The 113831-nt window shown below is 44.6% G+C and overlaps 2 protein-coding genes across 3 annotated transcripts; one reads left to right on the forward strand and one right to left on the reverse strand.

The window, feature by feature from the left end:
* Positions 1–4512: 4512 nt before the first annotated feature.
* Henmt1 (HEN methyltransferase 1) lies at positions 4513–21601 on the forward strand. 2 transcript variants are annotated; one of them, XM_052731854.1, is made up of 8 exons: positions 4513–4627; positions 5254–5423; positions 6882–7010; positions 11313–11425; positions 12205–12339; positions 16839–17018; positions 18144–18321; positions 19093–21601. In XM_052731854.1, the coding sequence occupies exons 2-8, from the start codon at positions 5397–5399 to the stop codon at positions 19516–19518; spliced, it is 1188 nt and encodes a 395-aa protein (XP_052587814.1). In that variant the 5' UTR covers positions 4513–4627; positions 5254–5396; the 3' UTR covers positions 19519–21601. The 2 variants fall into 2 exon arrangements, with proteins under 2 accessions (XP_052587814.1, XP_052587813.1); XM_052731853.1 differs by lacking the exons at positions 4513–4627; positions 5254–5423 and having other exon boundaries at positions 6754–7010.
* A 6834-nt stretch (positions 21602–28435) lies between these two features.
* Eeig2 (EEIG family member 2) lies at positions 28436–82509 on the reverse strand. The gene is made up of 11 exons (XM_052730745.1): positions 82291–82509; positions 59424–59544; positions 54611–54640; positions 49316–49432; positions 44667–44713; positions 41591–41694; positions 37360–37455; positions 36367–36556; positions 36141–36268; positions 35313–35382; positions 28436–32742 (listed from the first exon to the last, which is right to left on the reverse strand). Exons 1-11 carry the CDS (start codon positions 82425–82427, stop codon positions 32700–32702), a joined length of 1083 nt encoding a protein of 360 aa, XP_052586705.1. The 5' UTR covers positions 82428–82509; the 3' UTR covers positions 28436–32699.
* Between the last annotated feature and the right edge of the window lie 31322 nt (positions 82510–113831).

The raw sequence follows: 113831 nt of genomic DNA on the forward strand, positions 1-113831 counted from the left end.
TAGGTGGTTTCACTATGCCCTTGCTTACAGGTTTATTTTAGTTCACAGTTTCAGAGGTATCAGACCATCAGGGTGAAGAGGTCACTGTACAGCAGAGCAGGCCAGCCACAGTAGGTCATAAAAAGCAGAGGAAATGGGGTACAGGAAGGAGCCAGGACAGAGTAGAGCTCCTAGGGACAAACTCCCAGACCTACTTCCTCCAACTAGGACCCAGTTCCTACCTTTTTAACCACTTCCTGTCGTCATAGTGTAAAGGCATTAATTCATTAACTCAATAATTACACCAGTGTTCTCATGATCTAATTGTCACTTGAGATTTTCTTACAGATACATCCTGAGATGTGTTTAAACAATTTCCTCATTATTTGTTTTTTAATTTTCATTTACCTACTGTCTTAGGGTTTTATTGCTGTGAAGAGATACCATGACTACAGCAACTTTTATAAAGGAAAACACTTAATTGGGGCTGGATCACATTTTCAGAGGTTTAGTCCGTTATCATCATGGCAGGAAGCTTGGTGGCATGTAGGCAGACCTGGTGCTGGAGAGGTAGCTGAGAGTTCTGCATCCGGATTTGCAGGCAGCAGGAAGACACAGTGAGTCACTAGGCAGGCTTAAGCTTCTGAGACCTCAAAGCCTCCTCCTACTGACCCACCTTCTCCAACAAAGCCACACCCACTTCAGCAAGGCCATATCTCCTAGCAGTGCTACTCTCTATGAGCCTATGGGGGTCGTTTTCTTTCAAACCACCACACTTATTTAATTTTATTTGTGTGTGTGTGTGTGTGTGTGTGTGTGTGTGTGTGTGTGTGTGTGTTGTATATGTTTGTGTGTTTGGATGCACATATAGATGAGTGTAGGTCAGAGGTGGACCTGGTTTTCAGAGTGAGTGTTCCCAGAGACAGGAGAATAAGCTGCCAGTTTCTTCTCTCCTGGGCCCAGAAAGTAGCACTATGGTACACTTGTCACTGATGAACTCACAAAGCTCAAGTCTGATGTGGCAATATCCAGATGGAGATCCAGCAACTCAGGAGGCAGAGGCAGGAGGATCAGGAAATTTGAGGCTAGCCTGGGCAAGACTGGCACCACAAGACTGGAAACCCTGTCTCAAAAATAAAGAAACCCACATAAAGCGATAAATCCACGGGAGTCTGTTTAAGAAGTATTAGGGAAATTATTAAGGTAAATTGAGGAAATACATTCACGAATACAGAACAGAGTAGACAGCTGAAGACGTCCTCTGATCTGACCGGGAGCAAATCCATCTCGCAGGCAGGAGCAGGGAGAAGGGGCATATGACCCTTCTCCTCATTTTAAGAGGTCATGTACAATAGCAGGAAGCATTGACTCTTTTGGGCCCTATAGCCCAAGGTCATGCAGAGCAAATACCACTACACCTACCCAATAAAATGTATATCAATTCCAAAGGAGATGAAATGGACCACACTCCTCAATAGAAGCGTCAAAGAATGTGAGAGTTTTAACCTGTCAATCTTCCTTTTAGCTACATTATTTACTTTTTCTTAGATGTAACAATAATTCTATTAAGACCACCAAATGTCTCATTCTGTTATGATCATCGTGCTTACGTTAGCATCCAGGATAACCTTTGTTTTATTTTTAAAATTTGAGACAGGGTGGTGCAGGCTAGCCTTGAACTCCTGGCTTCAGGGCTCTAGTGATCCACCTGCCTCAGTCTCTCAAGTAACTTGGACCATTGCACTCAGTTTAGGGTAACTTGATTTCCTATTGTATGTCAGATGCCTTTACACACTGATTGGTCTAAGCGCTCTGAGTGGATTGCTTTCTTTTTTTCATTCAAAACAGAGTTTGATTCACTCGTTGCTCTATGAAGCCATTGATGAGATAGATAATCTCAGTTTATTCTCCTCCTTCTCCTCCTCTTTTTTTTTTTTTTTTTTTTTTTTTTTTTTTTTTTTGAGACAAGGTTTCTCTGTGTATCCCTGGCTGTCCTGGAACCCACTTTGAAGAGCAGGCTGGCCTGGGACTTAAAGATCTGCCTGCCCCTGTCTCCCAGTGCTGGGATTAAAGTGGTGTGCCGCCACTGCCCGGCTGATTCTTATTTTTCAGAAAACGTTTTTTGAAGGGTTCGGGAGCAAAAGTAAAATCAGTACTTGAGGTTCGGTCGTTTGACTTCAAAGTCGACGCGGTCTACCTCTCAGTGGGACTCACAACGTGGTAGAGAAAGGTGAGTCACGTCCACGCAGGCTACCTTAAGGCAAAGTCTATAATAAGGCGTTGGCTGGGGAAAGAACAGATGCAGCACACAGCTTGAAGTCTGGAGTTTGGTGGTGGTTCAGATTGGGGAAGGGCAGAGTGAACAGAACCAAGGATAATTTTCAGGCTTGAGGACCGAGCTCAGAGCCTCACAGGAGTCCAAGAAAGGATGAAATAGGCAAGTGAGGAATTTACATCCATAAATGGGTCGACTAACAAAAATTCTAGCTCTGTCTGCTGTGAAAAAAACACCAGAGATAAAATATCTCAAAATAGGAATCTAGGTTTATGCTTTCAGAGGTTTCAATCCAAGTTCTGACAGCCCCAGGCTTTGTGCCTGAGGTAAGGTAGAATGTTAGGACAATGGGACCATGTAGTAAAGGAGCCTGTTCACCTCATGAAAATCAGAAAGAGGAGAGGGGGAGGTCCAGGCCCTGTGAGTTACTTCTCCCAGTTAGGACCCACCTCTTAGCCTATTCAGCTGATTCAGATATAAATCCATCAATGGATCATTAACAACCTCCCCCCACACCCCATCTAGTTACTTCTCAATAGGGACACTAGCTGGATACCAGTCCTTGAATAGATGAGCCTGTCGGGGGAGACATTTCTGGAGGGGTGGTCTCTTTCTGGGCCAGGTGGTTGACCAGACCAAATGAAATGTTAGGAGTCCACCTAGATCAGAGATTTAATTCTCTTGACCAGAAGGAACTAATTTTTCCTCAACTGGCCTTATTGCTGCTGTCTCACTGCGATAAAATACCCTGACAGAAGCAATTCTAGAGGGAAAGGAAGGGATTATCTCTGCTCAAAGTTCCAGGTTACAGCCCTTCTCCCCACCGCTACCCCTTGGGGAAGAAGTCACAGGAGCAGAAGCTTGAGAAAGTGGGTCACGTGGTATCCAGTCAAGAAGCAGTCAAGCCAGGAATACCACCACCCGCAGTGCTCAAGCCTTTCCGCATCAACTAAGGGAATCAGCCAGTCCCCCACCATAGGCATGCTCAGGGGTTCTAGATCGTGCCTAGTGCGGAGGTCACCTTCTGTTTGAACTGTATGTGTGCTAAGCCGCCAGGAATCTCTCACACTGTAATAGCATACGATCCTATCTGTAAAGCCCGAGTTACACATTAGACTATAAAATACTGAGGACAAGATGCCATTTATCTTTGTGCTACCCTTGTAACATCAGCATCATGATGTTGCATAGAGCAGCCAGTGAGCGTTTGAATATTTAATATTTCATTTGTGGCTTTTCGTTAGTGCCTGAAGCTGGTCTTGAATTTCTGATCCTGATCTCCAAGTGCTGATACCGCAGGCATGCGCAGCTCATTTATGGTATATTACCTGGCTGTTTGCCAGTAAACAACAAGCTTTGGGATAAATGAATGAATGAATTTGAGACAAGGGTCTCGATGCTGCCCAGGCTGGCCCCCAACCGTGGCGTTGATGATGACTTTGAATTCCTGATTCTGTCTCCACCTCCCACTTGAAGGGCTGGGATTGAATGGGCCGCCACACCTGCCTCAGTTTTCAGTTTCAAAGCGGGTTTTGCGCCCCTCCCCCACCCATGCTCCCAGAACCTTCTTTGGTTGCATACAACATGTGTAAAGTTGATGGAAAGGGGACGTAACAGGTTTTCTGAGATCAGGCAGTCCTGAAAGTGTATATGGTTAAAAAGAGAGAGAGAGAGAGAGAGAGAGAGAAAAAAAAAGCCGGTTGTTGGAAGCTGAAAGAATATGTCCAAGAACTTAGGTGACTGGGAATCAACTTTCCCCAGCTTAGGGTCCCTCACAGGCCCTCGTTGCCATTCACTGCTCTGGGCCAGCCGCCTCGCGCTGAGCCCACCTGCCCCTTCTGTGGCCTGCCATTGGCCCGGGACGATCTCCCCGTCCCTTCCGCGCACGAGGAGCCTCGCACCCGGGGCGCCACGAACCTAACAGCCGCCAAGCCCGCAGCCTGGCCGCCCGTCTGGGCCGCACCCAACAGTCGCGGCAGGGGGGCAGATCGCCGCCGCGCGAGGGCCCGGGATGCGGAGGGGCTGAGAGCCCTGGCCCCCAGGGTTCGGAAGATCTGGAAAATGTCTTCGGGGCATGCGCCACGGCGGCCGTTAAGGGACCCAGAACCGACGCCGTGGAGTCGGCAGCCTGGAGGCATGGGGCCAGAGCATGGCCGGGCGTCGCACGCCCAGCGAGGCCGCTGAGGGCGCAGGGCGCAGGCGCGAGGCGCAGGGGCAGCCGGCGGCCAGGTGCGGCCAGCCAGGTGCGGAGACCCCGGGGTGGAGCAGCGCGGCTGCGCGGGCGTCGGGGGCGGGGCCCGCAGCTACAAGAGACGGGGCGGTGCTCTGTCTGCCCCGCTCGCTCTCTAGGGTGGATTTGCTTCTCATCCCTAGGTGAGTGATGCTGGGGCTAGACGGGGGCTAGAGATGGAACACGGGTGCTACCCTCCACCCCCAGCTGAGGTTCATAATACAAGCCAGGAAATCACTGAAGGGCTGGTGGTTGACATCTTGCCTACTTCAGATGAAGTCCTCGTTGATAGGAACGTGTGTAATAGAAGACCAACATTCAAGGCCGAGAGTGATGCGGATCAGTGTTGTAGCATCACTGGCTTGTGAAGGTTATCCTCCCCCACCCCAAGTTTCATTTGACGATGTTTGAGAAGTTACTGAAAGCAGTATGGATGAGGTTGAGAATTCGAGGAGGACCTTGAACTTCCGTGTGCGTAGTTAGTTACTCTCGTGTGCCACTAGGTCTGGTTTAATGCGGTGTTGGGGATGCTAGGTAAGCATTCTTGTCAATTTAGCAGCTTCCATAACCCGAGGTCGAGGATCTTAGCAATAAGTTTGTATCTCACTGGTAATGGTAAAACAAGACAGGAGTGCGCTTGGTTGAGTTGGAACTTTCAGAACCCATCGTCAATATCTCAGTCCTTACTGGGTGAATTCTGTGGGCAAGTGGTAACAGGTGAGAAGGCAGAACACCTACCTCTTTTCATCTCGGCCATCATTTCTTCTAGGCGTCTCCTGTGAAAAGGGATTATTTGGCATTTACAGCTGAGTTGCCGCTGATTTCTCTGATACAGAGCCCAGAGGATAAAGCTGCGTTATTTATATTATTATTATTATTATTATTATTGTCACAACGGAAGTTGGAAACAAAATGGAAGAGGCAGAAAAGCACATACCGGTAAATGCCGCTGGTCCTTCTTACCCACCTACATGGGTCTCAGAGGGGGGTGTATTGTGGAGAAATGACAAACCATCCTATTTAGGCCCTTTCATCTCCCTGGGGTGTTGAACTAAATAAGACTGGCATCAGTGAAATATCCACATTTGGATGTAAAGTAAAAACACATGTTAGTTATTAAAAAATACCTCAGAATGTGCAAATGGGTCACCTGAAAATTTTATTTCCCCTTTCCTTCCCTGGAGAGTTTAAAGTGTAGAGCCTTAGCTGAGGTCGTCTGTTGAGGCCCAAGACTTTGCATTTCTCTAAGTTTCCAGGAAGATGCTATATTGGTTTGGTGACCACACTTGGAGACCTAAGCTGAATATCCTGCTCTGTAGCATTTGGGCACCTGGAATGTGACTAGTACAACCGAGGGAGGAACCGACCTTCACCTTGATTAATTTTAGCACTAGCAAGTATGAAATCCTGGACTTAATTCCTAACACAGCTAGAGAGAGGAGAGAGACGGAGAGAGGGAGGGGAGGAGAGGAGGGCAGTGGCTTGGTTGCATGTGTTGGGTATGTTTTATTGTATTGTTGGGGATGGAAGCCAGGGCCTCACTCATGCAAGACAAGTGGTCTACCACTAATCTACATCCCAGCCACACTTGTCTTTGCTTGTATTGGATATCATTACTCTAGATACAGGTTTAGTCTTGTTTTATTCCTTTACAGTACTGGTAAGAATAGTAGGGTCAGCTGTTGCCGATACACCTAACATTTCTGTTTGTCTTGGATCTGCTAAAAAGGGCTATTCTGACTTAGGACTGTTGCAGTAAGAACACTGTAGTAGGGTTTAACCCAGGATAAGTAAGGCAAGGGCAGCTGAGAATGGAAATATCTGTATAGATGTGTGTGCAAGGAGAAGAGAATGGGAAGATAGGGTAAGTGTTTTGGCAATTAAGAGGAAACATCCGTCTAGAATCTAAACTTTAGGTGGTGAGGATGGTTAGATACCAAGGGTGGGAAATTCACTTTAAACTGAGTTAGCAGGATTCTTGCTAAAACTGGCCTATGCCGTCCAAAGACTGGGATTCAGAATCAAAGCCTGCTAGAGAAGTGGCCTTAGAGAAGTTTGAGTAAAGATTGGTTGCTGAGGGAGTCTGTTGTCTGCCCAGCGTTTCCTAGCCTCTGGTCTGCCTATCTGGACCACAGTCTTGGGCAGTTCACACAGTAAAACGACCCCTGAAGTTTAGCTACAGGAAGCATAAAGCCCAGTTATGGTATACTGCAAAGAGGTGGTGTGCAGGGCTTGGTGGCGTGGAGGGAGTGTGGCACAGCCTGACCACTTTAGGTTTGAGCTGTATGGAGGCTGTTGTTGCCCCCAAGTGACTGGGGAGAAGAAATCTTTTTGTTTCTTCTTAATGGTCTAAAGTCATGCATGATTGAGAACTTGCTGTTGTTTAAAATCTTTCAGCACAATAGTGTGGTTGGTGGTAATTTTGAAGACATTTGTCCAGAGAAGGTAATTAGGTTTAAACCGCCATTATACAAACAACGGTACCAGTTTGTTAAAGATTTAGTGGATCGCCATGAACCCAAGAAGGTAATTATCTTTTTTTTTTTAACTGTTAAGATTGCCCTATTTAAAGTGGCTTATCAAATATACTAGTAAGGCTAGGCCCCCCTCCCCCACACCTCCTCAGGATTAGGGATTACAAGCAGGGGCTTTGGCATGCTCAGCAAGCACTCAGCTGCTAAGCAACATCCTCTGCTGAAAAAGACTTGAATGATTTGGGGTGGTGGCGGATATAAGTACGGTGCATTGTAATACAAGTAGAGAACTGTCAGAAAGGCAAAAAGAGAAGGTTTTGTGTGGTTTTGTTACGTTGTCTAGTCTGGCTTCTAACTCACGCACTCAGGTGATCCTCTGCCTCAGCTTCTCTGAAGCAGAGGCTATAGGTGTGGCCAGCAGGGGAAACTTCGCAGTGCTGATCGCAATAGGGAGACGACCTTATGGTAAACACTCCATGTGTTTCAGAGTTAAGCGGGTTTTTTCTTTCTTTCTTTCTTTCTTTCTTTCTTTCTTTCTTTCTTTCTTTCTTTCTTTTTGTTTTTTGTTTGTTTGTTTGTTTTTGTTTTTCGAGACAGGCTGGCCTCGAACTCACAGAGATCCGCCTGGCTCTGCCTCCCGAGTGCTGGGATTAAAGGCGTGCGCCACCACCGCCCGGCTCTTTCTTTCTTTTTTAACCATGGAGGCATGAACAAAGTCACAAACCAAGGAAGTCATGATGATAATCACAAGAAGGATTTTTAACAGTGAGGGCAGCTTAATTATAGTGAGAGAAATTTATTTATTTTTGGAGACAGGGTCTTAGAGTTCAAGCTGGCCTCCAACTCCACTTTCCTGCCCCTCCCTCCCAAATTTGGGTTTACAAGCGTTTGCCACAATATCTGCTGAATCCCCCACCCCCACACCCCTCTGTTTTTGAATTTAAGGTCTGGCTATGTTGCCCAGGCTGGTCTCTAACTCTCAAGTGATTTATTTTCCTTCTCTCTCTCGCTTTTTGCTTTTTGAGACAGAGCTTCTCTTTGTAGTCCTGGCTGTCCTGGAATTCACTCTGTAGACCAGGCTGGCCTCGAACTCAGAGATCCACTTGCCTCTGCTGGAATTAAAGTATGTGCCGCCACACCTGGCCTCAAGTGATTGCTTGCTTTCCATTTTGGCCTTCTTTCTTTTCCCTGACGGTAGTGGGGACTGCAGGCATTTCCCAGCCTGGCTGGGAAGGATCACTGAAGAAAAGCTCTTCCATCAGCTGGGGAGACAAAGTTCAGTGGCGTGGGGATGGGGTGTGGGGGGTGGCGGAGAACCTTGAGGAAACGGTGGTTAAGGGAAATTTTGGGAACAAATAGTAATTTTCAACATTGAGGCAGGGAATGGAAACAGAGTCTTGCCTAAGTCTTAATGGAGGAAGGTCATTCTTTGCAATGACCCCTTTCCTGGAACATGTAGCATAGGTGAGTCCCTTTAGTCCTGTACAGGGAGCTCAAAGCTCGGGTGGAGATCACCTTGCCAGCAGGTGAAATGACTCACTCAGCCAGTATAGGCATTAGCTGCCAAGTCTCATGACCAGAGTTCAATCCCATGATCCAACTGGTAGAAGACAAGAGAACTGACTCCCACAAATTCTCTCATTTCCACCCATGTACTGTGGTGCGCAAGAAAAAAAACAAAAACAACAACAACAACAAAAAACTGCAACAGTATCAAAAAGAGTTCTCCATTACTAATTTTTTCTTTTTAGAGATTTATTTGAAGCTGAGTGTGGTGGTACATGCCTTTAATCCCAGCACTCAGGAGGCAGAGGCAGGCAAATCTCTGTGTTCTAGGCCAGCCTGGTTTACAGAGTGAATTTCAGGACAGCCAGGGTTATACAGAGAAACCCTGTCCAAACAACTTAAAAAAAAAAAAAATCAAATCGAGTGCCAGTGTGATACCAGAGGAGATTAGGTCCTCTGGAGCTGGAGTTACAGGCAGTATGTGCTGTCTGATGTGGGTTCTGGGAACTGAACCTGGGTCCTCTGAAAGAACATTCAGCATTTTTCTGAACCACTTTTCCAGGCCCCTTTGCTAACATTTAAATGTAAGGAAAATCTTGATTTTTTTTTTTATTTGCTTTTAATGCCATAGATTCCATACTTCTGGAATGTTCAGTTGGAATATCAGGCAGTATTACAGTACTGTGGTCAGAGGTACTTTTCATATTTTTCTTCTCATATTTGATGATACATGTATCTAACCCCAGGTGTACTCTGCTGAGGCAGGAGGTTTGAGGTTTGCTTAAGCTCTGGAGTTGGTGGCCAGCCTGAGCTCCACAGTCAGATTCTCACTCACAAGCAAAAACTGACTGAACAAACAAGCAAAACAGTGGTGATGATGATATCAGATGGCAGTGGGCCTGTCCATTGCTCCAAACTTTGGCGCAGAGTCATAGTTTCATAGAGTAAAGTACCTGGTGGTTATGCTAATGGGCGTGGCATGACTGGAGAGTAGATGCTGGTAAGGTGCTGAGTGTTGACTGAGGACTAAGGTAAGAGGCTTTCTCTTACCGGCTTCCTTTAATCACCTCACCTAGTTTTCGAATGTTCACACATCCACCTTAGTAGCCTTTTCAGCAAATCTGTTCACTTGAAGGATCTGAAGTGCCTTTTTTTTTTTTCAGCTCAGAGTTCAATATAGAATTTCATATGGCTCAATGTGATTGTTTTCCTAAACAATTTGAGAAATTAGGCCTGGGGATTTAGCTCAGTTGGTGGAATGCCGGTCTAGCATGCACAAAGCCCTGGGTTTGACCTCTAGCAGCTCGTCAATGGCACAGTGGTGCATGCTGTAATCCCAGAATTGTTAGCACTCAGGAGGTGGTTTGGCCATATATCAAGCTTGAGGCCAGCCTAGGCCACAGGAGTCCCTGTCTCAAGAAATAAATTAGTGCATAAACTTGAAAAAAAAAAGATTAAGAAATTAAATTGCTCTGTGAGAAAGAAACAGAAGCAGATTTTAGCAGGCTTTGCTTCTGAAGCATGATGCTGAAACTCCAACCTGTGCTGGGCATGGTGCCTCAGACACACTCAGGTAGAGGCAGGAGGATTGCTGTGAGTTTGAGGCCAGTCTGGTGTGTATAGTGAGTTCCATGCCAGCAAGGAGTACATACCAAGACCCTGTTTAAAAATAAACAAACAGGCCGGGCGGTGGTGGCACACACTTTTAATCCCAGCACTCGAGAGGCAGGGGCAGGTGATCTCTGAGTTCGAGGCCAGCCTGGTCTACAGAGCGAGATCCAGGACAGGCACCAAAACTACACAGAGAAACCCTGTCTCAAAAAACAAAACAAAACAAAAAATCCAAAGCAACAAGATTCAACTTTGAGTCTTGCTCTGTGGCTGAGGATAACCTTGAAACTCCCCTCCCCCCTATTTTCCTTAGCTCTACTTTCCAAGTGTTAGTATTCGAGGTCTGCACCATTACACATGGTTCTAGGGGTGGGACCCAGGGCTTCAGGTGTGCTAGGCAGGCACTCTATCAATTACATCTCCAGCCCTATGTGTGATTCTGAGCCGGAAAACTAGCCTCCCTCTCTGCCACCCCTCTCCTTGAAGGCAGGGTCTCACATCAAGCTAGCTTCAAACATTTTTCTGCCGCAGCATCCCCAGTGCTAGGATTATAGGCAGAGACCACCATGCCTTTTTATCTTTCTCCTTGAATCAAACACAGACAGTAGCAATTGTTCTGAATAGGGATGACCCTGTCTGACTTTTCCTCAGGCATTGATTAACCTGCAGGATTAGAAAATCTCAGTTTAATTTGTTTTTTTTTTTTTTTTTTTTTTTTTTGGTTTTTCGAGACAGGGTTTCTCTGTGTAGCTTTGCGCCTTTCCTGGAACTCACTTGGTAGCCCAGGCTGGCCTCGAACTCACAGCGATCCGCCTGGCTCTGCCTCCCGAGTGCTGGGATTAAAGGCGTGCGCCACCACCGCCCGGCTTAATTTGTTTTTTATATATACTAAGATCCTTCTATACATGTGCGCACGTGTGCGCGTGCGCGCACACACACACGTGGGTGGAGGCCCAAAAGGTCAACATCGTGTGTCTTTCTCTGTCACTCTCCACCTTACATTTTTTGAGATAGGTTTCTCATGGAACCTAGATCTCTCAGATTTGACTAGGCTGTGAGTAGGGTTCCAGACAAGTTCTGCCCCATCTGACTTTACATGGGTGTCCGGGATCTGAACTCAGGTCCTCATTCTTGCGCTTCACTAACTGAACCGTCTTTCCATGCACCCTCTAGTTTTAAAAGCTCATACTTTTCTGTCTATGAATGTTTTGCAAATGACATTGTGTCTCATCTATAGGTTGCAGACCTGGGATGTGGTGATACCAAGCTCCTAAAGCTGCTAAAAATCTACCCATGCATTCAACTGCTTGTTGGGGTAGATATCAATGAAGAAAAATTACATTCAAATGGGTAATACTTCTAGTGCTATGGTTTGGATGTGTTTTGTCTCCCAAAGGTGCTTGGGTTGGAAGCCTGGTCCCCAGAGTGGTGGTAGAGCTGTCGAGAGATGGGAAATAGTCATAGGTCATGGGGCTCTTCCCTAAGGGATGGATTCTCCCTCTTTTTCGAGACAAGATATTATGCTATAGCATAGGTGTCCTCACCTTAAATTTGCAGTGTGCCCCCACACCTGCCTTTAATGCTCATCTCTTAAGTTGTGGGTTAAGTCTCATGACTGCGTCAGTTCTGAGGGAGGGTTGCAGCATGTACTTGGTCCCTTCACACCACGCTCACCTTCCTGCTTCTCTGATACATGCTAGATTTCCAGATGGTTTTGAAACCTTCTCTTCTAAAGAGCTGAAATAGCGCTGTTCTAAAGAGAGGCAAAGTATGAAAATGAGAACAATATGAAAAATTTTAAATCCTGTTCTTAGCGGGCTAACTTCCTCGTGTGGAAGGAAGGTGCCTCGTGGCCTAGCGTTAAGTGCAGGAAGAGAAAGTAGGACTCCCATCAGTGTGGGCGATGCGCAGAGGACCGGTTCTGCAACTGGGAGAGCTCCTTCCCTTTTTACTTTTGTGGTTCTGGGAATCACAGTTGGAAGTCTACACACACCAAAGCAGGACTCAAGTTTCAGGACCTCTCCTCATGCAGCTAGGTGCATCCTCTGCCCCTGAGCCATATCCCCAGTCTTGGAATTGCTAAGTCAGTTGTTTCCTAATGTTGCTGACTGACAGTAATTCTTTTGCAGGCATCACTTGTCTCCCTGTTTGGGGGAGTTTGTAAAACCCCGAGATCTAGATTTGACTGTCACCTTGTATCATGGCTCTGTTGTGGAGAGAGACTCTCGCTTGCTTGGATTCGATTTGATAACATGCATTGAATTGTAAGTCTGAAAGTTGTATCAACTGTCTGTTTTGAAAAATATGAAGGAATTAGCCTTAGTAATCAATGTGATTATTTTTTAAAAAAAAATACTTATCAGTTGGGAGTATCTTTTTACTTTTAGTATTTTACTCGGGAATTCCAAATATGAAGATAATTCCAAAAACAGACATTCATATACTCATCACACAGCCACCTGTTAGTGCCTCCCTTCGATTCCTTATCATGTCACATGTGCTGTCCTTCCATACAGTGCTTTTCACCCCTGAAATAATTAAAAGAAGATTATGTACACAGGCCTTTGCTCCTGTTTAAAATTTCATTTGTGGGACTGGAGAGATGTCACAGTAGTTAAGAACACTTATTCTTACAGAGGAAGTTCAGTTCCCAGCACCCACATGGCAGCTAACATCCATCCATAACTCCATTCCATGGGCACCAACTCCCTCTTTTGACCTCTGAGGGTGTATGGTTTGCAAGCAAAACACTCACACACATTATCGAAAATTTCCCAGGGGCCTGCCCTGAGAAGATTTCCCTGAGTCCTGGGGAAGCCACTATGGTTGGCCGGCATGGGGTAATCTGTGGGAAAAGAATCTATGTACACCTTGCTCTTTTGTCCATCCGCTTTATTTCTCTAAGACAAAATTCTATCTCCACAGCTTCAGTTCTGTCCTCATATTCTGCTCCTCTCTGTCTCTTCTTTTCTTGTCCTCTCATAGCCCTAACTAAGCTCTTCTATGGATCTCATATTCATCCTCTGTTCCTCTGCCCTCCATCTTTCCTTCCTCTCCTCCCTGACCTGATTCAAATCCACCTACAATCTGCAGAAACTTTTCCTTACTGCTTTCTGCCCAGCCGAGCCACTCTAATCCTAACCCTGAGTCAGGAATTCTGCCTGTCTTCACTTGCACCTGGTTATGCAATAAACCCCTTTGTTCTCAGTCAATAGCTCTGCAGTGTTACTAGGCCTATGAGAGAAAGGGATGGTCTGAGCTTCATTTGCACAAGAAACAAAGCTACGCATTTACATACCTGCCTGTCTCCTAGGCATTGTCTCTGTAGGGGTGTTACCTAGTTCAGATCAGCAGGAGGTCTGAGGAGCTTATACTGTTTGCCTATGGCCTAGGAGTATGAGCACACAAGGAATTAATAGCAGGAAACAGCTGATATATTAAAAGCCGAATAACATCAAGTATTCCTTGATATTTGACTTCTCTAGAAGGATTCCTTGATCTTTCTAGGTATGGCTTTATCATATACAGCTGAATCTCTATTTAATATTTTTGTGGCCTGCAGCAACACATAAAAACAAGGAGACTAATTTGTTTTTCTTTTTTTATGATGTATTTAGTTTTTAGATTTTTAATTTATCTTTATGTGTATAAGTGTTTGCCTGAATGTATGTCTCTGTACCATGTGTGTGTACAGTGCTTGAGGAGGCTTGCAAAGGGACTGGATCCCCTGGGCCTGGAATCAAAGACAGTTGACAGTTGTGAGAGCCACCATGTAGGTGCTGGGAATCAAACTGGTGCTCTGGAAGAGCAACCAGTGCTCTTGACTGCTGAGCCATCTCTCCAGCCCCCCTTTCTCTTTCTCCTTTTTTTTGAAGGCTAGCATAGCCCAGGATAGTCTCAAACTTGGTATTGATAATATTGAATTTCGTATCCTTCTGCCTCTATGTCCCAAGTGCTGGGATTCGAGGTATGTGCCACCATGCTCAGTTTTATATGATGCCAGGGATCAAAGTCAGGGCTTTGTGCCTTTTGGGGGTTCTCCTGCTGTTGATTTGTGGTCTTATTCCATTGTGATCAGACAGAACACAGGGAATCATTTCAGTTTTTCTATATTTGTTAAGATGTGCTTAGTGTCCTAATACATGATCTACTTTAGAGAAAGTTCTGTGGGCTACTGGGAAGGATTTATATTCTGCAGTATTTGGATGGAATACTACATAGACGGTATGTTAAGTCCTTTTGATCTATGATTCATTTAATTCAGATATTTCTTTTGTTTCGATGGCCTGTCGATTGGTAAGAGTCAGGTGTTGATGATACTTCTGTTGTGCTGGGGTTAATCTGTTGTGTCACACTTAGTAGTATTTGGTAATGTCTTTAGAAATAATTGTCTGTTGAGATTAATATAATTATGCTGTTTTCTCCTCTCTCTTCTCTCTCCAGGCCCTCTCATGAATCATATTTGTTTGAGGCGTTGGGGATCCAGGGCAGGGCATTGCCAATCCTGCCCCATCTTTGTTATCACTTATACTTACAGATGTTGTGGGATTAGGAACAAGGCACTGTTCTGTTCATCCAGGCTTACAAATTCTTTACCTTTGGTTCTATTTACTTAGGCTTTTCCTCTAGCTGTAGTTTCCTGTATGCACTTTTCATATGATCTACCTGAGAGTACATTGGAGACTCATAAATACCTATATTTTAAAGATATTTTCCTAAAAATTTTTATTAGATTGTGTGTGTGTGTGTGTGTGTGTGTGTGTGTGTGTGTATGTATGCCTGAACTCATATTGTCAGGCTTGGGGGCAAGCATCTTTAATCTGCTAGCTACATTGCAGGCCCTTAAACATCTTTTCTAATGCTTTGGGCCAACGAGGTGGCTCAGCAGGAAAAGGCACTTGGCTGTGTAAGTCTACAGACCTGAGTTCAATTTCCAGAAGTCACATAAAGGCGAAAGGAGAGAACTGGTTTTTCAGTGTTGTACTCCGGTCTCCATATATGGCACATGAATGTCCTCCCATCATACACACACACAGTAATAACAAATAAAAATAAAAAAATAAGATGATGTGCTTCCTTTTGTATAACCATAGTATGCTGTATTAAGAAATGTCACAGTGGCAAGTGTGGTTTACACCTTTAATATCAGCATTCAGGAAGCAGAGGCAGGCAGATCTCTGAGTTTGAGGCCAGCCTGGTCTACAGAGTAACTTCCAGGACAGCCAAGGCTACATTGAGAAACCCTGTTTCAAAAAAAAAAAAAAAAACCTTAAAAAAAAAAGAAGCTTACAATGTTGCATATGGCCATGTTATATAGTAGTGCATATCCACCACTCACAACTCAGCTGTTCTAGTGATATCTTTTATAGTTTTTTCAAATCTAGTTATCATTTAAAATGTGGGTTTTGTTTATTTTTTATTTTTATTCATTTATTTTTTTTTTGGTACCTTTTGAGACAGGCTCTCTCTATGTAGCCTTGACTGTCTTGGAGCTCACAGAGCTCCCCCCGCCTCTGCCTCCTGAGTGTTGGAATTAAAGGCATGCACCATCACGTCTAGCCTGGGGATTTTAGTAGTGATGTCTTTTGAATGTCTGTTAAATCATCTGGAATGGGTTTGCTCAGTCTTTCTGCTTTCTAGAACATCCCTTAATCTGGATTTGTCTTAGTATTTTAATGCTAGATTTAGAGGATGCATTTTTTTTTTTGGCTTGGTGGGGATATTGATCAAGTGTTTCATGCATGCTAAGCAGGTGCTCTAGCTCCAAACTCTACCTGCTGTCCCAGGGGATAGGTTGTGTGTGCATTCATGCACTCATGAACACACATGCGTGGGAGGTGCAGGCTAGAGTTTGACGTTCGGTGTCTTTCTCAATCACTTTTTTTTCTTTTGAGACAGGGTTTCTCTGTGTAGCTCTGGCCATCCTGGAACTCCCTCTGTAGACCAGGCTGGCCTTGAACTCACAGGAATCTGCTTGCCTCTGCTTCCCAAGTGCTAAGAATAAAGGTGTGTGTCACCGTGCCTGGCTACTTCGTATTTTTGAGATGGGTCTCTCAATGACCCCGAATCTTGCTGATTGGCTACACTGGCTGGCCTCAATGACCCTGAATCTTGCTGATTGGCTACATTGGCTGGCCAACAAGCCTGAGAGATCTTCTGGTAGTTGCCTCCCCAGCATTGGGGTTGCAGATGTGTATTTCCATGTCAGATTTTTTTTTGAGTATAGGGGATCTGAACTTAGATCCTCATTCTTTGCACAACTATATCCACATGTGAGTTCAGGTGCCCCTGGAGCCTAGAAGAGGGCATTGGATACCTTGGAGCTAGAGTTAAAGGTGATTGTGAATCACCTAACATGGGTGCTGGAGACCAAACGTGGGTCCTCTGTGAGAATAGTACGTGCTCATGATTGCTGAGCTATCTCTACAGTTGCCTGGCATTTTTGAAAAGATCTCATAGAAGTAATGTTGTGTTCTTGGGGCATCAAATCAAGGAATATACAAGCTCAGATACCTTTTTAAAAGGAATATTGATATGAGTTCTGTAGAGGGCAGCAGAGGACCTTAGTTGATGGCTCATCCTGGGCTAAGCTAAAGTAGGAAGGATTGAAACAGAAGAACAATTGTTCATGGGTTGTGGACCGTTGCATTATCAAAGAAGGGAGAAATCAACATCCAGGTAGGAATTATTTTTGCCAAATAAATTAGGAAAATTCATGCAAGTGAAGCCACATTAATTCCATCGTTCTTATTAACTGTTTCAGAATAGAACATTTGAATTCAGATGATCTGGCCAGATTTCCTGAAGTGGTTTTTGGATACCTGTCACCATCCATGGTTGTCATCAGCACACCAAACGCTGAGTTCAACCCCCTGTTCCCCACAGTGACCCTGAGGGATGCAGATCATAAATTTGAGTGGAGCAGAATGGAGTTTCAGACCTGGTAAGTTCAGAAGTTTTCTTATTTGCTGTTATTGTTTGGTTGGTTTTTGGTAGGAGTCCTGCCATGGGAAGTAAGCTTTTTTTTTTTTTTTTGGTTTTTCGAGACAGGGTTTCTCTGTGTAGCTTTGCGCCTTTTCCTGGAACTCACTTGGTAGCCCAGGCTGGCCTCGAACTCACAGAGATCCACCTGGCTCTGCCTCCCGAGTGCTGGGATTAAAGGCGTGCGCCACCACCGCCCGGCGGGAAGTAAGCTTTGATATGTCTGTCTTAAATTGTTCCTTACTTCATTCCAGCAAGGTCTCCATGTGTGGCTTATGATGTAGTAAGATCACAGGGAAAGCAGCACATGTGGTCAGCAGGAGAAGTGTGTGTCTCCTGGATGCTCTTTAGGAGGCACCTGTAGTGTTGACATCGAATGAGGACCAAAATGGGGAGGATGTGGGCTGTGAAGGGAACTCACACCCATGCTTGGGGTGGCTTCTTGGCTTGTGCACATTGTTTTGGTGTAATTACAAATGCACATCATCTGGGCTGGAGCCTTTGAGGTTTCTTCATCCACCCCTACACTCTGCCTGTCCCATAGCTTCCCTTTCCTTTTCCTGTGGTGACTTGCAAACTGAAAATGTGCTGCCTTTGTTCCTACATAGTCAGGCATCCTGGTGGTACATCATACACGTGTAGGGATGTTTAACTTTAGGGTTATTGTTTTTTGAGGTGATGTTTCCTTATATAGCTCAGGCTAGCTTTAAAATCCTTATCCTTCTGCCTTATCAGTTCAAGTGGCATGATAGGCATGTGCCTCCATGCTTGGCTTAGAAATAATTTGATTCATATATTTTCTGTTTCCTTAAACTACCAACAAAGAAGTCACTTAAGAATTGTTTGTTAGCCGGGCGGTGGTGGCGTACGCCTTTAATCCCAGCACTCGGGAGGCAGAGCCAGGCAGATCTCTGTGAGTTCCAGGCCAGCCTGGTCTACAGAGTGAGATCCAGGACAGGCACCAAAACTACACAGAGAAACCCTGTCTCGAAAAACCAAAAAAAAAAAAAAAGTTTGTTTACAAAGCTGTTTAACCGGAACTGTATGTATGTCAGAGAAGTGATTTCCCTTTATCATTTGATTTCAGGGCTTTACGAGTGGCAAACTGCTACAATTACTGTGTGGAGTTTACTGGGGTAGGGACACCACCAGCTGGATCTGAGCATGTTGGATATTGTACCCAGATAGGTGTCTTTAGGAAAAACAGTGGGAAGCTAGCTGAATCCTGTGTCTCACAGCAGCATGACCAGCATGTGTACAAAGCGGTGAGTATTCCTTGTGAAGTAGCTGTCAGGGCTAGAAGTCTGTGGGTCAGCATGATGGACAATGAGGACAAGGACTACTATTACAACTACCACTGTTAGAACCGCCCCCACCATTACCTCCGCCCCCACCATTTCCACCGCCCCCACCGCCCCCACTACCCCCACCATTCCCACCGCTCCCATCGCCATGGAATCTTTTTCATTTATTTTTAATTTTTCTTTAGCCCATGTGCCACTTTGTTGCCCAGCGTGGCATTGATCTCTTGGATCAGTAGTTGTCTTGCCTGAGCCTCTCAAGGAACTGGGGTTATAGGCATGTACCACTGATTCTAGATTGAACTGTTTTTTCTTTCTACACTACTTTCCACGTAGTATCAAGTAGAAACACTGGGTTAGGGGTTCGACTCCAGTCCCACCAGATCTAACACCCTCTTCTGGCTTGCAGTGGGCACCAGACTTGCATAAGTTGTACAGACATGCATGCAGGCTCAACACTCACACACACCAAATAATACAATAAATCTTAAAAAAAAAAAAAGGAATCCTGGGTTAGTGCCTGTTGGTAGAAACATGACTGAGATATAGTTGACATTAGAATTGGAAGCAAACCAGTTAGCTAATATCCACAGTGTTTGACTTCCAGTAAAATTAAGGCTTTTACAATGAATAGATTCCGACACATGCAGGGTGTGCGCAGTTAGTTGTTATATGGCTGAATTACTGATGGTTTCAGCAAACTTCCTGTATTCTGTTTGGTTTTCTTCCCTTCAGGTTTATACAACCTCCTACCCGAGTTTACAGCAGGAAAAGGTGCTCAAGTTTGTACTGGTTGGGGAACTCCTGATACAGGTGGAGCGCTTGAGGCTGAGATACCAGAGAATGCTGAGGGAGCAGGAGAAGGAGGACCCTAAGCCAGGGGACGAGGACTTCTCCCCAGAGCCCCACCTACTGCTGGGAGAATTTTTCACGGAAGCCGAAAAGGCCAGGATAGAAAATTCTCCCCGACCTTTCTGTGAAGGAGAGAAGTTTTGCATACCCCTGCGGCGATTGCTCGCTTATCCCAAGCTGCACCGCTTGAGCATTGACGAAGAGAGGATGCGGTCCCTCATTGCTGACTCGGTCTGCTTGAGCAGAGACGGCTCTGCAGTGGTCGTTGACCTGCATAATTCTTGGGATTATCGGTCTGAAGATAATTGAGCCATCCGAATTTCCCCGAAGCTCAGAGTCTCGCTGATACTTAAGTTGGCTTAGAATTCAAACTGTTTTTGTTTTTGTGGTGCTGGGAATTGAGCGAAGGGCCTTGTGCATGGTAAGCAAGCACTCTGCCGCTCAGCTATTCCCTTAGCCCTATGACTTAAACTTTGTACCGTCCTAATTCAAGTAATATTTTGCAAGTTTTTTAACACAAATCGGGTCCTGAACTCATTGACAGATCTGCCTGACATAGACTGCTCTTTGCCTAAGAAAGGGCTTAACTAAAAGTTGTTGCTTTCCTTTAAAATTGGATTTTTCTTTTTTCTTTTCTTTCTTTTTTAAATTGGATGTTTCCAAGAATGAAGAAATTGGATGTGGTAATGTTTTTAATTTTGTCCTCACCCATATTTTGGTGTTAGAGCCGTATGTTGAATGTGACATTAAAACATTTCAATGTAATCAAAGCCACTTGAGAACCTTTCCCAGGGCTGAGCATAGGGGCCCTTTACCTATAATCTGAGCACCTGGATGATGACACAGGAGGATCATGGGTTTGAGTCCAGCCTGGGCTACATGGTGAGACTCTATATCTCAAAAACAAAAACCAATTCCTCTGCCCAACTTTTCCCAGGGGTGATGTAGTTTTAAAATCTAGGATTATCCTTTTACTTTGCATAAAACATTATATGAAAAAGGAACATGGTTATTTTTTGAAGGGTATAGAAGTCTCCCTTGGTAATGAAGGGTATAGAAGTCTTCCTTGGTAATCCCTGTCCACACAGTGTGTGTCTAGGTATGTCTGTGGTGGTAGAGGTTGAACCCCAGGGCTTTGCACATTTTAGGCATGTGCTCTACCATTGAGCAGCACCCCCACCCACATGTGAATACCCTTCCAGAACTTTCTGCCTGGAGTCGGGGTGGTAGTAGCTATAGGAGAGAGAAATGTGGCTTTGTCCGATGAAAGAGAAAAGGGGCCCCAAGGGGAAATTCTTGTGTGAGGCATGGGAGTCCCGAGGTAAGTCAGCCAGGCATGGCTGCTCCACAGTTAACGTTAGAGCCCCTGGTGTCCATCTTGATAACTGTGGCAGAGACGGTGGATTAACCTGGGGTTTCCTCTTGCATAGCCTACACTACCAGAAAGGAAGAGAGGTGGAGCTCATTAGCTGCCCCGTGTGCTTTGGTGCTTGTTGCTAGGCAACACCACCGCCGCCACTTCCTGTGTGACAGTGAGGGAAGTTGAGAAGTGTAGTTCATATTCTAAGAAGCCACACACCTACTCAGACATCTGCTAAGGAACCCGAAGAAAATGGACATGTCCACCGCCTGTGCCACCCGGTATAGCCTGAACTCCCTGAGGCTGTTCGGAGGCTGTGGAGTCGGTCCCTGGGTAAGAGCTCTGTGGACACTTATCCTTAAGCTGAATCTTCCAGGGTTGTTAATCAGTGGATTTGGTGAGAAGGTTTTCATAGAGAAGAATCTTCATCACATAGGCACTGCTAACCAGCTGTCCTCTGAATCTCATAGAATAATCCATCAGATTGCCACGTGCCCCCAGGTGCTCAAAGGTGTACATGACCTAGACAGAGATTTACATTCCTTTCCACACCCAAATGCCCCGTCTTCGCCTTTCTATGTCTGTGCTCAAGGTTTGCCTTAGAGCTCCCTGCTCATCATGGCTCTTTGCTGAAGTCACGTTTTCTAGCCGAGGTAAAGAAGCCCTTGATCATATCTTCCTCCCAAGTTAGTCCCTCAGCTCTCTTGAAGCCTGATGTCTTGATCCCTTACCCACAAACCCTTTGTGTGCTTACAACTACCATGGGGATGAGAACAGCTCTTTCTTGTCTATCCACATTTCCTGCACCTACCTCTCGCTCTTCCCCAGAGCTGCAGACATGCTAGGCAAGCGCTTTACCACCAAGCCACACTTCCAGCCCTTGGCTTGTACGTACATCCTTAGTTTGTGTTCACGTCTCAGGTTTGACAAACGCCTTTCTTTGCACAGTGACAGGTTTATTCTGAAGCCCTCTTCTCTCTCCTTTGCTGCTGGGAATGTATCGCAGGGCTCCGTGTGCGCTCTGCAGGTGCTCTACCAATGAGTCCCCCCCCCCCCCCCCCAGCACAGGTCCTTGTTCTAAAGCCACACCCTCATCCTTTAGCAGCACACAAAGGATGCTCATTCTGAAGAGTGAGGAAAACTAGAGACTGCAATAATTGCAGAATGCAAGCCAGGTGTAGTGGGGGCGTGCCTGTAATCCCAGCACTTGGGACATGGAGACAGAGGTTCAGACTTTCAGAGTCATCCTCGGCTACCTAGTGAGTTTGAAGCCACCCTGGGTTATGTGAGGCCCTGTCTCAAGAAAAACAACCAAAAATAACCCTCTCCACGCACACAAAAACCAAATGTAGAAAATCATCAGGTTTGCTAGGGGAATTTTGTTCCAGTTGTGTGTAAAAGCCATCATGGGAAGCTCGTATAAAAGCTAAAGAGTGGGTATTGTAGTTCTGACCTAGTTAAGAGAGCCAGCATCGTCCTCAAAATCGATTTTCAGACGGAGTGGCCAAGCACCTGGCAGCCTTCAAGAAACAAGTAGAACAGTGCAAGTACACATTCTAGCACACAGTCCCCTCTGCTCTCTACAGAACGGCTTTTCCACGGCTCCTAACCAGACTCCACACACGCACACACACACTGCAGAATGGAGACTCCCTGAAACAGTGCCCTCTCCGGTCATCGCCCCTAACCTGTCACCTGTGAGCCCTTCACTTTCCTATCACAGCACATTTGACCCTTGCTCTTGGAGTTCAATGTTGAGTGCAGATCTCTCCATTCCTATTCCCTCCCGGTCTGGGAATTTTTAGGGAGCTTCCTAAGAAATCAGATGTGGGAAATGCACTCTTTGAGGCCCTAATGCCTCAATGCTACCTTCAAATCTGGAACCTCACAAGCCTCGGAACGAGGGGGCTTTTTTAGGTTCTATTATCTGGAGACATTTAAGAATATCTCTGTGCTGGGATCCAATCCAGGACCCTGCAGACGCTAAGCAGGTGCGTTGCCGCGCGCTACCCCAGCCACAAGTGTTTGTGTGATTTTAAGCCCCCTCCCTTTTTCCTACTAGGAACACATTGTCCTACATATCTTGAGTAAAGCATGTTCACTGCTGTCATTTTCTGGACTGAGCACTGGTTTGTGCTGAGAAGTTTATGGGCGGAGGAGAGGAAGTACATTTTCTTGCAAACTTAAATTCTGGTTGAATTTCAAGTGTCTGAGACCTTGTTTTGCAGACTCATGATGTCGCTGAGTATGACCTTGAACCTCCTGCTTCCACTGCCCAAGTGCTGGGATCTCAGGCCTGTGCCGCTGCACCGTTTTCTGCAGTACTGGGGATTGAACCCAGGTCCTCCATACATGCTGGCGAGCACTTTACCCTCTGAGCTGCATCCTCAACCCCCAGACGGCTGAGATCTGGATGGGGAAGGTTGCTGCTACCTTAAAGACTCCCTCAAAACAAACACAAAACAACTAAGCCCCAAAGACCCTTTTTTATTCCCAGCATGCTTGAGGCCTGATTTTGATTCCTTAGCAGCACATAACAAAAGATTCAGATGGATGTGGTGGCGCACACCCACAGTTTCAACACTCAGGAGGCAGAGACAAATTTGAGGTCAACCTGGTCTACACTCCATGCTCTAGGACAGCCAGGGCTACATAGTGAGACTCTGCCTTCAAACAAAAACCAAAACCCAAACAAAGGAAAAACTGTGCAAATTATTTTTCTTATAACAACCTTACAACTTAAATTGTGAAAGGAAAAGTGGAGTTCAGTGCTGTGGATATTGCTCTGTATGCTGTGAATGTGTTGCTCTGATTGGTTAATAAAGTGCTGATTGGCCAGTAGCTAGGCAGGAAGTATAGGCAGGACAAGCAGAGAGGAGAATTCTGGGAACAGGAAGGCTGAAAGGGCGACGCTGCCAGCTGCCGCCATGAGAAGCAAGATGTAAAGATACCTGTGAGCCACGAGCCACGTGGCAAGGTAAAGATTTATAGAAATTATAGAAATAATTTTAAGATGTAATATCTAGTTAGCAAGAAGCCTGAGCCATTGGGCCATACAATTTTTATTCATATAAGCCTCTGTGTGTTTATTTGGATCTGAGTGGCTGTGGGCCTGGTTGGGACTGGGGAAAACTCCAGCTACAGTTCAGAACTATATAATCTAAAATAAAGCTAGTAATACCTTAATTCTTTTTATCCTCATACTCACCATCTCACAGCCTCCTGGGGGCTCCTGGCTTCTATTCATTGCTTCCTGAAGAGCAGCTCTGCTCAATTCTGCATAGAATCCAGTGGATTGTCTATGTTTTACACCAACTTCCCCCAAACGGCATAAGTGCATGAAGTTTTTACACTTGTTCTTATTCTTTTACTGATACATATTTTAAATATTTATTTTTTTTAAGTCTTATGGATATTTGTGCGTATCTGTGAGTAATGTATGCACATATACTACATGCAGGTGTCTGTGGAGGTTCAAAGGGGACAATGGATCCCTGAGGCTGGAGTTCAGGCTGTGGTGAGCCGCCCAGTGTGGGAGCTGGGAATGGGATTTTAGTCCTGTACAAGAGCAGTAAGTGCTCTTAACCACTGAACCTTCTCTCTAGCCCCTACTGAATATTTTTGATGCAATTTATAAATGCAGCTGGATGTGCTCCGTTCTTTATTGACAACATGTTCTTTTGCAAAACATTAATGGTTGTATATAGAAATTTATGTTAAAAATCCCCAATTGCTCTATTTAAAAATTTGATTATTTTGTGTGTAGGGTGTTTTACCTGCCTGTGTGTCTGTGAACCGTATGCATACAGTGCCCTTAGAGGCCAGAAGAGGGCATAGTATTCCCTGGGACTGGAATTAAAGACAGTTGTGAACTGTCACATGGGTATTGGGAATTGAACCTTGGTCCTCTGGAAGAGAAGCCAGTGCTCTTAACCACTGAGCACCCCACCCCCAATTACTCTTGAGAATGTAAAGAAATATTCCTAAAGAGCTCGCCCTTCCTATCCCTTCCTAGAGACAACTCACAAACATCCCTTGTCCTCAGTTCACTAAGTGTAGATTCCAGTTTTGCAAGAACTAATGACCTTTTAGGGGACAGGTTGTTTCTTACCCCAGCATCCTTCCACCCCAGGTATTTCACTTGAAAGAGCCATATAGCTTTAAAAAATTATTTACTTACTTAATTTGTATGTGTATAGGTGTTTTGCCATGTGGCGGGCAGAAGAGGGCATTGGATCCCCTGGAACTGGGGTTGCAGACAGTTGTGAACCGCTATGTGGGAATTGAACCTAGATCCTCTGGGAGAACAGTAGGCATTTTTTTTTTTTTTTGAGACAGGGTTTCTCTGTGTAGTTTTGGTGCCTGTCCTGGAACTCGCTCTGTAGACTAGGCTGGCCTTGAACTCACAGAGATCCGCCTGGCTCTGCTTCCCGAGTGCTGGATTAAAGGCGTGCGCCACCACCACCGCCACCTGGCAGCAATTGGCACTCTTAACCCATCCCCTGGGCGACATAGTTCTAAGCACAGTCATTCAAGATGTTTATTCTCCAATGATTAAACTGCGGTGTGACCCAGGGGATGAAGAATGCGGTTTTGTAAGAGGCAGAATTTTACCTAAACATTTGCCTGAATTAGTTTCATCGTCACTCAACAGGGTCCACATTCCCAGACTATATGTGAAACTGGTTACCAACCATGGCCTCCCACTCCTACTTCCAGTCTGGGCAGCTCTAAAACGTAGCTTTCTGCTCTTCCAACAAAACAGTTAGCCAGAAGTGGAACTTCAGAAACCTAAAAGCAAGATTAGTACATTTAGAGACTTTCCCAGAACAATTGGTTAGGTCTTCGTTTTTGTTTGGGCAGGTGGTACTGTCCATGTGCTGAGTTTTCTTTTCCATCATGGAGTCAGTTGTGCTAAGATCTGGAGGCCTGTTACACCCGCCGAATTGTATATACTTTTTTGCCTGTAATTATCTTTTTTTCTTCCCATTTCATTCTGTAGTCTGTGATGCAGGCTGGCATTAGCCAAATTATTTAAATCAGTTTCTTTGCTCCTAGAAACACTGCAGCCTAGATCCACACCTTAACCTTGACCCGTTGGACTGTGGGTGTTCACCGAATGACCCTTGCGTTTCCACTGTGACGTCTGTGTCCTGGCCTATCTCTGTGGGTGCTTTATCGTGGTTTTCATTCAGTGCTTCCTGCTCATGGACCTGCACTTTCAGAACCTTTCATTCATCCCACGCCACAGCAAACATTTCACCTTACTTAAGCAGCATGGGGAAAAGACTTCATACACATTTCTGGCAGATATTTTCAATTATTTAAAATTACTATTGAAAAAATATCCAATGTGCCCCCCCCCCCCCCCCCCCGCCCCGGTTTTATTCTATGGAATATATGTGCAGAGAATCACTGGGGAGTCATTGAAGGTCAGTGCCAGGAGGTGGCACACTTTTCCTAAAGTAACGCATACACTGTGGTTTTGACTCAAATTATAGCTAAGACACAACGCAAAGCAAACCAACACCAAACCAACCCAAAACCCACCTCGGATACCAGCTCGAGAGGACATCTCAGTTTAGCAGAGTTGTAACCGCATAGGAATGTGTCTGAAGCAGTTCCCACAGGAATACCTCTGACTGACATTTCCTTGTTACAGGGTTTCACATAGACCAGATACCACAGCTCCAGGGAATGTCTAAATTTGGCCCTGTCCAGTTTGCTTTCTAATTGTTACATAAACAGGGGCTAGATTAATTTGACCAATGATTTTCTACCTCACCCACACGGAAACTTTCAATAATGACGTAAGTGATAAGTAGTCTTAGCTTGCTTTCTCTGTTGCTGTAACAAAGGGTTTCTTGGGCTCCTATGTCCACAGCACAGGGCATCATCATCAGGGGAATACATGGCAGGAACAGAAGCGGAGGTCATGGAGGGATGCTGCTTTCTGGCTCGCTCCCTGTGGCTTGCTCAGCCTGCTTTCTTGCACAACTCCGGACCACCTCTCTCCAGGATTGGGCTCTCCCAGCTCGAACATGAATCAAGTAAACATGCTGCAGACTAATCTGGTAGAGGCCTTTTCTCAAGTCCCTCTTCCCAGGCGACTCTAGCGCGTGTCAAGTTGACTACAAACCAGCTAGAACAGTGGTACACAGGTTGAAATGGGTGGAGGAAAAAAAGGAGACAGGTCAGGAGACAGGAAAACCACCAGATGCGGAGAAAAATGGGGACTCCAGGCCGGAGATGCAGCAAAGAGGTAGGTCGGAGGTCCTGCCTGGTTTTGCTATGATCTGGTACCAAGTTATCCTGTGTCCTGGGGATGGGTTTGGAGATTCTTCCCTAGAGTGCCCATATTGTATCCCCTCCCACCAACAAGAAAGATGCTTAGTGGTCAAACCTTTTATGAGCTGCACTGTCCAGGGGCCCAGATGATGGGCAAAAGGATCTGGTCTCAAACTCCTAACCACAGCCCTTTATTAACTTTCCATTGCTGTCTCAGCATCAACAGTGAGGAGTGCTGGTGTTGCATTTCCTTCCTAAGCGGTCGTTCTAACCTGTGCGTGGTAAGAAAGGTCTGCACAAGGATATGGGTGACTCGATGTAATTTTTTTTTTTTTTGGTTTTTTCGAGACAGGGTTTCCCTGTGTAGCTTTGTGCCTTTCCTGGAACTCACTTGGTAGCCCAGGCTGGCCTTGAACTCACAGAGATCCGCCTGGCTCTGCCTCCCGAGTGCTGGGATTAAAGGCGTGCGCCACCACCGCCTGGCTCGATGTAATTTTTTAAAAACCTAATTCTTAATTTTTTTTGGGCAGAACTTTAAGAAGTATCCTATGACAAATTTAAAATCTATGGAAACCCTTTGTCACACCCAATGCATTTACAAATATGGGTAGTATTTGTAAATATTTAAAAAGATCTTCTTGGAAATGGCAAAAGGTGATGTCTACAGCCACAAGACCCGCTGGTGAGAGGCAGTGAAATCCTTAGCCAGGGCAGAGTTAGAAGGTTACTGCACCACCCACAAGTTGTAGCCTACTTCTTATGCTGAACAGGAAGGAGCAAGACTTTTCCCGTCTACACCCATGGTAAACTGTTCCAGGCAACAAATAACTGGTCTCCCATGCGTTTGCGTTCAGGTGACAGTGAACACTTCCATCACATCAGCCTTTTAAATGCCTGCCCGTTTTCCTCTCTCCTTTTCATCACAGCCGTAGTTGGGAAGCTCCTTGTCAGTGGCTGGTGCCTGTGAAGTTTAACTGTCTTGGATCACACTTGAACCTGATGGAACTTTCACTGAGAATAGTTACTGGTTATTCACGAAGCCTGCTCAATGAAGAGACAGGGTAACTGGATCCTAGGAAGAGTTCCATTGGCTGAAGTTGCAGGGTGTCTGTAGTTATTGTGGGCACTTAGCTAACTTCTGCCTGGAGCCAGGCTGTAGGACAGGCTACAGACCACCGGTAAAGGCCTTCTGATGTAGCAAAGATCTTCCATGGCTGGGAACCTCAGTCCAACGGCTCAGAGGAAACAGCACGTGTCTCTTTTTACAGATTTTTTTTTTTTTTTTAAAAGCAAGATCACACTCTGTAGTCCAAGCTGTCTTGGAACTCAATATGTAGCCCAGGCTGTCCCCAAACCCATGGTGATCCCCCTGCCTTCTGATTGCTGGGATTTCAGGAATGAGCCACCATACCTCGCTTCCTAATATTTTAAAAAATAGAGGGTTGGGGAGATGGCTCAGTGGTTAAGGATCTGCATTCTGTTCCTAGGGGTTTCATGAGCACCACGCTGACATGCACAAACCCCCATACACATAGATGAAAATAATAAAAATAAAGTCTTAAAAAGATTAAGAGCATCTAGACTTTAGAGATACTGCTTTTTATTGAACATGTATAAGATTCACTTTTACATTATTACAAACATTTTACAAACAAAATTTTATTTTGTTATAAAACATTTCCTGGATTTTATCACTGTATAGTTAAAACATAAGACATAAAATATATAACTATGAAGGTCATTCTCCAAGTATTAGAATACTGACAGAGTCACTTCATTTTCTTTGTTCAGTGGTAAGGGCCAATCCCAGGTCTTGCACATGTTGGAATGTTCCTTACCACTGAGCTATTCCTCAGCTATTAATAACACTCTTCATAAACACTGTGTAAACCTCCAAATGATTGAAATAATATAGAGGAAGGTAATCCTCAAGACATATTGTCAAAATTAATCAAATTCTTCTATAGTTTGTCTTTCCTTACATTGATTTGGCCAATGAATATTGGTGAAAGAATTATGTAAGATAAACGTACACATTTGAAAATACAGAACACACTGTAAATCAAAATGTTTATCAGCTTTGTTGTATGGGGAGACCTCCCCTATTACCATTTAAGATAGTTTGTGTCTGCATTTTCTGATGAAAATCACATGAAGAAGGGAATAAGGCCTTATTTCCAGGGTAGTCTTAACTTAGGCTTACAAAAGGAAAATTTCATTCTTACAGCTCAACTACTAACATTATGCACAGTACCTAACTAAGCCAGTATGTACAGTGGCCTGACGCAGTCTCAGCTACCCTACTTGATGATATTCACAGGATGTACCATCTAAGAGAACTGAATTTCTAAGACGCCCACATGAAAGACTTGTGAAGAAAACAATACAATCCCGTCATGTGAGCCTACTGCCTCTCTCAGAGATTTGTTATAAACACGGAAGCCTACAGTTTCAGGAGTGCTTCAGTGAAATGTTTAGTGAAACTGTCAGTTTATACTTCAAAAGTGGTTTATTTAACATGGAAATCTGAGAGTCTGGAATTGCTTCTGGATGCTTTGACATCAAAATTATCTGATTTGAAAAAAAATGTTTTTTGAGTCAGGGTCTCATTTTGGGCTCATGATTACCATGGAGCCCAGACTGCCCTTGAACTCAAGTAGATTAGTTAACCCAGGCTATCCTTGAACTCAGAGCTCTTCCTGCCTGAACCTCCCAAGTGCTGGGATTACAGGTGTGAGCTGGGATTTGAATCTGTTTAGAATAGAGATTAGTTGAAGATACTGTTTTTCCTTATAGTAACAAAGGAGTTAGGTGGTCAACTTCTGTGGCTCACAGTTTTATACAAAAAGAACAATAACAACAAACTAAAAAAAAAACAAAAACATATACAGAAGAATCTAGTTTGGATATTATTCTCATGGATTTATGCTGGAATGAGATGGTGGAATTTAGGGTTGTTGGTCAAGCCTTTAACATCAAAAGTGTTAATCTACGTTAGTGGTTTGCACTCAGAAGCCTTTAATACCACCACAAAAGGGAGCCCACATTCAAGTGTAAATCGATGGCTCAGGGTCTTCTCTGCCTTTTCCTACGCTGCACATCCTGTACAGTCTTGTCGCCAGCCTGTCGCAGGAGAAGCTCTCCTGTGCATTCTTCTGAACAAGGCAGGTTAGATGCTTCCTTCTCATCACAAGTACTAGCTCTAAAGAGTGCAGGTGGTCTTTTCTCTAGCACAGAAGAAGAAAACAATTCATCCCTACAAAATTCTCCAAGATTGGACTTGAAAATTTGAGCTAAATAGTAAAAAAATAATTTGTTAGGACTCCATTTTTCTATTGTTTTCTAAACTCAAGGCAGAATTAAAAGTAGACTTGGCACTCAGCAAACAGCTTTGAAACGAGCCTTGTGGCTGAGAGACTGACAATAGATGCCCTGCAGAAAGTAAAGAATAGACAGGCAGACACTCAGGCAACCCTTCACATTCTGATCAGACTGTACTGAAATATGAGTGCAGGACAGACCCCAGAACACCAGGGGAGGAGAGTTCAGATTTCTGCGGACTATAGAGTCACAGCTAGCCTTTCCCCTTCCAACTCAATGCTTCTACTTATTAAGTGATTGTTTTATTACTTAACAATATGTAAATCAAGATTATTTAGTAGCTGCTAAAATTAAAAAGGCATAATTTTCTACAATTTTCAAGATCTCTTCACATTTTTATTTTTCCTTTTTGAGATAGGGTATCATACAGCCTCATTTGGCCCTCAACTCCCTATGGAGCCAAGAATTTGTCCTTAAACATCTGGTCCTCTTGCCTCCAGTTCCACAGTGCTGGGGTGACAGATGTGCACCACCATGCAGAGTTTAGGTACTGGGGATTTAACCCAGGGCTTTGTGTAGTCTTGGCAAACACTACCGACCCACACATTTTATTTTTCTAAAAAAAAAAAAAAGGATTCTGTATCGTAGCAACTCTTTCCTGATCACAGCACCTTGTGTGTGTCTGACAAGTAGCCTCCGTGAACCAAGCTCACAATCCAGCTATTATCACCTTTAGAATCCAAACTCATTTGCAGAAGTGCCAATAAAAATATAGCCTAGAAATTATTTTTAAAATAGAAAAATATGCTTTTAAAATTGTCAGAATAAACTTATCTAAGTAATACCTCCATTATTTGCAGTTAAAACTTTCTTTGATCTTTTTGTAACATACAATGGATCTTCTCACTTGAAAACAGACAGCATGTCTTCACCTATTTAGATAACATCTTCCCTGGTAAATATGTTCACGCCAATGTCCCAACCTCCAAATATGTCTTCACATGATTCAGAAAATCCTTTCTTTTAGTATTCAAAATATTCTAAAACAGGGTGTCATCTTTCTAAAAAATTCAGCATGTACTTGTAAAAATAGTTTTGGATTAATGTAGACTACCTAATTCTTGAGATATTAAAGTAAAAATTCTAATACGAACAATTCCACTTTTTTCCAAACTTCCCAATCTGGATATTCAAACATTGTATAACTCTATCCTCCTTTTGTCAACATAAAAAGGTTTTGGTCAGAGTAATTCTGTGCTGACCTACTGTGTCCTCAGACATGATTGTGCAGGTGAGGCCTGGGGCATTGCTGGCTCTGTGCCCACCTCAGGCTTCTCTTCAACAAAGGGAAGTTTAGCTCTTTCCACAGGATTACTGTCAAAACCAGAAAAACTACAACTTGTGTGCTGTGCTGTTAACATGGATCCAGACTAGATATTTGTACCCTAAAAGCTGTATTAGAGGTATGTCACAGTCTACTCTGGCTTCAAACAGCTAAATTCTGACACAGTAAAGAAAACAATCTCTGGTCAAAGGGGGTAAGACAGAAAAGCGCCGGTCCCCAGGGTGAAATCCAGCAGCTGCTCAGACGTCTATCCATTAACACAGTGGTAAGTGTCAGCTCACGGAAGTCTGGCTTCCTTAGGAAGGGTGCCATTTTTCTGATCATCTTACGGTCTTCCTTCTGATCTGACTGCTGAGACCAGCAAGTCTTAGTACTGAATGGATAATGAATCAGCTTTTCTCCTAGCTTGCCCCTGGTAGCCTAACAGACTGATTATTAAGCTTACTTGGCTCTTACGGAGTGCTGCTGGGGCTTTTGTAGTGTATCTAATATTAATGACAAGGAACAATATATATCGAATATTCAAAGCTTTCTTTCCATCCAACTATCTCAGACTTGGATACACCTGTCATTTGACTTATGTCCGATATGTTTAGAATTATGAAGTATTTAAAATGTTTAAGTGATAACATTTTCCCAAAGCACGGATACTTTCTGTCAATTATTGCATAAAAGGAGTTAATACACTTAGTTCAATGCTATATGTAGTAGGACATGGAAGATTTACTTAATAGGAATTATAATTATTTTGATAGCATTTATGGGGTTAAATGGACCTCACATACTGTCTCCTAAATGTAACATTTAAAAACAGAGCTTTTGAGCCCAGACCTTTTGAGCACCCCTGCCTTGCATTTTTACACTGGAATACCAGAATCACACTCAGATGTGTCCTGATGTCGTTTTCCTCTGAGGTGCCTTGAAAGTAAAAGCAGACTGGGTGCTGACCCCGGGCCAGGCCTTCGCCTCCATTCACGTGCTCCCTCAGTGGCTGAGTGGCTTGGAATGATGGTGGGATGCTTTGAGAAGGAAGCAGCACGGCTTTCCTCTTCACAGTTGAACTGCACTTTGAAAACAGGTTCATTGTTTTTCTTACATGCTTGACCTAAACACCGTGAAACACCTGTTGTCCACACCTCACGTACACAGGGAAGCTTCTGTCTGCTGGCGGCACCTCTAGCGTTTGATCACAACCTGCTCATAGGCTCCAGATCCTACCCTGAAACAGCAGTGAGGGGGATACTTTCAGAACTTGAACTGTAAAGGTGGCAACTTAGGAATTCTCCCAGGTACATACACCAGGTGGTTCTCCCCATCTCTTTCCCTCCCTCCCTCCCTCCCTCCCTCCCTCCCTCCCTCCCTCCCTCCCTTCTTCCTTCTCTTCCTCCCTCTCCTCTCTCTGTTTTTGAGACAGGGTTTCTCCCTGCAGCCCTGGCTGTCCTGGAAGACCAGGCTGGCCTTGAACTCAGAGATCCATCTGCCACCGCCTCCCGAGTGCTGGGTTTAGAGGTATGTGCCGCCACCACGTGGCTCCAGGTGGTTTTCTATTGAGTTTATTTCTACAAGGGTTAAAGGTTTCATACACACAGACACACAAGGCAATCCGAAAATCAGATCTCATTATGGATGGTGGTGAGCCACCATGTAGTTTCTGGGAATTGAACTCAGGACCTCTGGAAGAGCAGCCATTGCTCTTAACCGCTGAGCCATCTCTCCAGCCCCCGCTTTAAGCTTTTGGATGGGTCATAATTCTACCTTTTCTCAGGAGCATCTTGGGTGATCAGGGGAACTTTAGTGGCAGTGCTGCATGGAGGTGAGGGTCTCACTGCTAAAAGTTAGCAGTAGGTAACCTATTTCATTTGTCAAGGTATCAGAAATCCTCTCCCTCCCCCCGCCCCCGCCCCCCCCATACCCGATGCTTCACTCGGAGTGTACAGAGTTTAACAATCCTGGAAGCAACCACGATGGCTGGACTCATCCCTTGGAGGCCTCATATGAGGTGTTTGTGGTATGCCTTTTTCCTCCAGGTATAACACGATTACCGCATTTCTTCCCATCACACAGCAGGGATAACCCTGGCACTGTAGTCACGGCACCGAAATAAGCCAATACAGCGACAACAAGGTCTATGGGAATGAGAATGGGCTTGGGCTTTCAATACATACTTGTAGAAGGAAGGAAGGGAGGGAGGGTCACAAGACTCTCCTGGGACTCCACCCACCATTCCCTCCTGCATGTGCTCTTGGAAGATGCTCGGGTGTACAGGGGGTGGGAGGCTAGCTGAAGCTGGGCTTCTGGGGGGCTGTCAGCCATGATGGGGTACACTTTCTTGGTGATGGAGCTGTCGTGAGTCACCCTTGCTTTTGTAAGCCTGGGAAGCTCACCAGCTCACCAAACGGGATGTGGGCAGAACTGTTAGTTTGCTCTATTGCACTTTATCTTAGCATAGAGAAGATGAGAATTGGCATTTGAACGTCAGGATACCAGAAGGGAGTATGTATGTGTGGGGAATAACGGCTGGAGAATTTTCGAATCTGATGAAATCTATAAGCATGGATATCCAAGAAGTTCAGTGAAACTAAAACAGAATAAACACAGAGAAACACCCGGTCACATCTCACTCCAATTTCAAAGAAACCAGTGACAAAGAGAAAATCTTTCCACGTGTGGTGGCACCTGCCTTCAACCCTAGCACTCAGGGGGCAGAAGCAGGTGGATTTTCGTGGGTTTGAGGCTATCCTGGTCTACATGGTGAATTCCAGGCCAGTCAGGGCTAGACATTGAGACCCTCCCTCAAAAAAAAATCTTAAAAAATATCCAGATAGAGGCTGGAGAGATGGCTCAGGAGTTAAGAGCCATTCCTGCCCTTCTAGAGGACCTGAGTTCAGTTTCCAGCATTTACACTGGTGTCTCACAACTGTAACTGCCCCAGGATGCCCCAGGATATCCAATGCTCTCCCCTGGTCTCTGTGGATTCCCCTCCCCTCTGCCCTAGCCCCACAAGTACACACACACACACACACACACACACACACACACACACACACACACGGCATACATACATGCAGGCACACATAAAAAAATAAATCTTTAAAATAGCCAGATATACAAATTATATAGGGAAAATTAAAACTAGAAATGGAAGCAGACTTCTTGTTTGAAGAAAGTGAAGTGTCTCTAAGGTCAAGAAAGGTTAAAACCAGCTTTGCTGTGAGTGGGTGCACAGCTGTTCAGAGGTAAGGGCACTGGCTGGAAATGCTTGCTCGGTTCTGCCTGAAATAGTAGGCTAAAATTCTGTTCTAAATAGGCTTTTTTATGGTACAATTGTCAGTGCTCTATTTGTCCAATATAGTCTAAAAATACATTTAAATAAAGTAACAAACTAACATAGAATATAATATTGAGGACATGCAGGAAAGGAAAGAGGATTCCAGTAATAACCAACTCTTCTCAAGGGTGTACAAGCGTTGGTCCTATTTCAGCCACAGCATAATGAAAACTGCAACCTTCGTCCTTTACTTGAGATTCCCCCCCCCCCCACAGAGCCCAGGCTGGCATCAGACTCTCTATGTAGCCCAGGATAACCCTGAACTCTTGAACTTCCTGCTTTCCCTTCCCAGGTGCTGGTATTATAGGAGGGAGCTACCAGGCTTGTTTACGTCACTCTTGAAGCTGACTCGAGGGCTTTGCTCTTGCTAGGCAAACCTTCTAACAACTAGTGACATCTCCGCTCCTCGTGGATTAGGATGCTCTGTGTTTTAGCAGGATGGTATCTGGTGGATGACATACCTGTTCGGAAGGTGATGGCTGCCAAAGGTTGTACTTCCTCCAGGCCCCACAAATAACCTCAGGCCTTCTTCTGCAACACATAATTGGAATGCTTGTTAAGCATACGGTCATCAGACGACCATCAATTAATATGCATATTGTAGTAATCCACATTTTACATTGATTAAATGTATCAAAGCTCTGAAAGAGACAACTGGAGCGGCAGCCTCCAGCTCCTTCTCACCAACTTCCCCAAAGCTCTTTTTCTTTGAACAGGAATGACAGCTCTTTCTACAAATTTTCATGAGGTTTAATTATTTCTATTTCCAGCCAGTTACACAACAAACCAGTCAACTGTTAAGTGTTCTCTTTTCCACCAGCTTGAGTAATTGCACCTTTCAAGTTGGTGGCATATACCTTCTCAGTTTCTGTGGAAAATTCGAGGAGACTGCAGGATTCTATTCACTGTTTCAAGACCACCACCCCAGCCCTCCACACTGGGTCAGGGACCTGACACTCATAAAGTGTATGGACATGAAAGCTTTCTTTAAAACGGATCTCTGCTTCCCCCTCTCCCCTCAACCCCCAGTTCTGGGGATTGAACCCAGGGCCTCATACATCCTAGGAACTGGCTATACTACTGAACTACGTCTCCTTCAGCTGATTTCTTCACTTGTTTGTTCCTTTTCCAGCATCACCAGCCTTGGTCAGACAAGCTACAGAACTATCTTTGCTTTGGCGGACGGGGAATGATTCTCTACATGGGCCGCGGCAGCCCGACCGATCGATCGTGTGGGCTGACACAGCTGTGGACCACAGCACCCGTCCACATCCGTTCTCCGCGCACACCTTCTGCACTGGAGTCGAGGCTGAAGTCCTGACTCTGCAGGATTTTCTCCACAATGTCATCCGCGTCCACTCTGGTGTCGTCAACCCGCTTCAGCTGAGACTCAACAGAATCCTGCTTCACCGGGCACCTGCGAAAAGAACCACAGTTGTTTCCACCTTTTGTATTGACGGGGTTAAGTTGAACATACAGACGTGTTACAGGTAGCGTCACCGTGTGGGAGGGCACCTGGGGAGTTTCTCCGAGGCGTCTTCCTCCCTGTCGGCGGTGTCAGGGTTTGGTTCCGCCGTGGTCGGCTCCATTTCATCACATGGCTCCAGAATGCTTTCCACTCCTGTCGACGTGCTTCCCACTGAGGTATTTCTCCTGTGGCAGAACTCGGAGAAGCTGGATGACCGGGAGTGGCATGTGCTGTACCCTGCCGGAGGAAAAGTCACTTTGGATGTATTCACGCTATCAGTCACACCACAATCAAACTTTGTCTGTCTGAGTGTGTGTACATGTTGAGATGGGTGCACGTACATGTGTGTGCAGATGCACATGCGTGAACGTGTGTAGAGAGGCCAGTGGTTGATGGGGTATCCTCTGTCACTGGCCACCTGACTTTTGAGACAGGATCTCTCGCTGGGCTCAGGACTTGCTGATTTGGCTGTAATGGTCCCTGAAATCCTCCTGCCTTTGTCTCCCCAGTGCTTAGATTATAGGTATGGACTGTCGCGTCCGACTTTCATGCGAGTGACTGAACTCAGGTTCTCAGGCCTGCACAACTAACACTTTACTGAACCATCTATCATCTCCGAGGTGCAATTTTTTTCATCCCCCACCAGAGTAACTTCAAGTTTATTACTGGATTTTATTTTGTTTGGGACAGGCACCTGCTATACAGCAAGCAGAGGCTGGTCTTGAACTTGCCATCCTTCTCTCCCAGCCTCCCCTTTGCTGGGATAACAGGTGTGTACCACCCCACTTGGCTTCAAATCCCTTAAGAACAGTGGTTCTCAACCTGTGCCTCACAATCTCTTTGGCAAACATCTATCTCCAAAAATATTTACATTACGGTTCATAACAGTGGCAAAATTACACTTATGTAGCAACGAAAATAATGTTATGGTTGAGGGTCACCACCACTCAGGGAACTGTATTAAAGGGTCACAGCATTAGGGAGGTTGAGAACCAGTGATCTAGAACAATAAGGAGTTGAATCCCACTGGGGGCCTCTACCTGATACTTTGGACTGCTGGCTTGCATAGCTTGATGTTCTAGAATGTCCCCAGGCACCAAGTTCATCTGGAACAGAGGCACTCTTTGCTGAAAGATCTGCAACAGGTCACATGATGTTACTATAACAAGTCAATGTCCAATTTGTACTTTAACCCACAGATCTTATTAATTCGCAAGTTCATAATCAAGGAAAATGCATTGTAAAGTGATAGATTCCTTCAGATTGGTACAATGTGCACAGACAGACATACAGACAAAACACCCACACAGTAAAAATAAAATCAATAAAATCTCAGAAACAGAGTAAAAGAAAAGAAACTGATGATAGTACATAGCTTGAAAGTAAGTAGACAAAGCAGTCCCAACACTGTTTCTAGAAGCTCCCTAATCACGTTCATAGACTAGATAGCAGTTACGTATTTGTAGAACCAGCCTTTCCGCACAGAAGACAGGACTGTGACTGTTGAGCATTAGTGTAAACCACTTGGAAACCAGAACGGTTGCTAACCTAGGAGCAGAAGAAAAGCAGCTGAGTGTGACAGTTACCACAGCGGCAGTTCTCTCAACGAGACAGATGGTGTAACAGTCGGGCCAGCAAATGCTGCCAAGCACGCAAGCTACTGGTCCCCTGCAAGGACTGCTCATGTCCAGACAGACTGCAAGGGTCCCAAGTATCTCCCTCGACATCAGCCCTAAACCAAAGGCTAGCTCCAACAAAACCCTCGCCAGGAGACAGTTCATAGGGATTCCTGGACACCCAAAAGTCTACCCCAGTGTTTGGCTCAGAACTCAGCCACCTGTCTCCTGGTTTCCAAAATGCATCCAATCCATATAAAAGTTTATTAAGCTCTGATCAAATCAGCATCTGTGGTATAGATGAAACGGAGGCATTGGGGACACAAAGAGAGATAAAACATGCTCTGAATTCGGAGACAGAAGCAAAGAGAATACAGTGTGTCCAGCATTAACCAAAGAAGGTAGTAAGAACTCCAAAGGCCAGTGCACACAATACTACAGGGGAGGAGACCTCAGAGCGGAGGCTGGCCCAGGGTCTGCAAGCGTAGGAGTCTTTCAGCTCGCTGAGGGGGGAGGAGCATAGGGCACAGCAAGCTTGTCGATCAGCAAATGGTTTGGTGAAGTCGGCACACAGAGCAGTGGGAGATGACCAATGGGAAAAGAGACTGAGGACTTGAGCACAGACCAGCTGATGAAGACCTTTCTGGGAGCTGAACGAAAGATACTTTCAGTGATACTTCAGTGACTTCATGCCAGGGCGGGCCACTGCAGGCTACACGGTGTGAAGATCACTTTAGTAAAGGGAGAAGCAGGTTGGGGTGAAGAGCAAAGGTTTTGATTATAAGCCAGCTGAGAGTGAGAGGCGTTTAGCACAAAGGGCGGGATTCAACTACTGAGCAGAAGTTTGTGCCAGGATACCCGAACAGTAGGAGAAAGAGTTGGGCGAAGCTGCACTGAGAATGTGAAGTTGACAATCAATACTCATCATATTCTGACCTGTCCCTGGTCTCTGGGATATCAAGACCTGATCACAAAGAACCCAAGGTCTGGCTGGGGAGAAAGATGAGCTTATAGATTTCAGTAACGATGCGTGGCGTGAAGCGGACCTTCCCCAAAACATTTGGAAACACAAATTTGTGAATGGAAAGTATTTAACACACATTTATACAACCGCATTACATTTATGAGACTGTTAAATACAGGGGTGTAGATGACATTGCCCAGAAAACTAAGTAGACGGGACCAAGCCCCCGTGGAATAGCAACCCTGGAGAGGAGTCGGGGTGTTTTCATGCCTTAGTTTCTGTTTTTGAAGGACTGGGGACTAGACCCAGGGCTCAAGCACACAGGCAAGTGTTCTGTATCACAGCTACAGCTCCGGCACTTTAGGAAGGCTCTTTTTAATTTTTTGTTATTATTTGAGAATTTCATGCATGCATATGATGTGCTTTGTTCCGATTCACCATCTACTCCCTCCTCTCCAATTCACCATCTACTCCCTCCTCTCCAATTTCTCTTGCACATCTCTCTCACTTTCCCCTACCAACTTAACGGGCTCTGTTCTTAAGTTCACTGAATCCACTAGTGCTGCCTCTCTGTGCATGAGTGCAGGACCATCTACTGGAGCACGGGTGGCCTCTGAGGGGCCACACCCCTGAAGAAAACTTACCCGCCCTCCCCCAGGAGCCATCAATTACTAACAGATTCTAGGCTTAAAAAAAAAACAAACCACAACTCTTTACATTGATTTATCTACGTATTTAAGTGTGTGTGCATGTGTGTGTGCACGTGTGCGTACACACGCATACACGTGTGTCACCCAGCATACACGTGGAGGCCAGGCCAGATGACAACTAGCTAACCGGCTGGTGGCAAACATCTGCTTCTACCAGTGGGTCCTGGGGACTGAACTCGGGTCATCAGGATGGGCAGCAAGCATCTTTACTCACTGAACCACCTTGCTTGCTCAAGAAATCCCTGAGAAGCAGGAGAGGAAAGGTCATGAAGGTAGGCGTCAAAGGGAGAGAAGACTTCAAGGAAGAATCAGTGGCTGAGTCAGATGAGAGCAGGAAAAACGGCCAAAGGAGTCGGCGACCATGTAACGGTAGACATCAGGACAGGACACAAAGCAGACGGCACAGGAGTTTAACAATAAACGGGCCCTGTGATGGCTAACTCTCACTGTAAATCTAGTCACCCAAGGGACCCGCGTCTGGGCGTGTCTGTGAGGGTGTTTCCAGAGAGAGGGTTAACCGAAGGGTGAAAACCCACCCTGAATGTGAGCAGAGCCATTCCCTGAGCTGAGGTCCCGGACTGAAGGAGAAAGGGAAAGAGGAAGCAGCTGGACACGAGTGTTTCTCTTTCTCTGTCTCCTGACTGTGGGCGCGAGGTGACCAGATACCTCCCACCCCACCGTGACTTCCCCACAGGGACGGACTGCATCCTGGAACTGCGAGCCCAAGCATCCTTCAAGTTCTTCCGTCACAGCAAGTGCGGTGATGAATCCAGGCGGTATTGCTTTCTAGAAGTTTGTCTGCATAACTGTGATGCATGCCTCAAATATGTATTCTCTTGTTGAGACTTCTCCAGGTCTGTCTGGCTGCTTGCCTGTCTGTCTATCTATCTGACACTGGGACTGCTGGAGTCTAGAGGGCAGCAGAAGATAGGAAGACAGATATTATCCTATGAGGAGGATGATGGGGTCTACTCTATATTTTCTCAGCTAGATAGCAGCTCAGGACATTTAAGTGCCGAGGGAGGATTTAATGGAAAGATTAACAGTATCCATAAGATCAGCTGATCCTAAATCAAGAAATCCATACTCACAATTACTTAGGAGAAACCCTCTCGCTGCACATTTGAGAAGGTAGTGAAAATGTTAATCCTAGCGTGTCACCTTTCTTTCCAACAATACACCCTGCTCCCATCATTTGGGAGCTAGAAGGAAACTCTCAGGTCCCTTCCCTGCAGCCAGGTTGGCACGCTGCCTCCCCTGCTTTTAGCAACCACAGTGGCTTCTGCCTGGGCTGGAAGACTGTCTAGGGAAGTGGATCTCAAAGTGTGCTCGGGGACCAGCAGCAGCAACAGAGGAGCTGAACTGGTGTGTATCATAAAGTCTCAGGCACCCACGAGGATCCACCAAGGCCAAAACCGGCTAGTGGGGTGTTTTAACACCCTCCACCCCCAGGTAAATCAAATGCACAGTGAGGCTTGAGAAGCAGCAAGCAGGGAAAGAGGAGGAGGAGCAGCAGCAGCAAAGAGCTGGTGGGAGAATGGGCCCAGCTGGAGGGAGAGGTGGGGAAAATGGGAGGGTCCCGTGCTTGTGAGGAGAGGATGCAGCCAGCGAGAGGCAGCGAGAGGCAGTGTTAGTTAGCACAACATTCAGCTGTCACTGTCAGTGCACATGACCCTAGACAAATAAGTCCTGGTTGGAGCACCATACTAACCGGCCCATTTCAAGTCATGAGTGCATACAAATTTACATGTGGGTGGTTGTAGGACTTTTTTTTCCCCATCCATTTATTTATTTTTGTGTATGTGTGTGGACATGCATACTGTGTGGATTCCAAGGGTTAAACGCTGGTCATCAGGCTTGGCGGCAAGCACCTTGACCTGCTGAGCCATCCTGACAGCCCCTCAGGGTTTAGGAATCTATTAGGAAATTAAATAGAATTGTTTTCCAGAAAGTAAAGGGCCAGGAAGCTATATACCCATACCTGCTATTCCGAGATGCACCTTGAGGGTCTCCCCGCCTTTTCTATCCTCTTCCAGAGACTCGGATTCCCCAGCGATGGGTATTGACATGGACGTGGAGGGAGGCCTGTAAACAGAAAGATCTTGAATCATGTGTGAGCCTGCAGGTTTGAACTAGTGTTAGAGAGTCATTGTGTGGTCAGTGCCTGGCCTGAGAAAGCTGTTTATTAGAGTTAGCCTTTTGAGGATGAAATAAAAACCATTAAATAATCCATAAGCATCTTTTAGAGCACTAAAATCCCGAATAATAAATGTGGGAGAGATTTTTATATAAAGGTTTTATTTTTATCTATGTACAAGTGTGTGCATGCACACATGTGCAGGTGTCTGCAGAGACCGAAAGAGGGTGGTGGACCCCATGGAGCTGGAGTTACAGATGAATGTGAGCCACCTGATGTGGGTGCTGGGGACTGAACTTTGGTCCTCTGCAAGAGCAGCAGGTGCTCTTAACCACTGAGTTACCTCTCCCGCCTGTGGAAAAAAGGCTTTTATACAACAAAATACTGGGCGGGGGGGGGGGGGGGGGGGAGAATCCAATGTGGTGTCACAGTCCTATAATTTCAGCACTCAGGAGGTCAAGGCAGGAGGACCAGAAGTTCAAGATCATCCTTGGGCACATAGCAAGCTGTATACTAACCTGGGCTATACAAGCTTATCTATCTTACAGCCAAGGCAAACCCTTCAAAAGCACCTTTGGGACAAAGCTTCAGCTCCTCACATGACTCCCAAGGCTTTTCACAGTCTGTTTTAGACCAACCTCTTTAATTACCAATACTTGTATTTGGACTTTTGTTGTGATATTTTGGGGGATGGATGGAGATATATATATATATTGGTTTTTTTGAGACAGGGTTTCTCTGTGTAGTTTTGGTGCCTGTCTTGGATCTCGCTCTGTAGACCAGGCTGGCCTCGAACTCACAGAGATCCACCTGACTCTGTCTCCCGAGTGCCAGGATTAAAGGCGTGTACCACCACCGCCCGGCTGGGGTGGGGGCACATATTTTTGAGACATGATCTCGCTCTGTAGCCCTGGCTGGCTTGGTAATCTGTATGTAGCCTAGACAGGCCTTGAACTCATGAAGAGCCTCCTGTCACAGTTTTCTGAATGCTAGGATTACAGGCTTGTACCACCAGGCCTAGCTGAGTTACATGTCTGAATAACATAAAAAACTTGGTTAAAAAACAAAACAAAACGCCATTGAATATTTCACAGTAAACATATATAAAAGATTCATGCAAAGAATGGAGTCTATAATAACAGTCATAAAGCACCAGTGGCTGGCCGGTGTCTGCAAGCCTCGACTCTTAAATGCTAGTCGTCTTCCCTTCCACAGGTGACTACAGGCACAACGCATCCAACACTACATGAATTTGGCACTTCCGTCCTGCTGTCTCAGAGAGCCTGAGTGGCTCCTGCTGAGTGCTCTAAGGCAGGGGCCACCAGCATTCAGACAGGACAAGCTGACCACGGGCTGTTAGTACAGCAGACTTCGAATCTGAAATCTTAACTAGGCTGCTGCACTTCTGTCACCCAGGGCAGCACAGTTCAGTGACCAACCCCCGAGGGCCCACTGTGTGCTGGCTCTGTTCTATTACGCCTTTTGTTAAAAAATGTATAATAGTCTTTGTCAGGATCCCTTGATACAGCACAGTTGCAGATTAAAGAAATGGGGATTATTTTAATTTTAAAGTAATGTTCAGAGTCTGTGAAGAATGACCTCCTAAAATGACATCATTACCCCGTGCACCATAACAATGCCCTGTGTGTGTGCACACGGTTTTCTCTTCCTGGAATGTCTCTACTTGCCTTCCAAGCTTAGTCCATTCTTATTCACCATCACGACTTATCCCAGTACCACCCCCTCAGGGAGCACTTTCTGGCTTTCAAGGAATGGTGGTGGTTAGAGGCAATCTGCTCTCTGCCCCTGTCACATCATGTGCTGTGTGCACATCTCCCACGTCAAGGGGCATCCAGCAGAGCAGGCATGCATCTGTAGCTACTTACCGTTGGCTCCACCCAGACATACTTGGCCAAGGTGACTGCTCTGTCTCAGTTCCCTCATTTGTAAGGTAAGAATTTGGATCACACCAGAATGCTTTACAAATTCTTTTTTTAGACGTGGGTTTTGTTGTGTCTTACATCTGAGCTCTGAACTGCGGCTCTTGTGAGTTCTCAGGAGAGAAACGTTAACTAATGAAACGGTCACACAATCTACCTCTTCCGTCCTTGTTCCCGTCACGGCTCCCTCGGGTTGTCTCGTTTCTACCTTGCATCGTAATAAGAGCATTTGCTTTTCACCCGAAAGCTCTGCAGCCTTTTGTCTTCCTCAGAAGGTAAGCGGAGTCCTTATTCTAATGGTCCACAAGATGACCATCTGACCACATCTCCTATTACTGAGCTCCTCACTCCCTCTGCGCTAGATTTGTGGGTCTCCGGGCAGTTACTTGAGCACGCAGGGAACAGGACCCTCTCCAGGCTTTGTTCCATAGTCCCTCCACCTTGAACACTCTTTCCCCAAATATCCATGTGGCTTCAAGTCTCTACTCAAATGTCATCTTAAGCAGGGAGGCCTCCCCTGAAATTCGACATAAAACAGCAAAGCTCTTTACGGCATCCCCCCACCCCCTGCCACTCCTCATCAGAGCCTCTATTCCCAGGCTCCTTTTCTGTTTATCAGGACTTGGTGGTTTCTTACAGTATAAGCCCTAGGGTGGCAGAAAGCAATGTCTTCTGCTCGCTGCTGTTTCTGAAGTTAGAATGCAGTCCCACACACCCTAAGACAGGTACTGTTAAAGAAGTGAGTAAGGAAATAGCAATATAAACCTTATTTGTACAATGCCACCTTAAACCTGAAAACCCAAAGACGGCAAACGATCTGTAACTTGCATCATTTTGAGAGTGGAAAGCTCACCTGGCAACAGGAAACAGTCACTTCTACAATGCTCAGTCCACCACGAAAGGAACTGTGTGCCTACAAATCTGCTTCAGTTTGTATCATGCTTGCAGATAAATAATCCATTTACTGGTTATCAACTTACGTTTTAAAGCATGGGTCACCAGACATCAGCTGCATACTGATCAAAACCTAAACAAAAGAGCAACAAATGCCACAATTACAAAAGACTTCTCGAGAGGCCAGCTTTTGCTAATCCGTACTTCCCCCGTGACAACCAGTCTTATTTATATTTTCTATCTAGAAAGCATTAAGTGAAATGAGTGTTTAATGAGGGTGTGCCCAACATTCAATTACTGCTTTATGCAGACAAGGATTAAAAATCATCTTTAATGTTCAAAACCTCGTGGAAAAGATAAAAATAAAAAGTAAGCACTTCCCCAGTGATACCTCTTGCTTGGCATGTGTCTGTGTTTACTCCAGATTCCTGTGGGGTGTAAACATTTGATAACCAGGCCCTCCGGCTCCACAGGCGGAGGCTTCATGGGATATCTGCTCAGGGCTCTGAAGGGCAGAGCGCCTCGGCACCAGCTTTGGCTGTTTCCTTCTAAGACGTTGATATTCCCTGGTTGCTAAGGAACTTGTAAGAATCCACCACAGGACAATCCCACTTTTTTTTTTTCCCTGAGGGAGTCTGGCCTCGAATTCACTGTGTGTCATAGGGTGGTCTTAAACTTCGTCCTTTCCTCCTTCCTGAGTGCTACAATCCCAGGCATGTGCCACCATACCCTTTATGTGGTGCTGGGGATTGAACCCAGGGCTCTGTGTATGCTAGGCAGGCTTCCTACCAACCAGGCAATAGTCCCAGCCCCAAATTCACATTCTTATGGGAATAATAATAATAATGACATTCACAATGATAGTGACTTGAGAATTTATTTTGTTTTGGCTCTTTGAGAGAATCTCAGTATTCCAGGCTACCTTCAAACTTGCTTTGTAGCCAAGGATAACCTCAAACTTAAGATCTTCCTGCCTCAGCCTCCTAAGTGCTGGGGTTATACACATTAAGCCCCTACTTGGCTGGATTTGGGAACTTATGTTCCAGATATAAACACATGTTCTGTACACATCATCTCATTATACACATGTACCACCACACTTGGCTGGATTTGGGAACTTATGTTCCAGATATAAGCTACATGTTCTATACACATCATCTCATTATACACATGCACCACCACACTTGGCTGGATTTGGGAACTTATGTTCCAGATATAAGCTACATGTTCTATACACATCATCTCATTATACACATGCACCACCACACTTGGCTGGATTTGGGAACTTATGTTCCAGATATAAGCTACATGTCCTGTCCACATCATCTCATTTCATCTTTAACACTCCCATGAGAGAGTCACATTCTCCTTTTGAGACCACAGAGATTGGGGGATAGTTTCTGAATCACAGCTGGCATAGGGCAGAACCCAGGACCATGCTTACTGAGTTCATAGTCTTAATGACCAACAGGACACATACAGGTCATGGCACATTTTCCAGCTAATGTTTGACAGGCATCTTTTACAACCTTATTCATTCATACCTCTTTACCCAGGACCTCCACTATCGTCCCTTTTTACTTTATTTTTTCCTTAACTCTCAGCCCTATCCTGTTGTGCTGGTTCTCTTATTGCGTCTTCTTTCATGCAATCCTCCAGTCTGGTTTCTAACGCTCCAGGACAGCACTTGGGACTATCTGAACGTCTCAGGATGGAAGAAATTGTGTAGTGAGGCAGAACAGAGAAGTGGGACAGAGATGAGAGGTGGGAGGCTGAGCTCTGTTCAGATATGATAAGATGGGGACACCGCAGCTGTTTCTTTGGATGTTGACAAGGATGGTTCATTAAAGGGAGGGTTGACCAAGAGCAGATGATCCAAGAGAAAAGTCTTTGATTATGCTTGTGTGGATTCTAGAGCCCAAGAGGAAGGACTCACTTCTTACAGGAGGAGGGTCATGTCTTCCCTGTAACCATGGGCAAGGCAGCAGCCATGCACTGCAGTAACAGGGGAGACAAGAAGAACTGTAAGTTCTATGCTGAGATGATAAGGGGATGTGAGTTTAATGAGTTCTATTTCTTCAATGAAGGAGAAGCTTAGTCGAGGTAAAACACGGGGTATGAAAATACATTGAGAAAAAAGGCAGGGAGGCGACTATCTAAATTGAGACAGGAGGCAGAGTATGGCTGCCAGCTGGAGGTGAGCCCGATTTCAGTAATGCCCACTCATCTGTGTGTCCTCCAGAAATGTCCAGCTCAGGACACAGACTCAGGGAGGACATAGAGTCAAACCAAGTGGGACTGGAGATCTTCAGGGACAGCAACAGGCAAAGGGACCCGGGGTAGGATATCAAGTAGGATAATCATGAACTGTGCACTCTAAGCTACGTAAGGGGGAGGCAGAAGCAAGTGAGGCCTGGCAGATCATGGGAAAGGGGGAGGGTTGAAGACAGCTGTGTGAGATGACAGAGAGGGCTGGGAACACAGGACATGGTGGTAGGAGAGAGGAAACCACCTAAAATTAAAAAGCTATTTCAGGGGGATATGACTTGATGGGTAAAGCATTTGTCACAAAGAAGAGGGGACACACACACACACACACACACACACACACACACACACACAAGCATGCACACAAAAGCAGCATGGGTTATTTGTTTTTTAATGTAAGAAATATATAATGAACAGTATAGTCAGTGGGTTTTGAGACTGGGGTTAGAGGGCATGATAATGTGAAAAAGCCACGGAACAGCAGATATGCATGCTGGTCTCAGCTCTGTCATTCACTACTTCTCTTACAGAAAAACACCTAGCCTTCTGAGACTCATTATAAAACATGGATTTTTATCTGTGGTGGCCCCCATAAACTCATGTGTTTGAATGCTTGGCCCATAGGGAGTGGCACTATTAGGTGTGGCCTTGTTGGAGGGAGTGTGTCACTGTGAAGGCAGGCTTTGAGGCCTTATAAGCTCAAGTCTGGCCAGTGTGACGGTCTCCTTTTGCTGTCTGTGAATCAAGATGTAGAACTCTCAGCTCCTTCTCCAGCACCATGTCTGCCTGCATGCTACCATGTCCCACCATGATGATAATGGACTAAACCTTTTAAACTGTAAGCCACCCCAATTAAATGTTTTCTTTTATAAGAGTTGTCATGATCATGGTGTCTCTTCACAGCAATAGAAACCCTAACTAAGAAACCATCTATCTAGACCTCATGGTATGGGGATATGTGCAAGTGCCCTGAGATATTTTCAGAGGTATATAAAAACAAAATCAAATCAACTTGAAGGTCATAGGATGATGCTCTTTTAATTTCCTCCCTTGGTTTGCTTGTTTTGGTTTTTTGAGACACAGTTTGTCTGTGTAGCCCTGGCTGTCCTGGAACTCAGTAGACCAGGCTGGCCTCGAACTCACAGAGATCTGCCTGCCTCTGTCTCCTGAGTGCTGGGATTAAAGGCAAGTGCCATCAGTGCCTGGCTCCTACCTTGGTTTTTGAGACAGGGTCTCGTATATCTAAGGCTGGCCTTGAACCTCTGATCATCCCTGCCTCCATCTCCAAAATGCTATGATCATAGGTGTGTACTACCATACCTGACATTTCCTCATCTTCTTTATCATTGTCCTCTCCACATCAATGCCCATCCCACCTTTCTTAAAGCTGCTGCTGTGTGCAAGGGATGTCTGCCTCTAAGAACCAGTTCATAAATTCTCTATCTCCAGAGTAAAATGTTCTCTGAAAACAAATTTAAGCTATAGTTTTAAAGTAATTCTTTACTTTCCTAACTTCAGAATGAAAACCACTTGTTTTTTAAATCTGTCTTTCTTCTTCTTAGGTAACTTACTAATTAAGTAAAATGTAGCAAAGATTCTCCTAGGTACAAGACATTTTCTGAATATTTTCCCAATGGATCTCATTTGATATTTCTATCAACTTCATGAAGCATGCGTTCTCTGTGATGACCTGAACACATGGCCCCGATGAGATTTGGAAAAATAAGGCACATGTCCATGAGTGGGTCTGCCTGTCCTGTCTCTTCACTAGTTACAAGAGAAGCCAGTGACTTCTACATACACATCACAGCTTCTCTGGAAGTTCTCCTGAGAGGGGTGTGTGTGTGCGCGTGCATGGGGGCAAATGTGTGTGTCAGTGTATACACAACCAGTGCAAACACAATACCCACAGGAGGGCATCAGAGGTCCTATCATTTTCAGCCTTATTCCTTTGTGGCAAGGTCTCTCCTTGAGCCCGGAGCTTGCATTTTACAGCTAGGTTGACAGCCAGCAAGCATTAGCGAACTTTCTGTCTCCACTCCCCACATCACTGGGGTTATAAGCGCGAGCAGAACTAGCTCTGGCTTCTTACATGTACTGGGATCTGAACTCAGCTCTTCAGGCTTGTACAGCAAGTGTTCCTAACTACTAAGCCGCCAGCTTTCTGGCCCCGATAGCTGTACGGATTTTAAGCCGCGCATCTAACCATCATGTCCCCTCTCCCCAGCAATCACTTCTGTAGCAGTGGTGGTGTATTTGTTCACAGCACCGATGAGAAACACACTGGACCATAAAGATGATCATTAATTTTCACGGCTCCTATGGCTTGGAAGGGTCTTTCCCTGGTGGTGTGGAGGCTCATGACCTCAGTATGGAGTCCCATTGTATCTATGACAACAGATACCTGTGCTTAGCTGGAGGCAGAAAAATCTCTTTTATTGGCATGGAAGTCTTGAAGAGTGCTTACTTTAAGAATGGAATTGTCCTGTCTTGTATTTTTGGTATCATAGCCTTCCAGTAAACAGCGACGGGTGGTATTTCCTGATCCAGCAAACTCCGCCAGGTTTAGATCTGCAAAGCCCAGCTATGAAAAGAAAGAGAATCATATTAATAGACTATCTAGCAGGCTCTATCATATCTTCTTGAAATAGACACTCAACCACGAGTTTTCTCAAAGCTCTCAGTTCTTGTCGTCTTACTACGACCTGCTTTGCCATTTTCTTTACACGGGTCCTTAATTTAGTTGCTTTTTAATAAAAATCGATTACTTATCTCATCTTTTATCATGGATTTGATGGGCTGTGCTGAATACATTTCTGTACGCGTTAAAGTGAACATAGGACTGTGCTAGTAAAACTAAGGCACATGGAAAAGCAAAATCATTCACAGTAACACCTACACTCCCATCACATGTAACACCTACACTCCCATCGCATGTGGGGAGAACAAGCGGTCGTGCTCATGTGCAGCGGTAGAGACTCTGGCTCCGCTATTCTGGATCCTCCCTGTGCTGAGTTAGCCACGGGGGACGGCAGCTCCTGACAGGTTAAGTTCTCACTCTCCCCGCACTCACGAGAGGACTCAAGTGAGCCTCCTCGATTCTTGAGTAGGGGCACCTTTTCCTCTCGCCCTTCCTGCCAATCCGCCTTCAGCTGAGTCTCCTCATGGAAGCTGCTTCCCTTGCTCACGGTTCTGTCTCACACCTACCCTCTCTGCTCCTCCCAGGAAGTTCAGTTTAAACTTGTTCCTCTTCCACACTACTACCCAGAAATGCCATTTCCTGGTACCATTGTTATGAACAAAATAAAAGTGAATTAAGCACATCTCTATGAACATTAATAAACTGTATGATATGTTTCAAACATTGCTGAGGTTGTTTGCTTCAAGGTTTTTGTGTGTGTGTGTGTGTGTGTGTGTGTATAATGTATATGTATGTATGTGTATGCATAGGAATGCACATCCAACAGCAAATGTGCAGAGGTCAGAGGACAAGCTCAGGCTTTGGTCCTCACTTTCCACCGTGTTAGAGGCAGGGTCTCTTTGTTGTCTCCGCTCTACTGTATGTGCCAGGCTAGCTGGCCTGCAGGGATTCTCTTGTCTTCACGGCCCAGCTCACTGTAGCACAGATATTCCGGGTTTACACATTCCGAGGCTCTAAACTCAGGTTTTTACACTTGTGCAGCCAGCTTTGTCCACATGAGCCATCTCTCTAGGCCACTTTCAGGGGCATGCAAAACGATGGCTTTAATTGCACACTGGAGCATTATTTCAGAGGTTTTTTTAAAATTAATTATTAATTGTTTTGTTTTTACACCCCAAACACAGTTTCCCCTCCCTCCATTCCTCCTAGTCATCCCCCTCCCCATCTCCTCCTCCTCCATTTCTCTTCAGAAAAGGGCAGGCCTCCCATGGACATCCACCAAACATGGTGTGTCAAGTTGTAGCGAGACCAGGCCCTTCCTCTCCTATTAAGGCTGGATGAGGCAACACAGTAGGAGGGATGGGTTCCAAGAGCAGGCAGCAGAGTCAGAGACAGCCCTGCTCCTGCTATTTCAGTAGTTTTTAACTGGGAGGAAAGAGTAAAGACAATGGCTCAGTGAATTATGTGAGCCCAACGTAGCAAGTCAGGCGCACAGCAAGACACCCGCAACCGCTGCCTAGTTTTCACAGTCAGTCCGGTCTTACTGCCTTTTAGTGGAGCAGCACAGGAGGGAGGCCAGGGGAGGTCCATGCCAAGACACATTTGAGTGAGCATGTGAAGACACGGGTGACTTACGTGATCATCTGTTATCAACACATGCCATTCCATACAGTCTCTCCCCTTTAAAGCTCCAGCACTTCCTCCCGTTTCACGCCCCTGCTGATGGCCTTGCTGCCTTTCACTCAGGAAGTAAGGGCGGTCAAGAGCACTTAACTTCCATAAGCTCTCGCTGCCAGACGCAGCCACTTTGCCGCTGAGCCTGGGCCTGTACTGCCTTCCCACTCCCATACTGCGGATGGTACGCCTGTGTTCCTGCGGCCTCTTGCCTACCATGTTTATGTTGTAGATTTCCCCCCGTCTGGCACTCGGATTTACCCCTTCTGTACTAGGCCATTCCCACCAGCGCACAAACATGCTGGATTTTCTCCTGTCAGAAGGAACCAACCAAACCTGTCCCACGCTCTCCAGATTATTGTTTATGCCTTCTCTGACCATTTGGCCAAATTAACTTCCTCCTTCCCAGTTCATCCCTTAACTCTGCTAGCCAGAGCCAAAGTCAACTCAAGGACATTAATGCTCTTGAACTCACTCTCTTAGACAATCCAGTACTTTTCAGTTCTATTGACATCAAGGTTCAAATGCTAATAAAGGAGTCTTATGAAATAAAGGCTAGCTGCCCACTAACTTAGCATCTACTGTTGCAACACTAGTTTTATGTTGTCGCTAAGGATTTCTGGTATGGATTCCATGCTTCTGCTCCTCCAGAATTCATATGTTGAAAATCTAGCACCCAATAGGATGGTATGGAGTGGTGGGGGCTTTGGGAGGTAATCAGGCCTTGAGACTGAAGCCCTCATGAATGGATTAATGCATATCTCCCCTTTTGTCACTGGGGACCAAACCCAGGGCCTTGCACATGTCTCAGTATGTGCTCTACCGCCGAGCTGTACACTGAGGTCTGGATGAATGCACTGTTAACATAGGAGAGAACTTGCACCCTTGCTCTGTAATCTGCCACATGGTGACATATTGAGAAGTCTGTCATCTGCAAACCAGAAAGTAGGCTCTCCAGACACAGGATCTGCTGGTATCATGACTTTAGACTTCTCAGCATCTAAAATACTGACAACTAAATGTATTTTGTTTATATCATACAGTCTGTTGTACTTTGGTATAGTAGCAAAAAACCAAATAAGACAGTCCCTGTTAAGAAAGTGACATACCAATGTACCTTTTATGTGCCAGACTCTTATGTAGACACAGGAGAACAATAAGGGACAGGAAACGTGTTCTGTCTTCAAAGAATTCACATTACAGACTTTATAGCATGGTGCCAGAGAATCCATATTTCCTTAAGACTTTCTTTGGCTTCACCAAGATAACTGTCACATGAATATCTATATGTGTATGTGTTTCATATATGTGTCTCATAAATATGTCATACATATATACCACATTTGTGGTAGACATTAGGAATATAGAATGTATTTCCTTTTTTGGTGCTGTGGACGGAACCTAGGGCTTATTTCATGCTCTGCCCTGAGCTACCCTTGGGTCCTTCAGTCTTGTTTTCATAGTTTAATGTGGGAAAACAGAAAGCCAATTCCTATAGTACTGCCTGAAAGTGCTGTGGCAAAGGAAGACACAATTACAAGAGAGGAGGAGTCCGCAGTGGGAAGGCAGGACTAAGCTGCATCGTTAACGACACAGGAGTGGAAAGGACATGGGAGAGAGGGACACATGCATGGTGTCAAGTCACCAGGCAAAGAAGCTGAAATAGCCCGAGATGCTGTAGGAAGTGTGTGATGGCACTGGACCTCATAAGAACGAGGGCTGGGAGAGAAAAGAGAGAAGCAGAGAGAACACAGACGGCAGGCAGAGGAGATGAGGCGGCAGAAACGGTCTGTGGACAAAACTGGATCCTACTTATTAGCTTACAGAATTTCCAATTTCCTTTAAAGTCAACGAATAACTACTGAAGGCCTGAAAGTGGGGAATGGTAGGATCATGTTTTGACTTTAGAAAGATCACTCTGGCAGGACTAAGGAAGATGGAGTTAGTGCGGAATGGTAGGATCATGTTTTGACTTTAGAAAGATCACTCTGGCAGGACTAAGGAAGATGGAGTTAGTGCGGAATGGTAGGATCATGTTTTGACTTTAGAAAGATGACTCTGGCAGGACTAAGGAAGATGGAGTTAGTGCGGAATGGTAGGATCATGTTTTGACTTTAGAAAGATGACTCTGGCAGGACTAAGGAAGATGGAGTTAGTGCGGAATGGTAGGATCATGTTTTGACTTTAGAAAGATGACTCTGGCAGGACTAAGGAAGATGGAGTTAGTGCGGAATGGTAGGATCATGTTTTGACTTTAGAAAGATCACTCTGGCAGGACTAAGGAAGACGGAGTTAGACAACAGAGAGAACAGACTAAGCAGGAGGCCAAAGGGGCGTCAACAGAAAACAATGCAGACATAACTACTAGTAGGAAGCAGTCTCACAAAAGGTGAGAGAATATGGTTTTAAGAGCTCTTAGAAGAGAGAGAATTATGACGTTACCAGCAACAGTAGACCTTGCGGCTTGCCTGCCCAACACTCAGAGCCCTGCTAGGCCTTGCTCACCAAACTCCACTTTTCCCCCGAGATCCAGTCTCCTCACTTATCCTTGTGCACACAGAGGGACTCATCCTCCTGACACGGCTACACTGGCTGTCGGTCTAACTTAACAACAGCAATCCATTCCTATGGCCACAGACGCTTAGGGGTGGATATGTGGTACAGGTAGACTCAATAAAACATATAGGGCAGTCCTCTGAGAGCATCCAGGAAATGCTTTCTTACTCAACAAAAATAACATCCAGAGACCAGCTAGGGTTTTGTTTTTTGTTTTCTGCATATGAATTGTGTTGGAAAAAAAAAAAAAAACCTTGAGCAGCTAGACACCTGATGTTCAGGTGCAGTGCTGACCAAGAATAAGGTCGTTACAGAAGGGAAGGGGATAATGGATTCCTGACCACATTCTTTAGTCAGTGGATTAACCAATCCTGGAGCAGCAATACCTCATGTCTACTTGTTTTGTGTCATCAGTAAGCTATAACTTCATGAAAATCAGGGAACATTCTCTAGCAGGGAGGCTAAGACAAAAAGGTAACAGCCCCTAACAAGCTCTCAGAATATTCTTTTTTTTTTTTTTTAAAGAAGAGATTCATTTATTTTCCTTATATGTGTGGTTATTTTGTCTGCATGTATGTCTGTGTACCATGAGCATGCAGTGCCTGAAGAGGCCAGAAGAGGGGGTTTGGGTCCTCTGGAACGGGAGTTACAGAGTTACAGCCACATTTGTGTGCTAGAAAAGAACCTGGGTCCTTTGGAAGAACTGCCAGTGTTTCTCACCATTGAGCCCTTCTCCAGACCCCAAAAAGGATGTTGTAATACTTTATTGTCCCAATTATTCAATCTCCAATTTGCTTTACTTAAAATGAGTCCAGTTGAGTAACAACTAAAAGCCTACAGACTGCAATAGCAACGTTATAAATCACAAAGAGTTAGGGAACAGCTACTTACCTTTGCATAAGCTTTGCCACCTTTTAATTCCTGCAAATACAGAAAACACCATGAGGACATTAGATGATGAAGGAAGGACTTAAGATTAAATGTCAGTCAAAGGATTCTAAAGTAGACATTTATATGCTAGTATATGTCACAGACAATAAAAATATGCTGATTTTAAACCCAACTATTCAAACAACAACAACACCCTAAAAACGACCAAAATTTTTACTTTGCTTCCAATTTTATTTCTTTCGTCAGTTTTTGATATGGAGTCTCTTCACATTGTGAGCACTGGCCTTGAGCTCCTGGAGCTCAAGTATCTCGCCTCAGCTTCCCTCAGCCAGGGCTCTGGGCCACATTTTTGAATTTAGGACCTTGCACATCTGTGCGGACTAAGTGTAAGCACTTAGAACAATGTGTGCCCACACTGTGAACTCGGTTTCCTTCTATTACCATGGACAAAATTCCTTTCTCTAACGTCACTTGAAAAACATCTTTACTGAGAGAACTGTTGCTTGTATTTTGCAAGTCTGATACTGAAGTGTTATCTACCACTTCTATCTTGCACACACTCTCCAGGGAGCTCTGTTATTACTTATGAACGCCGGCTGCTCTTTCCCTTTCCTGCTGCCATTTCTATTCCATATGAATTATCAGAATGTCTTCTTCACTGGGTCACTTCACATCCCTTAACAGTGCCATTCTTAAACACAAGGAAAAGTCCTCGAGGTGTTCCTTCACTCCTCAACAGGATTATTTTCATTGCTGTTCCTCTATGGTCAAAATTCAAAAGACTTCCGATCGCTGGGGACTGGGAGGAGTGGAGGGAGGGGAAACTGAGGTCCAGATGTAATGTATGAGAGAATTGAAAAAAAAAACATTCAAAAGGCTTCAACCTCTACCTGCTGCATTCTGTTCTAGTCAACCCTCTTCAACTGGATTTGTTCTCTTTTCCCTTCTCTAGTAGCTCAAGATTCCTAATGATCTTTATTTTGTTAAAGCTAAAAGCTCCCTGTCTCCATCTTAGCCTCTCATCAGTGTGTGATGGGCTTGCCCACTTACCTCCTTTCTCCCATCACTTCCCTCTTTAGACCTTCCTGATGCCACATCTGCCTCATTGCCCTTCTGCTTCCCTGGCTGCTGTTCCTCCCGTCTCCCCTCTCCTGCATCCATGCCTTTATTTAGCTTCTGCAGAAAGAACGTTAGCTGTACCTTAAGTATCTGCTCTTGCTTTCCATGTAATAGAATCCTGTACTTTTAGTTGGGTATCTGGTTGCCCAAAATAATGACCATCTGTGTGTAAAACTACTACCCCTAAACCTAAGCATTTCTACTTTGAGATATTAAAGCCAACTTTTCCACCATAGCAGCAGCAGCATGGTCTTATAAAAGATCATGATTCTCCTTATTAAAATCTCCCAATGAATCAGATATGGTGGTGTATCTATACTCTCTGCATTTGAGAGGGAGAGGCAGGAAGATCATGAGGTCCCTGTCCCAAAAACCAACCAACCAACCAACCCACCCACCCACCAAAAATGTGCTGGGGAGACAGCTGAGTTGGAAAGAGTGCTTGTTGTACGAGTATGAGGACCTATATAGCTCAGACGTCCAGCACCATTTAAAAAGCTAGGTGTGGCCACATGTGCCTGTCACCCCAATACTGGGGTGGAAGCAAAGAGCAGAGATGTCTCCTCAATTTTCTAAGCCAATCGCTCTTTCCTAAATTATTCTCTGTTTCCCCATGGTTTTCTATGTGTGACATTTATCGGTACTAAACTGAGTTTAATTTGATAAACTCTGCTTTCTGTTATCCAGTTCTCACCAGAAAGTAAAATGTAAGAGGTCTGAACTCTGTTCCAGTTATTTATCTTCCCAGAAGCCAGAGCAGTACGTGGCACATGGATGGCACTAACAGATATATTGACTGGTGACTGCTTCCCTGTGTCTAGGCAACAGGGCTCACTACCAAACTGGTCATTATCAGATCTGTAGATAAAAATGGTGTCTATCTGTAGTTTTAATTTGCCTAAGATTGGGTATATTGCATGTCTGAAATACTTTCTTTTCAGGGGGACATATTGTCAGCTGTCAACTTCTCCTAAGTGCTGTTGATTCTTTTACACTGTGTAGAGGTGTTCTTTCTATATTAATTAGTTTTTTTGACATGATTCACAAGTAGTTTGTGACTTTGCTTATGACTCCCCCCCCCGCCCCCACAATGGTCAACATGTTTAAATAGATGAGATCTCTGCTCTTTCCTTTATACAATACCTAGGGAAGGTTACGTAGAACAGACTTGCATAACATACTGCCTTGCATACTCAAGTACAACAGAAGACTACTGGTGATTTACCAGCCTCTCTTCTGACATGTTGGAATCTACTGGCCATCCAACTATGGCCTTTCCGTTTGGTGTGGCCACACAACTAAGTTTTAACCAGAGGGATGTATACAAAAGACACACGTACCACTTTTGTATCATGTCTGTCCTATGTCACTAGTCAAGAGAGAACAAGACTGGAGCTGCCCCCTTAGATCTAAAGATGGAACCACATGCTAAAGAAGGCGGAGCTACTATCTTTATCTCAGGTTCCGAAGCAACTTCTATACCATTTTGTTTAAGCCTTTGACTTCTGGGGTCTGTTTTAGCAGTTTAACATACATATTTTGTGCTGGTTAGTTTCTCAACTGGGAAAATACCTCCATCAGATTGCCCACAGATAGGCCTATAGGGGCATTTTCTTGATTAATGATTGATGTATATATGTGTGTGTGTGTGGGTGGTGCCACCCCTGGGCTGAGGTGTATAAGGAAGCAGGCTGAGCAAGCCACAGGGAGCAAGCTAGTAAGCAGAGTTCCTCCATGGCTTCTGCTTCAGTTCCTGCCTCTAGTTCCTGCCCTGACTTCTCTTCACTCTGTACTCTGTAAGACTAAATAAACCTGGAACCCCCTCAAGTTGGTTTGGCCATGGTGTTTATCACTGCAAAAGGAAGCAAACATGTCCAATGAATATGCCAAAGCCCTATAAAATGAGAAAGGGTTTATTTGAGGTATGACCCAGCACAACTGGTACTTACAGTTTCTGTCGGCTTTACTAGAGTTTGAGCTCATTTAATTTGTAGTCAGGCTTTACTCTAAGCTGGTTATATATATATATTTTTTCCTTAAAATCCAAAGACTAGCTCATCGTCCTTCAAACATCATGATTAGAACTCCATTCAGAAGGGTTTCAATGGAAGGGCGGCAGCAGTCAGAGCAGCAAAGTGAAGTTGGCTTCATTTTGTCAGCTAATCTCTACATTCCCGAAGAATCAGGGAATAACGCCTTATTTGGATGTAGAGATTTAAAGTCATAATTGCCTAAGGTCTCGCAGTCGGTAAGGGGCATGCTTGGGGCTCAAAGGCAGGCTGGTATAACTGCATGTCTGCCCTTGCTGTACCACACTTCCTCTGCAGAAGCCTCCACTCAGTTACGATTGCTCCAAACAACTATTTTCACAAAGTCTTAAAAACTGTAAGATCGGGGCTAGAGAGATGGCTCAGAGGTTAAGAGCACCAACTGCTCTTCCAGGGGTCCTGAGTTCAATTCCTAGCAACCACATGGTGGCTCACAACCATCTGTAATGAGATCTGGCGCCCTCCTCTGTGTACATAATAAATAAAAAAAAAAAATCTTTAATAAAAAAAAAAAACCTGTAAGATCATTTCTGTATACATGTATTTACTATATTCTGAGTGTATTAAGCAATATAAAAAGGTTAGAATAAAGCCATGCACATCATACTGCTATCAATTCGTTCAAACCATGGGATAACAAATCTAAGAATATAGCTTTTTAATCGGATACAGAAAGATGCAGGACCAGAGTGGGAAAGAGCGAAAAGACTTACATTTCTCATTCTAAGTCTTTATCTTTGCCAACATATACATGTACTCTGATAACTTAATATATATATTAATATATAAAGCTGGGCAAGGTGGCATGCCTGTAATCCCAATACTTGGGAGATAGAGGCAAGGAGGATCCTGAGTTTGAGACAAGTCCAGGCTACATGTGAGTTCCAGGCTGGCTTGAGCTACAAAATGAGCCTGTTTCAGAAAGAATCAGGAAAAAAAAAAGTGTATAAAATGTAAAATGCACAGTTGGGTTTTTATTTTTCAAGGCTGGGTCATGTGACATAGCCTAGACTGGCCCTAATTTGCCCTTGAAGGGGGGAGTGGGGGAAAAAAGTCCAACTACTAGCTGACTGGTTGGGGAGATACTGGCATTTGATAGCTGCTGGGAGAGGGACAGTCAGTTTTCTGTAATGAGGCACCACACTCCAGGGCAAGCCCCATTCCCCAGAGCAGTTGGCCAATACACACTGAACTGGATTGAAAAAATAAATAAAAAGAAAACTCAACGCCAGGTGGGTAGGGCAGCGAAGGTAGAAAGGGCATGTGTGGCAGAGTTAGGGGAGGCATCTGAGTATGCTCAAAATACATCGTATGGCATTTTCAAAGAATTTTATGAAAATACTATTTTAAAAAAGTTAAAAAAAGTAAAGAGCAGGAATGGATAAATGACAGGCTACAGACATGGACACCCCAAATGACTCCAAATGCGGTTAACGCTCATATGTACAGTATTTCTGAGAAGAAAGTTTTTTTGATTCTTGAGTGACAACCTCAGGTTTGCCACCAGATTTTCCATAGAAATTTAATTTATTGCTGTAAGTGTGGAGTTACAGTTCTACCGTTAGAGCAGATCTAAATAAAGTGAGTCAGTGACTGCAGCTAATTATGGTTTCTGAAAGAGGAGGAATAATAGGCTATTTTTATACCTTCCGTACAGACACTCTGTAGATACAAGGATCCAGGATGCCAGTGGAGGCACTGGCACTCATTTTGCACATAAATGAGAACTTCTTTCTCCAGCGAACACAGTTTGCTTGCACCACCTCCCTGGATAGGGAAAAAACAAAAACCGAAAAGCCAATTAATTACCATGTTAAAGGCACTCTCAATTTCACTCACGTCTACAACACAAAGTTATAGAGATATCAGTATTCGCAGGTGCTGAAAGACGGCTCAGGGAGTAAAATGACCACTCCACAGCACAGGACTGGGGTGTGGAGCAAGTAAAAGTCAGGGGCCTGCAGTCCCACCACGTGAGAGACAGGGACTCCCTGGAGTAAGCTGATCAGCCAAACTAGCCAAAAACGGCAGGCTCTGGGTTCAGCTAGAGAGCCTGACTCTACACATCAGGAACTGAGCATCTCAGGTGCCACCTGCCATCATGTTGGGCTTCCACACTGAGCATCTCAGGTGCCACCTGCCATCATGTTGGGCTTCCACACTGAGCATCTCAGGTGCCACCTGCCATCATGTTGGGCTTCCACACTGAGCATCTCAGGTGCCACCTGCCATCATGTTGGGCTTCCACACTGAGCATCTCAGGTGCCACCTGCCATCATGTTGGGCTTCCACACTGAGCATCTCAGGTACCACCTGCCATCATGTTGGGCTTCCACACTCAAGCACACACAGGAATACATATCAATTCATCAAGCCAGTATTTGCAAGCAGTGGAACAGGAGTAATTGGCCATTAGAAATGCAAAGTAGTTAATTTACCCGTCAATCAGTTTAAAGTGACTCTTCCCCACTCATTCAATGTATATTACTTTCTGTGTGTTGGGTACACATCTAAATGTTTAAAATACAAGATGAAGGGCAGAATTCCTAACCTTGTAGGACTAACCTTGTGCAAGAGACAGAAATGCACACAAATACTCTTAAGTTTCTCTCCATTTTAGCAACGTGAACTACCATTTCAGAGTTCCCAACATGATGCTTTAATCTCACACCAACTCTAAAGTGTAGCTGGCCTTTCCCTCAAGGCACATACCAGGAATTTAAGCGCAGGAGGGGAGTTAAAACCACGGTTATTCAGGTGGTGAGTGCAGGTGTCACACGCAAGCCAAGCCCATTTAACTCTGAAGCCCTTTGTCCACAGCCCTGAATCTGCTGTTTTTCAAACAACTTTCCTCTTTCAAGTTTCCTGACTTTTGTACAAGCTGTTCTTTTTCCTGTTCTCTGTAGGTCCAAGGGACTTAGCCTTAGAAAGCAAAAATAATTATTCTACTTCCAGAAGAAGAGAGACAAGGGGGTGGGGGTGGTCATGAATAGTGCAAAATGGATAAAGCAAAAGAATGAATGTTCTCTAGATTTACTCACCAGTCCACTTAATAGAGGCAAGAGAGCATTTTGTTTTTTTGAGACAGGGTCTTATTACATAGTTCTGTTGGCTAGAACACACTATGTAGACAAGGTTGGCCTTGAATTCCAAGAGATCGACTTGCCTCCTAAGCACCATCACACCAGGCCTCAATATTTGTATTAATTCTTGAGAATTTCATACGTACATATAAAATGTATATTGATCATATTCACTGTCCCCCCCCTTCCCCCCCGTGCCCCCCGCTAGTTCCTCCCACACCCATCACATCTATTCCTACCTCCCAACTTCATGTCTTTTTTTTTAAATAACCAACTGAATCCAGTTTGTGCAGCTCATACACTCATGGGCGTAGGGGGCATCCTGAAGCACAAATGACCTACCAGGAACCATATCCCTAAAGTCAACGACCACCCCATATCCCAGAAGTGGCACCCCTGGCTCCTCAGGGGATCTTGAGTCCTTCCCCGCGCCATGCTGGGATGTTGACTGGCTTGATTGTGTGCAGGCAAACACAGCTGCTGGGAGACTGCAATCGTCCTGTCAGACCAGAAAACGCTGTTTCTGCCCAGCCCTCCCCGGCCTCTGACTTACCATCTCCTCATCTCCCCACCCCTCCTCTGTGATGGTCCCCAGAGCACAGATGTGATGAGGCTGATTTTCTTAAAGAAAGGACACAGCTGGATCACTTCTCTGGAGCAACAGAGACTGATGAGTGAGATCAACAATTTAGATAAAGGTTGGAGAAAAGGAAAAATAGGGTGAATGCAGTGGTGTGGCAACTTGTAGCTGCCTCTGCGAATAAACGAATGTGTATTAAGATCACTGAGTTTGGTTTTATAAATAAACAGACTTTTAAAATGCCCAGAAAAATCATGAAAATAATAAAAAAAAACCCATAGGATTTTTAATTGTTTCCCTCCCAGTATCACTTGGTCCCAAGACTTGAAGGCATCAGCCATGTGCCTGGAGCTCCCAAGAAAGGCATGCAGATACACTGATGACCTGGGACCTTCAGGAATTCGTGATCGTTCCTGTCACTAACACCGCTGATGTGGCATCAGCTATCAAGAACAATATTTTTTGTTTGGTTTGGTTTTTTTGAGACAGGGTTTCTCTGTATAGTTCTGCCTGTCCTGGAACTTGCTCTGTAGATCAGGCTGGTCTCGAACTTGGAGATCTGCCTACTTCTGCCTCCAGAGTGCTGGCACTAAAGGTGTGTGCCACCAACAGCCAGAAAAATATTGTTCTAAATATTTTTTAAAAAGCATGCTAGCTTATTGTCCTTAGAAAATATAAACTTCTAGCTAAAGATAGCTTTAACTTTCTCTCTCAAACTTACCAAGTTTTTTTTTTTTTTTTTTTTTTTTTTTAAAGGCATCATCTCAGCGGAAGACAAAAACAAGTATTCAGGAACAGACAACTGGTAGTTAATTTAGCAACCAAAGAAATCTGAACCTGACACTGTTAACGCTGAAAGCCAAGAGTGGAATTTTAAGTTGGTTCTGAAATAAAATGAAGGAAGGACCAAAGGTAGAGGGCTGATTGAAAGCTGTTTTAGAAGCAGCCAGACCCCGACTCCTGCAGGAAGCTCAGCTTTATGCTCCTGACGGGGGAGCAGACGACTCTCTGGCCTGTGTGACCCCAGGGCAGGTCTCAGTGGCATGACAGCATAGTGAGCAGAGGAGAGGAAGATGAATGGGCTCTGGCCCTTCTTCTCTAGCTCCGGCAACGCTGGAAACATGCATGAATTCATCGGGAAAATTCTAATGAGATGGACACTAAGGGCTCCCAACAAAATGGTCCAAGCCATCTCAGCCTGTAGTAAAAACCCAAGATGCCAAGCACCCTCCATCTGCACAGACCTTTACCAGCTTCAGAGCTGTAGTTATATCTAAGCTGGCACCGTAGGAGACGCTCTTACCAGGAAAAACAGATCAAAATGAACTGAAAAAAAGAAGCAACTTCAACCAAACTTCCAGTTGGTGCTGGAAGAAGAGAAGTTTTCAAATGAAAACAAATTATGGGCTGGAGTGATGGCTCAACCCCCACAGTTGTCCTTTGCCATCCATTTTCACACTCAGGCACGCACATGCACACGCACACATGTACACGCACAAATGCATGTAATAAGAAAAAGAAATCGCATCGACTACACAGGACTAAGATGGTATTTAAAACAACAACAAGATCACAGGCCCCTAAAACATGTTAATGGAAACCAAACTACTGGGCTGGGCCTTCCGTTTGTCACTTTGGACTCCCTCTACCTCTCTCATAGCCCAGAGGCCAGCCTTCATGGACCGCACAACCAGGCTTCCTGCTGACTAGCTCTTACCCTGGAAAAGGAGCAGCAAGGCGGCGGGAGGAGAGGGCTGAGGGCAGGAGCAGGGAGAAAAGACGTTCAATCTCCCGGCTGTTCCTTCTTAGGTGGATCAGCAACAGAGAGACGTTGGGGACCGCAGTCTTCCCGAGGGCTTGGTACGTAGGCCTTGAACTATGAACATGTTAACCTTTGTTAAAATAAGAACTGGAAAACTGAGAATATTACTAAGTACTGAAAAATCTCAAAACGGAAGGAAGTTACACATGGGAGAGCCAGTACGGTGACCCACGCCTGTAATCTCAATACTCAGAAGGAGACTGAAGGAGGAGGAACACAGCTGAACACCAATTTGGCCTAGACTACAAGACCCTCTCTAAAAGAAAAGTATTTAACACTGAAAGCCATTATTTCTAATTGTTTTAAATTTTCACCCAGTGAATATTCTTTATTGTCTAATATATGAAAATCAAACAACCTCATTTTAGTCAACCATGCATTTCTGAGTCAAATCAACTTCCAAAGAGAAGAGGCTTCCTTCGGGGTTTCGGTCTGGGACTGACTGGCTCGGCCGCACCGGGTCTGGGGCAAGGCAGCCGAGCGTAGTGGGAGCGTGCGGTGGAGGAAAAGCCCCTCCCTTCACAGCTAGAAAGCAAACCGAGGGAATGGGCCCGGAATATGGAATCCCTTTGGGAGCATGGTTCCTAGTGACCCTAAGTACCCCCCATTTGGCTCTATCTCTTAAAGGTTCCATTATCTCCTAATAGCGCCACACTGGGAACAAGCCTTTACCACATGAACATCTGGATCCAATTTACAGCAGCACCTTAAAATGTTACTAAGCGCCGGGCGGTGGTGGCGCACGCCTTTAATCCCAGCACTTGGGAGGCAGAGCCAGGTGGATCTTTGTGAGTTCGAGGCCAGCCTGGTCTACAGAGCGAGATCCAGGAAAGGCGCAAAGCTACACAGAGAAACTCTGTCTCGGAAAAAAAAAAAAAATGTTACTAAGCTAAATATTCTAGGAATTACGTCAGAAATAAAAACCAAAGCACGAGTACTACAAAGCCCCCAAACCTTGGTTTATGTTTTGTGGCTTTTTGTTTGTTTGTGAAATATCAGTAATTCCCCAACTAAACTAATTAGAAACACACACTTTTTTAAATCTAGTTTAAAACACCCTTACAATGTGGCATCTTTATAATGATTTCATGTACCAAATCTCATATGCTATCATTTGCACAAACAGAGGGCAGCTTCGGCCTGAGTAACGAAATTAAAGATACCAAGTGTACTCTGCATGTACCTGTTGTCCTTAGAAAACAATTAAGTGGGAAGTTTTTCATATTTACCTAGTTTATCTAGAGGGTGGGAAATCAACAGGAAGTCTGGTAGACTTAGGAGAAACCAGGTTAGGAATAGCAGTATACGTATGGGCCGGATTGTAGCATGTAAGGAATGGGTTTTAATAAAGATATTAGATCTTCCAGAGGAAAGCATGCTTCTCATTTCCACCTCCACCTGCTGACTTTCCCTTTAGTGAAAATGTCCACAGCAGTTGTTGAGTGCTTTCAATACACCAGAGCCTACACATTTATACACTGTAACACAATAGTAAAGGAACTGAGAGAAACTGTCCAACTACACTAATCTGAAAAGAACCCGAAGGGATCATGTCTAGTACCAACCACCAATTCCTCCCCATCACTTTCTAACTATCCAGAAATTATTTCCTTTCCTGCATCTAGCATCACTATTCTAATTCAGACTCTTAGCATCATTTCCTTGGATTATTTTAAGAGCCTCCTTAATTGTCCCTGCTTAAATCTGCTTCCTTCAGATCTCTACCTGAGAGTGTGGTTCACACCTGTAATCCCAGGATTTGGGAAACCAAGGCAAGGAAAAAAAAAAACTTAAGTGAGTTTGTTTGAGGATAGCCTGGGCTACAGAGACCCCGTCTCAAAAACAAACAAAAAACAAAAACAAAAAACCAAAAAAATCCTAAAACCCCCAAAACAAAAAAAGTGTATTTGTGTTCCTAAGGCGATTACTCAGATTTTTCTCTGGTAATCTTTCCCGTGTACACACAGACCTTGGGAAAAAGCTGTCCAAACTAAACAAATCCAAAAAGCTGCAAAGTTAGTGTGTGACATTTGTTATACTGATGGGTTACCACGGAAACCCACGCAAACTCCTTGGCAACTGAGACAAAAGTCACATTAGTAACTGCTTTCTGTTAGGTGAGTCATTAACTTCCTATGAGTTGGACGGTTGCTCAACCACTGTCTAGAGAGAGAGCAAAGGAATGTGATTTGTGTGGACACTGTGGAAAACCAAACATTTCAAAGATAACACGATAAAGCTGCTGAAACGAACATGGAATAAGCAGAGGACTCAGAAGAAGAGCAGGCTGCTATGGCCATTGTTTATGTTTCAAAGAATCAGAGGAAATCGGGAATGTTGTTGAAAACTCCAACATAAACTGGAATGGAAGTGGATGGAGCCAATCTTTGTGACTAAATATTATTCCAATGTCATCATCATTCTCCAGTAACCAGCAAATGTGGACTCTAGGCACATGTTTAGAATGACCCTGTGTCCTGATTATTCAGGACATTTTACACCTTTCAGCAACGGGGATAGAAAACAATGAGCTAATGAGGAATGTCAGCCAGCCGTTGGCCAGGCAGTACAGCCTGGAGGTTAGCCGCTTACCCACCGCTGGTTTGTGTGGATTCAAACCCCACCTCAGCCAGCTGCCAGCTGTCACTCTGGCACATTCTCCAATTGCTCATATTTACAGTGCTTTCTTTGAGATCAGTACCTACCCCCCTGATGGGAACCCAGGGAAACCAAATACATTATTACACACTGTTCCAAACAGCGCCTGGGGTACAGTGTAGCTCAATAATAAATGTTAGAGGCTGTCATTTTCAAAGATACATGTACTTCTAAGTCCACTCAAATTTGCCTGCCGAAGTGAAATAATGGCCAAGTTTATAGAGATATTTTTTCTTGATTTAATGACAATCTATCTATTTTAAAAGACACATAGATTCTGACAAAGAAGGAACTTTTGTGAACCAAGTATTTTAAGACTGTGAGGATCAGTTAGATCTGTAAAACTGACTTTGAATTGCAACACTAAAGATCCACGGATCTGTCAACCCCAGCAGCATTTTTGGCTCGAGTAAATGCATGGCAGTAACAGCATCAGGAAAACGGAACAGAAGGAGGTCTGGCTTTATTTACTCATTCACTGATTCATTTTACTAGTGGGTGAGGCAGGGAGGGAGACGACAACCCAGTCCTAGAGTCTCCTTCTCGGAAACACTGGGTAGGCAGAGAGGTGCCTAGAGAGAACTCAGGAGAAAGGACTGGAATCATGAACGCGAGTCTTCACCATGAGAGAGGATGAGGCCATCTGGGGGGAGAGTGGCAAAGGAGGAAGGGTCGAGGATAGCCTGCAAGGCCCCCAATATCAGGGCAGGAGAGAGGCAGGGGAGGCCATGGAGTGTCGACAGGAGGAGAAAGGGCACTAGAGCGTCAGCAAAGGCAACCGGAAGCTGTTTTTTTTTTCTTTTTTTTTCGTTTTTCGAGACAGGGTTTCTCTGTGTAGCTTTGCGCCTTTCCTGGGACTCGCTTGGTAGCCCAGGCTGGCCTCGAACTCACAGAGATCCACCTGGCTCTGCCTCCCGAGTGCTGGGATTAAAGGCGTGCGCCACCACCGCCCGGCCGGAAACTGTTTTAAGAAGCTCTGCTCAGCGATGTCAAATGTGGCAGAGAGGTCAGATGAGACAGAGGACAAAAAGGAGTCACCCATAACGCTGGCGACTGAGGTTTTGGTGACAAAATGGGATCGAAGTGGATTACTATGGGGGACAGATACAGAGACGTGGGCAACTCATTTCAAATCCGCTAGGAATGAAGTGAGAGTGGAAAAATTTACGGCTGCATCCAACTGAGGGCATGACATGGGGAAGATTTCACTTAAACATGTGGGAAGGTTAAGCACGCTTCAGTACGAATGGGGGAAAGCAGTGTAGGGACCAAAGTGACCATTTGGGTGGATACGAGAACGGTGCCACAGAAGACTGATCCCTGAGAATGTCAGAAACAATAGAACCCAGACTGTAATTAGGGATTGAACCTGGACAGAAGGGATCACCTCCCATCATGAGGTAAAGAATGAAACTGAATGTAAACAAAGATGCCAGCCGACAATTCTTTATTGCCCTGAATTGTTCCAAGGAGAATTTCATATAAAATGCAGCATTCCTTGGCACATAGTATGTAATCAAATAAGTATTAGCCGAATACTTGCTTATTTAAAATCTGCTATAAATATTACAAAAAGCCTCTACAGCTTCATGTAAGAAAAAAGCTGCATTCAGTGACTGACAGATATCCTGATGAAGACACACATGTATTTAATACATGTGAAAATGTATACAGATGCCCACACAGCACATACACATGAGAAAATGCATTCCTTATATGGAATGGAAGAAAATTCATAAAACTATACATATAATCAGGGGTTAATATCCAAAACATATAAAGAACTCACAACTCAATAATAGCAACATAAAAAAAAATCTTGATTGAAAATGGGCCAAAGACTTGAATAATCATTTCTCAAAAATGTTTGTACAATTGGCTAACAAGTTTATGAAGAGGTGCTTACCATTAATATCAGAGAATCATACACATATACCCAAATGAGATGATACCCACACTAACTAAAGTGGCTGTTATTAAATAGTTAAATTATAACAAATGCTGATAAGGATGTAGAAAAAAAGAGAACTCTGGTATATATATATGGTTTTGGTAAGGCCATTATAAAAAAAAGAGTATGGAGGTTCCTCAAAAAATTAAAAATAGAACTATGACAGGGCCCAGCAACCATACATATCTTTGGGTATGTATCCAAAGCAGACAGAATCAGGGCTCTTTGGTTTGGTTTATTAGTTGTTTGGTTTTTGAAGTTGGAGTCTTGCTGTGTAGCCCAGGCTGGGCCTTGAACTCATAATCCTCTTGTCTCAGGTTTCCAAGTGCTGGGATTATGGGCAAGTGCAGTCACAATGGCTTGAAATTAGTATTTTTAAGAGACACCTGCAATCCATGTTTATTTCAGCATTGTTCACAATAGCCAAGATTTGGAAACAACCCACATGTCCATCAACAGACAAAGGATAAAGAAAATGTCACAGACACACAGACACACACACACACAGACACAGACAGACAGATAGACAGAGAGACAGACACACAGACACACACATCCCACACACTGCATGTTTTTTAAAATGAAAGGATATTTACCCATTTGTAATGTGGCCTAGAGGATAAGATACTATGTGAAAATATCAACAAGAAAGAAAAATATTGTATATCATTTATACGTGCAATCAAAAAACTGTCAAATTCATTCAAGAAAGTGAATTCATTTTTCTATCACTATAAATTCCATTTAGCACAACTTCCATACTATCTATCTATCTATCTATCTATCTATCTATCTATCTATCTATCTGATGCACAAAAATGCAATAGGAAAAAAAAAATCCAGAATAATCTAAGGAAAGGTCCCACACTGGAAATTTGGGAATATATATCACAGTCTAGGAAAACTTAATAAAAGAAAAACTAAACAAAAAATCCCAAATTCAATAAGGTAAAAACCATGGAAGGATATAGGAAATGAAAATCCACTTATGGGCTATGGCATTCTGAGAAAGGGAAGTGGGAAGGGATAGGAGGAGGCACATTCCTTCCTCTGAAGTGAGTTAAAAGACTTCTGCTGCTGATGGTTAAGTCTGAGGGCAAAGTGTGAGACCAAGAAAGAAGCTCAAATAACAAAATGCAAGACCTCCTCGGAAGTAGACAAGGCCTATGTGGCCTCCCTTTGCAGCTCCAGAAGGAACTGGAGGAATTGCCTTGCATGTCGTGGGCCTGAGGTGGGACACACAGAAGCGTTTCATTTTCCACTGGGAATCTTAGGGACTACAGCTCTGACTATACCTTTCACCCATACAAGTCCCAGAAAGAGACAGTGAAAGTCTGCATCACCTCTTCTGCTGGTCCCTTCTCAGTGTCCATTCGCTTGGTGCTGTTCTCCTTCCCAACTGACTCTGCCATTTAACCCCCACCCCCCACCAGGGTTAGACAAGCTCTCACATTCCCAACCTCCTGACCTCACTCTTTGGCTGACTGAAACCCGGCAGCTTCCTGATGACACTGTTGGCATTGTGCACCTACAGGGAGGTGTCCTGACCTCACTCTTTGGCTGACTGAAACCCGGCAGCTTCCTGATGACACTGTTGGCATTGTGCACCTACAGGGAGGTGATGTGTATTCCCCTCCTCCCCATCTTCCTCTGGTTAAGAGGCAGCTTGTTCCTAAATCCCTTGCCACTCGCAAGCACTAAGTCCTTTTTCAAGCCAGGCTTAAGAGCTGGAGGCATGCGGTGCCTGGCTCTGTCACACTCTTCTAGCTCACATCACAGAAATCCCTTTCCACCCCAACCTCTGTGTCCATTCTGCCTACTTCAACACCATGAGAAGAACCTCATATCCTAGGTTCAGAGTTCTTTGCCCTACTCAACCTTCACACATTTCAGCAACACTCATATCCTGGAACAAGCCAACTCTTGACCACGGTTCTACTGAAGTAACCTCAAGTGTTAATAATGTTCTGTTCTCTAACTGGGTATGATGGCTCATGCCTGTAATTCCTGTACTTAGGAGATGGGTGCAAAAGAATCAGGAGTTTGAGGCCAAGCTGGACTACTTAAGACCCTGTGGCAGTCTGAATAAGGAAGCGGCATTATCTGAAAGGATTAGGAGGTAGGTATGGAGTAGGTGGGACTTGTTGGAGGGAGTGTGTCACTGGGGATGGGCTTTGAAGTTTCGAGGGCCCAAGCCAGGCCTAGTGTCTCTCTTGTCCTGCTGCCTGCAGGACAGGATGCAGAACTCTCAGCTCCTTCTCCAGCACCACGTCTGCCTGCATGCTGCCATGCTCCCTGCCATGAGGATAATGGACAAAACCTATGAAGGACTCACCCTTTGAAACTGTAAGCCAGCCCCAATTAAATGCTTTCTTTTACAAGAGTTGCCATGGCCATAGTGTCTCTTCACAGCAACAGAACATTGACTAAGACAGACCCCATCTCAAACAATCACAAATAAAAATAAGATAATATTCCACTCTCTGAGCACAACCTTTGCCCTTCTTCAATTCAAGGACTACACATCATTCTTTTCACACGTTGTCCTCGGCGACCACGGAAGCCTCCATTCTGCAACCTTTCTCGTTACCTGATTTACCTTCCTGGCCTGACTTCCTTCCTTATACATGCGGAATCCTGAGACTAAATTCTAAATCCTGCGCATATCTTAGTTACCTTGCCTCTTGATTTCTCCATCTATCCATAAACTTCTAAACTTGAACCACCCCTTCTGCCCATTCTCTCCTAGCTCACAGGTGCTGCTGGAGAAAACCACATGAGTGTGTTGCTATTGTTGAAATTCACATTTGAAATTGCAGGCAGGCCTTTTGGACTTGGTCAATTTCCTCTCCGATTCCTTGTGGAAATTTTTCTAACCTTTATTATAGCCATTCTCTCTCTCTCTCTCTCTCTCTCTCTCTCTCTCTCTCTCTCTCTCTCTCATCTATCTACCTACCTATTACCTACCTACCTACCTACCTACCTACCTACCTTTCTATCTACCTATCTATCATTTATCACTGTACCTTTACTTTTTGTTTTTGAACAAGGTCTCATTATGTAACCCCAGCTGGCCTCAAACTCATGATTCTCCTGCGTCTGCCTCTGCTGGGATTATGTGGCTGTGCTACCACATGCTGCTTCCTTTACGGATTACTACTGAAAAACAAAGGTGGTCCTTCAGATAAGCGTCTGCCTCTGCTGGGATTATGTGGCTGTGCTACCACATGCTGCTTCCTTTACGGATTACTACTGAAAAACAAAGGTGGTCCTTCAGATAAGCAGTCTTTTCCATTTCAGCCCCAAACCAACCTCCTGCTCCGCCTAAGTCATTCCTCTGCTTCTGGCTCCCCGGGATGCAGAGCAGGCTCAGGTCTGTACCCCTCGATATGACTACTTCTTTTCCCTCTTCATGCGGCAGCAGTGACACACTGGACAGCAGCTGGACTTGGAGAAAAAAACTTTCAAAACAAGGCCTGGTGGTGGACACCTGTAACCCCAGTGTGGGAAGGCTGAGGCAACAGTATCAAAAGTTCAAGGTCATCCCTGGCTACACAGCAAGTTTGAGGCCAGCCTGGGCTATTGAAGACTGCCTGGGAGGGGGTGGGGAAGAGGAGAAGCAAAAAGAAAGAGAAACAAAGAAAAGGTAAGAACTTGGCTGAGGATTTTTCTTCCATGACATTGTCCTTGACTCTTTCCCCAACTTCCAAAAGAAAAAGTCAGTAAATACTTCCTCCTCCCTGCTTGTTCCTGCATCTATTTTTATTATTGCAAAACTGACCCCGTGTGTCAATTTCTCAAAAAGGCAATTAAGGGATCCAATGACTGGTACAGACAAAAACCTTTAGGAATTCTGTGAGAAGAAATCATAGTGCGATGGTGGGGGAAGGTTTTTATTCATGCAACAAATAACCAACGCGTTCAGGGCAGAGTTGATACAGGAGCGGGTAGAGAGAAACATGGAGAGGGCTGTGGACTGTGATGGATGTAAAACGGGGGAGCCTCGGACCAGGACTGTGAAGGACGGCTGGAGTGTCGTTCAAATGAAATGAAAGCGGGGATGTGGGAAAGAGCAGCATGGCAAGGACAGCGAATGCATGAACATTTGGCTAATACAGCCGTGTGAAAGGGCGGTGTAGGAAGAAGGGCGGTGCGAAACAATGTAACAAACGTAACCACAGACTCTTGGAGCTGCCAGAGTCTTAGGAATCATGGAGTCTGACAGTCGTCTTTAAAAAGACTCATTCCTGGGGCTAGAGAGATGGCTCTGCAATTAGGAGGGTGACTGTCCCCCCAGAGGACGTGAGGTTGGTTCCCAGCACCCAAACGGGGTGGCTCACAGCTGACTGTAACTCCAGCTTCAGGAGATCTGACACCTTTGGCTCCCGTGGGCACTTGTACTCATGAGCTACCCACACTCAGACATACACATAATTTAAAATAAATCAATGCTGGAGAGATAGCTCAGCAATTAAGAGCACTTGCTGCTCTTCCAGAGGACCCATGTTTGGTTCTCAGCACCCACATGGCAGCTCACAACTGTCTATAACTCCAGTTCCAGGGGGCTCTGATGCTCCCCCCCACCTCTGGCCTCTGCAGGTAAAATGCTAACACATGGGGCACATAAGAGCACATATGTACATGCAAGCAAAATGCTCATACACATAAGATAGAATAAATACACATTTAAAAAAATAAATCTTAAAAAAATAAAAACACCAATCTTGACAAATGCACAAGGCCATATAACTGTTAGCAGTACTGGGGTAACTTTTCTTCTGTTGCACTCTTTCAGGTGTGGAAAATTTCTCATCCCTTGATATCTGCCCTCCTATTTATTTATCTTATTTGAGTTATTTATTGCTAGGTACAGGGACATTGCTAGGACAGATGCCATTTCCCAGCTTTCCCTGCAATCAGACATGTTTCAGCTCAGGTCTAGGGACTGTGAACAGAAGGGTCCTCTCCTGTTTCCTCTTCTCTCATGGCTGGGATTGGGATGCAGGGTGAGCCAGTCTCCAGGGATGTGATTTTACCCCGAGAGCAGCAATATAAAACGAGTCCAGGTACCTGACAGGTTGACAGGGCAGAACCACAAGAGCACCCGGACTTCACGTGAGAGAGAAACCTGTTTTATATAAGCCACTTATCTTTAAAACTCTGCATTACAGCACCTGATGTTTCCTAAGGCAAGAGGAGCACAGACTTCCCATTTCTATTAAAAGTAATTTTGCAAGAATGAAACAAAAACAAGAGGATAAAATATACACAAGTACACATTCACCATTTTAGTTTTTGAAGATATTAACTTTAAGACTAACCCAAGACCTTGATAATTAGCAATATTCCAGATTCCTCAGCATCCAGTATCTTCTCTGGGTGTGTATTCAGTCGTGTCCTCTGAAGGCCAGTGCCCTAAAATGAACCCGATTTGTTCTGAGACAGGGGCTTCCTGTGCAGAGTAGGCTGCTTCGGTTGGTGATCACCTCACCTTTTATAGAGCCCACATAGACATGAGGTCATGCAGTGTTTGTCTTTCTGCTCTTGGTTTTTCTAATTTAGCATGATGTCTTCTGGGCTCATCTGCTCTGTCACAAACAACAGAACTTCTTTGTTTCTGAAGATGGAATAAAAATCCATCGAATATGCCACATTTCTTTTATTCAGTCACCTGTTTGTGGACACTTACATTGTTTCAATGTCTTGGCTACTAAGTACAGGTATCTGTTCAACATATTGCTTTCATTACATTGGGATATATACTCAGAAGAAGGACTGTTGGGTTCTGGGCATAAAAAAATCTCCAACTTCTAGTTGGAGGGCATTTGAAAATACTGGTTACTTTTGGTACTTTGTGTAGTGGTTTGAAAGAAAATGGCCCCCAAAGGGAGTGGCACTATTAGGAGGCGTGACCTTCTTGGATTAGGCATGGTTTTGTTGGAAAAGTGTGTTACTGTGGAGGTAGGCTTTGATGTCTCATACATGCTCAAGATACCGCCCAGTATCTCAGTTCACTTCCTGTTGCCTGCAAGATGTAGAACTCTCAGCTACTTCTCCAGGATCACGTCTTCCTGCACGCGGTCATGCCCCCACCATGATGATAATGAACTAAACCTCTGAAACTGTAAGCCACTCCATTAAATGTTTCCTTTCTAAGAGTTGCTGTGGTCACAGTGTCTCTTCACAGCAATAGAAAACCTAACACTGAAGTTAGAACCAGGAGTGGGATATTGCTGTGATAGGCCTGACCATGTTTGAGTTTGGAGGAATTCGTACTTTGGTGCTTTGGCTTAGGAAACAGTGGAATGGTTTAAGCACTGCTTAATGGGCCATACTAGTAGGAGCATGGAAGACAGTGGTGCTGAGAGTGATTTGAACTGTGGAGGGCTGGCTCAAGAGGTTCCAGAGGAAAAGAATTTTAGTATGTTGCCTAGAGATCATTCTTGTGATTTTGGTGAAGAAAGTGGCTGCTTTTTTGCCTTTGTCCAAAGAGTCTGCCTGATGCTAAAATGAAGAGATTTGGATTAATTCTGTTGGCAGAGGGACTCTCAAAACAGTCTAGTATAGATTCTGTTTTGTGGTTACTACTGTTGATGCTTATAAAGATTTATAATGAAAAGGAGTAAACCGAGCAAGGACAAAGGAGCACTAAGAAGTGGAATAGAGCTAAACCCTATGTTCAAGGAGATAAACAGATTAAGAAATGGAATAAAGGGAGTGGCGACCTCAGGGCAAGATCCCATCCAGCTAAGTTTCCAACTTGTAAAAAGGAATTAAAGAAAGGCTTAGAACTGGGTGTGGTGGTGCACGTCTTTAATTCTAGCACTCAGAAGACAGAGGCTGGCAGATCTCTGAGTTTGAGGCCAGCCCTGTCTAAAGATCAAGTTCAAGGACAGCCAAGCTCAGGCAGTGAAGTAACAATCAAAAGACAGAAAGCTGGTGAAGATGTAATTGAAGGAGAGGGCCAATTTCCAGCCCCAGCAAGCAGCAGAACTTGGCAGCTTCGGCCATGCGGTTTTGGCTTCAGAGTCAAAGAGTGACTAAGCAAAGCCACTGAAGCCAGGCATGTGTCAGGGGAGTCCCTGAATAGAGGCCTAGAGAGGTCATTGTGTCATGCTGTGAAGGTGAAGCCTGGATTGTCTTGGAGACCCTAAAATGTTAGAGATGACAGGGGCTGTGGGATACCTGCCAAGGAGAGCTGCTAACAGGGAGTGGAACCAGCCCAAGAGAAAGAAGTGTGTTGCAGTCAACAAAGCTGAAAGGAGCTGGAAATCTGAAGAGCATTTTGACATCAGACATGGAGATGCAGAGTTTGAAGTTTGCTCAGCTGGTTTTCTGTCTTGCTTTGGTCAAGTATTTCCTTACTATACTCTGTTACCTATGTTTTGGAATGGTAATGTATATCCTGCGCCATTATATTTTGGAAATATGTGATCTGTTTTTTGATTTTGATTTTAGAGGGGATTACAATTAAGAGGTTGCACGAATCTCAGAAGAGACGGTTGAACTTTGGACTTTAAAACATTGTTGATACTGTGATAGACGAAGGGGACTTCTGAAGTTGGACTGAATGCATTTTTGCATTATGATATGGCTACAAGCTTTTGGGGGCCAAGGAGTGGAATGTGGTGGTTTGAAAGAAAATGATCCCCAAGGGGAGTGGCACTATTAGGAGGTATGGCCTTGTTAGAATAGGTATGGTCTTGTTGGAGGAAGTGTGTCACTGTAGAGGCAGGCTTTGAGGTCTCATATATGCTCAAGATACCACTCAGTGTCTCAGTTTACTTCCTGTTGCCTACAAGATGTATGGCTCTCAGCTACTTCTCTAGTACCAGGTCTGCCTGCACACTGACATGTTCCACCATGATGATAATGGACTAAATCTCTGAAAATGTAAGCCACTTCATTAAATGTTTTCTTTTATAAGAGTTGCTGTGGTCATGGTGTCTCTTCACAGCAGTTGAAACCCTAACTAAGACACTTTGTGATCTCAGCGTGGAAGAGGAGTTTGAAAATAAAACAAAACATTAACCATATTTGGTGGCACATACCTTTAATCTCAATACTTGGGAGGCAGAGGCAGGGGGATCTCTGTGATTTCCAGGCCTAGCTAGTCTATATAGTGAGTTCTAAGCCAGTCAGAACTACATAGTGAGACCCTATCTCAAAAAACAAAACAAAAACCCAATAAATATTGACCAATTTTTAATATTTGCTGCTCTTTCTCACCTTAAAAGTCAGCTTAATGCGGGCGCAAAGCTACACAGAGAAACCCTGTCTCGAAAAACCAAAAAAAAAAAAAAAAAAAAAAAAAAAAAGTCAGCTTAATGCAATTAAAGGAAGATTGGTAATATTTGTCAAAGACCTTAAAAATTTGTGAAATTCAATAATGTCATATCTAAATAACAATCTTAAATAATAACAGATGTGTACTATATTAGTTACAAAGATGTTTACAATAGTTTATAAAGTTATTAATAAAAAGGAAAGAAGAAAATTACTTCAGAGGGGTTTAGTTCAATCATTGCAATTAATATAATAGAATAATATGTAGCTATTTGAAATATTTTGTAGTTGAATATTTAATGACTGAAAGATTAACAGAAAATATATTAGATACAGCATGATCTCATTTTGGTTCAAAAAGATCGGTGGCCAGGCCTTTAAATACAGCATTTGGGAGGCAGAGGCATCTTGGAGGCCAGCCTGGTCTACATATGTTCCAGGCCAGTCAGAATTACATGGTGAGACCCTTCTTATAAATAAACAAGTAAATAAATGCCATGACCATTATGGAGGGGATAGTGTGTGTGCATGCACATGTGCGCGTGTGTGCACGTGTAAGAACCAATGGAGGCTAGGTTATATACCAAAATATTAATAATGGTGGTAAGCTTTGCATGGTTTATTTATGGGCAATATTTGCTATTTCTGCTTCTCTAAGTTTTCCAGTATGAAAACATTTTTACTTTTTCAGCAAGGCAAAAATTAACTAAAAAGAAGTTCACAATGTGCAGTGAATTAAAACCTTGAAAACAAAGATGTTCTCTGGCAAAAAGAAAAAGAAATCCCTTTAGCTTGTTTACAAAGTCAGAGATCCAATACACAGATGTGCTCATTAGCTTCCCGGACACTCCCTGAGTTCACATGGGTTTTTTCCACAAACTCATGTGAAACTTGGAAACTTAGTTACCAACACAAACACACATAACACACATACACACATACGAACACAAGGCAAACTGGGAAATCACAGGTATGTAGAGAAATCTCCTTCCTATCATTCCTTTGTCTAAAAAGACCAGAATTAAACATGTCCTCACAACCCCAATAAGTTTTAAAAGTGATTTACATGCTTTACTAAGGAGTGTTCTGGAAAGATTCAAATAATACAATGTTCTGTTTTTGTGGGATGTCTTCAAAAATAATTTATTAGGCAGCTACTTGGCTTCAGTTGAGTGGACCGCTATAAGAGTGCATTGTATTTTCAAATGCTTTGCTAACTGTGGTGAGACCTAACTACTTGCCTTAATCATTTTAGTATCACTTATTCAAGATAAAGACCTTTATATTTCTCTTAACTTTTTACTGACTAAACCTTCACAGGAGAATCTAGATCTTTCAAAAATTCATTTTTCACTAATCATCTATAAATAGACAAAACAGTGTATGGAAATTCTATGGGGATACCAACAGGTTAGTACAGCCCCAAGAATACAAGAAACCCACATACCAAAGTAACTGTGTCTTTGATCGATTGTGAGGCCCACTTCATCTTAGATGTACTACATTAAGCACACAACTTAACTCTTCATATCTTTTTTTTTTTTGGTTTTTCGAGACAGGGTTTCTCTGTGTAGCTTTGTGCCTTTCCTGGAACTCACTTGGTAGCCCAGGCTGGCCTCGAACTCACAGAGATCCGCCTGCCTCTGCCTCCCGAGTGCTGGGATTAAAGGCGTGCGCCACCACTGCCCGGCTAACTCTTCATATCTTCTATAGCAGTGGTTCCCAACCTTCCTAATGCTGCCACCCTTTAATACAGTTTCTCATGTTGTGGGGACCCCCAACCATAAAATTATTTCACTGCTACTTTGTAACTATAATTTTGCTACTGTCATGAATCATAAATGTAAATATCTGATATTCAGGATATCTGATATGTGATCCCTGTGTGTGTGTGTGTGTGTGTGTGTGTGTGTGGGGGGTGTCAAAACCCACAGGTTGAGAACTGCCACTCTATAGTCATGTACAATGCCCCCCCAAACCAAAAGGACATTTCCTCAACTTCCTTACTTCTGTCAATGGCACAAGGCATCAGCCACCGCATCACCCACCATCTATCCGTTACTTGACATGAAAAGCCTGCGTTCAGGCGCTCACTAGACCCAGGTTATTTTCACAACCTCTCCTTGTCTCCCTGTCTCGATCTATCGCCACTTGAATCCAAACAGCAGCAGACTGCCAGCCAGCTTAAATTCCACTTTAATCACATTACAACGCGGTGCAAGAATCCTGGACTGAATTCTATCCTCTGAGCAGGGAAATCAGACTCTAGCATGTCACTCAAAGCCCCTTTCTACTATTATCTCCTGCTTCTGTTCATGTGAACTCTGCCCTCAGGCTGAGGTAGCACCAGCTCTGTTAGCGGCTTGCTCAAGCTGTCCTCCGACCTCACTTTCTCCTCAGTGCAAACTCACCCTCCTGGCATGTTCAACTGAACCACTAACACAGACGTCAGCAAACATCACAGCTGTAAATAAAAGCCTTTTTCTTTCTGAAACTCACATAGCAGCTGACCCATTGATTAAGCAGTAAGCCATATGTCTCCTACTGTCTGTCCAGCCAGCAAACATCTATGATCTGATTTCGTTAATTAGAGGTAATTCCCTCATGGATCCTTGTATTTGCTTTGCTTTTCACATCCCTAGACAGAGAGCTAGAAATCTGCTAAGTGCTTAAGTGATATTTGGGGAGCAATGAGTCATCTGCACGTTTAGGTTTTGAACAAAGCCAAGCTCTGTGTGTGTGTGTGTGTGTGTGTGTGTGTGTGTGTGTGTGTGTGTGTGTGTGTGTGTTTGCTGTGTAACCTTCTGCGAGTCCACCAAGACTCTTTTCTGACAGTACAGATATTATTAGACTATGCTTAGGGGTTGGGGATTCCTTAGAATGCAACGGACTCAGCATACATCTGTAGTTCTTGCTGAAGACGTCATAGTTCATGGGTGCGCCGCAGAATCAGCTCACAGCCTCTCTAGCATCAGACTGTGGTGATGTGCCGTCCAACAGGGAAGCTCATGGGGTGTAATGAGGACTGCTGGCTTAGGCAACTGTCCTCTGCTTAGTGGGACTAAAACTCCAGGCTCTCAGAGGCATTTAGCGTGAACCGTGTAGTTCGTACCAACAGTCTGAGCACAGTAAGCCATGCTCATCATCCAGGCAAGAAGACCATGACACTAATCAAAGGCAATCTTGTCAGCAGGCCTTTCAAGGTGGCGGTCTTGAGCCTGCTTTAACTCTTCTACACAGAAGTCATTTCAGTGCTAGGGGAGAAATGCTAGTGCCAATCATTTCTGCTTCATAAAGGTCCCTAGAATAATTTTTTTAATTAAAATATAACATTTAGAGATGTGTTGTCTACACTGGCATGTGCTATTTAGGTGCCACATAATTCTGACATTTCAGGTTTTCTATTTCTCCCTGTGAAGGAAGGTACCTTTTTTTTAAATTGATGAGTGTGTGTGTGTGTGTGTGTGTGTGTGTGTGTGTGTGTGTGTGTATGTGTGTGTGTGCATGCGCGCACTGCATGTCTATCAGTGTGCACACTCAAGCTTATGTGTGCATGTGTGTTTTAAGACTGTCTCGTGTAGTCAGGTTAGCCTCCTTCTGCTTCTATCTCAAGTTCTGGGACTGAGGTCTGCACCACTGTAGCTGGCTCAAGGAATCACTCTTAAGCCAATGCTTTGGTAGTTAGGATAAAGGAATTGGTAGAACGTCTAAGTAAAGAGAACTTCTTCATCACCGAACACCAAAGTACCGCAGCGTTTCAGGGGCAATGTCCTATGAAAACCTCAAGACAACCCCAAATCACTGACTATTTCAGTTTTCCAGATTTTAGCTGTGACCACCTAAGTAAGCCCATGAAGTTTTACCACAGGAGAACTGAGATTTACTTAGACCCACCTCATTCCAAGCCCTTGCTCTCAGTTTTACATACTACCTTGCTACACAGCTTCAAAAGCACGTGTTCCTTATCACAAACCATTCCCTTCAGTCTACACTTTTTTTTTTTTTGGCTAGTTAGAGCACCATTCACCATATTTCTCTTGATAATGCCAGATTTTAGCTGGAGGAAGGGTTTGTTTAACACCAGGCTACTTGGCTTTTTTTTTTTTTAATTTTTGTTTTTTCCTGCTGAGGATAAATCCAGTTATAGCCCTCGCATCTTAAATGATTAGAAGCTGCCTTCAGAAACTCTTCAACAGCACACAGCTCTTCCCTTTGTCTGGCAACATTCTGTTTGAAGCTAGACCTGGACCAGAATCTTGGCATTCCGTGATCAGATGGGAGGGGATCTCTGGAAGGATTGCTTCCCAAGACTCGATCCATTTACTTGCAAAATAAGAACCTCTACCTCACAGCCCCGCTTAGGGTAGTACACAAGAAAGTGTGTTTAAAAGACCCAGTGGACTAGTTTACTAGGAAAAAGAGAAAAAAAAAAAGTCTGCTTTTGATGACTAACTGGCTTGGGAGAAAAAGCAAGCCAAATCAACAAACACTCCAGGCAGAAAAGGAGGCAGAAGAAGGGCGTAGACCCGTGTTCTGACCACCAGGTGTCAGCACTGGGCCAGAAGCCCAAGTTTATTGCTCCACGTTGGGGGAGGGGGGATAAGAACCCGGCAGGAAAACTCAGTCTAGGCCTCAGGGTGAGGCTGTCACTTGACCCCGACGTGACGTTCAGGATTGGCTTAGGCTTTTCCACCCCAAGAGCTAGTACTATATATATTGTTTTTGCACAGTTCATTCCTCTGACAGGAGTGTTAAAATGGTTGTAATATAATCACGCAGCTGAATGCCTACAGGTTTGTCATCACAGTTGAATATTAAAAATTAACCAGGCCGGGCGGTGGTGGCGCGCTCGGGAGGCAGAGGCAGGCGGATCTCTGTGAGTTCGAGGCCAGCCTGGGCTACCAAGTGAGTCCCAGGAAAGGCGCAAAGCTACACAGAGAAACCCTGTCTCGAAAAACCAAAAAAAAAAAAAAAAAAAAAAAAAAAAACCCCAAAAAAAAAAATTAACCGTAGTGGATTTCTTTCTTTTTTGGGTAATTTTTGTAATAGCACTTCACACATCTGTTCATTAGGCAATGAGGCGTTTTCTGGCTTCCACAGGTTTCATTATTGCCAAGGAGGGCAATTTTCTGGCTTCCATCCCACAACCCATTGACACTATTTCCTTTAGATTATTAATGGGACAGCAGATACAAGGAATAGTTTTAGTGTAAAAATTAAGCATACACAGATGGAATATAGACATTGACTATTAGCCCTTCTCCTTGACTCTAAGAACTTAAAAGTTCATTCCAAAACTTCTTCCAATTTTCTGTCTTCTTGTAGAGAAAACTACCTAAGGATAAATCTATCACTCTGTGAACAGCCTTTAAATTACTCAAGGAATCCTGCCCCACATGGCTGCATTCTGTCACCGCTGAAGGATTCTCCCACAGTGCCTAGGGGCTCATTTCAAAATGATGACAGGGTCTGGGCTCTCTTAGCTCTAAGTCCTCCACTCTGAAACGCACCGGTGGCCACTAGAAGATGGGCCATTGAGAAGATCAGCGCATCAAATGGAGACGAAGCTCTTAGGCGAGCCCAAGACTACAGCCTTGTCTGCCAGGAACACTTGACTCAAGTCAAGCCCGACCAGGCGTATCCCAAGCCCTATGCTGGCCTGGCCACCCGAAGTCACAGTAGAGTCACAGGCATTAATGTCAACCACAGACGGTTCCGAGTGGGCGCTCTTGGAACGGGAACCGTTTGGGTCATTTTTGCTTCTCAAAGCTTCAAGTCCTGGTTTGTATTTTGCAAACATGGGAATGTCTTCAGAGAAACCAGAAGCATCCTCTCTCCCATGGTCTCCATCACTCCCATTCCTGGAGAACTGGGAGGAGAGCAGACACCAGGGGCCACCTGGAGTCAGGAGCGCCGGCGTCAAGGCCAACCAGACCAACCCACTGCGAACCACTTGGTGCGGCTCGTTCGATGCCCTGACCGATTTCAGACTCGTCCCCGGAGGACGACGAGCTCACAGGGCTGGCAGCTCGGCAGAGCAAAGGGGCCAAGCGAGGAGAGGGATGCTGGCGGTGCACCAAGCCCCTGCCGGCGGGAGGGCGCGGGCGAGCAGCTCGAGAGCCCCCCGGGTTACCTGGAGGACTCCGCGGTGAAGCTGCCGCCGTCCAGCAGCCGCATCTTGCAGAAGAGGACCCCGTTGACGAAGGGCACCGAGGAGAGCTCCTCGAGCTCGAAGTCCACCTTAAACTTAAACTTCTTCTTCTTCATCATCGTGAGGGCCAGGCGGCGGCGGCAGCGGCGGCGGCGAGCGGGCTGCGCGGACGGGCGCCGCCGCCTCAGCTCGGCCGAGCCTCGGATCCGCCCAGCCCCATGGCCGGGGCCGCGAGCAGCGCGTGGGGGCGCGGCCGGGGGGCGCCGCGAGCCGGCGGGAGCCGGGGCCGCCTGTCGCGGCAGCCCGGGCCGGAGCGCACCGGCGGCTGCAGCGCCGACCCCGGCCGCCCGCGAAGAGCGGTCGCCTTGCAGCTCGCCCGCCCGCCCGCCCGGGGAGGGAGTGGGCGCCCTTTCGGTGCCGCCGCCACCGCCCGTCTGATTGCGAGCAGGGAGAGGCGCCTCGGGAAGAACGGTCGCCGCCGCCGCCGCCGCCGCCGCCGCCTCCCGGCCCCAGGCGCCCCTAGCGGCCGCGGCCGGCAGCGCACTCGGCGCGGAAGCGAGCGGGCAGGCGGGCCGGCGGAGGGCGGAGAAACCCCCGGCCCGGCGGGCGGGGGAAGCTGGGGAAGCTAACACGCGACGGCAGTAAGCTCGTCACGCCTCCCGCGGGTTAAAAAAAGACAAACCCAGCCGAAAAAGCTTCCTTCTGCAGCTTCCTCTGCGCCTTTCCTTTCTGGGGTTTGCACCGCCCCCTTTCTTCCCCTCCCCCTCCAGGGATTTCGTGGCCTCTTGAGTTTGCAGATAGAGACAAATAGAATCCCAAACCTGAAATATACCGGTAGGGGTTCTAAATTCACTAGCCCTTAAACATGAGATGAAAATCAGGTAGGAGAAAGGAAAAGCTTAAACTGTGTTGTGGCCGCATCAACCTCCCAAGTACGGGGCTGGGCCATGTGTTTCCTCTCATTGATGGCCTTGTTTATTTCATTCCTGTCACCCAGGAAAGAAAAAGGACCAGAGGGGTTAAAATGCTTACCCCTTTAAAATCTGTCTATTCTGTGAACCATTAACACATGAAGTCAGATTCTGAAGGCATGCTTAATAAAATTCTCCTTAGATGACTAACACACACACACACACACACACACACACACACACACACACACGCGCGCGCGCGCGCGCAAGCACATGCAAGAACATACAGTATCTATTGTTAAAACCTATGCTATTAACTTTGCTACGTAATGTTTTCAGCGAGGTTGTTTGTTGTTATTGTTGTTTGCTTGTTTTGTTTTTTAGCTCAGGCTGGCTTCAAACTCCCAATGTAGCCAAAGATGATGTTGAACTTGTGATCCTCGTGTTGGGGTAATAGGAATGTGCTGCCACTCCAGGTTTATGCGGTTCTAGGAATTGAATCCAGGGCTTTCATGCATGCTAGCAAGCGACCTCACAACTGAGCTACATCTCCAACCTGGGATCTGTTCTTTTTAATCTTTGAAAAGGTGTAATTGAAAAGATTCTTCTACTTAGATTACTCATTTAGTCGCTTTTTGTTTTTTTAAAATTCAATTTATGTATCTGGGTCTCTTGCTTGTGTGTATGCCTGTGTGTGCCTAGTACCAGCAGAGGCCAGAAAAGAGTGTCAGCTACTCTTAGACTGGAGTCACAGACAGTTGTAAGCTGCCATGTGGATTTGGATATTGAACCAGAGTCATTTGGAACTGCTGAGACGTCTCTGCAGCCCACTCATTTATTTATTCATATAAATATTCTAATTGCCTAAACCATCAGTCACTAGCTAGACTCCATGATCAAAACCAAAAAAAACTGCCCTTAGGAATTTTGCAGTCCTGAGCTGGCCAAGATGGGTCAGTGAGTAAAGGACCTTGCAGACACTCCTACGTGACATGAGTTTGATTCCTGGAACTCCTGTGGTGGAAAGAAACAGCTACCTAATCCCACAGGTCAGCTTCCGACCTCCACAGGTTCACTGTGAGGCATGCACACCTACAAATACACTCACATTAAATAAATACTAAGTGAATATGTTTTAAAACTTTTCAAGACAAAACTGGGATGCAGTGAGATGTCAGTGGGCGAGGCACCTTTGATCCTAAGAACCCATGTAAAAGTGGAAAGAGAAGCAGCCTCACAAAGTTGTCCTTTGAGTCCCAAACACCACCATGACATGCACACTTTCACGTACATACCTGTCTCTCTCGTCTTTCTCTGTCTCTGTCTTTCTCTTTCACACACACACACACACACACACACACACACACACACACACACGCTTGCAAGAATAATAATACATAATAATTTTTACAAGACAAAACCCAAGACAGAGGAAAAAAAAATAGAACTAAATTCAAACAGCAGAATTTAGAAGAGAAAGTGGTAAATTGAAATTAACCAGCTTTATGAACTTTAAAGAGTAGCTAGGCTTTGGGAGAAAGTAGGAGGTAGTCTTGGTGAAGAAGCACAGACTCAGACAGGGCTTAACATTTGGGCATGGGAATCTGGTAGTGGAAGCTTGCTGCCTTCTGGGACAGAAAGAGACAGGGGAAAGAGGGGATTCTAATGTTTGTAACTTGCAGAAACAAAGGGACCGAGCATGGCAAGCAGGAGGGCAGACTGGGAAGAGAGGAAATAATGAGGGTCTGGGTAGTCTGCAGGGAGCAAGGCCGGGCCTTACAGTGCCCGTGAAAGGTTAAGGTTGAAACTATGCATTTGGGAATTGTGGTATTCACTGATGGCGGAAGCCCAAAAGGCGGGTAAGAATGAGCTGCTCTGGAGAATATTTAATGGGCAGATGGCGGAGGAGGTGATTGTGAAGGCTTCCAAGAACAAGCAGCCTGAGAAAGAGATTAAGAGAGATGGCCTGAAAGCCGGGAAAGTTTGAACCTTAGCACATCAGTTATTAATATCTACTGGGGTGTTGCATGCAGAGACAGGAGGATTCCTGGGGTCTGCTGGCCTGCCAGTCTAACCAACCGGCAAGGTCTAGGTTCAGTGGGAGACTTTGTCTCAAAAAGGCATCCAAGAACGATTGATATAAATACCTGATGTGGACCTCTGGTGTACACACACACACACACACACACACACACAGGGAGAGAGAGAGAGAGAGAGAGAGAGAGAGAGAGAGAGAGAGAGAGAGAGAGAGAGGAACTTGCACACCCATGCACTGCAAATCCTGAAAGATTTGGATTGAAAAGCAGCTGCAGAATTGAAGAGCTAATTAGTTACCTTAGCAAGAGAATTTTCCATACCAGATGTTGGCAAAGTGATATTAAAATGGTTTCACAAGTGAGTAGAAGGTAGTTATGAGGAAGGATGACTAAAAGGGTTTTTTGTTTGTTTGTTTTGCTTTGCTTTTTTTTTCCCGATTTTTGTCATTGAATGAGAGGTGGCATTCGTCCAAGGAGGCTTCCAAACTTTCAGCGGTATTCAGGAACTTTCCGGCACTTAGTGGGTTCCTATTATGTGTCAAGCACTTTATAGATCTGAGATGTATCACAGATGCTGCGTCTATGTAAGAAAATAAGCCGAGAGTTGTAGTGCAATGTAGCAGCTGTCTGTAAGTGATGGAGAAGGGAGATTGCTGTGCTAGAAGATAACACATGTAGCCGAGTCAAGTAGATTTATGGAAGGCTTTCTGGGATTAGTGATACTAGAGCTGAGGCCTGGAGATATGGTGGGGGTGGGGAGCAGTTTCTATCCTGTTCTCATGAGCAGAGGCTCAGAGGAAGAGGTGCTGTGTTGCAGAGGGAACTGAAATTAGTTCTGTCTGTCTGCAATTCAGAGTCCTACTTAGAAACGGGTGTAATTGAGAGCCATTGATGTTTTAAAGCAGAGGAGTGATGTATTCAGATCTGCATTTTATAAGGCTCTCCAGCTGTAGTGACACTGGAAAACAGCATGCAGTTTGACTGTTAAACACCTGGGATGAGTCAGGATGAAGGCAGGAAACAGCCTTGTACTCCCAGTGTTTAGAAAAGGAAAGCTCAAAGTACAGAGCAGAGGGCAGAGAGGTGGGGAGAATTAACCCTGATACCTCTCACCCGCTCACTTCTGATCTCCTGCAGGTGCTTCCCATGAGCCCAAGCTAGCCCAAAGCCAGAGAACAAAGGAGCCTGAAAAATGCTGTTTAGAGGAGACAGCCATGTGGGGCATACAGGGGTGGGAACAGATCCAAATAAGGGGACAGAAAACTATGAGCACACAGTTGATTCAGCCTGCATTCCCTACTGGAATCCAAAACAACGCTAAATATTTTGAGAAAAAAAATCAGCATTTCGGTACTTCTGAAGTCTTTGGAAGGGACTGAGGATTGGAAATCTGCAGGGTATTGAATTCCAAGTCACATCACCTGCTTGGTTGGTCCTCCTTCAGCTTCGGACATTTGAAAGTTTGCATGTCCCAGTCTACTTGTAGGCAGGTATAGCTATGTGCCTTGTTCTAACCCAGTGGTTCTCAACCTTCCTAACGCTGAGACCCTTTAACACAGTTCCTCATGTTGTGGTGGCCATTTTCGCTTCTACTTCATAACGGTAATTTTGCTACTCTCATGAATCATAATGTAAGTATTTTTGGAGGCAGAGGTTTGCCAAAGGGGTTGTGGCCACAGGTTGAGAACCACCGTTCTAGCCAATACTATATGAGAAGTAATACTCCACTTCCAGGATGAGATAAAACAAGTCTTTGAACAGTTTGCTGGACCATCTTTCCCCTGCCACAGTAGTTATAGAGAGTTATGGGGAAGACCTTGACTTAGGATGGAATAGCCACAAAATCAAGAGGGCTCTGATCTCTGTGTCAGAACAAAGAGAGCAACTGCCCATACCTGCAGTAAACATTTTGGATGGAGGAAGAAACTTGTATCAGGCCAGTGAGATTTGGAGACTATGTGTTACAGCAGCACCAGGCAGATTACTCTGCTTAGAGTGTAGATGCGGGGCTGATAATAGGACTCCATGCTGACTCTCCCATCATGAGGGCCTCAAGAGGAGTCCAGCATATTCCTGCCGTCATAACTTGCTTGCAAATGGCCACAAATGCCAGGAGATGGCCTGAATTTACTCACACCCGTTTTTATCTTAAGTACATCTCTTTAGCAGAACTTATTTGAACCTATAGTTTGATTGCCAAGGGAGTCTCAGAGGTGTAATTTTTTTTTTTTAACTTTTCCAAGCTCTTCAAATAGTATGGTAGAAGGGAAAGTAGCGAACCCAAGGATGTCAACATTCATCGTGCAAGTTCTGCAAAGGCAGTGATGGTTGGTTAGTCATCTTCGTATCTTTTGTGTAAAGTTTGATACATCTGATATTACTAGGTAATCAATAAGTATTTCTTGGAAAGACTTGGACTAAGCTGTTTTTCACCTCAGGTGACATGACAGAGCTGCAGGACACGTTCCAAGATTATTTGCTGCCAAAGGTTTGACAGTTCTTACAGTACACTCTACTGTGAGAAGGACGCGGTGGTCACCGAAAAGGGAAGGTGGAGGTGGTGTGGTAGCCAGACCTTCTGTCTCTGTGACAATACTCAAGAAGGACTATTTTAAAAGAAGGATTTATGATGGTTCATAGTTTCAGTGCCTGGCTAGATCTGTCGCTTTGGGACCACGGTAAGGCAGAGTATCCTGGTAGGAGAGCTTGCTTGTGGTAGAGGCTGCTCACCTCACCGTGGCCAGGAAGCAGAATGAAAAAAACTGGAAGGGAGCAGAGACAAAATACGCTCTGAAGCCACCCCTCTTCTGATGACTCATTTCCTCCTCCCGGACCCATCTCCTAGTTTTCCCCACCTCCTAAAAAAGGGCCACCAGCTGGGGCCCAAGTCCTCACCAACAGGAGCCTGTGGAGGACATTTCCTGTTCAAACAGGTGGAAAAAGTAGCTATAGCCGAAGCAATCGTGCAAGTTAAAGCTAGGCTAGCTGTAAATACAACGCCAAAGTAACAGTGGATTAAACATGACAAGAAGGTGGAAGGAAGGTGTGTTTTCTTCCTTTGAGAACATTTCCTGAAAGATGCATAATCCATTTTTATAATAAATCCCCTTGCCATTTGAGAGAAATCACGGCGCCAATTCCAGGCTCCATAGAAACCTCCCACAGGTCACCTTCCTTTACTTCTGGCATCTGCTGGTTGGATTTTGATGTCAAGGGAAACTTTAGAAGATACATAATAAAGATGGCAGAGCCTGGGTCCCTAGGTGATTGTGTAGCAGAGGTGAACCTCACCTTTGCACCCCTGATCAGGAATGCTTACACTGAAGTGTTGTGTGAGCAAGAAACATTTTTTTTCCAGTATAAATGTTTGAAGTATTTTTGCCACAAATAGCCAGCAATGCTTTAATACAAAAACTGTTACAGAAGGCAGGGAAAAATTATAAAAATCTCTAACTACTCAGGCAGGAATGAGGAAACATTGGAGGTGGAAAAACAGAAATCCTTGACAAGTGCCTTGGTCCTTTTTTTTTTTTTTTGTCGCTAAAAGAATAATACCACAGATCGGCTAAGTAAAGAGAAGAGGTTTATTTTGGCTCATGGTTCTGGTCCAGGGTCAAATGCTGACATAGTGCCAAAGTAGTACAGGGCATCCATTGCATGGGGAGAGTCGAGGAACTCGAAAGAGACCCAGCCAAACTGGCTTTTATAGCAGACTCTCTCTAGATGGCCCATTAACCCATCAATCCATTAATTACATGATCGAATAAATCCATTCATGAGAGTAGTGCTCTAATCACCTCTTGAAGGTTCAACTTCTTAATATTTCATAACAAGGCTTAGATTTCATACACAGTTCAAATCACAGCACAAGACATTTTTGATCAGAGGTGCCTGCAATGATTTGGAAGGAAAACATGATGCCTATAAATCCCATAGCTTTATAAAAATATAAAAATATTGGAAAATGGGAGTGCTGTCGGTTATGTTTACTGGCTGCATTCAACAAGATACTGCCAACACGAGATGGACTCATGCAATGATTAGCAGGCATAGATGAAAAGGAAATAAAATACTGGAAACGAGAAGCCTCCAGGGTTTGGGAAAAACGGGCTGCTCTGTTCTTCAAAGGATAGAAAATGAGATTGAAAAAGCTTTTGAGCAATGAGGGCCCATTAAGACTCAGCCATGCAACAAAGATTAGGTTAGGATGTGGCTCCACATTGCAGCCTAATGGTCTCCAAGGAGCTGCCTTAAACTGAAAGGAGAAGGCCTAGGATCGAAGCAGCAAAGACATAAATCAGGACTGAGAATTATCTGTGGGACACTTTAATGTTAGTGGCTCATGGAACTGACTGGAAACAGACTGATAAGAAGTCTCAGGGTTTTTTTTTGTTGTTGTTGTTTATTTGCTTTTTTGTTTTGTTTTTCGAGACAGAGTTTCTCTGTGTAGCCTTGGCTGTGGTGGAACTCACTCTGTAGACCAGGCTGGCTTTGAACTCACAGAGATCCACCTGCCTCTGTTTCCCAAGTGTTGGGATCAAAGGCAGGTGTCACCACTGTCCAGCACAGATCTGTTTTAAAAGCTATGTTTTCCCCCAAGAAAGTGGTGCTTCCTAACACCCACTTCAAATTCCACAGTAGGAAAAAACTTCCAGAGGCCAGAAAAGTGACCACGGAGGACCATGACATAGGAGGCACCTCACCATTATGCCGTCACAATGGCAGAATTAGATCTTAGTGATGGGCTGGCACCGCCCCTTGGCTTTCACAGCTGGAACTATTTACCACATCGCGTGTGTCCTGTCATTGTGGAGGAGTAGGGAAAGACGTTTCATTAGCTCTTGGCTCATGAACTGGTGATATGTTGTACCAGACCATGTGCTGTGGGGACTGTTATGTTCACTGTAGAATGTTCAGAAACATTCCTGGCCTCTAGGCATTCCCCTCCCTCTCAGCTGAGTCAGTCAAAAATATGTCCAGACATTGCCTAATATCTGCTGTGGGACCCAAATCCCTCCCATCAAGAGTAAGTGGGCCACAGTAGGATGTAGAATTATATCCAGGCCTCATGGAAACTCTTCAGCATGACGTCAGTGTCCTGTACTGTCAAACTTACATGCAGTGACGGTGTGAGAGTTTGGGCCATCTCACTTGGGGAGGGAACGAGCGTATCATTTGTTTTGTCAAGAGGATGACATGGTTATTTGGTGACCAAACGGATAGACTATGGCATAAAATTCGGGGTCATCGTGAAACCTGTTTGCTTGAGTAAACAGTTTGGCTACGTTTTCCAGTTAGTGTGCAACTCTCAGGCATGGCCCATACAAGCCTCGTGCATATGATGTTTTCACTCTTTATCTGACAGCCGGATGTTGATGTCAAAGATAATCTTGGATGACAGGGGAATCAAGACCCCATCACCTTGGGTCCCCTACTGGCACCTTACAGCAAAGACCCTACTTGTTTTCCCAATTCCATTGGCTAGAATACTGGTCTGGAAGGAGTGAGAAATTATCATTCAATTAAAAAATAATAGTAATAGAGTTATTACTATTGGTTCTGGAAATTGAACCTAGGATGTCTTGTCTGCTAAGCATATGGTCTACATTTTAGGCCTTTAGTTATTATTTTTAAAATACAGTAAAATATACATAAAACATACCATCTTTAATCTTTTAAATGTATAGCTCAGCAACATTAAGTACATCTTGTGCACCACTGTCCTTCCCAGAACTCTCCATCTTGAAGAATGGAGACTCTTTATCCATTGAACAGTAACTAATCTACCTCCCACAGCCCCTGGGACCATTCTATTGTTTCTTTGTGGATTTGATTAACATAGGGAACTCATATAATGGCATGTATCCTTTTGCGACTAGCCTATTTCTGTTGAATGTCTAGTTTTTCTTTTTTCTTTTTTGTGTTTCTAGGGATTGAACTCAGGGCTTCATTCATGCTAGGATGACATTCTAGCGCAGTGCTTAAACATTTAATTTGTCAAACCACTAAAACACATATTGTGTGCCTGGAGTAGGTAAAACTTCTAAAACCAATGTTTATCGTCTAAGTGAACCTTCAGTTGTTAATTTGTAGTCAAATTTATAATGATTTATAGCTGTATAAAAGTCCTGATACAACTAAATTCAAGTTTACTATTGCTGTAGAAGAGGTGGTTACAGGGGTTGAAGAGATGGTACAGCATCTATCAGAACACTGGAGTTCAGATGTCAGCACCCACATAAGGCAGCTCACCAGTGTGGGTAACTACAGCTCAAGGGATTGGGCACCCACTTCTGGCCTCCATGGGTACCTGTACACACACACACACACACACACACACACACACACACACACACACACACAAATCTTCAGAAATAATTATAATAATTTAAATCACCATCAGGCCATCATGGGGCCCACGAAAAAGCTTGTGGTCCAAGGAGGTTGGGGAGAAAAAGAAAAAGAAACAGAGGCAGGTTGCGAAGTCCACCCTTGATTGCGTGCTTCTTGTGGAAGGGGGAATTACTGGGGTTGCCAACTTCAAGCAGTTTCTCCTGGACAGCATCAAAGTGAATGGAAGAGCTAGGGATCCAGCTAGAGAGCAGAGAGGTTGTAGTCACCGACAGGAAAAAGAGTGAGCTGGGTCTGGTGGTGTAGGCCTGTAAACTCAGCTATGTGGGAGGCTGAGACAGAGGATGACAAAATCAAGGCCAGCAAGACCTTGTCTCAAAGCAAATAATAATAAAATAATAATAACAATAATAATAATAAAGCAAAGCAAACAAAAAGTGGCTGGGGATGTAGCTTAGGGGTGGAGGACTTGCTGAGCATGTAGCCCTAGGTTTGGGATGGAGAGTGGGGTGGGAAAGGAGCAAGAGCGATAGTATTGTCACTTCCCATATGTAGCTGGAGTTTTCTCTCCGGGTCCTGCCAAGCCCTGGCAGTCCGACAGCCCACTTATAAAATAAACACACAGACGCTTATATTATTTACAAACTATATGGCCATGACAGGCTTCTTGCTAACTGTTCTTATATCTTAAATTAACCCATTTCTATAAATCTATACCTTGCCACATGGCTCGTGGCTTACCGGCATCTTCACATGCTGCTTGTCATGGCAGCAGCTGGCAGCGTCTCCCCCACTCAGCCTTCCACTTCCCAGAATTCTCCTCTCTCCTTGTCCCGCTTATACTTCCTGCCTGGCCGCTGGTCAATCAGTTTTTTATTTATACAGAACGATATCCACAGCACCCATATACCTTGTGCTAGCTAATATTTATGTCAACTTGACACAAGCTAGAGTCAGCTGGGAGGAGGGAGCCTCAATTGAGAAAATGTCCCCATAAGATCAGACTGTAGGGCATTTTCTTAATTAGTGATTGATGTATGAAAGCTGAGCCCATTGTACGTGGTGTCCCCCCTGGGCTGAGAAAGCCATGAGGAGCAAGTCAGTAAGCAGCAGCCCACCATGGCCTCTGCACCAGCTCCTGCCTTCAGGTTCCTGCCCTGTTTGAGTTCAATATGTAAGACAAATAAGCGACTTTCTCCCTATGGTGCTTTTGGTAATGATGTTTTGTCAAAACAATATTAGCTGTAACTAAGACATAACTTTTCCCAAAAGGTATCAGAAGTATGTTGCCAATGTATATTTGAAGAAGAATGGTCAATGTGGTTAGTTAAACATAATTGCTAACAACAAAAGGAGTTGCATTACCTCCAGATCAACCAGGATGAAGAAGAAGAAGAAGAAGAAGAAGAAGAAGAAGAAGAAGAAGAAGAAGAAGAAGAAGAAGAAGAAGAAGAAGAAGAAAAAGAAGAAGAAGAAAATTCACTTATCTGTAATACTTCATATAAGGTTTTGAAGAAAACTTTGGAAAAAAAATCAATAACAGGGTCCCATAACCATTTTATCCCAATCCCATAATTAATCTTTGGAAAATTAATCAACTAGGTTATTTAGGAAGCATGAATTTGTTGGTCATGATGGTGTGGGTCTGTAATCCCAATACTAACAAGTCTGAGGTAGGATGATTGAGAGTTCTAGGCCAGCCTGGGCTATATAGGGACTCTCTCTCTCTCTCTTTCTCTCTTTCTCCCCCCCCCCTCTCTCTCTCTCACACACACACACACACACACACACACACACACACATGAAAGTGAGCTACAGTTATTTGGCCTTGATTAAAAGATACAATATAGGAACTTACATAATTATATACCTAGCTTTTAAAAAGGCTTTTATATTTCACTTCAAAGGATATATAGCAGTTAAAAAAATCACATCTTTTGAGCTGACAAGACATCTCAGGGGGGTAAAGGTGCTTCCCTCCTGATTCTGGTTACTTAAATTTGATCATTGGACTCTACATAAAGGTGGCAGGAGAGAACTGACTCCACAAAGTTGTCCTCTGACCTCCACACGACGTGTGTACTCCCCCGCTATCCATGAAGTCCACATACAAAATAATTAATAAATTTTAAAACAATACTACCGCCAAAACCCGTTGTTCTTTGGCTGCATAGTTGAGTAGACATGTACTGATGCTAAGAAATGACACTAGATTGTCTTGAGTCCTAGTCTACCTGATAGAAAAGCAATAGACTTCAAGGAAAAAAACCAAACAAACCACAATTACTTTCTGAGGTTTCTATTTGAATTCTAAAACTTGACCTCCTTCACTGTACTTTTGTTTTAATCTAGGTTCAAATTTCTGTGCAAAGGTGGCAAATTGTCTTTGTAGTTTTTAAAAGCAAACATTCAATTGTCTGTCACAAGTGGCGGTGTTTATTCAACTTCTTTCCTGTCAGGATATAACTAGAGTGGGTCAAAAAGTTCTTTAGCTGAACAACTGTGACCATCTGGAGTGCCCTAGGCCCTAGTTTCTTAAACTGTGGCCAGTGACTTCACACAGGGTTGTGTAACTAACGTGGGGGGCAGTGAATAATTTACCATCATTAGGTTTTTCTGAATGTGCAACAACCAAAAGTTGATTCCTAGTAAAATGTGTGACGAAGCCAGTGTGTTGCTGACACCTTGCCCGTGTTGCATCACACTTCCCCACAGCCTCGATTCTAAACACATAACATGCACGCTTTGTGCTCTGCGTGTCGTTATGCCACACAACACCAAGGGATGCTTCCTGAGTCATCGTGGTTCAGATTTGATATCGCATGTTCCCGACTGTGCTATTTTTTTAAAAATATATCTAGACAAAGTTTTCTTCTCTTATAAGAAACGTTGTTCAGTTATGAGAACCAAAATGGCTTCTGGGGCCCCTGAGATGGCTCAGCAGTTAAAGGTGCTTTCTGTCAAGCGAAGTCTGATGACCTGCATTCCATCCCCTGGACTCAAACGCTAGAAGGAGAGAGCTAAAACTTCCCTGGGCTGTCTTCTGACCTTCAGCACAAGCACCCTGGCCGACGTGCACATACAAGTGTGTGAGTATGCACATGCACAAATAGATAAATAAACAAACATAATATTAACGCAAAGTCTTGTGGGCATGACATGGCTGTTGTACTCATGAATCCATGGCAACGGTCACCAGCACAAGATTGGGTCCATTAACATTTTATCGTGGATGGGGAGGCATTTACAAGGTGCCCCAACTCCTGTGGGATTATTGGCAGTTAATGGTTCTGGGGAAAGGGTGTTATTTTTCTCAGTCGTGTAGCCACTGAAAAGTTGCTCATACTTCAGTAAATAACCTCCCACCCATACTATACAAACAGCCAAATTAAAACGCAGTGAATCCATGCGCCTGCCTGGGGTTGCTTGCCCTGGGTGGGGATAAGAAACCATGGGTGAACAAATACATGGTGGGATATAGGAGAGACAGAGAGGCAGAATGGTTCATGTCCTGTGGAGAGAGGCAGATCCAAGGAGGAGAAGGGGGTGAGGAGCAAGTGGAGACGGGTGGCCAGCTTGCCACCCGGGGCCACGGTGACATCCAGGCCTGGGCTGCTGCCGAGGGCCATATCTGGGTCAATGGTACTGCCACAGTGGCCGTCTGGGTTGCTGTCCATGGCTGCTGTCACCACCAAAGCCTGTGAGGATAGGGCTGCACAGACTTGGCGCTGCCCCTCACTGGCTGCAGCACTCAGGAGAGTGGGCCCTGCACCCCTCCTGGGCAGCACAGTAGAGCTGAGCCCGTTGGCGGGGGTGTGGGTGAGCTGGCCCCAAGGGTGTGAGAGTGGGAGAGCTGGCCCTGACGCCCCCTCGTTTTTGCCAAGTGGTGGCGTGGGTGAGGAAAAGATGACCTCCCTCCACCGCCCCTCACCACCTGCAGCAGACAGGAAAACTGGTCCCGCCCCTCACCAGCTGTAGCACTTGGGGGAGTGTCCCCGGCACTTCGCCTGGGCAGTACAGTAGAGCTGGTCCTGGTGGTGAGGATGAGCTGGCCTGGAAGTCAGGGAGCGGGGGAACTGGCTCCGCCCCTTGCTGCCTGCTGAATGGGGTGAGCTAGCTGGGCCAGCTTGCCCTGGTGGTGAGGATGAGGGAGGGCTGGCAGGCTGACCAATCCAGCTATCACTGAGGCCCAGAACCAGGGCCGTAAGTTGGCCCACCCCAATATCCACCCCATCAATCAACTGCTGGAGCACGTGAAGGGACCGGACCTGCAGATCAGAAACTGCAGGATCTCTATGACACAAGGCAGCAACAGGATGTCCAAGTGGAGTCCCAGCAAGGGCCCAGTATCCAGGGTGTAGCAGAAGCCAGAGGCCTCGAACCAGACCTATGACTCATCCCAACGAACACTTGCAAGTGAAGATATGTGGACTAAAGGGTGTACTGTGTGACTCACTGTGTCACATTACAGTTTCCAAGAGGAAGATTTTTTTTAAATTTTATTTTATTTTGGGAGGAGGTTGCAAGGCAGGGTGGATACCAAGGGATGGGGAGATGAATGGGATCAAGATGCATGATGTGAAATCCACAAAGAAATCAATAAAGAAGTTAAAAAATAAACCAAACTGAGTGGGTCACACACACAAAAGACATGAAAGTAGGGGACTTCCTGAGGGAAATACAAGGGTTTCAGTGTAAGTCGGGGTGAGAGGAGGTAATGGGGGTGAAAATGGCATTATACACCTGTGCTCGTTAGTTTTTTCAACTTGACATACTAGAATCACCTGGAGGAGGTACCTCAGTGAGGAATCACCTCCATCAGATTGTCTGCGTGCCATTTTCTTGGTGGTTGATTTATGTGTTGGGGCCAGGCCCATTGTGGAGGCCCACTCTTGGGCAGTTGGTCCTGGGAGGTATGAGAGAGGTAGCTGACACTGTGCCTGGAGGCCACAGTAAGCATTGTCCTGCCATGGTTCCTGCCTCTGCTCCTGCTTGAGTCCCAGCTCTGATTTCCCTCGGTGATGGACTGTGATTGTTGTTTTGGGTCAGCATTTTATCAGAACAGCAAAAACAAAACAAAACAACAACAACAACAACAACAACAACAAAAAACCCTAGAACAATATGTATGAAAATTTCACAGTGGAACCTATGTGCCAATAAGGCATTCCAGAAGAGAAAATACACTTAAGGTTTACTATCAGTGATGCTTGATTTGTATACTCTTTATGTACCTATATATACCGGGTCATATACAAATGTCTCTGCCGAAAGTAGTTACAAGTGGAAAAAGTGTATGTAGGCCTGTCTAGGTCAGTGGCATTTGGGGGGGCGGTCATATCTCACTCCCATTTGGCTCTTACTTCCTGGTCCCCTTCAAAGTCTGCTGTTCAGTAGGATTGGGACTGAACCATAATCACATCTCTATTATTATTCCTGCCCCAGCAGATGAATTAGAGTCTTCCTTCCATGGAATACTCAACACTAATTCCATAAACAGATACCTTTTGGCAGAAAGTGCTGATGTTTTCTAAAACATCTGAGACAACTTTTTGGGAATTTGAACCAAACCGACTTTGAACGCCGAGGTCTTTGTAAAAAGATTACTTTTAATTAGGTGTATACATAGGTGTATAGGTAGGTGCATGAGTGTAGGTGCTTCTGGAGGCCAGAGAGTGTCAAATGCCCCGAAGATGGGGTTGCAGGTGGTTGTAAGCTGCCAGATGTGGGTGTTGGGAAACAAGTGCAGGTCCTCTTCAGGTGCTGCAGGAAGGCCTTAACTGCTGGACTATCTCCCCAGCCCCTGACCTCCAAATCTTAACAGATGTTATTGACTTGTTGCTTGAGAGTCCGATGATTTTAAAAAAATAAATTGTTATAAAGAAATGATTTAAATGAAGTTGAAGAAAAGCAAAAGAGCACTCATCAAATCAGTCCCTGATCTATGACTGGGTTATATAGCCAAATTGGCACAAACCAGAGTATTATGATATTTGCTCAGCTAGATACCGTCAAAGCATCTTTTAACTCCACACTGGTCTCTCCTGCAGCATCACCAGTACAGACTTCTCAGGCACTTTTTTTCTTTCTTGTTACATACTATGTTTTTAATGAAACACCCAGCTGATTAGGTAAAATAGCTTCTGTAGCAATCCTAAGATGAAGACAATATTCCCTGCACCACTGCAGTTCAGGCTACAGTTGGGATTCTGAAATATTCAACGGGAGGCATACTGTAACAGAGACAGGACTGGGTCATGGTCCCAGCTGGAGTTCCAGCACTGCTTCTGATGGTTTAATCTGAGCGAATGAGAACTTCCTTGGGCTCCTTCTGTTCTGCAAAATGAAGGAAATTGTCTAGACCAACGCTGTCCAGTAGCGCCTTGTGCAATGTTGGGAGTAGTCTCTGTTCTGTACAGTACAGTAGTCACTAGTCACTTGAAACGTGGCTGATGTGACTAGTAAACTGCATTTAAAATTTCACTTAATTCCAATTTGTTCAAATAGCCTCATGCAGCTCATGACTACCCTACTGGGGAGCAGAGGCCTAGACTCAGTCACTCACTCAGCAAACATCTGAGTGTCTTCTAAGCATCACATGAGATGAAGAGAGGAAAGCTGTATCACTCTGATGTCTTTGTCCTCAAGGAGTTAGCACTGAGGAAGACTAAATAAGTTCTTGCTAATTATATGCAAAAGCCACCATGTACTCAAAGAAGAGAGCATCAACCAGAGGCACATCTTATCTATGTTCTAAAATTATAATCATTGAACTCAACTAATCTATGCTGAGTGCCTATTTTCTGTCCAGCTTTTTATCAGCTCTGTTTCTTAGCAGAGTCTATCACCCAGAAGTAATACTATCTAACCAGCACTGTGAACACTCTCATTTTGTGACTGTTCAATGGCTGGTTGGTTGATTCATTCATTCAATATATTTTTATTTTCTTATGTAGCAGGCACTTTGCTAGGTCAACACACACAAAAATGAATCCGAATGTCTAAAGGATGATCTCAGAGTTCCATAGTGAAATACCGAATTTATTCATTAGGAAATGACTTACGAGGCGATAAGTTCATTTGGGGAATATTAAGAGATGACAGTATTTCACATTTGAACTGCCTATTCAGCAGCACTTTCTTGTACTAACAATACAGAAATAGAAATGGAAGAATTTGCTTGTTTGTCCATTAGAAACGATTGACGAGGGGCTGGGGAGATGTCTCAGTGGTTAAGACTGTTTACTGCTCTGTCAGAAGATCAGAGTTCAGGTCCCAGCAACCACATCAGGTGACTCATAAATATCTGTAACTACAGCTTCAAAGGATCTGATACCCTTTCCTGGCCTCCTTGGGTACCTCCCACCCACATGTCCACTGACAGTCATACACACACACACACACACACACACACACACACACACACACACACACATACACACACGCACACACACCATTAAAAAAAAACCTACTCATAAACTTTGTAACAGAGTATATTCATTAGAAAAATGTTTCGAGGAGATATTTCTCAGAAAAGTCTCTTTTACAGTGGTGCTTGGACATAAATATTTACTATTCTCAATGTGTTTTTCTCTTTCTTGTTGGTAGTGTCTCATGTATCAAGTACAATGTTTTTCTACGTTAGATTATATATTCTTTCACATAAAGATGGATGTGATGCTCCTTCACATCTATTAGGCATATGCGTTTCTATCTCTTCAATTATTCTTGTTTAGTTGACCAGAACATTACTATGAAATCCTTTAGAGCGTTTAAACTGACCAAGAACAGGATCTTCCTAGAACATTGAGTGTAGGGGAAGGGAGGGAGCCATTTACAGGCGCCTCTGCAGAGGACCTCACAGGAGGAAGCAGACACTTCCAGATAAACAGTACCAGAAGACTTCATGGAGGATGTGGAGTTAGACCTTGAGTCTTGGAGGAAGTGTGAGAACTACAAAGGCGAGGAAGGAAACAAGGCCATTTCTGAGACAGGAAAAAGATGAAGTTAGAGAGAAGAATTCAAGTTAAAACACAAGAAAGATGATCTGTGAAACTAGAGGAAAAGTCGATTGAGGCTTGGGAAGTCTAGACTTTATTTGTAAGTTTTATAGCATTTGGACAAAGAAGTGAACAAATCATACATGTTCACTGAGGAAATTAATCTGAGACTGGAGAGTAGCACTTGCTTAGCATGCCAGAAGCCTGGTTCTATTCCATAGGTGTCTGTTTGTAATCCCGGAACTTGGGAGCTGGAGGCAAGAGGATGAGAAATTGAAGGTCATCCTCAGCTACATAGTGAATTTGAGGCCAGTTTTGACAGTATTTAATTTATTCTGGGATGGGGAAAAGTCAAGCGTAGGGACCCATTATAAAGCTAGTTATCCCAGGCAATCCTTCTGCATTAGTAGGCATTCCCACATTAGAAACTACAAGAGACTCATGGACAGGAGCAGGCTCATGAAAGGTTATTGTAAAACTATAACCAACAGGACTGAGAAGCCCAGTGTGTATAAGGATGGAATAAGAGAAAGTAAAAATTGACTCAATGTCCCAAATCTTGATAGAGTGTGCTGACACTTCCAAATACAGAAGGAGAAACAGACTTAGACAGACAAAATATATTCTTACAAGGAATATTTAATTCTGGAAGTGTGTGTGTGTGTGTGTGTGTGTGTGTGTGTGTGTGTGTGTGTGTGTGTATGTAGAAGTGCAATGAAGACATCATCTTGGATCTTTGCACTTTAATAATAATGAGTGACTTGGTCACTTGTATTTAAAGTTGTTTCCCTTGTTACTTAAGCATATTTATGTCCTCATATTGATGAACTGGAGAAATGCTTCCTGCAACCTTAGCTTGACCTTCCTCGTTAGTCGGTGTTGGAGGCATATAGATTTTCATACCTCATTCTAACTCTCTAACCAAGGAGACTCTCAAAATAGCACCAAAGATCTCTATTTTTACCTACAAAGAAGTCCTCACCCCAGGAAGGACGGAAAGCTCAGAAGCTCTTGGAACTTTAAAATGAAGGACTTTTTAGTTTAATCTGATATTGTCAATGCATTTAAGATCAATAGCTCAGAGACAATTGCTGTCATGAAGTGAAATATAACTTCCCAGGTGGAATTCTTTCTAAGAAGTCTTGGTTTCGGAATGAAGCTACACAAATGTAAAACAACAGTTTTTGTTTTTTTAAGTAGCTTTTCAAACACGACTTTGTAAAAACGATGAGTTTTCCCCTGGGACTCCCTAGGTGAATGAGGAAAGCTTGTTATTACAAAGGAAGTGCACTTAGAATACAAAATGTCCCAATTTCACATATCTGGAAAAAGAAGCACAGGTAAATGACCGATTTGGAAACAAGTTTTGTCAGAAGTATGCAGTGTTTGGCTTTAAAAGTTTTGTTTTTAGTGACGTCTTTAGCATGTCTTAGCCAACCAAGTGCCTCCCTTCATAGAGCCTCTTTTCAGGCCGTATTTGTTTGCCTTGTATTAGTGACAAGCATGGGTCAGAACAACGTACCTGCCTCCAGATAAGTGTCTTGTAGCACGGGAGGGTGGGGGGGGGGGTGGGGGGGGTGGGGTGATGGGGTGGGGGTGTGGGGGGGAGTGGGGTGAGTAGCTGTGAGCTTTAGAACACTGTAGACATGGCCTGTTTGTGAGCCCTGTTCGCCTGCCTGTGTAGGGTCTGATTAGCTATGGTTTTAAAATTTCCTCTACAAGGCCGGAAGACTTCTTTCCTCCACCTAGTCAGCTTAAACTCTGGAAAGTTCTAGAAAGACAGCAATATTAGCAAGTGGTTATCAAACAGTGTGTACCAGACATGGCTCTGGCCTAAGTACTTTACAGACTCATTGATTCAGACATTATATTCAATGATTTAGTCACTGGGTCTTCCATTTTCCAGATGAATAAACTGAGGCAGATGAGACAACTCTACCAATGTTACCCAGTCAGTAAGTAACAGGAACTCTGGAGTTTCCTAAATTATGTTCAAAACTGTAATTAAGGTTTCATGTAATTGGAAGTTTTCTCTGGTCCCACCCAGCCCCCCATGGTCCTGCAGCCACTTATCAAATAATTACTCAGAGGCTTAATATTATTTACAAACTGTACAGCCTATGGCAGGCCTCTTGCTAGCTAGCTCTTATATCTTAAATTAACCCATTTCTATTAATCTATGTTTTGTCACGTGTTCCATGGCTTTACCTGTCTGCTGGGATGTTGCTCCTTGGGCGGCAGGCTAGTGTCTCCCCAGACTCCGCCTTTCTCTTTCCTGTCTCTCTCCTTGGATTTCTCGCAAGACTCTAAGCTGCCTTGCCATAGGTCAAAGCAGTTTATTTATGAACCAATGGGAACAACATATATTCACAGTGTGCAGAAGGACATCCTCCAGCAGCTTCATGCTTACTTACAAATTAATTTTATTTGTTTATTCATATATATATATGAGTATGTGTGTATATTATGGAGATAGATAGATAGATAGATAGATAGATAGATACATAGATACATAGATAGATAGATAGATAGATAGATAGATAGATAGATAGATAGAGTGTGTTAGCTCCCACTCACCTAGCTCCCACTCACTAGACAAACTCCAGCACTCATGAAGCTTCCATCGTGAGGGGAGGTAGGGTTTAAACACACAAGCAACAAACAAGAAAATAGCTGATCTCAAGTAGTGACAAGTTTAGTGAAGAAAAGTAAAATAGGGTGAACTGATGACCAAAGTGGTGTGTGTGTGTCTATGTGTCTGTGTGTGTCTGTATGTGTGTTTGTCTGTATGTGTGTGTGTGTGTGTGTGTGTGTGTGTGTGTGTGTGTGTATCTGTTTCTGTGTGTGGCTGTATGTGTGGCTGTGTGTGTGTGTGTCTCTGTATGTGTATGTCTGTGTGTGTGTGTGTGTGTGTGTGTGTGTGTGTGTGTGTGTGTGAAAGAGAGAGAGAGAGAGAGAGAGAGAGAGAGAGAGAGAGAGAGAGAGAGAGAGAGAGAGAGAGAGAGAGGAGCAAGGTCCTCTTTTTGATAGGTTGGTCCAGGAAGCCTTCTAAAGGCAGACATGGTGGGGAGCGTTCTGGGCAGAGCAGGGGCAAGTGCTGACAGCTGGTCAGGAGTGCACTGATTGTTTTCAGGGAACAAAGGCGCAGAGGAAGCAATTGAGGGAGTGGCGAAAAGAAACGAAGTCAGAGAGGTAACCAGGAAGCAAGAGGCCGTGAAACACATTTAAATTTTATTTTACACTTTAGGAAGCTGTGCCAGGGTTTTGAACAAGGCTGTGGTGTTTTCTGATTGGTGTTTCATTTTTCAGCGCTGGGGAGAACTGGCCCCGCACCTCACAGGCCACAGCACTGGGGAGAGAGGGTCCTACACCTCGCCTGGGCAGCACAGTAGAGCTGACCCGCTCTTGGCGGCATGGACAAGCTGGTCCTAAGGGTGTGAGAGTGGGAGAGGTGGCCCTGCCCCTCACCAGCTGTAGCACTTGGGAGAGTGTCCCCTACACCTCGCCTGGGCAACACAGTAGAGCTGGCCCTAGTGGTGTGGGAGTGGGAGAGCCAGCCCTGAGGGCACGAAAGCAGGAGAACGGGCAGGGCCCTTGCTCCTTGCAGCATAGGGTGAGCTGGGGGTGGGGGTGGGGCAATGCTGGAGAGCTCACCCTGGTGATGAGGATAGGGGAAAGCTGGCCGGGGGGCTGACTAACCCTGCAACCACCCAGGCCCAGAACTGGGGCTATGAGTTGGCTCACCCCAACATCCACTCCATCTATGATCTGCTGGAGCACATGAAGGGGCTGGTCCTGAAGATCCAAAGCTGCGGGATCTCCATGACACGGGGAACGACAGGATGTACAAAGAGTCCCAGTGAGGGTTCCAGCATCGATAGCGGAGGAGCAGAAGAAACCAGAGGCCTTGAACCAGAACAAAGACTCTTTGCAATGAACACTTGCAAGTACAGATATGTGGACTAAAGGGTTTACTGTGTGACTCACTGTGTCACACCACAGATCCACAATGAGATTATTCCTTTTCTTTTTTTCTCCTCATAAATATTTTTAATTTTATTTTGAGGGGGGAGATTGCAAGGGCAGAGGGCAGATACGGGGAAATAAATGGGATTAGATGCATGATGTGAAAGCCACAAAGAATAAATAAAAAGTGAAAAAAAAATGAGGTGGCTGTAGTTGCCTGGGTTTATATCTGGGTTTTCTATTTGGGTCTATTGATCTTCATGTCTTGTTTTTTTTTGTTCCTGTATCACACTACTCTTGTTATCATTTCAGCCCTGTTTTATTGTAAGACAAGGTCTCCGTGAATTAACCAACATGCTTTGAACTTGCGATTCACTTGCCCTAGCCTCAGGAGCAGCTGGGGTCACAGGCCTGAATCACCAGTCCTGGCTTGGACTCACGTCACTATATGAGACCACAGGAGACTCTCACTGGGTGAGAGATGGAGGTGACTTAGACTCATCTACTCAGATATAGAAGAGAAAGAGAAATGATTTTTAATGACAGAAATAGTTTTCTGTAGCATATTAAGCTTTGAGATTCTTTATTAACGGCCAAGTAGAGACTCTGCTAAGGTATTTGAAATGGAACTGGAGATAAAATTAAAAGCTATCAATGAACTGATACATTTAAAAGTCTGGGGCTGTGCAGGGCATGGTGGCACATGCCTTTAATCCCAGCACTCAGGAGGCAGAGGCAAGTGAATCTGTGAGTTCCAGACCAGCCTGGTCTACATAGTTAAAAAAAAAAAAAAAAAAAAGACAGAAGGAAAGTAAGCAAGCCTGAGCTAAATACAATCATTTGGAGGTAAATGTAAATAGAATATAGAGTTCATGACTCAGTGAAATGCTTTTAATATCCTCAGATTTTTATTCCTATCACAAATAATTATAATTGATGATCATTGTCTAGATTTATCAATTCATCAGTGTTTAAGAGGGCATTAATCTAGTTCTGTAATTCTTTCTTCAGTATGCTAGTTGGAATAGTTCTTTTAAAAAAATTTTATTATTAACCAGGTGGTGGTGGCACAGGCCTTTAATTCCAGCACCTGGGAGGCAGAGGCAGGTGGCTCTCTATGAGTTTGAGACCAACCTGGTCTACAGAGTGGGTTCCAAGGCTACACAGAGAAATCCTGTCTCTACTCCCTCCCCACACCCAAAAAATTATTTCTATACATGTGCCTGTGTGAGTTTATGGGTGTTAGGTCCCCTGGAACTAGACTACAAAAGATTGCTAGCTACCCTGTAGGTGCTGGGAAGTTTCAATTACTCCCATATTCTGCAGTGAGTGTTTGAGCCAGATTAGCAACGAAAAAAATTACAGAAGAAACACTAAAACTGTGTTAAAAAACTAAAACTGTGAGGCTGGGCGTGTAGCTTAGGGGCAGAGTTCCTACCTAGTCCATGAGACTTGGGTTAGAGCCCTACAAAACAAAGGAGCAAACACATCACCTAGTTCTGCAGACCCTCGCTCTGCTGCCCCTCTTAGGGCTGCACACCATGGGCATGTGCTGCAGCTGAAGACCGGAGCAGGTCATGAGTTTGGGAAGATTTCTGTGGAACGAGTCTTTATTGGTCGTGAGACTGGGGAAGGGACACGCCAGGCCACGAAGACTCTGTTGCAACCACATGGACAGTTTAGCTGGTACCCTCTGAGTCACAGAGATACTTGGCATTCAAGTTAGGAACTGCTTCGAATAACAGCAATCATTCGCTAGAAGCCCAAAGGAATGAGGTTCTTGGTAGGAGTAAGTACATACACTTGGGGGCATTTAAAGAGGGATCATGCTTAAGAGGCCATCTACACACAGTGGACAGGCTGAGCAGAAAGTGTCCAGCTGTGGTTGAAGCTTTATCACTTGAATGGAACTTGTCAGGAGAAGCTGCAGAGGAATCCCCAAGCTGCTCCTAAACGGTCCTGAGCAGCTGTAGTCCACGCCTAGGGACCTGGGGCAGGGAGACAGAGAGTTCCTGTCCAGCCCGGGCTACTGTAAACCCTGTCTCAGAAATAAGTTACCCCAAGAACATGATTCCACTGCCCCTTCTGTGGTCAGAGTGTACCAAAGCTGTAGGTCAGCTGTGCCTGTTACGGGAGGGAGGCACTCCTGGCCCTTATCGTTCCTTCCACCCCTGGCTGGCCAAAGGTCAGCAGAGAGAATGAAGTGGAAGAGAGCCAGAAGGGAGGAGAGGGCTCCCACCACAAAAGCCACCAGTCCAAGCAAGTTTGGGAGGATACTGGAGAGGAAGCATTCGCTGAAAAGGAAGTTCAGAGTTCTGACCAACATGCCAGACTGGGCATTTTCACTATTGAAATGATACTATTTGACAAAGTGGGTGGGGGCGGGGAGCAAAGGACATGCCCTAGCTGCTGGGAAAGAACACGTCTGTAGTGCTGACTTGAACAGGCTACAAAAAAAGAGCAAAGCTGTTTTCTCTGTCTTCCAAGAACTTGTGCTCCCGTATATATAGGAGTTACTTATTTTAAGCAACCCCCCGGGCTGCGGTGTGGAAAATCAGTTTAGAGGACTAAGGGGCTGGTCATGGACTCCTCCACGTCCTAGGTGAATTAGTCACTCTTGTTGCTTTGATAAAATACCTGCTGCAAACGTGAAAGATTCCTTTTGCTCATGGGTCAGAGGTTTCAGTCTATGGTCTGCTGGCTCCACTGTTCCTGGGATTAACATTATGGCGCTACAGGGGGATGCAAGGGCTAAGCTGCTCACTCTATGACCACCAAAAAGCAGACCCCGAGAGAATGGTTCGCAGAGGACTGGATGGTTTTTACACATTCAGGTCCCTTTTAGTATAATCCTCACAGAAAACACCCTCAGAGACACACCCAGAAGTGTTCTTTACCAATAAACCGGATGCTTCTCAATTCAATCAAGTTCACAATTGCGACTAGCCAAAAAGCTCACTGTGTGACTTTGGGCAAGTTTGCTTCATCAGCTTGAAGTGGGAATGTACTAGAATCTCTTATGGAGTGGTTAAGAGGATGGAATGAAGCAAAATGTACCAAGTGCTTAAAGAGTGCCTGATCCACACTAAGAATTATGAGGTTTCCGTTATTATTTTTGTTTTAAAAGTGACTGTTGTACCAGACTAAATGTGAGACAAGATTGATGTGGACTGCCTTTAACCATGGAATGTGGAGAGCTCAGGATGTAGTTTTGAGTCCTAGTCAGCAGGAAGTGGAAAGGAAAGTGTGGGAGAGGAGGATGAGAATCACTCCCGGATGCTTGGCCGAGACACCAGGATGGATAGAACTGAGATTGAGGGGAAAGGGAGCTGTACACTGGCCTCACAGGAACTGCCAGTTACAGATGCTTCAGAAAGGCCTTGCTTCCACAGCACTGGAGGAGGTGAGGGTCACAGGGACAGAGCTCTGACATTGAAAATATGTAAGAGAAGTGATCTCTCCGCATGTTGTTTCACTATTTTAGAAAATTGAGGGCCAGGATTAAGTTTATAAACTTAAGTTTATATATGACAACCAGGTTTTTCTTTTAAGAGTCAAGAATGCCAGTCCTTGGGGACCGACCATTGGTAGACCATTGTTAGAGAAAACAATGGTACGACGACGTTATTCTCAAATTGGGGCTGGAGAGCTGGCTCAGCTCATAAGAATACCGGCTGTTCTTGCAGAGGACCTGTGGATCCTGTCACTCACGTCAGGTGGCTCACAACCACCAGCAATGCCAGCTCCAGGGGATCTGGTGCCCTGGTGCCTTCTTCTGGCCTCCATGGTACCCCCCCCCCCCCCAACATGCCATTCACACACACACACAAACACACACACACACTAAAAGTCTGTAAAAAATTCTAATCCTGTAACAGATGCCTTCTCCTTTCCTTTATCCTCCTCTTCCTTGTTTATTCAGGTGCTGGGGATCGAACCCAGAGCCTTGTGCATGCTAGTGATCTACCAAGCTATGCCTCAGCCCGGCAAAGCACTCTCCCAAATTTGTTAGTTAATAAGCATAATAAACAACATACGTACATCTATACCTTGGGATCTGTTATATAATCTTCAGGCCATCTTTCAAAATCTAACACTTTACAAATAATAATTTCAATCCTTTTGAAAAACACCGTGTATGGCTTACCATTTACCTTTGTTACGTTGCTATGTAGACCTTTGTTGCCAGGTGACAGCCTTATTCGCATCCTAAAGATGTGCTGGGGATACAAGAAGCTTTTGCCCTTTGGCATCAACTCCCCTTTTTGCCCTTGTCCTCTGGGGATAAAAAAACCCGAATTTCTCTCCTGCATCTTGACAGGGGCTGTCTGTATTACCCCGCCTGGCTTTCTAGGGTCTGCGAAGGCATTTGGATCAGATGCCAGGGTTGGCTGGTGAATAAATGGCTCAGCCCTTGAGTTTTGTAAAGACTCGGAAACCGTCACAAAGACCTCTTTGTAGTTCTCACATGCTGTCGTTGCCTGAGCTGTCTTCCCAGTTCATTTTTTGACAGCACTCCGAAAGAAGCAGAGTCCCACAGGGCCCCATGAGAAGGGCAGAAGCAGGTGCTCCCGGGACCCTGACATCTGGCTACACTGTCCGCCAGTGCCGGGGCCTTGCTCCCGAGGCAGGAAGCACTGTTTTCGGTGAGAGGAGCGAATCTCCTTCTGCTTATTGACAGATGTTTGCTTCTGCGTGTTGCACTTGCTTTTGGCAATCTCATAAAGGGGCCAAGCCAACCCACATGATGCAGAGGGGAGAAAATAAGGTCACATGGTAAAATAGCAGGTGAATTCTCCAGGAGCTGACATGTAGTAGCAGAGACAGCCCTGGGGTTCACACAGCGACTAATTTTGGCTAATAGGGCCTTTGTGAAGCCCATACAGATAGCTATCGGGAAGCAAAACCCGAACGTTTAATGTCATTTCATCTGCTTTTAAAAATAGACGTGTGCTATGGTCTGAATCTGAACCGTCCCCCACACATGTCCCCTACCGGTCCATGTGTCTGTATTCTGATCCTCAACTGGTGGCGCCGTTCTGTGACGCTGTCAGCCTTTAGGAAGGAGGGCCTACCAGGAGGAAGCCAGGTCCTGAAGGCAGGCTTTTGGGACAGTGGTATCCTTGGCTACTTCCTTGTTGGAGTTGATCCATGCCTTCTCCATGTAACGGACTGCTTTCCCCACCTCACCCCTGCCAAATCGTGCCATACACCTTTCCTCACTTAGGCTGTCTGTAGCCGGTATTTTGTCACAGTACAAGAAAACTAACCGCAGAAGCGATAACTGGTGTTACCCATGGTGGTGTGGAACGTTGGGATGTTGGATATTTTTGTGTGAGGTAGAGGTAGAGAGAACCTGGAAAACATCTTCCCCTAGTTTATATTATTGTGACTAATTTTTATTTACTGCCTAGGCACACTACGTGCAAAAAAAAAAAAAAAATCACATTTCCTTTTTTTTTAGGGAGTCATAGAGAAACTGTCTTTCTTTCCAAACTAAATAAACCCATCTTTCATAATTCTGGAAATCTGCTTAAAATGGTGACACATTTGAAATGGTTTGTAATTTGTAACATGACTTTCAAATACCGTTTTTGTTGTTTGTCTTTGCTGGAATTTCAATTTGTCTTCTCTCTTTGTCTTAAGAGGAAACACATGTTTACTTCACAGGGTCGCTGGTATCATTCATTTCCACAGCCATTTGATCTTTTTTACAGACTGTATTTTAGTTTCCTTCTTGAAGGCATCATATTGGGACTCACTATTACTATTGTTCTGTAAACCAGCACACCTGGCACCTGGGACTGCTCTGGAGGGAACTCCTGGCTCACCCCACTTCTTCTTATGCTCTTTATTTCCCTCTTTGTCGGTTTGCACCTCATGTCTCTGGATTATTTCCAAATATTTCAACAGAAAAAGCAGTTGGGAGAGGAAATTTCTGAGTAGGTGTAAATCTGAAAATGTCTTTAGTGTGCCTTCACATTGATTTATAGTTTGACAGAATACAGAATTCTACATTCAAAGAGTTTTGCTTATTTCTTTTAAAGACAGAGTCTCACTATGTAGCCCTAACTGGCCTGGAACTTACTATGTAGATCAGGCTGTCTTCTGACTTAAGAAATCCACCTGTCTCCACCTCCCGTGTGCTGGGATTAAAGGCAGGCACCTCCACACCCAGCATAACAAACCTCTTTCCTCTAGAGAACTAAGAAGGCCCTGCTCTGTTCTGTTCTAGCACAGTGTTTGCAGTGAGATACTAGTTTGTTATTGTTCCTGAAAAAAATCTTCCTTCGTAGAAGCCTTGAAAAAACTCCCTGTATGCATTGCAGCATTGTGCATAAGAACCCAGATACGGAGTTGACGATGGCAGATCAAGAAAATGTGTGTACACATAGGATAGAATGCTATCTACCCATACAGGGGGAATGGCGCCACTTGTGACAATATGAATGGCACTGTGCTGAGTGAAATAAGCTCGGCACACAATGATAGCCTGTGTGATTCCACTTTCATGAAGTATCCAAACAGTCAGGCCCATGGATGCAGAAAGTGGAAGGGTAGTTTCCAGGGTTGGGGAGGAGGAGATGGGCAGACGCCGTTCTCTGGGTGTAGAGTTTCAGTTATGCGAGCTGAGCAAGCTCTAGCTGTTGAAAACACAGGCTTGCAGCCAGCGGTACTGTACTACACACTGGATGTTTGGTTAAAGAGATGGCGATGATGTTATATGTTCTTACTGCAATAGTGAGAATTAATGACGCAGCTCCTCGCTGGTGTATGAATGACAGGCTGCAATCCCAGCACTTGGGAAGCTGAGAAAGAGGATCAGAACTGAAGGCCAGTCTGGGCTACATGAGACTGCCTCCAAAACCAAACAACCAAACCAAACAACCCAAACAAACAACCAAATAACCAAACCAAACCAAACCAAACCAAAACCAAAAGCCTCTTCAATATCTGGTGTTCTAAAATTTCACGAGGGTCGGGGGTATAGTTCAGAGCAAACTTGTTTACAGAGTATGTACGAGCCGTTGGTTTGATTCTCAGCACCACTGAAAGAACGTTGGGAGGAAGTGCAAAATGAAGTAGAAAGTGAACGTTTATGTAGGAAGAGAAAGTAGCTCACAATGTAACAGGGACGAGGCTGGCCAGCCAAGCTGCTTCATAAAAATTCCACGGGACATGCAACGTGCTGTCATTCGTTTGCTTGTCGCTCATTACTCTTAGAATGAGTGGCATTATTCACTATCATGAAGGGCAAACCACCTGCCAAGCAGGAACACTCACACTAGACTATGACACGGACGAGACCAAAGGCATGCATTTTAAAGCCGCTGAAACTTGGAGGCTTATTTGGGTAATTAGCACGACAGTACTGGTCGGTTTACTTTAGTGGTAAACATAGCATTTTGTAACTCCAGAGACTGTCTGTCTATCTTTGTATCTATCACCTGCCTATCATCTGTCTGTACTTTTTTTATAAGCTGTTCTTGGGCTGGGGACACAGCAAAGGCACCCAGCACCTTGCCTGACGACCGGAGCTCAGTCCCCAGGACTCCCACGGTGAAAGGAGAACCAGTTCCTGCAAGTTGTCCTCTGGCCTTCGGAAGGGCGCCGTGACACTCACCCCCTCCTATAAATGAATAGATAATAATAAAAAAAATCGTAAAGACCCAACCCAAAAGCTGTTTTACCCTGCTCTCTTTTCTCTTTTCTCTTCTACTAGATATCACACCTTACGTACTTACGCTTTTTAAAATCTTCTCCGGGGTTTTGTCTGTTGATCTTTTGCTATATATTCTAGGGGAGAACACAAACTAGATTGACCTTAGATCTTCCTTTTGGTTTTTAAAATTTCAGCAGTCTCATGCTGAAACAGTTTTTAACTTTGTGTGTGTGTGTGTGTGTGTGTGTGTGTGTGTGTGTGTGTGTGTGTGTGTGTTTGCTTGCATGTATGTTAGTGCGCTGTATGAATACGGTGCCTAGAGAGGCTGAAGAGGGCGTTGCACCCCCTGGGACTGGAGTTCTAGCCGGTTGTGGGCTGGTATGTAGATGCAGGGAATCAAACCTGAGTCCTCTGGGAGAGCAGTTATTGCTTTTTACCTCAGTGCCGTCTCTCCAACCCCTCTAAGGATTCTTCTTTTGTTTTAACGTGTGGGGAGGTCAGGGTAAGAGGTAGGGTTAATCTCATTCTAGTTTTATGGGCAGAAATATCTTTACAACTTTCTCTGTGAGCACTAGTTAAGAGCTTTCAAATCTTATTTTTATATTTATTTATTTATTTATTTATTTTTGAGAGAGGGTCTCACTATGTCGACCAGGCTGACCCTAAACTAATAGAGATCAGTCTGCTTCTGCCTCCTGAGTGCTGAGATTAAAGGTGTGTGCCCAGCTTCATTTTTTCCCCTGATTCCATGGATGACTTCTGTTGTCTCTGGATCAGTACTCTTTACCTTAATCTCTCTCTTTTGCTTGCTTTCTTTCTTGAGATCTCATTGTGGATCATGTTTAAGAATAGGACTGATCTAGATAGCTTTTAGGAGTTTCTGACTATTGTGTTTGTAAGTCTGTTTTCTCGTAGGTAGTAGGAAAACGGTCCCTAGGAGCTGCGTACAGGGGAAGGGTGATCATGGTAATGCTAATCACCCAAATAAGCCTCCAAGTTTCAATGGCTTTAAAATACAAGCATTTGTTTCTCATCCATATCATAATCTAACGTGAGTGTTCCTGCTTGGCAGGTGGTTCTGACATTCTGAGACCTAGGTTTCTCCCGTGGGGAGTCCTAGCACCTCCTTGGGCCTTGGTGCCTTCTACTTCTGACTGGTCAAAAAGCAAACCATAGTGTGAAAAAGATTCTTCCTTCCTTCCTTCCTTCCTTCCTTCCTTCCTTCCTTCCTTCCTTCCTTCCTTCCTTCCTCCCTCTTTTTTTTTTTTTTCTTAGACCGGGGATCAAACCTATTGCCTCACATGCTAAGCATGAGTTCTATCACAGAGTTACTTTCCTGGCCCCACCTTTGCTTTCTTAAAAGCTTTGACCTGTAAATGTCACGCGTCACGTCTACTCACATTCCATGTAGTTAGATGCTGCCTGTAACCGAGTCCAGAGAATGAAGATCCTGTCCTGGTCGTCACCTTTCGGAAGCATCAGCGCTAAGGAATGAGGAACACAAATTCTCGGTGGACTGCTAGCCTCTGCTTGCACAGAGACTGACTCCGGGGTTGTCTGCACTTTAGAATTAGAATATTGGTGGTGGATGGTGGTGGTGGTGGGGGAGAGTTTTAGGACTCCAGAATGCAATAATAGAGAGAAATATACTGGGGACATCGGTTCTCAGTATTTCCAAGTTTTCATTCAGGACGTTCAATTTCTCTTCAGTTCTTCTTCATTTATCTCCCTTCCCCCTTTCCCTCTCTTCTTGCCTCAATCTCCCCAGTAGCCAGGATAACAGGAGTGCACTGGCCACAGACAGCTCAGCTACCGGAAAAACATTTATTGTTGTGAATAAGTTGGACTACTGGCTTAGTTCTCTCCAGTTCCTGAAAATGCCTCAACTGAGTTGTGTTTAGGCATCCTGGTCTTTATTTTAACAAAACAATAGGCAAACAGCTCCCTGTTGTTGTGATTATTTTAGGAGTTTAAAAAAGATACTATGTGCAATCTTCATCACTCAGTGATATGTTTTAAAACAATTATTGCTATAAAAAACTTTGCTCTCTTAAGGAAGTGATGCATTGCTTCCTTTTTATGATAATAAGGCAACTGATTACAGAATCATGTGTGGCATGATGTTTTGGTTAACAACAGAGCTCATTCACTAACTATGGCTAAATGACAGAGCCTAGAGGTGCAGTGGACTAGAGCATCTAGGTTTTTGTGAGAACCCTTGATGTCTACATGGCCCTGATGCCCAATGGTGCATTCTTCAGAATGTTTTGCTTTCATTGAGTGACTCATGACCGTATTTTCCTCTATCATCTGTGTTTTCGTGTCTTGACTCTAGTCTATCCAAAAATTGTGAAAATGTTTCTAAGGTAATATGAATCACAGTTAGATTGGAACTTGGCTCCCAAACTTCATTTGGATAAAATTCTTAAGTGGGAACTGGCTAGTGGTGTCATCTACAGGTGAAGAGAGTCAGGAAATGATTATTTTGTGGCTATTTAGGGTTATTTTCAATTCAGTGTATGATATAGATTTTAACAATTGGTCTATTTTTTCCCCATAGCTTGTAAAACACACATGATCTGGTAGACTACTTGAG

Source organism: Peromyscus californicus, unplaced genomic scaffold (genome assembly GCF_007827085.1).
Source record: "Peromyscus californicus insignis strain IS unplaced genomic scaffold, ASM782708v3 Scaffold_9__1_contigs__length_137607984, whole genome shotgun sequence".
In the NCBI taxonomy this organism is placed as follows: Eukaryota; Metazoa; Chordata; class Mammalia; order Rodentia; family Cricetidae; genus Peromyscus; species Peromyscus californicus.

Bases quoted from the DNA above. Each gene is read 5' to 3' on its own strand.
- Eeig2 (XM_052730745.1), bottom strand. From the start codon at position 82,427: ATGATGAAGAAGAAGAAGTTTAAGTTTAAGGTGGACTTCGAGCTCGAG. The intron at 49,433-54,610 runs GTAAGTAGCTGT...TTCTTTTCATAG, and splicing joins GTGGCAAAGCTTATGCAAAG to CTGGGCTTTGCAGATCTAAA. The intron at 32,743-35,312 runs GTATGTCATCCA...CTGCTGTTTCAG, and splicing joins AGCCATCACCTTCCGAACAG to GGTAGGATCTGGAGCCTATG.
- Henmt1 (XM_052731853.1), top strand. From the start codon at position 6,846: ATGATTGAGAACTTGCTGTTGTTTAAAATCTTTCAGCACAATAGTGTG. The intron at 11,426-12,204 runs GTAATACTTCTA...ATTCTTTTGCAG, and splicing joins GAAAAATTACATTCAAATGG to GCATCACTTGTCTCCCTGTT. The intron at 17,019-18,143 runs GTAAGTTCAGAA...ATTTGATTTCAG, and splicing joins AGAATGGAGTTTCAGACCTG to GGCTTTACGAGTGGCAAACT.